The sequence below is a fragment of the Monodelphis domestica genome, chromosome 4 (assembly GCF_027887165.1).
Source record: "Monodelphis domestica isolate mMonDom1 chromosome 4, mMonDom1.pri, whole genome shotgun sequence".
NCBI lineage: Eukaryota > Metazoa > Chordata > Mammalia > Didelphimorphia > Didelphidae > Monodelphis > Monodelphis domestica.
The window spans coordinates 45,239,583-45,383,761 of NC_077230.1; the positions used below are offsets into that span (position 1 = coordinate 45,239,583).

Here is a 144,179-nt window from a genome sequence, read left to right on the forward strand (position 1 = left end):
ATGGCTTTTCCAGTTCCTGATGTAAAAGATCTCAAAGGTAACTCCTCTCTCTTCAGAATATTGTTACAGGTCTGGATGGAGAACCCAGCATGAAGTCTAGTTTTGAATCTTCTTCTCCAATTTTCTTCACCTAAAATGAAAGAAAAAACTTTGAAGCAAAGAACTAAGGCCCTTGTTTACAGGCCAAATTTTGGCTTCAAATGAGAAAAAATATGAGGACTCTCTCCTTTTATTGTTATCTCCATGTTGCCAAGCAGACTGATCAAGAGAAAGATGGTTGTGATCCACTAATGCCTTTTGAATGCACCTCCTAGAATTGGCAGCACTTCTAATGCAAAAGTTATCTCCTGTGGCTAACAGACTAGAACCAATTGCTAAAAGTCTACACATGCTCCAAAGACCACAGTACTCTGCACGTGCTCATAGAGACTGGAGTCACTGACCAATTCCCCATTATATAAGGAAAACTTAACAAGTATTGTTAACCAGAAATGGAATGGCTGCTTACTGAGAGGGTAGCATATATGTGTCCCTGGAAGTCTTCCAACAGAGGCTTCTGAATGATAAGACCACTTTTCCATGATATTGCAGAAGGGATTCCAGCTGTCATTTTTGTGACCTCTGAGATTCCTTCCAAATACAGTCATCATTTCTCAGTTCCTGAATTCTGTAAGGATAATTTTAGGGTTGTGACCTAAATCTAAATTATTTGGTCACCAGGGGATATCCCAAATAAAATACCCAAGTCAGCTGGAAATTTATGGTGATTTTAATTAATGTAGAGGAAAGAATTTAAGGAGAAGGGAGAGGGAAAAGGTGTAGGATTTCTCCCACCTGGCCTGTGCCAGGAGGAAGATTAGAGGCTTTCTCTAAGAGGATAGTTTTTGGAAGGTAAAGGAGAAAGTATCAGCCTAAACTCCAAAAGGGCTCAGTTAAGATGCCTGAACCTGAACTAGCTACTCAGCTTCTCCCAGCATAGCATCAAGGAAAACTCACCACCAAACCAGACAATAGCTCCAGCCATGCCAAGATGCCAAGACGCTCAGCACTCTGCCAGCCAGAGCCACCTCTCTAGGGAAAGAGCCAAGATAGGAAGTGATGTGAAATTTATAGGCAGTTTTACATCACTTTTCTGCATCTCACCTGTACCAATGGTAGTTTAAGCTTGACTTGGGACAGCCCAGGGATCTTTCAACTGTTTCTGATTTGTCATTTGCTAACAAATGTCTGTTGAAAGCCATCCTCCTAAATACTTAATCCTTAAGTATGGGTGTAGACATTCCTGATTTTGTTAGACTAAGTAGGGTGGATCTAAGATTCACAAGACATTCCTAATTTTGTTAGACTAAGTAGGGTGGAATAATCTAAAGTTTACAATTCTAGAGATCTACTCTCTTTATATTACAAAAAGTAAATATACATGGCAGTCACATCCCAAATCACTGTTAAAATTAAATCATGCCAAGGCATACACCATTTCATTTTTTTCTTTTCTTATGTCAGTCCAAATTTTGAATTCTGATTATTAGCTTCCATGTTGATTCTCTACTTTGTTTTATCTATATGTTTAGTTGTCATGTCTTATCAATCAGCCAATACTTTTGTATCTGCTCTTTCTTTCAGATTTTAGTTATTGATTCCTCCTTTTATCCTTTGCATCCTGCTTCATGATTCTAACCTTAGGTATGCAGGACCCAAATCTGCCTTAGCTTTAAATAAGTTTAGTATTACTGTTACCTCTGGTTGTTATTACTTCCTTACCAAATTAGTTAAATCTAATGAGTTGTTTTCAGGGTCCCTTCTCCTAGATAGACTGCCATCCCATGCTACTGAATTCAATTAGCCCTCATTTTCAGAATTATCTTCTCTTAGAAAAAAAAAATGTCATTGTGGCAGGCAGTGTGGAAAAGGAGAAAGAGCACCAGATTTAGAATTTAAATAGCTGAATTTGCAGTTCTTACTCTTCCACTTACTGTCTGCCCACTCCTGGCCAAGTCACTACACTATAGGCTTCATATTCCTCATCTGTGAAATGAATGGACCATATCCTCTCTTACTAAGGCCCCTTAGCTATAATATTATTAATTCAGAGATTGAAGAGATTTTTAAGATCATTTAGTCTGACCTCTTCATTTTGGAGGTGATGAAATAGAGGCCCTGGGAAATTATGACTTGACCAAGATCACATGGATAGTCAATGAGTGTCAGGATTTGAATCCATATTCTCTGACTCCAAATTCAAGGCTATTCCCACTGTATCACATGATGCTCTTTTGCCTTTTCTTTCTCATAGAAAACTCTAAGTTAATTATTTGTTATTCATTTCTCTTCGGCATCAGGGAAAATCTATGTGGACTCATTTTTAAGGATATGAGGCAAGAAACATCTGCTAAATGAGAGATTTCCCTAGTTTTATAGAATGATCAACAAACATAGACCAAGTTAATGGATTCATAGAAATTAGTATTTAAATATTGACTTAAGCCGTTTGCATAGAAAACCAGAACAACTGGTCAGAATTTTAAAAGTTTTGTCAATCCACCAATTGTTTTGTCATGGAGATCTCAAAAAATTGATTGACTGTTACTGGGGATTTTTTTTTTGAAATGAATTGATTGAATTGACTGGTGGTTTTGGCATCATGAAGACAAAGCCTTTTTTTCTTTTATGAGTATCCAGGGACTAAGCCATAAAAATAAAAGTTTTTTTTTTCCACTACCAAGGACTATTAATAATGAAATATCACTGTGGTAAATGTTTCACTAGGAAGGTATAGCTTAATAACATTATTTAATAGTCCTTCCTATGGGACTCTGTCACCAGCTTATTTCACCTTTATCTTTCTTTAAGATAGCTCATTACTACTGCTCAGGTTGCCCTACTGCTTCATAGAAATGAAAGTATTATCACCCTAGGTGAGGCAAACTACACTTTATTGTACTGATAATGAGAAGGGAGGTGGTAACTAATAAAAACGTGAAATGGACTACTTCCAGAGGTGATAGGTTCACCTTTCTCATAGATTTTCAAGCAGAGAACTGGCCAAGCACTTGTCTGAGAAGTTAAAGTAGATATTCCTTTCATATGAGTTAGACATCATGGATAATTCTCGAATTCTGTGAAAATATTTCTTCCTGAACTTCATTTCCTCTGTGCTCCACAGCAAGAGAAAGTTGGGAGAAGAAAAACATATGATTAATCACATGGTTCGATGGGGATATAGACTCTAAATGATCTCCCTGGTGCAAATATTAATAACACGGAAATGGGTTTTGAACAATGATACACATAAAACCCTGTGGAATTGCTCATTGGTTTCAGGAGGGATGAGGAAGGAGAAGAGGGAAAGAACACAAGTCATATAATCATGGGAAAATATTTTAAATTCATTAATAAAATAAATATATTTTAATAAACAAAAAAGAGAAAGTTGGGAATTAAAGGTTAGAAACAGATAGCAGATTAAATTAACTAGAGCTACTGAAATAGACTAGACATAATGGGAAATACTGATGTTTACATTCGTCCTAATTCATTCTGTATCTTAAATCAAACATTGGCATACCAGCAGTCAACATGCCACTAGGAAACATCACAAAGTAAGTAAAGTTCATTTTTGTTATCTTCTTAACTCTCTTTCTGAATCCTTTCTCAGATTTTTCAATTCCATACTATCATTCTCTTCCCTGGGGAGTGATATATTAAAAATCTTGGAATAACCATGCATTTTTTCTCACTTTTGCAAGTCCATCAAGGTCAATAAAAACAGGGAATCATTTGACATGAATCTGAGTAGCCATAGCAGATAACATAGAGCTAAAACTGTAAATTAGGCATTTCAAAACAGAAGGGTCTCTTGTATCTACCAACCAAAGCTGTAGGGGATAGTATATTTTCAAGAGGGCAGCTAGGTGCTGAAGTGGTTAGAGTACTAGACCTGGAGTAGGAAAATTCCTCTTCCTGAATTCAAATCTGACCTGAGATATTTACTGTGTGACCCTGGGCATGTCACTTAACCAAATTTGTCTCAATTCCCTCATCTGTAAAATGAGCTGAAGAAAGAAATGGCAAATCACTCCAAAATCCTTAGCAAGTGTCACAACTGAATAACAACAACCACATATCATCAAGAAAAGCCCTAAGGGGCAGCTAGATAGCACCGTGGATAGAGTTCTAGGCCTGGAATCAGAGGACCTGGGTTCAAAAATGGAATCATACACTTCTGAGCTGTGTGACCTCTGGACAAGGCACTTAATCTTGATAACCTAGCTTTTACTATTCTTCTGCCTTGGAATTGATAGTATCAATTCAAAGATAGAAGGTTAGGAGAAAGAAGGAAGGAAAGAAATAGAGGGAGGAACAAAGGAAGGAAGGAAGGAAGGAAGGAAGGAAGGAAGGAAGGAAGGAAGGAAGGAAGGAAGGAAGGAAGGAAGGAAGGAAGGAAGGAAGGAAGGAAGGAAGGAAGGAAGGAAGGAAGGAAGGAAAGAAGGAAGGAAGGAAGGAAGGAAGGAACCAAGGAACCAAGGAACCAAGGAACCAAGGAACCAAGGAACCAAGGAAGGAAGCAAGGAAGGAAGCAAGGAAGGAAGCAAGGAAGGAAGGAAGGACTAATACTAGTACTTAACATGATAAAACAAAATAATACATAAGGCATTTTACAGACTTTAAAGTGCCCTGTAAATGACAGCTCATAATATTATCTATGCTAGTAGATTTGCTTGGTTTCATTAAATTTTCCAGAAATTTTAAATGTCTTTTCCCTGGAAATTTTTATGAAATTTTTGTCAAGAAGTATTAAAATTTGTCCTAGAATGGGAAGAATATACCCAAGGATATTCTGGTAAATGTTTGACAGCAAGTTATGGAGAACAGAAGAGGAGAAAGATGTGTACCCAACATTCTTTTAAGTTTAATCTTCATTATTAACATTTGCTTCATCACTTTCTTAAATCTTTGCAATCAATCAAACCATAAATCAAGCCCTGATTTTAGCATTTGTCCATTTCTGAGGTATAAATGCTCACACTAACAATTTAACAATTGGCTCGTAGGAGCTAGACCTAAATGGCTCTATAACACCCTGGACATAAGATTTAAAAAAAACTCAGAAAGAAACTGCACATGCCTATTTATTATGTTTCTTTGAAAACTATAACTAATCTGGAATGTGTTAAAAATATATAATTCCAACCCATTATAAAAACTTAAGCAGTTCCAAATGAGGAATTACCAGCTGTTCAGGCTACCAACAAATGTTCAGTAGTGTATATAAGAATAGAAAATAAGAAGAGATATTTAAAATGTGTTGCCAGTTTTCAGTCACCTATGGTAATGGAAAACTCAGATAACATGAACTATTTCATTACCCAGAGAAGCAAAACACATATTGTAAGAATAATTTCAATGTTTCTTTCCTAACTCCACCCAGGGTAAACAGGAAACTTTCATGAGTAATCCTCACTAACACTGTACAAAATACATTCATTCTTCCTATTTCCATAACTGTAGTGAGATAGTGCATCTCTTTCTCTGAGTCATAGGTGCCTGTGCTAGAAGAAACCATTAGGAGCCATTCCTAAGGCCCCTTCTCTTCTTCTGAAGAACTCAAATGAAGTAATCAAGAGTAGTTTATATAATACTGTCCAACTTCACCAAAAGAAAAGAAATTGATAAATAAAAAGGTGAATGGAACAAGAACAAAAGGTGGCAAAAAAAAACCTCAGTGGGAAGTGATGACTATCATGGTAGAAACAAGTTGTTTAAACACAGCATTCAATAAAGATCACACCAGAGTGGAAAACAGAGACCTCTCCTTGAAAGACCCAAGAAATAAATATTCTCATAACCAACTGAATAGATTTCTTGTCTGAAGTATGGGAGGAACTAGATATAAAGTAACAACAAATTTAAATAAGACCAAGTCATTCTGACCCTCAAAGGTAAAAGAGAATTATCCAGCACAGTTAGCTGATGTTCCAATGTAATTCCTTTACTGGCCAGCTGCTACAGGGCTCTTTCCTTGAAAAGAAATAGTTAACACAATCCAGAGGAAGAGATCTGAAGAAAAGGAAGGCAAAACTAAGGAAAGCAACAGGAATATAAAAACCCATTACTTCCTGGTTTGTTTACAGCACTAAGAGGAGAATGAACCATCACATCTCTCTCTACCTTGTGGAGGACGACCTAAGAAATTACCAGCACTCTGTTACTGTTATTATAGAGGTCTCCAAAAGACATGAACTTTTGGAGGGTTTCTTATAATAATAACACATGGCATATATTTTTGAAATTTTCTGTGAAATTAGATCTATTTATTTTCTGTTTACTATGTAAATAAATGTATTTAATATTTTGAAGCCTTAAGAACTTTTGTACTTCTAAGGAGAATCTTATGAAGGAAGAAAACACAACAGATGGGGAGAAAGGGAAGATAATTTACTCTCTCAAGGATAAGCTGAGAAAATCTGGAGGAATGTAGTCTTGTATGAAGGGTTAAATTTTGGGGTAGGATTTTGACACAAGTATGGTTTGGTAAAGTAAAGTAAAGTACAGTTTGGTAAAACACAAACACTTATTTATTCTGAAGAGAAGTTTGGATAGGAGATAGGAAGGAGGAAAGTAAGATTATCACTATCATATCTTATAACTATGCCTAAAATCCAAATCCTATACTAAAATTTCTAAGAAACCCTAAATCTAACTGCCTTCTTGGGCAGGCTCTTCTTGCCTGGCAAAGCAGGCCTAACTTCTCTACTCTGTCTAACTAAGATTATGTTCCCTATCTAACTACCTATGCTAATCAGTAATTATTAATCTCCAACAACCTCCTTAAAGTAGTTCTTCCTCAAATGTAAAAAGTGAAACTGCCTGTCACAGAGACACAGACACAGACTCCTGCTCCCTCAAAGTTCTGAGGAGAAAAGCCCTCAGAGCCAGACTCCTCCCTCAAAGATCTGAAGAGAAAAAAACCCAACTGTCAAATCATCCCTTCTTAATATATGATCCTCATCTCCTAGATGACAGAATCTTCACAAAAGTCTGTCAGTGCTGTTCTCAGCTGTAAAACTCTTACTTAGAAATTCTGCTTTTAAAGAGACAGAGTTAGATTAAGAAACTCCCTCTAACACTTGGAGGAAATGAAGGGCTGGCAGGTGTGAGTGCCATCTTTAAATGGAAGTTCTGAAAGTAATCTAATCAAAGAGAGGTGCCACAGAAAAAGAGAGTACTGAGGAAATGAGTTCCAGCATTGAAGGGTTCTTGTCTGATAAAAAGGTTTCTAGGGCATGACGGAGAAGTCCAGAGGTAGAAAATGAATGCTTTACTTTTTAATGCAGCCTAAGATTACATAGGCATGTGTGTATGTATGTATGTGTATATGTGGGTATATGTATATATGTGCCATATCATACTATTGAGAAATTGACCTTATGGAATGGCTAAACATGTCCTGTCATATAATTCTGATAGAATATTTCTATCCCATAAAAAATGGCAAGAAGGTTAATTTTTTAAAAACATGGAAAGACCTACATGAAATTAGGAAGAATGAAAAGAAGAAAACCAAGAGAACATTATATGAAGTATCAGAAACATTATTTGAAGAATGACTTGTTTTTATCCACCTGCACAGAAAGAACTGATAAATAGAAATAAGCAAGACATAATTTCATATATACATATATCTTTTTGTCAGATGATGCCTTGTCTAATAGGGGAAGGAAAGGGAGGGAGAGAGTTAACTGGGTATTTTAGTGTAACACAGAAACAAATAAATTTTTGAAAAATAAATAAATAAAACTAACTTTTCTGACTCCTACACCAAAACTTGGATGGAATATTGTCCTTAATTAATTTTTGCACTCTAGAAGTTTGTGAAGATAGGAGTAACTCTCCCCTTGTGTATTTTTAGCTAAACAAATCAAGAACTTAAAGTACCCCTACTTGACACTAAGTAAGGGAGTTTTCAAGTCACTTGCTAAAGTGGGTGACAACTCCAGAGGCCCCTGGGCAGTGCTAGACAAATTGAAAGTCTGTGTTTGGTTCCCATAAAGTGGGTAAGGGACGGGAAGTGATATGGAAAAAGAACTATAAAAAGTTCTAAACTTCCTATCCAAAGGACTTTTCCTTTGAACCTCTCCTTTGGAGTTCATCTTTGGATACTCTGCATCAGTGAGCTGGACTGAAGGAGGAGGCTCTTTCCCTGGATCTTGTATCAGCTTGCTGGTTGAGTAGCTGGCCTTCCTTTTCTGGCTTCTGGAGAGATTGGTTCCAAAGAGACCTTCCTTTCCTGAAGGAGACTGCATTGTAGTGGAACCCTTGCTGAAGACACCAACAAGTCTCCTGGCTTAAGAGACTGCCAGAACTCTCCACATGGAGATCTTGAGAGCCCTTGCTGGGTGTTGAACTGAACTTCTTCAGACAGAAATTATAGGATATCTAGCTGGGCAATACTTTCTACTTCCTTCCTACATGTCTCTCTTTTATTATATCTCTATTAAAATAAATTGTTAAGCACAGCTAACAGACTCATGTCTTAAGAGTTAATTTTTTTAAATCAGTGACCACAATATTACTTTAGAACTTTCAAATTAGCATAAAAACCTAGATTTTAAAATTTTATAAATTGATAGTTAAACTGAGACTTAATCCGTTTACCTTTATAAGAGCAAATCTTCCCTTATCTGGTATAATCCCCTTTACAATATTCAAAAGTTGCCTGGTGAAAAAATATTTAATTAAAAAAAAAAAGGTTGCCTGGGGTTTGGAGAATTGGTAGGTCTGACCAAAGCAGGTCCAGAAATATGAAGTCCTACACTTCATGAGCATTAAATTTTCTACACTCTTGCCCTCTCTTAGCACCATACTGCTACATCTACAATAACTATAAATACACAAATCATGTTCATCTACATGATACAATTCACTATGAGAAAATCATCTACCATTAGAGAAAGAATGCCTTGTCTAATTGTAGATTTTAAGAAGTCACAGCACAAAGACCATAGTTCTTATACAAGAGATGAAATACTTTGTTCTCAGGATATGCTCTGAAGTATTTTTTTCTTATATATATGAACATCAAAGACAGGCTCCCATTCAGATTATATGTCTTCAGGACTCCCCTGCTTTCTTATTTCCCCGGAGTTTCTTACATAAGATAATGGATCTTGTGGTAATAACTGCTTTTGTTCACTTTACTCAAGATTCTGGGAATGAAAAAGAAAGGAAGGAGCATTCCCAAAACTACTTGATGACTCTTTTTATAAAATAAAGCAGTAGTGAGCCATTGGCAAAGGGAAACATTTCACTTTTGATGAAAGAAGGTCAGATTCTACCTGGTTACTCTATTGATAAAAAATTTTAAGCAGTTCAACAGTTTCCCATTTTAACATTTGACTGGTATGAAGTGTGGGGTTTGTTTGTTGGTTTGTTTGTTTTGGTAGGACCTGGGCTATAAGCAAAGATGTTTCCTCCTGTAAAAATGAGGAGGTTGGGCTAGAACAAGAATGGAAAACCCTTTGTGGCCCACAAAATCATTTTTTATAGTCCATGGAGCTAAACTCAAATATGCCAACTTCAAAAATTATTCAAGTAATTCAATTTTTTTGGTATCATTTTCCATTAAATTTTGTCTTTTGAATAAAAAAAAAATCTTGCTCAAGGATTATTTTAATTCAATTTTAGATAGAAAGCAGGATGGATGGATGGATGGATAGATAAATAGATAGATAGATAGATAGATAGATAGATAGATAGATAGATAGATAGATAGATAGATAGATAGATAGATAGATGGAATATTCATTAAACCCTTAACATGTGTGAGGTACTGTGCTAAGTATTGGGGATAAAATACAAACAAGCATTTTAGTCCCCTGTCTTCAAGGAGCTTATATTTTCATAAGGGAATATAGCACATAAAGAGGTGGTAGAAATGAAGGAGAAGTAAATCTCATAGAAGCCTAGGTCTTGTCAAGAAAAGGCAATTTATTCAGCAATTAGAACTGAAAGATCCAAGAATAGAATCCAAGGTTTTGGTAGGAGAGACATGTGGATGATAGCTCAATGAGCACATTAGATGGCATCAAGATGGTGAGGAAATGGTTTCACTAAACTTTAGGAATATGTAGCTATCAGGCCATATCTCCTCTGTTCTTTTTGGATAACCTCTTTGAAAAAATGATTTAAAATAATTGCCTACATTCTCTTAATTCTATACAAGCTGTCTTCTAGCATCATTTAACTGAAACTGCTTTCTACAAAGTTTACGTTTCTTCAAAGTGATCTCTTCATTGACAAATACAATGGTCTTTTCTAGATATTCATTTTTCTTCATCTCTTTGTTGTCTGTGAAACTGTTAATCATTTTCTTCTCTTTTTCCTGACTTTTGAGAATATCATTCTCTTCTAGCTCTTGTCCTATCTGACCACGCCTTCTCAGTCTCCTAGAATGGATCTTCATCCAAGTCATGCTCATGACCAAGAGATATCTCTTAGACTCTTATCTTGGGCCCTCTTCACTTCTCCTACTACACTATTTCACTTGGTAATCTCAACAATTTCCATCAATTTCATTATAATCTCTATGCTTATGACTCTAAAATCTACTCATCCTTCCCTAACCTTTCTACTGGCTTTCAGTCTCACATCCTCATCTCTCTTTCATATATTTGTAATTGGATGTCTGCTAGACATTTTAAAATCAACATGCCCAAAACTGGACTCATTATCTTCTCCCCAAAACATTTCTCCTTCCAAATATCCTTTTTAAAGTTGAAGGTTCCACCACCCTTCCAGTTTCCCATTCTTTTTTCTTTTTTCTTTTTATTTGGACATTTCCAAACATTATTCATTGGAAACAAAGATCATTTTCTTTTCTTCCCTCCCCTCCCTCCCACCACCTCTCCCATAGCCCACGGGCAATTCCACTGGGTATCACGTGTGTTCTTGATTCAAACCCATTTCCATGTTGTTGGTATTTGCATTAGAGTGTTCATTTAGAGTCTCTCCTCAGTCATATCCCCTCCACCCCTGTAGTCAAGCAGTTGCTTTTCATCGGTATTTTTACTCCCACAGTTTATCTTCTGCTTGTGGATAGTGTTTTTTAGATCCCTGCAGATTGTTCAGGGACATTGCATTGCCACTAATGGAGAAGTCCATTACCTTCAATTGTACCACAATGTATCTGTCTCTGTGTACAATGTTTTCCTGGTTCTGCTCCTCTCACTCTGCATCACTTCCTGGAGGTTGTTCCAGTCTCCATGGAATTCCTCCACTTTATTATTCCTTTTTGCACAATAGTATTCCATCACCAACATATACCACAATTTGTTCAGCCATTCCCCAATTGAAAGGCATCCCCTCATTTTCCAATTTTTGGCCACCACAAAGAGTGCAGCTATGAATATTCTTGTACAAGTCTTTTTCCTTATTATCTCTATGGGGTACAAGCCCAGTAGTGCTATGGCTGGATCAAAGGGCAGACAGTCTTTCATCCTCCTTTGAGCATAGTTCCAAATTGCCCTCCAGAATGGTTGGATTAATTCACAACTCCACCAGCAATGAATTAGTGTCCCTACTTTGCCACATCCCCTCCAGCATTCATTACTTTCCATAGCTGTTATGTTAGCCAATCTGCTAGGTGTGAGGTGATACCTCAGAGTTGTTTTGATTTGCATCTCTCTGATTATAAGAGATGTAGAAAACTTTTTCATGTGCTTATTAATAGTTTTGATTTCTTTGGCTGAGAACTGCCTGTTCATGTCCCTTGCCCATTTATCAATTGGAGAATGGCTTGATTTTTTGTACAATTGATTTAGCTCTTTGTAAATTTGAGTAAATAAACCTTTGTCAGAGGTTTTTATGAAGATTGCTTCCCAATTTGTTGCTTCCCTTCTGATTTTAGTTACATTGGTTTTGTTTGTACAAAACCTTTTTAATTTGATATAGTCAAAATAATGTATTTTACATTTTGTGACTCTTTCTAAGTCTTGCTTGGTTTTAAAATCTTTCCCTTCCCAAAGGTCTGACATGTATACTATTCTGTGTTCACCTAATTTACTTATAGTTTCCTTCTTTATGTTCAAGTCATTCACCCATTCTGAATTTATCTTGGTGTAGGGTGTGAGGTGTTGATCCAAACCTAATCTCTCCCACACTGTCTTCCAATTTTCCCAGCAGTTTTTATCAAATAATGGATTTTTGTCCCAAAAGCTGGGGTCTTTGGGTTTGTCATAAACTGTCTTGCTGAGATCATTTATGCCAAGTCTATTCCACTGATCCTCCTTTCTGTCTCTTAGCCAGTACCAAATTGTTTTGATGACCACTGTTTTATAGTATAGTTTGAGATCTGGGACTGCAAGTCCTCCTTCCTTTGCATTTTTTCCTTCTTTTTGTCAGTTGATGCCCAATAGATTTGGCTCCACCCTCTTACTTTCACCCTATGTGTATCTACCTTTCTCATATGTGTTTCTTATAGACAGCATATGGTAGGGTTTTGGACTCTAATCCACTCTGCTATTCGCTTGCATTTTGTGGGTGAGTTCATTCCATTCACATTTAGAGTTATGATTACTAGCTGTGCATTTCCCAGCATTTTGATTTCTGCTCCTTTACCTGCCTTTTCTTCTTTCACTATTTCCTTCTACACCAATGTTTGCTTTTGAACAGTCCCCCTTGTTCCCACCCTTATTTTACTTCCCTTTCTACCCCCCTCCCTGTTTATCCCCCCCTTATTTTCCCTGTAGTCTTTCTAAAATTAACCGTCCGCTCCCTCCCTCTCTTGTACTGCTTCCCTCCCCACCAGACCGTTTGTTACCCTTCTACCCCCCTATAGGGTGCAAATCTATTCTCTGCCCCCAATGGATTGGATTGGTTTTCCCTCTTTGAGTCACTTTCAAAGCACATAAAAGTTGAGTATTTCCTGTCTCTGACCTCTTTACCCTTCCAGTGTATTGATGTTCTCCCCCCTCCCACCATGAGCTTCTTTATGACATATAAATTTATCCCCATTTGTTTCTTTTCCCAATTCTTTTAATATTAACCTATTTTTAAGCTCTAGTTATATATATATGTATATATATATACATATATATGCATACTCATGCATATGTATTTTTGCATGCATATATCTATATACCTATTTATGTCTTGTCCTTTCATCCTATACAGTTTGTTGCTGTTCCCTCTAAGTATACTTCTTTTTGCTGCCGAGCTAATAACAACAGTTTTTAAGAGTTACCAATGACCTCTTTTCTTATAGGGATACATATCATTTTAACTTATTGAGTCTTTTAAAAAAAGTTTTTTTTGTTTTTCTTTTTTCCCCTCTTTTTTAATTACCTTTTGATGATTCTCTTGAGTTCTGTGCTTGGACATCAAATTTTCTGTTCAGGTCTGGTCTTTTCTTTTTGAATTTTTGAAATTCTTCTATTTTGTTGAATGACCATACTTTCCCTTGTAAGAATATAGTCAGTTTTGCTGGGTAGTTGATTCTTGGTTGTAGACCTAGTTCCCTTGCTTTCCGGAATATCGTATTCCATGCCTTTCTTTTTTTCAGTGTGGATGCAGCCAGATCCTGAGTTATCCTCACTGTGGTTCCTTGGTATCTGAATGACTTCTTCTTGGCAGCTTGTAATATCTTTTCTTTGGTCTTATAGTTCTTGAATTTGGCTATAACATTCCTGGGTGTTGTCAGTTGGGGATTAAGTACAGGAAGTGATCTGTGGATTCTATCAATTTCCACTTTTCCCTCTTGTTCAAGGATTTTGGGGCAGTTTTCTTTAATAATTTCCTGTAATATAATGTCCAGGCTTTTTCTTTTGTCATGGTCTTCTGGTAGGCCAATAATTCTTAAATTGTCTCTCCTTGAATGATTTTCTAAATCCTCTGTTTTGTGAATGAGATGCTTCATATTTTCCTCAATTTTTTCATTCTTTTGGTTTTGTTTTATAGTGTCTTGCTGCCTTGTGAGGTCACTCGATTCAAATTGTTGTATTCTGGTTCTTAAAGACTGGATTTCATCCTTAGTTTTTTGGTCGTCCTTTTCCTTTTGGTTGGATTTTCTTTGGAGGTCATCTTTCATCTTCTTCACCTCATCTTTCATCTGCTTTGCCTCATCTTTCATCTCCTTTGCCTCATTTTCCAGCTGGTTGATTTTGGCTTTCAAGACACTATTTTCTGTTTCCAGATGACTTATCTTAGTTTTTAAGTTCTTTTCCCAATTGTCTTCAGCCTCTCTTAATTGTGTTTTGAATTGCATTTTGAGTTCTTCCAAAGCCTGTATCCAATTTGCTCGGATTTCTGATTTTTCCTTTGCTGATCCCTCCCCCTCTGTTTCATTCGCTCTTTGCTCATTACCTGTGCAGAAGCTGTCTATTATAATGTCTTTCTCCTTTTTCTGTTGTTTGCTCGCGTTTACCCCTTCTTTGCTCCCCGTATTTGGCTGTGCTCTTGCTCCTCTCATTTTGTTTTGGTTTTGGGGCTGTCAGTCTCCCCTCTTTGAGCTTTGTCAGATCTCTTGGTACAGTCTCTAGGGGAGGAATGTTAGCTTCCCTGTCCTCTGGAGGCTTTTGATTGGATTGAGTTCAATTGGGTTGGGCTGTATGTGGTATGAAGCACTGAGGCTCTGAAGACTCCTGGAAGGCTGGGCCTCCCAGGCTCTCTCCAGTTCTCTCCAGCTGCTTCTCCGCTGTCCACAAGTACCTTTGCCTGCCTCCCTAAACTCTGAGGAGTTCTGATTGAATTAGATTCAACTGGATTGGTCTGGATGTGCCCCGAGGCAAAGGTGAGGCTGGAGCCCGATGGAGGGACCCAGCCACGGCAGGTTTCTTCCTGGCTTCCTCCCCGCTGTCCAAGCTGGATACTCCGAGCTCGAGCTCAGCGCCCCGCTGCTCACAAGGTAGACCCTGCAAACCAGCACCTTTGCCCGCTCAAAGGTTCCCACTGCTGCTGGGGGCTCATCCCTCTGGGTTGTGGGGGAGGGGTCCTGGGACCTTCGCTCTGCCTTCCCCTTAGCCCTGAGTATTCTCGGATTCTGGCTTTTGGGGGGCATATCTTTTGATTTGAGTCCAGAAGGAGGGTTCCCCGCTTCTGTCCTGTTGTTCAGATTGAATTTTGGAGCCCTAGGAGCATTCAGTCTGTATCAGTAAGGAAGGGTCTTCCATGAGGTCTGAACTTTTGCTGCTTGCTAAGGTGCCGTCTTGACTCTGCCCCCCCAGTTTCCCATTCTTGCAACTGTGTCATCCTCTACTCTTCTTAATCTCATCCCCAATAACCCAATATGCTACCAAGGTCTCTCAATTTCATATTTGCAGTATCTCTCAACTATGCCCCTTTTTTTCCTTTAATATCATCACCATCTTGACACAGGCCTACATCTCATGACTGATTTATTGCAATAACTTTCTGGGTTGTTTCTCCTGCTACAAGTCTCTTTCCCACTCCAGTTATCCTCTAATTGATTGCCAAAGTCATCTTCCTAAAACATAAATCTGGCCATGTCATTCCTACAACTCAATAAACTTCAGTGACTACCTAACACAGGTAGAATAACATACAAAATCCTGTATTTGATATTCAAATCATTCATAACCTAGCCTTCCCCCTACCTTTCCAGTCTTCTAATAATACCTTATAACCCCTTTCTCCTACAACATATTCTTCTATCAGGTAATACTGCCCTCTTTGCTGTTTCATAAACAAGATAGTCTACTTAAGCTTGGGACATGTTCCCTAGCCATCTCCCACTCCTGGAATGCTCTCCCTTTTCATCCCTGTCTCTTGGCTTCTCTAGCTTCCTTCAAGTCCCAGATAAAATCCTATTTTCTACAGGAAGACTTTCCTATTCCCTCTTAACTTTATTGCCTGGGTTGATTATTTCCTAGTTATCTTGTGTGTAGTTTTTTTATACATAATTATTTGCATGTCATCTCCACCATTAGATTATAAAGTATTCAAGAGCAGAGGATATCTTTTACCTAACTTTATATCTCCAATACTTATGCCAATGCCTGACACATAATAAGCACTTAATAAATATTTGTTAACTTACTGACTGAAACACAATATTATAAAACAAGAGTATAGCATCTCTTACTATATTGACAAGCAAATTTTAAACCCTTACTTTCTGCCTTAGTATGAATTCTAAGACAGAAGAGCAGCAAGGGTCTAGGCAACTGGGGTTGTCTAAGACAGAAAAGTGACAAGCTTTAAGCAATCAGGCATAAGTGATTTCACCAGGGTCACCCAGTTAGGAAGTATCTTTGAACCCAGGTTCTCCCAACTCCAGGCCTGGGCTCTATCCACTGTACTACCTAGCTGCTCCTCTTTTGTGAATTTTAGAGTAGCCTGTGTGTTAAGTTGAACTCATATCTTTTTATAGTATTGGAAACTTCATATAAGAATTCTTTCTAGGTTAGCGGGACTTAGAGTGAGAAATTAGTTCAGTATTAAATTAGAAAGTTTAGACACCACTTACTCTAAGACCATTACCTTATGTGTCTATATTATTTCTGAATGTACATATCTTCTTTTCACTGGAATAATTAAAGAAAAAAGTTTTAGAAAAGGCAAGATTCAGAGTCTATACTTGAAAAAGCAGGACAAGAGGTTTAAACTAGACTGCAATAAATCTGAAAGAGACCAGTAGACTCATTTAGAATTCAGTAATGCAAGAAATCTAAAAAGCATTATTAGAAGGTCAAAATCCAGGGGGCTAAAAGTATAGTCCCCTACATTGATGCCTAGAGGAAGAGATGCTACCCCAGGAAGCTAACTGTACCACAACAAAGAATAAAGCCTAGGGCTCTATCCTTTGCACTTGTATATGAGTTGATAGATTTATAGAATATATTATAACGTAGTCCTCTCTTTTGGTTTATCCAAGGTCACCTGTGGAGGGGTGGAAGGGAGCAGAACATCTAAGATTCAAAGCCAGGTCAAGGAAATTCACATCTATGATGTCTTTCACTATCATTTGGTAATGGCCTTTGTAAAAGAAAAATAAATAGTTTGTCATCCTGGTGTTTTGGGAAATTAGGAAAGTGTTCTGATCTTTTATATATATTACTAATTTTAGTGAGGATAGAAAGGTCTCAGCCCCATTCAGCTTAAATGGGACTCACACATATAGGCTACTATTCCTTGCATCTTTATGTTCTTTCCTGCTCTTCAATGAAAGAGTATCAGACCAGGCTGTGACCTTACAAGTTTCAGGTCAGAAAAGCCGACTTGCCAGAGGTAGGACAACTGAGTCCATTCTAAATTGTTCATACAACCCAGTGAAGTGCAAAGTCCTGATTGATTTGACAGACCTTGAATAATTATAAATCAAAATCAGTCAAGGACAGACATCAACTCATCTGTTGGCTATAAATATTTGGTAGTCAACTTAGTGGAGCAAATGCCATTTTTTTCAACCTTTAACTTTATGTCTTAAAATCGATAAAAGTATGGGTTTCAAGGCTGAAGAGTCTTAAGAACTAGGCATCAGGAGTTAAGTGACATGCCCAGGGTCACACAGCTAGAAAATATCTAAAATATTTGAACCTAGGGCCTCCAGGGTCCAGGATTAGCTTTCCATGCACTAAGACACCTAGCTGCCCCAAGATACAACCTTTGTAACAACTACTTTGTGTTTTAGCTCATTCTCCCCCTGGACCAAGGTGTTATCAGAGAAAGTGGATCCCCAGGCATTATGGGGGAACTACTGTGTAACTTCTATTTTTGCTCTATCTTCTCAGTAAATGTCCTTTGTAAAAGTAAAAGCAAATGTAACAGTTTTGCCAAGACTTATTTTTCAATTGATCTGCCTTACGGACTCCTGAACTAAAATACAAAAAAAAGTATCTCCTAATTATAAAAATTCCCTGATTTTATGATTAGGTGTTATATAGGAAAGACTATTTGGAGACTACATCTATTCCTGTAGCCAGAAATAAATAGCATGAAAACCTCACTAATTTAAGCTAGTTTGAATCTATAAAAAGCCCGAATTCGAAAATATATTTTTTAAAATACAGGTTTATTGCTTTCAAGTACATATAGTAATTCAAAATACTGCTTACAAAAGGACTTTAAGTAGAAGTCCCACTGAGCCTATTTTAATGAATAGGTAAGATTCATTTATAATTAGCAGAATCATTTGCATACACACAATGGACTTAATAGCCTTCATTTTTTTCTCTTCAATATTGGTAAGTAAACTCTGAGAGTAAAAGTAGCCTTTACCCCAAACCCTGTCAGAATTACCACAATTTTTGAATTAGTTGAATTAAAATTAAAGAATTACTAAGATTTTAACAGATTCCCTCTCTCTCATTTTCTCATTTTTTAATGCAGTGGCAACATTTGCACACTTATATATGTCATGTCTCAAGCACAGTATCCAAATTGAGTTCTACCAGCCTCAGCACACTACCACCATTAGCAACATTACCACCATTATTATAAGAATAAAACAATCAATATTTATTAAGCATTTCCTATATGCACAGAACTGTACTAGGGAATAATTCACATTTACATGGCAATTTAAAATATTGCCAACGTGGGGCAGTTAGGTAGCATAGTGGAAGAAAGTCATGCATGGAGTTGAGAGGACCTGGATTCAAATGTGGCCTCAGACATTTCCTATCTGTTTGACCCTGGGCAAGTCACTTAAACCCAACTGCCTACCCTTACCATACTTCCTTCTTAGAATTCCTATTTAGTATCAATTATCAAACAGAAGGGAAGGATTTTTAAAAGTGAGTAAATATAAAATAAAACAAAATACCACCAAAAGTCTTACTCTACTTACTTATATGGAATAGAGGCACCCTCAGCTTTTTAATGGTATGCTGGGACTGGAGTTAGGAAGACCTGAACTCAAATCCAACTTAGACCCTTACTAGTTCTGTGACTATGGGTAAATCACTTAATCTCTGTTTGCCTCAGTTTCCTCAACTATAAAATGGGGATAATAATAGCATCTCCCTCCCAGGGTTGCTGTGAGGATCAAATAAGATATTGCACTTAAAATAAGCACTTAGCATGAATCTGACACATCGGAGGTGCTTAAGAAGTGATTGTTTGTTTTTCTTTCATATGTGATAGAACACAAACTCTGACAGGTGTCACCAAATAGTAAAAGCTTCAACTCTAAAACCAGAGATGGATTGTATAGTTGTCATCTAGGGGTCAGACATGCTAAATTCGGAAAGGATTATCACTAGGTAGGATTTAGGATGTCAATGTTGAATCTAGAAACCCCCAAACTGGTAGCCTAGTGAGATCTGATGACCCCCCAGTCTAGTTAGCTTGAAGGTGAAAACCTCAAGTAGACCTTGTCACAAGAGAGTTTCTACCTGAGGGAAACTCCAACTTCACCAGTCTCAGACTAATGGACCTTAAAGTAGCTTAAGTGGGGATGGCAAATCCTCATCTAGTGTTAAGTATCTCTTTTGTCCCACTGGTTTTTGGCCAGAGTCCTTTTCCAAGGTAGCCCTAATCTTAGCTGGATCTTTCCCTTTTGTGTCCATTGTAAAGCATCAACCTCTTCACTGTTATTCCTGTCTAGGACTCCTCATTTTCTTTATTACCATTGTAAAGCCAGTCAACTACACCCTTCCATCCTCAGTACCCAGTTCCCCATAAAGAAAGTATAGAGAATGGGCCAAAAGATATGGAAGGAAGGACACAGAAAAGGAGGCAAGAGGTGAGCAAAAACAAACGTTAACTGCTTTTCAATTTTACTAAATCTAGTGGTTGGCTTTGGATCAAGAATTAGAATAGCAGGTGTCAAGAAATTCTAAAGGAGAACCCAGTGGAAACAATGGAGTAGAGAAATATAAAATAGGCATTTCAAAGGAAAAAGAGTCAGGTGTGGGCAATGGTTAGTGTGTGAAAGATGAAGAAGAGAAAATAAGTAAAAAAAATAATCCTATGGTGTCACACTCAGAGAAGTGAAAAATTGTAATACATTTGATCATAATATTAATAGACAAAATATGTTCATACAGACTTTTGTGTTTCTCTACATTTGGGCATTGTTGCCCAATAAATAATTAAGGCCTTATCTATCCATTTTGCTTGGGAACAGGGTGGTGTAGGGACCTATTTTTTTTATTTCTGTACTTTTTCTCTTTATGATCTCTCAGTTCCTACAAAACCAATGATCATTTCTATGAAGATGATTCTCAAACTAAATAATCAATCTTCATCTCTCTCTTTAGTTCTGATTCCATGTTACCACTTATCTGCTGAACGTATCTACCAGGACAATCTCTCATGCTAAATATTCCAAAATAACTAATTTTCTTCCCCTCCAAAACCCACTACTCGTTCTAATTTCCTTATTTCTTTTGGGAGCACCATAATCCTTGTCTCTACTCAAATTAATAACTTTGAAACATAAACGATTCTTCGAATTGCCTTCACTTCCAAATATAATAACTTGCCAATTCATGGTATATCCACAACATCTCTTGCTCACAGATACATCATCCTAGTGCAAATGCTTATCATCTCTCATCTAGACCAAAGGTGTCAAACTCAAGGCCAGTGCAAAACTCCTGAATATGGGCCAAACAAGATTCAAATGTAGTGGGGAACATTTAACAAAGTAAATTAAAATAAAATAAAATGTAGATCACTTCACATTTTAAAACTAAGCCAATACATGGCCTACAGCTATACAGATTAGTGGCCTCTACTTCTATTGGCATTTGACAATATTGATTTAAACCATTTCAAAAGCATCCTGTTTATCAAATGGTATTGCAAACTTGAATCTCTCCTCTCTAATGCATCCTTCACATGACTGCTAAATTGATATTCCTAAAGCACATATGTCACCATATCATTCTCCTATTTGACAATCTACAGTGGATTTCTATTGCCTCTAGGATAAAATGCAAATTCCTCTGCTTGGCATTTATAATCCTTTACAATCTGACTCCAATCTATCTTTCTAGACAGATTTGATGTTATTCCCTTTTATGTACTCTCTGCACCAGCTAAGCTGACTTACTTGATGATCTCCTCTCAGTACATCACATTTCATCTTGCATTGCACACTTGTACCTTTGGAGAAGCTGTTCCCAATGCCTAGCATGTGCTCCTTTCTCACTTTGACCTCTTGGAAGTCCTAGTTTCCTTTGAAGCTCAACTCAAATACTAACTCCTATACAAGACCTTTCCTTTTTCTCCTTCCACCCAATTTTTAGTTTTCTTATCTCTTGAAATTAGTTTGTATTTTGTATTTGCTTATCTGGGTACATGTTATCTTGTCTCCAGTTATCCTTGATAGAATATAAGCTTCTTGAAAACACAAATTTGTTTGTTATCTAGTATAGGCCTTAACCACTTAGCAATTGGTTATTAAATGCAACAAGTAAAATTTTATTGAATTTACCAATATCCCAGTTTCTATACTTGGATCTTAAATACTGACTTCAGTATTTCAATACTGATATGATTTTATCAATAGAGGTACTATCTCTAAAGATGCAATTCAGAATCACTTCCTGTATTAGTAAACAATCTTCTCCAGATGTAGTAAAAAAAACAAAACAAAACATTCATTGTCTTGTGGTCAATCCTTAGATGAGAAAGTTCACCAAACAAATCTAGGTTTATCATTGAACACAATGCATTCCTAGATTATCACTCAAAGCTTTTTAATGTTGGTAGTTCCTGGAAGGGTTTACACTCTATCAGCATGGCCTTCAAGCAGCTAGGACACATCAATGGATATAAACCAAGTACATTTGAAAAGGGGATTGATAGGATATGCAAAGAGATTTCCTGCTTGTGTCTAGCTAACCACATTAAAACTTGATAATTTGAGATCATTAAGCAATTCCCTCATTGGCAATCATGTCAGGAGAATCAATGACACAGAGGACTTTTGAAAAGAGAATGACTCCCCCTCTCCTTCCTTTTTCATTCAACTGTCTAGGTAGCATATAATAGTGAGTATTCCTTTGAGGAGGGGAAGAGGGTTGGTTCTTCTTCACCCTGGTGGCTATTCTTTCATGATAGCTAGAGCTGGAGACTAATATAAGTAAATGAGAGAGAGAGAGAGAGAGAGAGAGAGAGAGAGAGAGAGAGAGAGAGAGAGAGAGAGAGAGATACAGAGATATTTTTCTATAGTGTTCATTGGTGCCATGACCTGCAACATCCCCCAATCTTATAAAAATCCTCCAGTAAAATAGACTCCAGTCTTCATGAACCTAACTGCATTTGCCACTACTCAAACATCAGCTCTATGAGGTAAATGGGACACACAAGGGAAATTTTTGGTGCTCGACTCACCTGAACTCAACTGAACTGAACCAGGAACAGAAATTGAACCATTACTACTGATGAGTATCCTTGCCAATTAGTCTTACAAGCTAACTAATCCAATTTTTTCTTGATTCCTTTCTTTGTGTGGGATCAGACATTTATAGCATTCTAATACCAGAAGTTAGGATGAATGCCAAAAGCCCACCCATAAAATCACCTTAAAGAACTTCATCACATATTTTATTAGCTAGATGGTACAATGAATAGAGTGCCAGGCTTGGAGTCAGGAAGACCTGAGTTCAATTCTGACTTTAGTCACTTACTAGTTGTGTGACCTATGGACTATCTTACTTTGAATAAACATACTAAAGTGGACCAATATATAATAACTAAAATTCAATGTGCTTTTAATTATATGTTAAGCATCCAGTGAGATTTAAACATTAGTTGTAATATACATGAATAGTAATCATAACTAACATTTATATAGTACTTATTATATGCCAGGCACTGTGCTAAGTCCTTGACAATTATCTCATTTGATCCTTATAACAACTCTGGGAGGTAAGTGCAATTATTATCCCCATTTTATAGATGAGGAAATGGAGGCAAACAGAAGTTATGCGAACTGCCAGGGATCACACAGCTAATAAGTGTTTAAGGCTAGATTTGAACTTGGATCTTCTTGACTTTAAGGCCAGTACTCTAGTCACTGTTCCACCTAACTGTCTTATAGCAGAAAAAGACATTGAGAAGATAGCTTTCATCTGCCTGTTTGGATTTTGGGAATTTGAGCATATATAAATACATATAGTTACCTGTGTATTTTAATATAACAAAAATAAATAAATAAAGATATCTTGGGGCATTTGCCATTTTCTAAATGGATTAATGGAGAAAGTAACAGAAGACACTAATTGTGTGAAAGTATTGATATATCTAGATGGCATTGTTTTTGTAGCAATACTGGAAGAATGTGTAGAGATACTTATGATGGCATTAGGTTGACTTGAGAAGTTCTGTTCTGAAACTATTGATTAAAAATTAAATATTTTAGAGAGTATGTGTTAAGCATATGGGTCACACAGTGGGTCAAATAGTGTCCAAGCAAGTAGTGAGCACTTATTTCCTGTAAACCTCAAAATTCCTTAGACTTATAAATGTTGGAAATTTCACCATTGGGATATTTCATACTTGGAAAATTTCTTACTGATAGTCTATTGGAATGGGAACCCCATTGGCATGGGAGGTTCCTTCTCTTCCCTTCTTCAGATTACTTTAGGACAAAAACCTTTTGCTGAACAATGGAAAGGACTTTGACCTATGCTTAAGCATAGAACAGGAATTTCTTTGAGTCATGATTGATTTTAGAATTGATACAATGGAGATACTTGGAATAAATCTCCACCCTATTCAGTCCTAACAGGATTGAGTAAGGGCTGCAGCCTAGATCAAAGATTTAATCATTTGAAAATATGACCTTCAACAGACATGTGCAAAAGCCAGAAACCTCTGGGCGGTCCTGGGTTAAGCTAGAGCCTCCATTGGCACAGGGAAATTGATGAACAGTGATTGGTAGATGGGAGAACTGAGAGGAGGAACTTGGAGGGTTTCCTTAAAGATAGGAGGGTCTGGAGACTGGAGGGGTTGAGGAGTTTGGTCGGGGTGATTGCGGTGGACTCGGAGAAGCTTGCGCTGAAGGAAGCTGAAGGAAGCTGAAGGTGGGGGCCTCTGAGACTGTTTCTCCATTTTGGTCACGTGAGTGATAGGGACTGATCTCTTTTCTTTGCCCCAGCTATCTAAGGGCTTGGGCCTTTTGGCCCAGCCTAAACAGAAGGGGTATTTAAGCCCTATTCCCTTCTCTCCCTTTTTCTTTCTCTCTATCTCTAATTCCTTTCTTGCTCCTATTGTAATTAAACTCCAAAAAAGGCTGACGGCTGACTTGAGTTTTTCATTTAGGAATTACATAGCTGAATTCCTTGGCGACCTTAAATTAATATATATCAGTCTTTTAAAGTGATTCCCTTGTAACATTGTGCAAAAGGTTTTTGTCCTAAAGTAATCTGAAGAAGGGAAGAGAAGGAACCTCCCATGCCAATGGGGTTCCCATTCCAATAGACTATCAGTAAGAAATTTTCCAAGTATGAAATATCCCAATGGTGAAATTTCCAACATTTATAAGTCTAAGGAATTTTGAGGTTTACATTCCCCACCAAAAAAAAAGCATTATTTAAATGGCAAAATCAAGAAATCTATTAGATCTAGGAACTTTTCTAAGGTACACAGGTTACTATCTTATATTTATAAATAACTATACTTCTATTGACAAACCATAAATTGTCTTTCCCATGGATATATTACTGAAGAGAATCAAAAACCTTAGAAAGACAGGGAAGAAAAATGTCCTCTATGCTTTTGGAAGTCAAGTGATTGACTAAATGATTGCTTATATTCATAAATATGAATGTGATCATCTGTCTCATACATGCTCCACTGTTGGCTTACTCAATTATAGAGAAGCTTTTTGTTCTGCAAACAGACACTACCTTGTAAGAATTAGAAACAGTATTGTATCATGATGGTCATAAGAAGTTCTATCTTTTCCAGATTAGGACTAGAATGGGATGGCATCTTGGAAAAAACCTGGAGTTTGTAGTTTTGAAATGAGCTAAGACTATATTTATAAAACTAAATTTCAAATATAAGCTGACAACATACCAACATTTTCAAATTAGCTGCTATTTTCCAGATCAAAACCGGCCAATTTTTAATTCAACATACTCTATTGCCAGGGAAAACTAATGTGGATTCTGATGCTCTGTATTAAAGGCAACATAATACAAAAATGATAGTTATACCTAAGAAAGGAATTAGACCTATAAATTCTAACCAGGAAGTGAGGATACCACTAAATCAAAATGTAGCTAAGACTTCAGGATTTCTACTAGTCAGCCTGCCAACTACATATGTAAACATTGTTTCATTAGACCCACCCTTTTTGCTGCAGTTGTCTGTGGATAATTAAAAGAAGGAGAAAATGACTGATGAAGGAATACCAGAAATAATATATGCTAAGATACAATGATGCCAAAGAACTTAAGTTACAATACTGAGAAGGTATCTTTCAGGATTAAATTGGGGTTTTAACTAAATAAGTGAGTTATAAATTCAATATTGTGGTTGCCAAATTCAAAATATTATCCCTAAGCCAGAAAAAAAACTGTTAGCAGCTTTTATTTCTAAAAAGAAAGAGAAAGAGTTGAAATATGAAATGTAGGAGAGAAAGAAGAAAGGAGTTGCCTAGCCTATGCTAAGTGCTGATCCAATGAAATTCACCTTGCTCCCCGATAAAGTTCCAATCTCCACATGGAAATCTGAGTCACTCACCAGCAAACCAATGCAGGATCCAAGAAAGAGAGTCTCTCCACAGAACTCATGCTGAAGGGAGTGTTCCACCAAAGCAGAGAGGGTCTCCTCACAAAGCCACCAATGCAGGAATCTCTCCAAGCCAGAAGTTCTGAGGAGAAGTTCCAAGGAGCAGTCCTCCAAAGAAGTCCAAAAGAGAAGTCACGAGGAAAGAAAGTTCTGGACTTTTTATTGTCCTTTTCTCACATCATTTCCTGTCCCTTCCCCTCTCCACAGGGGCCAGTCACAACTTCCAAATTGCCTAGCAGTGTCTGTGGGATCCACCTCTTGCCCTTTGAGGGTATAAACTCATCAAAGAATTCACAAGTTTCTGACTGATTGAGTTAAAAGGGTGGAGATCTCTAAGTAAGTGACTTGTGAATTCTCTTCCTTGATTGCTAATAAAGTGTTAAGTATGGGTTTTTGATTAATTTGATTGATTTGATTAATATATCAAAATAGACAAAGAGAATAAAGAATTCTCTTTCACATATCTTACTATTGAGACAGTGGCAGGAGTTGGAATTGTATAAGGAAGTAACATACAGGATTGTCAGTGTTCCCACACAAGGTACTAGGAAGCAATTGGTACTATCTAGAACATATCATGTTATGGTCATAAAACTCTATATTATGACTAGACATAAGTGTCAAGAGAAGATGCTAAAACTGCTAAGAAACAGATTTTATTGATCCAAGATGACTATAGATACAACTAAGTATAAGAAGGCTCATTGAATTCAAAGAAAGGAACTACCATGTACAATATACTACCAAGTACAATATACTTATAGCATATAAGCATTAGTGAACCTTTAGAATTTGTTTACATTGGATTTTTTTAAGTGGTAGGAGATAGAACACAAGCCATCTTTTAATACTGATTGAGAATTTCACCTGATATATACAGGCATATCCAACCTGAGTACATCCTACAATAAAGTTTTCCCAAACATTGAAATATTATAGGAAAAAGGTTTTTAATCTATTATTTCCCTGGCAGGATTCATTCTGACCAAGTCAGAAACTTTGAAAGAAAATTATTTAAATATGTATTTGTTTCATCAAATATTAACAAACTAAGAACTACACCTTTCCCTCCAAGAAGATTCACAAATATTGATGAATATGCTAACAACACTAAAGTCTGAAATCTGAGTGGAATCATGCAGAAAGATTCATCAGAAGTGACGCCTAAAGTTTTACACCATATTTGCTATTTTTTAGCTGTACAATATGCTTACATAAAGATGAGTTTTAGTGTCTTGGAGGATGAAAAAGATGTAGTTGCTCATAATTTATTTCTCGGTTTAAAGATAAGTTGAAGCAAGCTTACAAATGAACTATGGCCTTAGGTCAGAAGTGGCACAAATGTACAAAGTTCAAGTGTATTACCAAAAACTATAGCCAGCAATGTTTTTTTTTCCCCCTGACAAATTTTGAGGTTTAAGGAAATCACAAATTAGCAGGTAGATAGAAATCTACTCCTTCTCAAGCTGTAAAGAGATTAGGCAACTTACCAATGTGTTAGAAAATACCAGAAAGTAGTAGGGATTCTATGAAAATAATTTATAGAAACCATATATAACCTGTAGGCGAGTTGGTTGGATGCCCTAAGGAACCAGAAGAAAGTAATGATAAGCAGTTAAGCTATACTTCTCTATTACCCTAGAATTGAGGATAATGGTCATGACTACAGTAACAACTGACACTTACTGGCTGTATGACCCTGGGTAAGTGACTTAACTCTGTTTGCCCTCAGTTTCCTCATCTATTAAATGAGTTGGAGAAAGAAATGGCAAACCTCTCCAGGATCTTTGCCAAGAAAACCTCAAATTGGGTTACAAAGAGTTGGACACAACTGATTGATAATAATAATTGCAATGCCACATCAAATGAAAATTTCAATATAATTGATGGATTTCTTAAAATAAAAATTATTTAATGTGAAAGAATTATATTAGACTCTGTACTAATGGAATTCAATCAATATCAGAATGAAACTCAAACCCACAAACAATTTAAAATGTGGCTCTTAATATATTTCATATATATTGAATGATACATGATCACTTATATTGAGATATAAGAAAAACAAACTCCATACAGCGTTAAGATTTATTAGAAGTTAATTAACTTTATTTTTAAATCCATTAAAAGAAAAGATCTTCACAAAGTTGTGAAACAATATGATCATGAAGGTTAGAGTACTTCTATATTATAAGAAACATCTTTCTCATAATAAAGCACTTTGAGTTAAAAGAAGAAATTGCTATTTTCTTAGTGGTCTTATTAAAGATGAAACAAATCCATTTATAACAAAAATTCTCTCACTAAATTTGCATTTTTGTTGGACATGCTAGATAGGACTGTGAAGATACCAATAAAGTAAATGAATCATTTTTAAATTTTGAACTTAGAATTTTTCATTGCAAAATATTTTGTCATTTTTTAAAAGCCTGCCCTTCAAATGAAATAGAAAAATAATAATGTTTTTCATTGATCATGCAAACAGTCTACAGAAGCAATTGCGATTTTACTTTAAAGACCTGGCTATTTCTAAATATGAATGAATAATAAATCCATTTGCCGGATAGATATGATATATTGGCTCTTAGTCCATTCAAAGAAAAGTTAATAGACTTATCTTGTGATAGTACACTGAAACGAACTTTAAACATGAAAGTGTTAGGTTTTGATTATGGTTCCATAAAGAATTCTCTGTTTTGACACGATCATAAATTTTATTATGTTTTATATTAACATTTTATCAACAACATTTGTATGTTATTTTCGTATAATTTTTTTTGCTATAGCTTTTATGACAAAAAAAATCCTTTCTCCTTTAGTGGCTAAAAAAGGTTTTGAGGCTGCAATTTCATGGATATTATGTTTTCAGAGATGATGAACTAAAAAATATCTATTAAGCATACTAATAATATGGGTTCAATGATATTGAGAAGCAGAAAATCCTAATGGGCTACTAGTCTATCCTGAAATCAAAAAGATCTGGGTTCAAATTTTAATCCTGGCCTTGACACATTTGCAAAAATTTTCTCCAGGGTGTTTCCTATTCCAATCACAAATCCATTCCTTATTCTAGTGATTAACAATTATTATGGTATAATGATTAAAAATTATGAATGCTAGCATTCTAAAAGATTTTAATCAATGTTATTTTGTCATATGTTCAAATTTAATCTATAATATTATTTTATTAAAATTATAATAAATTCTATCTCTGTAAAATATAGGCCAAGAAAATTATTGGTAGAAATTGATTAAAATAAGAGTATAGTATATACATATAAAATATAAAATATAGACTTTTTTTGCAAAAAGGGAGATTTGCTCCATAAAGGTTGGAAGCCATTGCCTTAGCAGAGCTACTTGAGGACTGCATGTTCTAGATCATTTTGACTGGAGTAAGGATAGTGAAAGAAGTATAAGATAAGTAAATACTCTTTATAAGTGAAGGGCCTTTCCTTAAAGAAAAGTCTTTGTTAATATTGGATTTTGGCTGAACATTGCTCTTCTGTGTATTAAGAGCCTATCTAAGAACACAATTTCACAAGTTGGACTTAAAAGAACCAGAAATTTAACTGTGAGGATGAGAGGAGACACAGATTTAAAAGTCCAAAGACTTTAGCTTCTGAGTGACTCAAATTTTTGCTGGACAATACTGGTCATTTGCTTTTATGGTTTTTTTTTTCTCTTATCCATACAAAAGCCCTCAACCATTTACCCAAAAAAGAGCTCTTACAATCTCTCATGTACACATGCAGATATATACATGTATATACCTACAAATACATATATGCACACACACCATAATACAGCATAAAAGCTCCTTTTTTGTTTTTCCCCTTCTTTTCCATTTTGCCCTTTCAGTCTGCTTCTGTGTAATGCAGGGGATCTCCAATCTCTTTTTAGCTCCTCAGCTGCTTGAAGGTGGGTGGTTTCCTAAAGCAGCTTAGAAAACAGACCAAGAACAGAACAGTTTTGCTTGCTTGATCTCTCTCTCTCTCTCTCTCTCTGTCTGTCTGTCTATCTGTCTGTCTTCTCTCCTCCTCCTCTCCTCCCCCTCCCTCCCTTTCCTCCTTTTCCAGGGGGCATAAATGACAATGATCCTAAATCTGCAAAGAAATTTGTGAAGTAATAGTGTGTGGGGGTGGTCCCACAGAATTCAAAGATGAGGTTCCAGTAATAAAAGGATTTGGGGATGACTCATTGTCCCTTCTATATAGAATGCCTCAAAATCTTTGTTATTATAGCTTAAAACTGCACTAAGACTCTTGGGACACCCTGTAAGTGTTTCTCTGGAGAAAAGGGAAGTAAAGGAAAGGCAGAGCTAATTCTAGAAAGACTTGAAGACTGGAAGCTGTGGGACCCAAACATTTTTAGGTAGTTGTTCCCGAAATGGAGAGAAGGGTAGTGTGTGTATGAGAGAGAGAGAGAGAGAGAGAGAGAGAGAGAGAGAGAGAGAGAGAGAGAGAGAGAGAGAGAGAGAGAGAGAGAGAGAAAGGCACGGTGGAAATCATAGCTGAATGGGGAAATGGGATAGATGGAGCATATTTCTCTGGGATGGGTGGGCTTCTCAGTGTCAAAGGGTTGCTTTTCTCAGTTTGCCACAGATAATAAGGGGAAGAGTGGAATGTGTCATCCCGAATGAGAGTAAAGATAGAAGAAAGAATGAAAAAATTTCCCTCCCACTTCCTACCTCTTCCTTTTTGGAAGAGTTACCCAAGTTAAATCAGAAGTATTCGGTAGCGTAGAAGTACCAATACATTATTTTTTCCTTTTTTCTGATACCTTCTTCTCTCATCACCTTTTCCACCACCTTCATTCTCATGCATATGCTCAATCCTCTAGCCCCTTGTAATCTCTGCATGTCTCTGTCTCTCAGTTTCTTTCTCACTATTTCTTTTTGTCTTCTCTATCTCTATCACTGTCGGTCTCTTCTCTCCCAAGCCACCCCTTCCTCTGCTCCCATCTCCTTCAGTCTTCCTTCAGCTCTGATTAACATGGATGACCATGCCCAGCAACGTCGGGAAAACTCAAGGGACATTGCCCCTGACATCAGTCTCCTCGGACCACAGCACTGACCCGGGAGCTGTGCACCCAGAATCTAAGCAACAGTAGTAATGACAGGGAAAGGAGAAAGAGGAAGGCAGACCACCCGGGGAAGGGGAATCCCCCTAACAAGCTGCTGCTGCTCCTGAAAGAGGAGAAACCGCCTATGTGACTCCCTGGCACTGCTGAATCTTATTTGCTAGTGTTGTGTGGGCTAGGGATGCTCCTTCCTGAGCTCAGGTTTATCCGCTGAAAAAAACTAGGGAGAAGGGCATTGAGGCACCAATGAAATACACAAAATTGTACCTCTGTATTGCTGCTCCTTCTGCTACTGCTGCCGCCTCCTCTGCTGCTGCTTGGGTCTGAGGCGTGAGGACCTGCGGGGGGTGATCCGCACTCGACTTGCGTCTTCTCTGGGATTTCTGTTGAGGTGAACTGAGAGAGGAGGAAGGGGCGGGGGATGGGGGGAACAGCCATAAATATGGATGCACCGTTAAAACTTTCTGGAGCAATCGGGGCCCCCTAAGGCTTTCTAGCAGTCCCTTCCTCCAAAAGGAGCACTCTTTATTTCTCAGAGCTTCTGCTTTGGGTGTCACGATCAAGTACCTTCCCTCCCCCAGTATACACTCAATTTGAGGGAGGAGAGCAGATGCTGAATCGGGAAAGAAGGAGGGGTGCTCCTTTTTTCTTTACTACTGCGATTAGCCATCTTTGTCACTTACCATCCTACTAGTCTTCTCTATCAGTCAGGTGGGCGGACCCCTCCGCAGCCCTTAAACTGACCAGGAGGTCGCCCCTCTGTCCCCTGAGGCAGACAAGTCACTGAAATCCGGGACTACCCACCGCCAGAAAAAAAAAAAGACTCCAAGGCGAACCCAGGGCTCCTGAGAGCTAGGAAGACCTGCTGCCTACACTGGCTGCTGCTGCTGCTGCCTGATAATTTATTGCCATCAATCATTCTTTGTTGGGGAGGGGGGGGTTGGGATAAAAGGGTGCTTTTCTTGGGGGTGGGTGGTGGCGTAGGTAGAGGATGTTAAAAACAGACTAAGAAATAACTGGGACCAAAGAAAGAACTTGCCCCCCACCCTGCGCTACTGATGAAGAGAAGGAAAGACGTGTGCTTTGAATTTCCCCAACTGGGTGCTTTGCTATGAAGCTGGAGACTTGCAACCTACCACAGAGGGAGACCCCAAAGGAGAAGGAGGGGCCGATGGGATCTTCCCTGTCCTTTTCACTTTTCCCCCAGCCCTTCCTCGAGCTCTGAGAGGGTACACCTATATGCCTGAGTCTGTTCGAGGTTATCACACGCCTCACACAGTCACTTCCAGGTCTTCCTTGGACGTACAACAGGCAGACCCTGGAGTTTCTCCTCCAAGCCTTTCTGATTTCGTTAGGCTGCCCTTTTTTCCCCCAGAAAGATTGTTTTGCATTTGGGGCTCTGGTCTCGCCCTCCCCTTTTTCCCCTCCCTTTCTACAAACATGTCTTTCCTCGCTGCTACCTGAGGGGAGGTGGAGGGGTAGAGCTTGCTCTCTCTCCTCATTCTCCTCCTCTTCTTCCTCCTTTCGCCTCCCCCGTCTCTCACGGAAACCAGAGGTCTCCAAATCGTAACTCTTACTTTTTTGTTTTGAAAACAAGGTCCCTTTATTTATTTTTTTATTGCAGCCTCCCTTTGCCTGGACTGACAGGGGCTGGCGTGGAGAGGGGCGGGGCGGGGGGAGGGGGAGTGGAGAGGGAAGGGGAGGGGACTGGGTGTAGCCTGGATTTCTCTCTCCCTCGTGTTCTCTCCTGCGAGCGTCTCCCTGGTGCTACTGCTGTTGCCGTTGCTGTTGCTGTTGCTGCTGCTGCTGCTGCTGCTGCTGTTGCTGCTGCTGCTGCTGTCGCTGTCTCCATCCCCCTTCGATGGCATTTGGGTTTGGTAAGTTAGATCATGAGGCGCCGGGAGGACTTCTCCAGGGCCCGACAGCGCTGAAGGGGAAGGAAGCAGCTGCAGCAGCAGCAGCAGCAGCAACCGCCCAACCCCGAACCCCTTTTGCTGGGAAGAGGTGGGGGGGAGGGGGAAGGAGATAGAGGGTGGAGTAGGGGGTTCGGAGGCAGGAAGGGTGTGTGGGGGGAGGGTCGCATTTCTTGCCTGACTGGGGGAGGGAGGGTGGGGGGAGGGAGGAGGGTCTGTTCCCTCCCGGCGGGGACTCTCCCGAGGTTTTGCTCGGGACTCCCCGATGGTTGTGACCGGGCTCCGAGAGAGCTTCAGATCTCACCCCCGCCGCTGCCACCGCCACCACCTCCACCGCCACAGCCACCGCCACAGCCACAACCACAGCCACAGCCGTGCGTGCGCCTTGTCCTCCTCCTGCGCTCCCTCTGCACTAGGATGCTGCGGCAGGTTCTGCACAGAGGCTTGAGGACGTCTTTCTCCCGGCTCGGCCACTTCATTGCCAGTCACCCCGTCTTCTTCGCCTCCGCCCCCGTGCTCATCTCCATCCTCCTGGGGGCCAGCTTCAGCCGCTACCAGATAGAGGAGAACGTGGAACACCTGCTGGCGCCCAAGCACAGCCTGGCCAAGATCGAGAGGAATCTAGTCAACAGTCTCTTCCCGGTAAACCGCTCCAAGCACCGGCTCTATTCGGACCTGCAGACTCCCGGGCGTTACGGCCGGGTTATCATCACCTCCTTCCAACAGGAGAACATGCTGGACCAGCACCACACTGACCTGATCTTAAAGGTAAAATGGGTTTGGGGACCAGACGCGGGAGGTCAGGCAAGCGGACTGCTCCCTCTGTGACTGCTGCTCTTACTGGGCTTTCTGGGTACATCTGGAATATAAGCATCACCTCTATACACACACACACACACACACACACACACACACACACACACACACACCTATGCCTGTCCCTGTCTCCCTTAGATATATACATATACATACACACGCACACGCCCGAACCTAGTTCCAACCCCCACCACACATGCTGCACTGGAGACCGCCGAAGGTGTTGAGGGGCTCTCCTGCTTTGCTTTGCTTTGCTTTGCCTGCCTCCCTTTCTTGGGGCTCCCCCTTCCTGAGTGTTGAGCGTCCTGTGTTTGTGGCACAGCAGTGCCAGTCCGCCGCCCCTTGGTGCCTGCAACAGTTGGGGCGGCGGCGGTGGAGACAGCAGCAGCAGCAGCAGTGTGGTTTGCTTGTTTTTGTTGGTTAGGGGGCGGGGATGCGTTTTGGTCCTTATAACGATAGGGTTGTTTAGTTAAGAAGAGGAAATATGTTGGGAAGACTAATAACTTGTGTACAAAAGTCTCTGAGCCCTTAAAAGATAATGGGGGCAGAGATTGGGTAATATTAACAACTTACTCCCAACCTTTTCTCTCCTTCCGTCTCCCAGAAGTATTGCTGGGGGAGTCTTTGAAAGATACTGCCTGCTCTGTGTGTTTCGTGTGGGAGGGTAATGGAGAGTTTGGAGTAGGAGGTGTAAACTGCATGGGGAGATTGTAAGAGGATCAGTCTTCCCATCATAAGATTTCTAGTGGTCAGACTAGAGGGTAAGGGAGGCCAAAGCATTGGCTCCTGCCACATAGATCAACTGTCTGTTTGAGGTTTTTGAAAATGGTTAACATAAATTGTAAAGCCTCTTCCTCTTTCAAAGTGCTCCCCCTTACCTCCAGCTCCCCCACTGTGCCAAAACCTGTTGAAAGGAGGCATCAAGACTTAATCTAACGTCCTCTGTGCTTTGGGGTTGGGGGGGGGGGGGCAGGTAAGAGGTAAAGAGAAGATAAATCAGGTTCTGATGTAGAAGAATTGTATCTTGTAATGACACTAGAGTCACAGATCTTAAGAGCCTTGTTAGGTCTTCTGCCAAAGCTAATGGTGATAACTTTAGGAAATCTTCTAAGAAGAGATATGTGGGTAGGCAGTATGGACAGTGAGCTAAAAGATTATAATAGATGAAAGAGGAAATGATGCATATGACCCATCAGAATCCATAATTTATAGTACTATTCTGCATGTTCTTTATGGGGGAACTCAAGGGTATGGAGGTGGGGGAGGGGAAATCAGTGAGCACTCAGAGGTGGAATGTGCCATACAAAATATGAGTCTCTGATTAAGATCTAACTATAGTCTCATAGGTTCTTGGCATTCCTTTCATTCAAAAAGAAATCTGATAGTGTTTATTGGCTTTTCTTTATCCCTTCCTCTGTAACTAACTCCCTAGGGGAAGGCAAGCTTATTTTACACTAATATATTACTTTTCTCATTCTGTTTGTTGACATTATCAATCAGCAATCAGTAAGTAGCTAATGAGGGGAATCTGAATGTCTCACTGAAATAAGGAACTCTTCCTTCTGTTAGGTCATAATATTTTTGAATGGCACATAAATTTATTATGAACAGATTCACTCACCACAGGCCTGTAATTACATTAATTTTACAATATTGGTTCTCATCATTGTACTTCCAAAGTCATATGGTTTTATCAATAGTTTACTAAAAATATTTTAACACAAAACACTTCTCCAAATATTTCCCTAAGAAAACTTAAGCAAAGATGTGTCATAGCTATCCAGAAACTGTAATTGAACAAGTTTTGTAAAGATGAAATGCTGCCTCACTTTTTGATAGATGACTGATCTAATGTACTAAATGATCCATCCCTTTGTATTTATTGATTCAGTAGTTTATCAGACCTTTTTGTTCATTAACCATCCCACCACTATGTTCTTTTGTTTGACCATAGCTACATTTACTCTCAAGGTTAATGGGAAGTCAATAGGCACATCAAATACTTGTTTGTCTCAGTTCTTTTCACTGATTTGATGCTGAAGTTGTCTGTGCAGAAAAACCTTATTCAAAGAAAAATATTTGAACTTGCTTTCAGTTTGCTTGATTTGTGGTTGTCTGGATAAAGGCTAGAAGTAAAGGACAGTTGGGTGAATTAGGGATTGTTTTGAAGAATTCAAATCATTTTTTAAAATATCTAGGTGCCTGGTAAAAATCAAAATGAGGTTTATAGTGACAAGAAGTCATTTTTTTCTGAAAGCCATCATATAATCTACGTAAAAAGAGTTTATCAACTTTGTAAGATCAATAGTTTGCATCCAGAGGAATCTCATTAGATTTTTGAATTCTTTATCTTTTTTTTTTAATTTTCACATAAAATACTCATTTTTAGTGGGTATGGAATAAGGGAGTTCCAAGGAAATGGGCCTTTACAGAAGGAAGATTGTACTTAGCAGCTTTTTTTTTCTTTTTTTGCCATCATAACAAGAATATACACTACGTCATTACCAGGAATTATTAGTATCAAAAAAGTAATTGTTTTTACTGTTATCCTTGTTTTTGATAATACAAGCATACAATTAATAATGGTAGGAACAATAATAACCATTCAGGAAGCATCTAGGTGGAGTACACACTATACAAAATAGTAAATGGTTTCTTCCTGTTTGAACAAGATTGGATTCAAAATTAAACAAAGACTAATATAAATCAATACTCTATGGGGCCATATTTCCATTCTGCTAACTTTATAAAATAACATAACATGTTAGTTACATGGGCCACATTTCTGCTCATAAAGAGAAAACTATTTATTTTAGATTAAAGATGGCATCCAGGGCTAACCAAAGACTGAGATGTCTCAAAGCAGTAAGTGATAGAATATGCTATTTCCAAGTTGTATTCACAGTAGGATGCCTTCTCTCAGCATATAAATACACCTACTGTTCTGGCCACTAAATTTACTTTTTGTGGGAAAATCACAGTTTTCCACACACTATTCAGACTCAATGTTTGCTAGCAAGTGAAGAAGGAAGGAAGCAAGGAAGCAAGAAAGCAAGGAAGGGAGGAAGGGAATAACAAAAATAAATTGAGGAAAAAGAAAATGTAACAGAAAGTGAGAACAAAAAAAATTATTTTCAAAATGCTGTCTATTCATAGGTAAAATCAAATGCCCAAATCTTTGCAGTTTTATACCACTTATCCTGTTTTCTTTGGTGTAAAAACTGGTCTAGCAATACATATCCTCTCTCTCAATGTTTCTACTTATAGCCATAAGACAAGGAGCTGCAATATAGTATAAAACTTGGATTGCTTGGAGTAAGGAGAAAAAACATTTAATCAAGTGAAAGAATAGAAAGTAAATCTTAGATGTGGATCTTGGAATATTTGAATTTCAAATAAAAAATTAAGTTGATCTCTATTTAGTACTTTCTTCTGAACAGAACTTAAAAGGATTTAAATACATTAATCTCTCAAAAGATTTAAGATCTAGCATCATTTAGTGATAGGAAGGAGGGTTTGAGAATTAATCTTTTGACTGTCTTTTCCAAGTCTTATCTCCCACTTACTTCAAATGGTGCATAATTATAATTAAGTCCAATGAAACAGTTTTAACAAACCAAGTTGAAACAACTTGACTGGCTTAACCATACTTTCTTTTTCCAATTGGAAGAATATTTGAGAAAATATTCCTACTCTATTCTGTATCAATGGTCTAATAAAAAATAAGAAAGTAATAAATACATATGGGAGAAGGATTCTTTTTGATGTCAATCAAAACCAGCACAAAAAACTTAAATATCTTGTATCCACCCACAAAAAAAATCACCTTTCCTACATGAAACTGTTGTAGACGTAATTTTTTTTTAAATTCATGGATTGTCAAACATTCCCAAAATTTGTAGGCTGTCACTTGTACTTATCATAGGATGTTCAGGTCTTGATGCAGAAACCAAGTAACTAGGTGAGTTTGAAGTGCATATTCATGACTACTAATTAACTTTAAAAAGACTATAGTACATTTTTAAAATTCTTTTTCATTCTAAAATGTTTTACTTCCTTTTTTTGCCTCTGTACGTCAAATAATATCTAAATTGTTTTTCTTCAGTATTAAATAGTTTATTCTTGTTGTTTGAAAAATGCCAAAATGCCTTTTTCTGAATAATCTCTTAGAATGTCATATTTCTCCCATCAGAAGTTCTTACCACCCTATCCATCATTTATTCACTGTACATCTTTTATGCCAACACACTGATCATATATTTCACCTAAACCTTTTATTTCTATAGATACTAAAATCAAGGAAAAAATATTATATTCTAATTTGAGTTGCTAAGATCATTCTTTAAAGAAAAAAACACATACTTGCCAAGGTAACTAAGTCACAGTAGTTGGTAAGAAACTATTTAAAGATCTCAGGTTTTTTTCGCCTATCATGTCAGCACTTAATGCAAAAACTAAGCAATTTACTTTAGTATCCTTCATTCCTATTGTATTTTCCTCATAATAACTGTTATCTCAATCAAAATTACTTTATTTTATTTGTTTTTCTTCTTTGGTGATAGGTTACTAGTGCTGGGGGACCACCTCATTATTTTATGCCTTCTTTCCCCCTCACACCACAGCTCTTCTTACCTAAAATGTAAAATAGTGGAGTGCTTATAATGTGTTGTCTTTATAAAGTGCTGTAACATACAAGTGGCAATATTGCTCTGTGGCCTATGGGACTGTGGCCAGTTTTTCAGTTAGACATTTCCTAGAATGCTGTTACCATCTTCCTTTTCTATTCTGTAGCTTTCTCCCTTATCTTCTGAGTATGATGGTACCAGAGTCCTCTAAAACAACAAATCCACCAAGAAAACTGGATCTAGTTTAACAGAATGTGAACTGACAGTGAATGGCCTTTGAGAATCTATTGCAGAATTACAAATTAGAGTGGTCTCATGTGTAGTAAACAGTCTTTATGATCCACCCAGCATAAAACATTTCTCACCTTTGTCAAATGAATGGCAAGTGGTTTGCCAGGCAACAATAGTGCAACCAAGAGTGGAGATAGGTGGGTAAGTTTTGTTTTCTTTCCAGCGTCACTGATGAAGAGTTTTCATCAAAGGACCTTGTGATGCATTATCTGGTGACAAATGGTCTAACTTCTTTAGCAGTGTTGTTCCCTTGAGCTGAGTTAATCAGGGAGACATATAAGTAGAGGCAAGAGAAAGAATTTAGCCCAAGTTTTCTAAGCTTATGACTTTTATAGCCCCAAGCCCATTTCTACTTGTACTTTATTCACACTTCGAGACTAATTTAAATAGGAATTTAAAAGGGATATAAGTTTTCTTTTTCCTTTCATGAAGACTGTGAGTTACACCCAATTCCGGACTAAACTGGCATCTGACACTGGAGCACAACTCAGTTCTGTGACTTGAAACTCCCATGCAAAACCAATTCTTTGTACATAGATTTCCCAATTTGATAAAATATTTAATAGAACTGTTCATTAAAACCAAAATTCAAACTTCAGCTATTGGATGGGGGTGAATTCATCCTTCTTAATGTCTGTCATTTTATTATCATTTATGTCAAATTAGGTCCAAAAATTTTCAAAAATGGACAACTTAGGACATGGGGAGGAAAGAAAGGAATAAGCTTTCATGTAATTCCTACTGTGCCAGGCAGTGTGCTGAGTATTTTATAGATATAATCTCACAACAATGCTGGGAGGAAATTATCCAGAGTTACAAAGCTGGTAAATGCAAGAGACTGGATTTGAATTTGGGTCTTCCTGACTCCAGGCCCAGTGAAGAAATGGAGCATTTGACCTCCATTTTATAATGTTCAGTATCTATTCAGTAGTTGCTTTTAAAAAGTGAGAAAAGGGCAAACAAAATATTTCAAAGAGCAAACTGCTGCATTTTTGTGTCTCAAGAGAAAAAAAATATATATATTAGGAAGTTTTTGCCTTCTTATTCATGACCTTCAGGCTGTGCTTTTAGATTTATTCTCTAAAACAGAGTAAATAAATATTTGGAATTATATATTACTATAGGTTAGGTTGTGATAGCATTTGAAATAAATTGGCCATTCCTCTGGTATCATCCCAGCTAGAATATAGCATTACTTGTATACTCTCACAACTATGGAATTTCTTCAGCATTCTGTCATCTTTTAATGGCAACAACAACAAAGAAAAGTTCTAATTTCCATAAACCATCACCTTTCACTTTACTTCTCAGTTCTATTGAAGATTATCCCAAAATGGGTCCTAGCTTTCACTGGTCAGCCTAGACAAAGTGCTGGGTATTTTTATTCCACTAACAAATGCTGATGGTGCTTTTGGCTTATAACCAACCCTCACTCTCTTTTTATTGCCCTCTTTCTCCCCCTCCAGCTTGTCATAGGTATCTAGCCACTCTTTCCTCTGACTAAGTAAAATGAGGTGAATTTTTCTAATGATCTTTAGTCATATGGATATCCTCTCAGCCACAGAAACATGTCATGACCATTTCTATCTCCAGATTCTTGCTGTTGTTGTTCAGCTCCTTTGGGATGTCCTCCTCTCTTCATTCCACTTAGGCAGATCCTACATCTTCTTCTAGACTCTGTCAGAAGTTCACCTATTCCATGAACTCTCCCTTACTTTCTCTCCTACAATGCTTACAATTTATATGTGGCAAGATAGCAAACAACTTTGTACTTGATTGCATAGTTTTGAATTGTATGGTATTATTTCCTACATGTTAAGTATGATTCATCAACTAAATTAAATCTCCTTGAAGGACTATGCCTTATATCCACACCTCCCTACAGAGTTCAGCTTAGCATAGTGTCATACACATAGTAAATAAGTACTTAACAATAATTTTTGGCTAGTTGATTGTAGGTGAAAAATGTTCTCTACTGCTCTCTCTCTTTCTGTATAAACATCCTGGTCAAATACAACTCTGTCTGATGAGAGCACAGACTGGCAAGAAAAACCATCTAGAATCCAATGTCATTGAATTATTACTGTGGAATTTTTATGATTTTGCACCCTGGAAGAGAAAATCTATTAGAAGGGAGCCATTATTCCCAAATACAAATTATTCTTAATTGGCTTTAGTGGATTAATTTCTATAGTAAATCTTAATTTCAAACTTACTGGTGATTTACAATTTATTTTAAAGGTTTATTGACATCTCAATTCATATGTACATATGAGGAAATTCTTGAGAAGAAGCATTGTGCAGTGAATAAAGGCTCATCTTTGGAATCAGGAAGACCTGGGTTCTAGACCAGGCTCTTATCACCAGCTAGCTGTGTGACTGAGAAGTCATTTGTCTTCTCAGGGTCAAAAACTCTCTAAGACCCTAGGTTACTGGTGAATTACTACTGATTTATGTGGATGCTTTGCTTACTAAGGAGTTACCTTCACATCAATGAAATCTTAGGTCTAGACTAAAAAATAATGAAATCTTCAAGAGGCTACTCAATAATTTCCTCTGCCAGGGAGTATTTGAGATAATCAATGACGAACAAAAGGGAAAATCAACAGCTTCCCATCTCCAACTAAATAAGGTCTTGCCAGAGTACTTCTCTATTTTGCTTCAAGGGAATGAGAATATGGTACACACACCAGAAGTCAACAAAAAATATTTTAAAACAAAATGCCAGTGATTTTAAGGCTCTCTATTTCTTGGATTACCTAAATTTACCTCAATTAGTGCCAATTATGTATGTTATACTCAAACTGGTTCCTTAAAATATTGGATTGGTTTTTAAGTGAACAGCGATACTATTTGAACTTCATTGACACAAAAATAGGAAGAAATCTAACCAGAAAGCTAAAGTCATATTATCCTATTTTCTCATAAAAACAACATTTATAACAAATATACTAGCCCTTTCTTTTATTAATTTCCTTCCCTCTACAATATAACCAATATGCTAATAGCAACTAGGTCATACACATTCTGAGGACTAATGTAATATTTACATCAGAAAAAAATCAATTGATTATTGTGTGTGTTAGCAAAAAATTTAACTATTCATTTGAAATTTTTGAATTGCTTTACTGGAGAAAAATATTACTCAGTGTGTTTTTTATATACAAAGAAATATAAAAAAAATAGTGAAAAATACAGTACTCTAAGACCCAAGTATAAAATGATACATCTTAATTCCATTCTATCTAATGATTTGTTCTGCCTTTTGTCAGTTTCTTTCTTTTTGATATGAAACTATACAAACTAATACATAAGTATAGAGCTGGGCAAGACATTAGAAATCACCTGAGTCCACACATCCATTTTATAGACAAAGAAACTATGTGTCAACAAGATTAAAAGAGTTGCCTAAAGTCACAAAAGTAATGTGACAAATTTGACTCAAATTTAAGTTTTTAATCAATAAATAGCTAATGTGTCTATTCTTTGGCTACATACTAGAGAGAAGAAGAGCTTATACTCAAAAAAAGATAGATAAAGCATGTACATAAAAAACTATGATAAAAATAAAAATATGGAAACTGCAGCAGAAAGATTCAAACAGTGATTCTGAGAAATCTGAGGAAAGGAAGAATACTTTCAAGCTGAGTAGATAAGGGAAGGCTTCATGAAGGAAATGATGCCTAAATCGGACCTCAAAGGAAGACCCATACACAGATGAATTTACACCAATGAGAATGTTGGACAGCAAAGTTCAGACCATCTCTAATGCATAATAATCCTTTCCTGGAGTTTTGGTGTGTTTTTTTTTCCCTCAAATCCACCCCAATTTTTAATGCCTTAATTGGGGTTGGGGGTGGAGGGGATGGGTATCTCCAGTGCCTAGAACAATGGCTATCACATAGTAGGCAAATCAACAAATCAATATTTGTTGATTGACTGAGCTTGAATTTCTGAGCTTTGTTTTTGTTTTTAAATATACCATTCTGGCAAATAACCAATTTGAACAAAGATTTATTTGATGGTCTCTTTTAATTTATTTTGAAAATGCCAATTATTTACTCTTTGGAACCACTCTTTTAGTCATTATAGCCTGTTGAGCAAATACATATGTAGGCATTTTTGGATCCAACAGGCCATAATGGGTGCTCAATTTATATCCTCAATTCACAGATGAGCTATTTGTTAGTCTTTAATGACTACATCTGAGCTATTAAAGACTATTGGTTTCATCTCACTGCTGAGCTTGCAATTCCTTCCTCACTTTGAAAGTTCTTTATGATGTGATGGTGGGTGAGTCGTATACCCTCTCACCATGATGGTTTCTAATGGTTTACGATCTAATCTCCATGCTTGATAGAGCTTTGCAACACAAACAACTGTCTACTTTTAGCACAGAGAAGCACCTTTTAAATGAACAGCCCTGTTACCCTGTCCCAGTATGCACAAGTACTATTTGGTTCTCTTTCATGTCAAACCAAAAAAAAGTAATTCTCCTGCAAATTATATGAAAGCCGTATCAAACTCTTCTCTCACTTCATTTATATTAGAACAGTGTTTCCTTTTGGGAAATCTTCCTAACATAAGAAGAACTACAAGTACTTCAAAAGGAAGAGAGTAGTAAAGATTGTAAGAGATTAGGAGAACTGGGTAAAGTGATCATTGTAAAGTCCTTTGAAACTGGGAAGTGTTATACTGACATTGCTGACTCTGGCAATTATCAGTTGTGCCATTAGCATTCCCTCTTACTTCTCAACATTTGTCCCTTTTCAGGGACCACAATCCATAAGTAATTAGACCTAAAATGAGATTCACCAAGAAGTTTCCCTGTCTCCCAAATTGTCTGAATTAAACTCTTAAAAGTAATATGAGGTGAAAATGTACTATAAGTGACAGACAGATAGTCAAGCACTTTGCTTTGATTTTTTTTTACATCATAACATATACCAACATGTTTTTATTAACAGAATGCTATAATGCACACTTGGGTCATTGAAAAAAATTTTAAATTAAAAAAATTAAATAAAAAATTTCATTTTAGAAAAGCTGACCAACAAATAGAGGGTCTAACTCACTCACAAGTGACTATTTAAAGTGGCAGGGGATGGAAATGAGAGATTCCAAAGCAAGGCTCTTTCACCTTTTTTGTATTGTGGACCCTTTTGTCAGGCTACTAAAGTCTATGAATCTATTCTCAGAATAATGTTTTAAAATTCATAAAATGCACAGGATTATAAAGAAAATTATATTTAAATTGAAAATAATCATATTGAAATGCCATTTTTTCAAAAATTGCATGGGCCCCAAGTTAATCATCTCTGTTATGGAGATGGAATTTAGAAGACATGGAAACTGAATATTAGAAGTGAAGGAAACTAAGTATCTGAGGTTGTGAATCAGAATGACTTGAATGATACTAATGATCTCAACAGAAATAAGGAAGCTGGAAGGGGAAGAACTTAAAGGACCAGATAATGAGTTATGCTTTGGACGTGTTTGGTTTGAGGTCTATAGTATATGCCTATGAAGATATCCAGCAGATGTGAAATTAGAGGATAGGAATGAAATTGGGGCTAAGTATTTAGATTTGGGAATCATTTAGTCTTCTGCACACAGATAATAATAGATCCCTGATCATGACATCACCAAGAATGAGGATAGGAGAAGTGGAGGGAAAGAGACAGGAGTAGGAGGGAAAGGGGAGAGAAGAAAAGAACAAAAAGAGAGGAAAGGAGAGCTCACAGAGTACCTAAGAAAGGGTCCTGAATCATACCCATATAAGGGGGGTAGGGGTAGGATAAGGATAATGATAAATCAAAGGATACTGAGGAATAGCCAAACAGGCAAAATAACCAGGAAAGAGAATTGTCATGAAAACTCATCAACAAAATTTTATTAAGTGCCTACTGTGTTCCAGGAATTGTACTAAGTGTTAGAGGACAGTATCTCAGGAAGGGAGCTAGTCAGTTATTTCACATGCTACACACACACACACACACACACACACACACACACACACACACACACATATACACACCAAGAAAAGCTTTTTAAAAGATATAGCAATTAAAAGATTGATGATGATAAGCTATGAGAAAGCAATTTTCAACCAAGCAATGAAGTACAAAAAATAATAACATGGGAATTCACCTGCCATCTCAGCACTGGAAGTCAATGATGAAGGACAATTAGCAAAGGAATGGCAAGTACATGTTTGTGAGGAGCTGGCTAAAGAATGGGTTTGGATTCAATACAGACAGAAAAAAAAGATAATCAGAAAATACTGAATTAGGGAGAAGGAAATTCCATCTGCTAGGGATTGTCTTTCCCCATTGGAAGCTAAGCTTCATGAGAGCAAGAACTGTTTTTATTTCTGCTTATTTTTGTATTCCTCGCAATTGGTACTGTATCTGGCACAAATTAAGGGCTTAATAAATGCTAATTGGTTTGTCATAGAAAAAAGTAGTCATTTTATGTTCCCAGATCATTACTTTGTGCTCTCCCATTGGTCACTGTCATTGATATCAATTTTTTAAAAATCTAATTTCCAGCGATCATCTTCAAATTGTTCTTTACGTAATCACCACATATGTGTCATGTCCTTCTACTTACTGATGACTTGTTGTCTATATTTCATTTTATTATATTATGTATAGCTTTGCCTAAAAGTCTTAGAAGATTGAGAAATACTATGTTTGCTACACTTCCTTACCTCCATCTTCATTTAATGAGTAAGAATAGGAAGAGCCTAGAGATTTGGAAGGATATGGAAAGCTATGAAGACTTATGCTAGAATTTTGAGATTTTGTCTGACTGGCTGCTCCCTGCAGTTGCCTGAACGTGCACTCTGCTCAAGCATCACTTTCAAGTATTGGCAAGACAAATCCCCAAGCACTTATTAAGCACCAATTCTTCCAGACTTTGTGCTAAGTGCTCAGTATACAAAGGAAGATGAAAGCAGTCCCTGCCTCAAGGAGCCCTTGATTTAATGATAGGTGAAGTGGGGTCAGGAGAGCTAGGTTTGATTCTGACTAGCTGTCAAACAATGGATTGGTCATTCAGCCTAAGTCTCGATTTCTCCATAAGTAAAATGGGAATAATAATAATAATACTTATCTAATAGGCTAGCTGTGGAGAAAATGAACTTTATCAGGTTTAAAATATTATATAAATGTGAACTAGTAATAGTATAACCCAATATGAGTGGCAACCATTGTTTCATTTCATGCTGTTTCTCTTAGAAGCACTTCTGGATGAAGATTATTTCCTTGTACACACTAATCCAACATTCCTATAAAATCAACATGATCTCACTACTTGCTTTTTTAAAATGAAATACTTTTGGAAGCTATAATAGATTCTCCCCCCCCCCCACTATGATGTCAAAATGATATAAAGTTATATAAAAATGATATAAACACTTCTTAGGTGAGAGTTGCTTTTCTTTTTAAACTTGAAAACTCTGTTTTCAAGGTTTTTTTCCCCCCTTCTACTTTACTTGCATCAATGCAAAGAACAATTAGAGATATTTCAGGGACTCTTGAGTTGCTGTCACAAAGCATTACTAAGATAAGGTCTTGGTGTTTCCCTGATGTTTCTTGTCTCATTTTCTTTCCTCCCCAAACTGAAACTCAAAAAGAAAAAAAAATGCTCAAATCAAAAATATTGAATGAAGATTATTTTTATTTTTTAAGAGATCATTGGAATTCATATTGTTTTACACTAAAGATAAAAATGTTCAATATGATTTGCCATTCATTAAGTAAATAAAGATATAATTCACTAGGTCTCTGACCAGCTGTATTTTTGGTTTTTGGTTTTTTTAACACTTTGAATAGAATTTTTTAAATCTATGATTTCAGAAAGGTACATCTTAAAGATAAATAAGAATTTCCCAGAATTTGTGGATTTCTTAGTACTTAGAAGCCTTCTCAGAAGAGGATGATGGAGTCTTATCATTGAATAATATTAGGCATAGGCTGGTCTAAATAAAAGTCTTGAAGAAGTGGCTCCTCAAAGTCTCTGCCAGCCTACTGATTATATGATTTTTCCATGAAGAAAATAGGGTAAGAAGTAAGTTTAAAAGTGCTTCAGCCTTATGGGAAAATAATACAAAGGATCCATGAATAGATTTTATTTATTTTCTCTGAGGGAAAAAAAAAACTGGTTCAAGTAAAGGGGCTTAATCTGAAACAGAAAAAATTTTCATTTAGTATACAGAAAATTTTTTGTGTGTAGATATTGTAAAAATAAAATGGGCTAATTTTCCAAGGCAGATAATAAATAGGTATCAATACAGATCAAATTAAGTCATACTTCTGCTGAAGAAAGAGCCATAACCAAGATAATATTTTGAAAAAAAACAACAATTGAACATTCCTGATGAGGTATCTCTCATAGCTAGATTATGTTACCTAACTAAAATATGTCAGTTCACTTTTTCTGAGTCTGGGTGCCTGCTAGATATCTGATTGAAGCAAAAATAATTAAACAAATGATGGGGAGAACATTAGGGGGAAATCAGTTTTCTAGTTATCTGCCCAAAAACCCTCCAATGTAGTCTTAAATTTTGAAATATTTGTAGCTTATAAAAACATCCTCTAGAAGTATAGAATTAAGGATGTGGGTAACATTCTTTGGTTTTGTTATTATTATCACTTCTATATTATCTTGAATACCCCATCTGTTCTGCTGACCACAGGGCAGTGTATCATCTTCCTTCTGCCACTAGATTTAAGATTTAATTCACTCCTGCCTGGACTTTTCTTTGAAATCTATCTAGAAGCCACAACAGATACAGAATGGAAATGCTTGTTCACTCCTTCATGTCAGGGCAAAGGAGCCAGAAGTGCCAGACCTTTGTAGCCTGCTCTAACTGCTGATAAGCCCTCAGATTCAATTTAAGGTTTACTGAGAATTCCTCAGTAGTGTATGGGGAAAATGGCTGATGAACTGTCTTTCACTTTATGTCCCACCAAAATCTACAAAGCTAGTTAGATTGTCCCTGCTTACTATTTCAAGTTCCATTTCATTATTGATGAATGTGGGATTTCCCAATGGAGAGTTGCCATTTATGGAAACTTCTTTCATGAAGTAGATGGACTATATTCAAAGCACTGTATAAATCTTTCCAATTCAGCACAGTATTTAAATTTTCTGTAGTTCCTTGAACTTTAGGAACTTTTGGTTTATTGCAGTATTCAAAAATTCCTAAAATATAATTACAAAATATATCTTGCATCACATAAAATTGTACATAAATACTTCATAAACATTGAAAATAATTTTTACAGAATTAAGATATTAACTCCTTTAAGTCAGGAACTGCTTCATTTTTACATTTGTATCCCCACTGCTTAAAATATTATAAATGCTTAATAAAGATTAGTAGGTTGATTTATTGATCAGTACAGGCTATCAGCCTCATATGCTCCCAGATTTCAATTTTCTGCTGTTTTATTTGCTATATGTAGCATATTATCTGCTAAAAATGTTGCTTACACATGGATAATATGAGAGCTTAGCCTTCTTATTTTATATTATTTTATAATGAAATGTATTATCTATAGGGTGGTTATTGGTTCTCATACTCTTTGCTACAAATTGGAATGAGAAAGGGGAGCAAATAAGACCCAAGAGGAAAACGTTTCTCTTTTTTTCTTTAGGTCCCTCTTCCTTCCAGGCCTCCATAAGTAAATATCTGTCTGTTGTATATTTTCTATATATGGGCTACAAAGTGTTGGCAATTTTTAAAAATTGCTGCAGTCTTTTCATTTTGGCAAATATATTGGCACATGTAGATTTGAAAAATTACCTTTACTGATATATTCTGATGTTCTGATCGGTCAGCTGTTCTGTGTCCTTGAGACCTAATACATGTATTTAATCAACTCTCATTTTATAACTGTCAGTTAAAGGGAATTCCAGAGAGTGAGGTTCATTTCTGAGAAGCCAAGGAGAAAGAAATTACTTGCAGTTAGGTTGGAATGCATTTTGTTGATGACAACAGTGCTATATAAGTTTGTGTTGCACTTCCCAAAACATTCTATTCAGTCTCCTAAAGAAAAAGCTGGATTTTGTTAGTCCTATAAGTGACCTGGAATATTGGTTCTTGGCTGTGCTATAGGAAGCTCTATGCAGAAACATTCTCAATATTGTTAGGAATAAAAAAGAGGTCTTCCCAGAGTTATATGTATTTATTAATAAAACAAGAGAGGGAGAGATGAGAGACAGAGAGACAGAGAGAGGGGAGTAGAGAAGTATAGATATATTTCCCTTAAGGAAAGATTAATCTGATTAGGATCATTTCTACATTTGGCTGGCTAGGACCCATATATTCTTACCACAGCAGGAGCAAGGCCATCTTATTCTCTATTGTGGAAGTCCAGAAAGAGCCCCGTCTTAGTGCACCTGGGCTATTTTAAATCTCCCCCAGCCCACTCATTCTCATAGGTCATGCCCATGGATCAACTGTTGCCCTTCCTCCTTTTCTAGGGCTGCCCAGGGTACATTCCCTCTGCCTTGTTGTCATGCACCTTAATTGCTGGCTTTCCCAATCAAGATCCCCTAATTTCCTTCACACAGTATCAAGACTGTTTGTCTTTCATTTTCAAAGAGGTCTATGATATCATGGGATGATATCCTAAATTGAATTTAAGTGAGACAAAGTTGCACAAAGTTGTCTGCCTCTCTTCCAGAGCCATCAAAGTTCAACTTGAAGACAAAAGTCAGGGATGACTGATGATGGCCCAAGATACAGCAAATGACCTTGGCATCCTCAATGTCTAACCAAGGTCTAAGCATCTGCTTCAGCTGCCTACCTGGTGGTCATTGGAACAAAACATTCTCACCCACCCATTCTATTTAGAAATACCAACAAGTAAGGATGAGAATTTTTAAATCCTCAATTCCTAAGTTTCAGGAATTTGACCCTAAATAAACATCTACTTGACATAAAATGAGGAATAGACTCTCAAATCTTGTGGATTTAATCTTTGTAGTAATAACAAAAGGAAATTCTTCTTTTATACAAGAACAGAGTGGACTATCCCTATCATATCACATCATGTCATAGAACAACAGTGCTATGTGACAGCAACCAAACTAACCAACTAGAAATAATAATGTACTTAGCAATACAAGCTTTTTTGATAGGAAATCACAATTGTTCCATTGAGGATTCATATGAAGAATGGCTCAAAGGAAAGGGTGTCAATTACAATTTCTTACTGAGAGATGGTCCCTCTTTAGAGAAATAGTACTTCACAGCCATTTTTGTAAGCAGAATAATTTTACTAAAAGTGCATTAATTACCAAGAGGCACTAATGAATATTTGGAGGACCCTACAAGTTAAACAGATGACATAGGCTAAACAAGAATGGAAAGAACAAGGAGTGAAGGAAACTATAGAATCTTGACAGGTAAAATAGGAGCAGCAATAATTAACATCCTAAAAACTATCACAGTTAGGAATTTTTCAATACATTTACTGAATCATGAGAATTAGAACAGTGTATAAAGAATATAGAGTCAGCCTTGGAATCAGAAATGTCTTCATTAGGGCAGCTAGGTAGCACAGTAGATAAAGCACCAGGCCTAGAGATGGGAGGACCTGGGTTCAAATTCGGCCTCCAATACTTTCTAGACCAAGACCTGGTCAAGTCACTTAAGCCTGATTGCTTAAAGCTTGTCACTCTTCTGTCTTAGAATTGTCTGCCTACTTGGAATCTGTCTACTAAGACAGAAGAAGGTAAGAGATCTGCCTCTGATACATGCCACAAGTATTACCATGCATAAACTGATGATTGATAATCCACAAGGTGACCTTAACCTCTAATTCTAGGCATGAGATGAACTCCTTACAATGCTAATAGCCCAGTCTGAAGTTCAACGCATGTTGTCTGAAAAGGAAAGACCAGGAAGATGCCATTATCATTGCTCCAGTTATCTCGCTTACCTTTTTGACATACTGTTACCAATGATAGCAACTCTCTAAGCCTATAGTAACAAGTGAAATACTGATCTGCTTTGGTGATCATTCCTTTGCCAATGAAACTGTAGTTTAAAAAAAGAAAAGAAAGAGCTATTGCCTATAGGATGTTGGAGCTAGGACTTTAGAGATCATCTAGTCAAACTTCTTCATTTTGTTTTTGAGGAAATGAAAGTAGAGAGAAGTAAAATGATTTTTAATGCCAAAACACAGAGAATCTATATAATTAAAAAATACATCATCATAAACTAAGGATTTTTGTGGAACTGACACTTAACATTTCAGCAAGCATTTTTACACTGACAACCTTCAAGGATGAACTCTCAAAAAAATATGAAGATATGGGCTTCATTCCAATTTTGAAACACCTCTGTTATTTATAACCAAAGGAAAAATTTTGAGACCCAGATCCGATAACACATTTGTTGAGGTTTCCAAGGGGAAAAGTGGGGAGAAAGGAAAGGGTGTAAATGATTAGGTGCACTAGATAAGCTTTTTCCTCAGCAAAAGTCATTCATTTTTAAAGAAGGCGCTATCAATGGTAACAGTATGTCAAAAAGGTAAGAGAGATAACTGGAGCAATGATAATGGCATCTTCCTGGTCTTTCCTTTCAGACAACATGCATTGAACTTCAGACTGGGCTATTAGCATTGTAAGGAGTTCATCTCATGCCTAGAATTAGAGGTTAAGGTCACCTTGTGGATTATCAATCATGAGCTGTGGAACACAACAGACTTGGAAAATCAACAAGCACTTCTAGATGGTTTACTTTGCAAGATTTGCTACTATCAATGCTACCTGAAATCTATCACCAAATGTGAATGTCTGGAAAAGTTCATGAGATTTCAGTATTACTCCATGATGATAGATGATTAATTATGTCACAGTTACTGATACCAGATCTGACCCATTCTCTCAACAGTAGAACAGAATTCAGTGTTAAGTAATAAGGCTGACTTTTTCTGTAATAGTCTTGTTTGAAAACACAGAAAGAAATCTGGAAGCTGGTGATAGACTGTATTAGGGCCTCCAGGATATTCTTTTAATTCAAAAGGCTTTAAGCATTATTAAAAAACGATTGAAGCAATCATCCAGGAGTTTCTGCATTTGTATGACTAACTATGCTCTGGAAAGGTACTTTTAAAAAAAGTGAAATATCAAAGACCAACAAAGTTAACAATGGTCTAACTACAAAACCTAAGCATTACTGAGGTAAAATAAAACCCAGACCAGGCACATTCAGGCAACCCATTTCATTAATGGTACAATGTAGAATTTGTCACTAAGTTCTACTACCTGGATAGCATCCTAGTATCATGTAACATGAGCCAAAAAGTTCACATATTTTTTTAGCCAGATTAAGAAAAAATAAATATTTCAGGATACTATTGCAAGTGACTTCAAACAAAACTAAAGGGCTACGAATAGTGGCAAAACCCAGTCTTTCTCATGACCTGAAGTACCTAACCCAGCTATGCTCACTCCACTCCTTTTCTGACTCTTTATTTTTGCATCCTGGATAATCCCTTCTCTACAACCCTATTCTCCAGTAGATTAATTCTTCCCAGAACTTCCATTTTTAGAAAGTGCCTGGACCAGCCATACTCACACTCCATCCTTGCCTAACTCCACTCCTGAGTCTCTGGACTTCCCCACCATGTCACAAAAGCTTTTCCCCCCTGGAAGATGCCTCTTTCTTAAGGCCTTCCCACTCTAGGAAATTCCTCCACCTTGAACTTCTTCCTCCGATTGATGAGTTCCTTCATTCCATGCTCACTGCTCTCCTCTCCCAGATCCATTTCTGTATCTCTGGACTTCTCTCCCCAATTCCACTGCTTTTCAGCTCTATTTTATGTATTGGCTCCCCCCATTAGGTTGGAAGCTCTTTGAGAGAAGAGACTGTCTTTATTTTTGCTTTTACTCTATTCCCAGCACTTAACACAATGCCTGACTCATATTAAGTATTTATTTATTATGTTTGTTGATTTGACCTGACCTGCCATTACTATTATATATAGATGCTTGAAATTTTTCATCAATCTCATCCTCTGAGACTTTGTGGATATTAAAGAAAGTTGTCTGCCGGTATAGAAGTGACCTTTACTGTGACACAGCTATGCTGGTAGGGACATTTCCAGAAGCCAGATTCACAGGTAGCAGCCATCTGTCAACTTAAATGAAGCAGTTGTACTGAGGACAGGCAGATAAGATGTCATAAAGGTACAATAGGTCCATTTCCTCATCAACTGTAAAGAGTAAAGCATGTTTGTGTAATGGACTGAATCCTACAGAACAGCATAGTTGTAGGAAATAAGGGAATAGCAACAGAATAACTTGGCATGAAACATGAGAGGGATATTTTATATCTCTTTTTCTTGTAACTTCTAAGATGAAGTGGCAGCTCTACAAATAATGAATCAGGTTCTACCAATAGTAATGAGCAAATGAAAGGACAATTTTCCCAAGTATAGTTTGTGGAAGAGCCTAGAGAACTCTCATCAGTCTTTCACCTTAAAGGGATAAGATTAGCAGCAGAAAAATTCTGAATTACAAATGATAAAGTCAATTTACACTTGCTGACATGTTCTTCAAAAAAAAAAACAACAAACTCACTTCCCATCTTAGAATCAATACTCTATATTGGTTTAAAGGCAGACGAGCAGTAAGAGCTAGGAAATGGGGGTTAAATGACTTGCCCAGGCTCACACAGCTGGGTAGTGTCTGAGACCAGACTTGAACCCAGGATCTCCAATCTCTAGGTCTGTCTCTCAGTCCACTGAGCCATCCAGCTGCCCCTTCCATTTTTTTTAAAATAACGTGGATCTCTTTTCCTAATTTGTATCTTTACTCTCCCAATTAGACCAACCCATTCATGTTTCCCTCTGTCCAATGAGAACAGTCAAGTTGTAGATTGTCAAAATGACAGAGCAAAATCCATTGCATACATATATATATAAATATATGTATAAAGAAAAATAGAGGATATTCATAGTGTCTCTGGGTATACAATAATGTTGTTCCACAACAGTAGCTGAAATAAGGAACAAAAGCAAAGCGTTCAACTAGTACTTTTTTTGTTGTTGTTGTTGGGGAAAAATGGGGACCTGAACTCTTCATTACCTCTCCTCCTTCACCTAATTCTGACTAAACTCGCCAAATGCCCAGTTCCAAAAATATATTATTATTCTCTCCAGCCATGTGTTTTGATGGGGTGGAAAATTTGCATTTTGTGCTATTTGTAACCACAAAAATATGCTATTTCATTCATATATCAGCCTTCTCCATTGTTTCCAGTTATTCATAATGGAACTGGTCCTACTCATTGAGTCACATTTCCTATTATTGATTGTTTTATATGCTTCAGACTATGATTGAGTGAGATATTGCAGTATTTGTTGCATAATGCTGCTTTCAATATTAGATAAATTTAGTGTTTTTGTTGCTTTCTGCTAAGACATTTTAGCTCTGTACTACTCAAATGAAATCTCCTTTTTCCTGCACTGTTTTACTAGAATATTTCTTTTCTTCACAATAGATAACTATGAATTGTTTTTTCCCCTTTACTGCTTTTAATCAGATCCCTTTAAATAGGCATGCCTTATTTTAAGATGGATGGATATTTCCACTTTTCCATAATTTCAATTTTTGTTGATATTCACTGTACAAAGGCATTACTGATAGGATTCTTAAATAATAATATCCCCTTGTAAATTCTAAATATTTAATTTAAAAGCAGGTTTTACAAATAACTTTTTAGTAAACATTTTTATGAAATATAAGCATTTTGTAGCATGAACTGTTTTCTTTCAGGAAAAAATGTTATTATATTTCCAGAGGTTCAGTCTCATGAATGCTCAAGTGATCCTGAGACATTTAATATTTATGAATTCTGTTATTTTCCAATGGAGGGGCTATATTTGGTATTAAAGAGGATGAGTTATTAGGAATTATTTAATTCCTTTCATGAATATACTTGAGTTCATATATATAGTTAGAATCTGTAACCTCTCCAGATGATCTATAAAGATGCAAGATCTAAGGCTTTTTTGGATGCTCTAAGACAACCGTGTGATATGATAGCCAAAATAATTAATGGTAATCATGGACTTTACAAGAGAGGCAGTCATAAGGTTCAGGAAAAAGGTGATTATCCTCCTGTTCTCAAGTCAGGTAAGAACACATAAAACCATCATATTCAGTTCTGGGTTACACATTTTAGAGACCTTTAGTAAGCTAGGATATATCCAGAGACAAGGATGATAAAAGGCATCAAGTTCATTCCACGGGAGGAATAGTTGTAGAAACAAAAGATGTTTAGTCTAAAGAACAAAAGATTTCAAGAATACTTAACAACTATCTTCCAGTATTTGCTGTGTTCCATTTGGAAGAAGGATTGTTAAACTTGTCATCTTCATTCCAAAGGACAGAACAAGGAAAAGTGGGTAGGATTCTGACAAATGCTTGCCTGAACAAATGGTTGAATGAATGACGGTTGAAATGGCAAAGATGAAAATTTAGCCTTTGTATCAAGAAAACATTTCTAACAATTAGAATTCTCCAAGATTAGGTTGGTACAGGAGGCAATGGAATTCTTGAATTTCTTTCCATGCTAAAATTCTGTGATTCTGCGATATATATGAAACAATGTTACATCTATATTAAAATATTTCTCTTTTATAAGGGATGGGTAAAATTAAATTTAGAGCAGACTACTAGAAAATAACAAAGGTTGTTTCATTTTTCAACAATTTTCCTTTAGGTCTCAAAGTTCTGGGTAATTTATTGCTGTATCCTAGAAATTAGCATATTTTAAAATTATATAGTCTTTTGAGCTAGAATACTCTATACTGATGGGGTAGGCAGGGAAGAGTGGAACTTTCTGAAATTTCTTGTGAACTGTGAAAGAGATAATCACTGACCAGACATCTTTGACTCTTGCCTCTTTTGACTGCTTACCTCTAGATTGCTAAGAGGTCTGGTGGATAGAGAATTGAGCCTAGAACCAGAAAGATCTTGATTCAAATTCAACCTCTGTGACCATGGGAAAACTATTTTATAGATATAAAATGTGCCTCAGTTTTCTCAAATCTAAAATGGAAATAAAAGCACCTACCTTTTAGAGTTGTGAAGACCAAATGAAATGATATTTGTAAAGCCACTATATAAATTCCTTTCCACTTCCCTCTCATATTCAATTGGCAACTAAATCTTATTGGCTCCACTTCTACAACATTTCTTGTACTCTTCACTTCCTACTTATTCCCACTGCCACAATTCCTACATGTGGCTTCATTCAACTCCAACATGATCTATTGCATAACCTGATGGCAGATCTTTCTTCTTTTACATATTCTCTGCTCCAATCTGTCCTTTATACTACTTCCAGAAGTTTTTTTTAATGTTTATATCTCTTAATGTAGGTCCTCTGCTCAAAAATCTTTTGTGGTTATCCTATTTTCCAAGTAAAATTCAGAACCTTTTCTTTAATTGAGGCCCCACACAATCTAATGACATCCTACTGTTCATATTTCATTTGGTATTACCCTTCACAAATTCTGTGTTTTCTCTAAATTGGTCTTTTTTTCTGCCCCCTGGAAGTTCTTGATCTATAGTCTGTATCCACTTTCTTTTCTTAGCCTGGAATGTTCTTCCTCTACCTCTTTGCTCATTTAATCCTGACCTTCCTTTAGGTTTCATTCATGTCACATTTTCTATGACCTTTTTTTAATCCTTTAGATGGTAACTACTTTCCTTCCTAGATCTCATAAAGCATTTCATTTTGTAACTTTCTAAAAGAAATATGATATAAAACTATGTTATTTTTTATTAGTGCTTTACCTACTATACCGTAAGTCACATCTCTAAACATTATGATCTATAAGATCCTTTCCAGCCCCAAATCTAATGATACTACCTATTATGTTGCTCTGCACACAGAAGGTGCTTAATAAATGTTTACTGAAAGGCTGAAAAGAGCTACTGAGGAGCCTAGAAGGTAGGAGTACTAGTAAATAATGCTGACTTCAAACATGTACTAGTTGATGACACATACACTAAGTTCTTTTCTGATTTATATGAAATATTCAAACTTGTAAGGTTCCTCTTTCATCTTTCATCAATCAGAATAACTGTCAAGAAGAGCTTTTTATATTTCATTCTCTTATAAGTGATCATTTTCATTGCTCTCAAGCCCAGTCTCCATTACACATTTGCCTAATTTATTCACACAAAATTTTATGAAATAGCTCATGAAAAAATGTTTTAATATTTTGCTTACTTCATAAATATTTGTTTCATAATTATTAAATATTTAGCTTGCATATGCAAATAGCTGAACACATGAATTTATTTTGTCCCATTTTCACATATCTAAAATTGCATGAGAAAGTCTTTAAAACATTTCTCAGCATGATTAGCAAGAATAACAAAGAACAAAGGATCTTGCTTTCCCCAAGTTTGGAAAGTAGGGATAAATAAGCAATGGCTTGCTTAGAGTGTGAGCAAGGTTGATCTTTCTGTAACAGAGCAATATTGTTATCTATGTTTAAAGTACAGACTGGTCTTGCTCAACAAAGACCCTTCCTTCCTCCATGTTACCAGAAAGAATAAAGTGTTGGGGGGGGGGGGTCTTCCAGGTAAAGCATATAAGGCAGAGCATCTGAAGGAATAGAATGGAATTCTGATTACTGTCAAACTGTTAAGAGAATAAAAGGATGTAAAACAAAATGAAATTCTAGACCTAGAAATAGAAGGGATCATTGAACACAAACTCCCCATTTTATAGTTGAGGAAGTCATGACTCAGTGCGACAAAGTTAGCAAGTGTCATTGATGGGATTTGAATCAAGGTTCTCCAAAGCCAATGTTTTTCCACTCCACCAAGCTCAAAGGCAACTGAACATGAGGGCCTACATAATAGATAGAAGATTCTTTTCAAAAAGAAAAGAGAAGAAAAATAACTGCTTGCACTACAAGTAATGATGTTGTGACTCCATAGTCATCATCATCAGGAAACAGAGTATCCAATAAAGATTAGTAAAAAAAAAAGATAAATATATTTGTGATCTTTTACCCACAGCTACATGGGTTCTAAGACAGCTATTTGTTGACTGGCCATTAACATTAGAAAAATATGTTGTTAGTCATGTATCTAAAATATGATGGAGAGCTTCTTAAGACTTAACAACAACAAAACTTAACAAACTTCATGGACACTATTTTCTTTTGATGATTTATATGAAAACACATGACACTGCCAGAAGAAATTTAGGAAATGTGGCCAGGGTTGATGCAGTCCCAGGAAAGAAACTGAAGACCTGTTTCATTGTTTCATTGCTGCTTACACTTTAAGGCAAGATCTTTGGAAGAAATAAACAGACATGGAAAATAAACCACTTGTTAATAAGGTGGCATCAGAAAATAAGATTAAGGACCACAGTTTAAAAAAATGATGGGCTTTTACAACAAACATGAAAATAATAAAGCTATATTTGCCTAGAGTCCTCTGGTTTTGATCAAAAAGATCTTTAAAAAAATGCCCATATATATCTACAAATTCAAATCCCAAAGATAATATCAGCTACAAAATAGGAAAAATATAGGATCTAGTAATAAAATCTCAGATATCTCATAAATAATGTATGTATACATACATATATAATATGTATTTCTACAGATTATAAAATATGAATATTTAGCAAGCTTAACTAGAGATCTGAATGCAAGAAAGGAAATTTGACTTCTTGGAAATCACTGATATTTGGCAGGATGGGACTCATGATTAAAATGTTGTTGAAATTGTATTCTTAAATTTTTAGGGTTAATAAATAATTAACAGGAAGAATTCCTAGTAGTAGTATATTTGAAGAAAATATACTTATGTAAAACTATCCAAAAACCAAAGAGGGACACATGTGGAAAGCTTTGGGTCAAAGATAAGAGGCAAAAATGATTGCTATATTATCATTGAAATATATTACAAACTACTTGGACAAAAAGGGGAATAGATTAAGGAGTTCAGGAAAGAGACAACTAGCCTGGCAAAATTCTATGACATATTATTTTTTTAATGGTTAATGAACTTTTGGGAAAAATAAATGGTGATCAGCAAGAGATAAAATGATATATTAAAGATGCCATGATAGACTAAACATTTCATTTTTTAGCAGGATTCACATATTGTCAGAAGTAAAATGAAATAGTGAATACAGAGCCAGCTTTAGAGGCTGAAAGAATCTCACCTCTGACATATGCTGATTCTCTGATCCTGAGCAAGTTGCTTAATATCTTAATATCTAACTCTAAGCCCAGCTAAGAACTTAAAGTTGCAGAGCAGTTTTAAATTGATATTGATAGTTTCCTACTGAAAACTCCTACAGCAATGAATTAACAGGTCTGTGTGTGTGCGTGTGTCTGTCTGTGTTTGTTTCTTTGTCTGTATATACACACAAAGGTAAATTAAGGGAATGCTATATATGGAATATGTTGATATTGTAATGATTGGGTGGATTCAGGACTAGTTTAATTACTATATCCAAAGAGTAGTCATAATGGAAGTATGTCAACTAAAGCTATCTTTAGTAGCGTATACTAGGAAGTTGTCCTTGACCTTTTACTAAATAGATGATATAATTGTCAAATTTCCCAATGGCCCAAAATAAGAATAACTAAGTAATATGTTAGATGATAGGATCTAGAAAGATTATGTCAAGCTAGACCATTGAATTATATCTAGTAAGATGAAATATAATAGAGATAAAGGTAAAGTTATATTTGGTTTCAAAAAATCAAACATGCAAGATGGGGGAGAAATAGCACCTCTGAAGAAAAATTTGAGTTTTTTAGTGGACTGTGTGCCCAGTTGGAGTCAATTATGTGCTATGTTATTTAAGAAAAGTCATTCAGGGGGCAGCTGGGTAGCTTAGTAGATTGAGAGCCAGGTCTAGAGACAGGAGGTCTCAGACACTTCCCAGCTGTGTGATCCTGGGCAAGCCACTTAACCCCCATTGCCTAGCCCTTACCACTCTTCTGCCTTGGAACCAATATACAGTACTGATTCCAAGAGGGAAGGGAAAGGTTTTTTTTAAAAAAAGAGAAGAAAATTAATTCAGTTGAGGTTATATTAAAACAGGCATAGTATCCCAAACCAGGAAGTAATAGTTGTGCTGTCTTGTGCATTGGTTAGAATATATCAGGATTCACATTTCAGGAAGGACACTAAGCTGGAGAGCAAAGAGAAAAGTGGTCACAATAGTGAAAGATGCCATATGAGAACTGGCTGAGTGAATTGGGATGATTTAGCCTAAGGGGGAAAAAAAGCTTAGAGGAATTTTATGGCTCTCTTCCAATATTTGAGGAGTTATCAAGTGGAAAGTATGGTAGACTTGTTCTATTTTTGTCCCAGAAGGCTGACTTAGTAAGCCTGAAAAGTTATGGAGGTAGGGGTAGGTTTGTTGTCAGGAAAAACTTCTTAACAGAACTTTGAAAAAAATTAGAACTTCAAGAACTTAATAATTGGAATAATAGAATTTAACAAATATTCAATCAGCCACTAGTTGATAGACATTTATTATGCATCTACTTTGTACCAGACATTGTGCTAAGCCTTGAGGATACCAAAAGAAGCCCAAAAAAGTCCCAAAGTGGAATGGGTTGCTATGGCAGGTAGTGGGTAATTACCTCACTGGTAATCTTCAAGTAAAGGCTGGATAATCATATTGGGACTGGGCATTGCTGTTGAGTGATTCTTGTTCAGATGATACAGGTCAAACTAGACCTTTGAAGTCCCTTCCAATGCTTAGATTCTGAGTTAGTCATTTCCAAGCTAATGGATGATGAATGCTTCCTTCCCTGATGTCAACAATTCAGTAGAGCAAACATTTCCAAAAATTTTATATTTTATATTTATAACACCTTCATTTCCAGATACATCCCTCCCATTTATCCAATCCAAAAAGATCATCTCCAATAACACTGAATTTTTTTAAGTAGTCCAACATAACCAAATAAGTGGCCTGTAGTAGGAATTTCCCCAAGCTTCTTTGTAAAGGTTGTATGACCTTGCTGATGGGAATTACCCTACCTCAAATCTAAATTTTAAGTATATATCCAACATAATGCACAATAAAAGATTTGTTGCATTCCAATATGTGTTGTGAGCACCAAATGGTACTGCCATTCAGGTTATCTCTTGGGCCCTCAGCAGTTATTTTTATATTTCTATTAGTATTAGGTCAAGCCCAAAAGAATTTATTAAGCACCTGTGTTCAAGACACTATTCTAAACTCTGGAGATATAAGGAAAAGTAAGAACAGTATCTCAGAATCTAATGAAGGAGGAAACATGTAAATAACCATGTACAAACAAGATGTATGAAGGATGGAATGGGGATAATCAACAGAGGGAAGGCATTAGAATTAAGAGGGAAAGACTTTTTTTTAAAAGATGGGAATTTAGCTGGAACTTAAAGAAAGCCATCAAAGCTAGTAGATAGAAAAGAGGGGAAACAGAAATTCAGACATGGGATACAGATGGTAAAAATGCCCAGAGTTGGAAGAGCAAAGGAGGCCAACCTCACTAGATCGCAGGGTATTTGGAAGAGAAAAGGTATAAGAAGACTGAAAAAGTCAGAAAGGGGGAAAGGATGAAGGGCTTTAAATATCAAAGAAGGGGATGTATTGTATCTAGAGTTAATAGGGCCTCTGGAGTTTTGAGAATCAGACTGATATGGTCAGGCCTCTGCTTTAAGAAGGTCAATTTAGTGGATAATGGACTGGAATGGGGAGAAATTTGAAGCAGAATAACCAACCATAAGGTTATTATAATCATCCAGGAATCAACATCACTAAAAACACCCTTGAAATAAAGGATATGTTTAAGGAAAGATCAGGAAATCTATTTAGGTTCAAGGTGTCTTCACTGACTCTTTTTAAAAGTTTTCACTTCAAAGAGAAATATGCCCTCACCATAGCTTTATTTCTCAATGCCTCTGTAAGCATTATTTTTGAATGTCAATTTATCAGCAATTTTCCAGTCTCTAGCATAGTTGTTTGCATGTTTCCTAATAAATTTCCAGTACAGCATCTATCTGTGCTGGCCATATCTTCAGCATTTTCCAAGCCCAATAATGACATTTCTCCATTTGATGCTCTGTCAGTTTCATCAAAATCAGCTGCTTACCTTTTTAAAGACATCAGGTAAGATATATCATTCATAAGCCTTCAGCAACAAAAGACTTAACTCTGATCCTGGAGATAAATTTAGAATTGTATGAACTTAAAAATAATACATTTGGCCAATGACTTTAGGTTTGTAAGTTTCTTTTCTTTGTTATTGTTGTTGTTGATGATGTTCAGTTGTATCCAACTCTGTTTTCTTGGCAAAGAAACTGGAGTGGAGATACATTTCCTTCTCCTTCCTTTTACACATTTTACAAAATTTACAAATTATACAATCTCATTTTACAAACAAGGAAACTGAGGCAAACAGGAGTAAGTAACTTGCCCAGGATCACACAGGTAATAAGTGACTGAGGTCAGACTTGAACTCAGGAAAATGAGTCTTCCTGACTCCATGCCCAATGCTCTATCCATTGTACCACCTAGCTGCCCCAACAACAACCATAGCTACCAGACCAGGTCAGATGTGTTCTTACTTACTTGAAAGAAGCACATTCTTTTTCTTGTCACTCAACTAGTTTCCTTTTGCCTTTAAACTATTCATTCTCATATAACCAAAAAAAAAGTATTAGGGTTCCATATTTACTTTCAATCCATGACTTTTATTTTCTTCTCAAATTTGCTCCCTTCAAGTCCAAAGTTGCTGTTTCTTCAGCCAGGGATTCAAAGTCAAACTAAGATTGATTGGAAAATTAGAGTGTGGTAGTGGTTTTTCCTGCCTCTTAACATCATCATCTTCAATCAAATTCTGCCATTTGAGACTGGACTTGCTTTTCTTTCTTTCTTTTTTTTTAACTTATGCAAGGGATCACAGATCAAATGAGCTTGATCCTCCCTTCCAAAACTTCATTATTTCCACAGCACTAATCAGTATAGTCATTTTTTGTTGTTGTTTTTGCTAAAGTTAAGTCAGAGGCATAGGGAGCAGATACATCAAGAAAAAACTTGATAGTTACTCCCTTAATTGACTTCATCCCAAATTTAGTTTATTATAATGTGAAAATATAATGTTTAAAGAAGGCATTATATTTTTATTCACCTATTAAGTAAGGCATGACTAACTTGCTTTTTGGCTGCACTAGAAATGAATCATGGAAGCATTCCCTGACTTGTGAGTATTAGAGGCTTGATGTAATGCACTTCTATTAAAAGAAAAGGAAAGAGAGTGGGAGAAAGTGGTATCATGTAAAGGCAGATCATAACAGAGAGAATTTATTATACTTTGTTAAGTTTAGTAAGACAACCCTTCCAGCTTAAAGTGTTTTCCCTTGTGATGGTTTGCAAATGTCATGCAAGTTAATATTGAATGCTCAACAACTGTGTGCCTGTTGGTACAAAATTATTTGCTTTATTTATAAAAATCTAGTTTTAACTCAGCAAAAGCTAACAGCTTCTCTTTCTTTCTGTCATTAAACATAAGCATCCCTTGAAAGCACTTAAAATGTTTAGATTAGGTGTCTCTTCAAGAGGGATATTTGGGAATGAAAAGCAAATAATTAAAATTAGAATGGAAACTACTCATTGTCTTTCCTTTTAAAATTAAAATGGGAAAAATCTTATTTGGGAAAATGAAAGCTGAAAAATGTTAGAGGAGATATGCAGAATGCACAGAAAATAGCCGTTTATGTCATATAGCTGAGAGAATGAACTAACTTCTTCCTATCTCTCCTATGCATGAGACTCCTGTTGTTTTCAAAGGAAGATCTCTGTGTGCCAGGGAGATGGAGAGGAAATTAGAATCTAACCTGTAGTGAAGAGTAGCCACATACTGTATTAACTCCCTCTATCCTGGCTTTGTTTCAGCTTTTGTGACAGAAGGGAAGATTTGGGGGGCGGGGGGGGGGGGGAGTTTCTTTATTAAGAACCAGTATTTGGCTTCCCAAAAGGTGAAATGCTTCAGAAAATGATGACTTTTTCCTCTTTTGTTTTTCTAGTCAATCACACTGACCTATGCTACCTCTTTCTGCCTTTCAAAAAGCAATAGATTTAGTACCTTTTTTTTAATCAAAAGTAGATAAACAAGTGTACATCAAATAGATATATAGAAATCTTGTTATGCATAGTCATTTTCTATTATTCATGGGATTATAGTGCTGGAAGATATCTTTAAGATGAGGAATTCTTAACCTGGGGTCCAACATGAATGGGAAAAACATTTTATGCCTATTTCAATATGATCAGTTTCCTTTATAATCCTAGATATCTTATATTATTCATTTTAAAACATTATTCTGAGAAAGGATCCATAGGCTTTACCAAATTACAAAAGGGGTTGCTGACACATTAAATGGTAAGAACCCCAATTATAGTCCAACTTTTGCATTTTACAATGCAAGTATAAATAACCAAATTTTGGCACTAGTCTCATATGTATTCATGATGAAGGAAAATTATCTTAGATCTAGTAATATCAACTCAGAACAAGGATGTTATAAAAGTCTTACTTCTATCACTATTTTCCTTCTATCTCTGTGTTATATAAGTATATATGTATACTTATATATAAATAAATGGTAATACTAAAATCAAAATGGTAATAGTAAAATGTTTGTTTAATCTTTAAGAAGTGCTTTTGAAACTATAGGACACTGCTTAAAGAATGACAATCTCCACCTATTTCTAAGTTTTGAATCCTACAGTTTTATAGCACATATATGTGTATGTATGTATACACATATAATAAGCATGATGCAGTCTTATTTGTGTTTCTTCCCTCTTCTTCTGCCATTGTTTGGTATATGCATATGTCATCTTCCAGACCAAATTATAAGCTCCCTGAAGTCAGGAGAATATGAAATCATATTCTTGACTCCTTATCTCTTGATATAGTGCTAAGCATATAATCATTATAATATTTGCTTATTGAATAAATATTGAACAAATGTACTATTTTGCAGTTATGAAAGTCTAGATTGAATGCTCATTGGGAGGCATCAGGATGTGGCAGAATAAGCCCTGGATTTTGAAGTTAAAAGACCCAGGTTTGAATCCCAGCTCTACTATTCACCATTATTTGTTAGGCAAATCCCTTTACCTCTCCTGGATCTCAGTTTCCTCACTCATAAAATGAGGAAATTTGATTCAATGACCTGAAACATCTGTTTCAGCCCTAATTCTATGATCTTATGATCCCTTGGCAGCTAGATGGTGAGTAGATCAAGTGTCAGGCCTGGAGTGAAGAAGACTCATCTTTGTGAGTTCAAACCCAGTCTTAGACACTAGCTATGAGACCCTGAGCAAGTCATTTAACCTTGTTTACCTCAGTTTCCTCATCTGCAAAATGAGCCAGAAAAGACATGACAAACCCCTCCAGTTTCTGTGCCTTAATAATCTCAAGTGGAGTCATAGAGAGTCAGACATGACTGAAAAATGACTGAACAGCATGATCCCTTGGCATACTGATTCTTTATCAAGGATCAAGACTATAAAGTCATTAAATAATAGATCAGAGAGAGACTCTGGGTACTATATTTTTCAACTCTGTAGGTATTTTGTTTTTTTACAGGTGAAAAAATTAAGGCCTAGATGATAGAATTATAGAATCAGAGGTAGAAGAGAACATAGAGGTCATATAACCCCAAACACCACCATCTTAGAGATGAGGAAACTGAGAGCCAAAGACAAAAGTAGCTTCTCCAATGTCACCCAATAGTAAGTAATGAAGCCAAAATTAGAATCCATATCCTCTGATAGTCTTTCCACTGTATCATTCTGCCTCTCACTTTAGTTGTGACCTTTTAGAATCACAGCAGGGAATAGATGTTCACCATTTGTTTCTTTTTTTCTACTATTAAAGGAAAAACACAATACAATTTTCTTGCATATTTAACTTACGTTTTTCTAAAATATTTTTGTGACCTATCGTTCTTTATAAAGTTTTCTCTGTTTTTCTTCTTTTTGTATAAACAGAGTTTGTATAAACAGAGTTCAGCAAGAGAATTCAAGGACTTCTTCTTTAACTGAGTTCAGTGTCCTTTATGGAAAACAGTTCATCTACTGAATGAATTATCCACAACAATGGCTTAATTTTGGAGGGATTTTTTTTCCTCTTAGGTTCTTTTCTCTTACCAATAAGCATGCTTCAAGGCCACTCTTTGGCTCAAGAAATGCTCATTAGAATTCTCTTCCTAACTAAAGGAAATACATTATTAATTGCCTTCCTACAACCAAACACAATTTATTTTTGGAGTTCATATGCTCCTTCTCTACTATATTAGTGTACGTAAGAGTTCACTATATGTGCAAAGTAAACACTTTTTAAGCAACTAAATCATAACATGGTTCTCAAACACAGCTGGTCCTTTTCAAGAAACTCAGGGTTTTTCATTAGCCTTCTCTTTTTCATGTCTTTTTTGTCATATCATTCCATCTTCTTCTATAATAAAGCTGTAGCTACTGCAGATAAATTTGCCCATCTTTACCTCCCTTGCCAGGGGGCCTAAGAAACCAGCCCTTCTAAGACTGCTTTCTCTGACACTCAATAACATGGACATCTGATATGCCCAACTCTATTGGAAATTCAGAAGAGCTGCATTTTCTAAGATGGTAAAGACCTTTTTCACAGACTTTAGTGTAAGGTCTGCCATTCCCATTTATTCCGTATACTTCTACAAATTGGCATGGACTCATGGCAGTAAAGTTAAAGTACTGATCATTTTTCCCAAGAGTGTGGTTCTGTAAATCACAGCTAATCTATTTATCAGTATATATCCATGATATGTATCTCACTAAGTATAGGACTTCCTTATGAAGGGATTAGTCCTCAGAGGATTAATGAAAAATGTCCTCATACTAAAATGGATTTCAAACCTATGGCTTATCATCTTATTGTACTATTTATAGTGACAAAGACCACACGGAATATTTATACTTGTGCTGTCAATCACATCCTTTTTTCCATCTCCAGAATTCTTCACTTAACACCAAAGGTGTCTTTTGTCTTTAAATTTGCTTTTATTATTCCTTGCCCCCAAAATAACCTTTTATATTTTGGAAGGGATTGTGTGTGTGTGTGTGTGTTTATTTTTAATGAAAATCCACCCAGTCATTTTTCTGAGTTGCAGAAGAGTAGATATAAATATACTTTCACAGCTTAAAAACATTTAAGACATTTTGCTCATTGCTAATCCAAAAGCATCCAAACAAAAATTTAGCATATGGTTAGACTTCTGTAAGAAATAGTCTCCTAGTTCATTCTGAAGAAGGGTAAGGAGGACACATCACTGTGAAATTTAGGGGAGTGTGGAATTTCAATCCAAAATAATAAGCTAGTGTAGTTCTCATGGACCCAGGAACCTAGAGTCCATGGGCCAAGTGACATGGAGAAATAGATACTAAAACCCCGAGCTCCAGGTTTCATATAGACTGCCACAAACTTTGGCAGCTTCTGCTTCCTGGGCATTTTGAATGAGGATGATAAATGTCACACACACTGATATACATAAAAGCAAATTTTTTTCCTAAATTGCTAAGCCAGGCTATATGAGGCATGGGAACCTGTGCCTAAAAGTCATAGAACATAGAATGCTAAGATATTATTTTTAAACCCTTACCTTCCACCTTAGAATCAATACTGGGTATTAGTTCCAAGACAGAAGAGCAGTAAGGGCTAGGCAATGGGGGTTAAGTGACTTGCCCAGGGTCTCACAGCTGGGACATGTCTGATGCCAGATTTGAACCCAGGACCAATCATCTCTAGACCTGGCTCTCAATTCTCTGAGCCACCCAGCTGCCTCCAATATTATTAACAACTATAGTATTTTCAACCATGCAGATTTTGCATTAAAAACCTTTCTGTGCCCTTTTTTTTTTTTTAAACTGTGGTCTGGACACTGAGGATAAAATGGAACTGATATACCAAATCTGGGGTATTGTTTTCAGACTGGTTTAAAACATTTTAGGTAGGACATTGATAAGCTGGGAAACATTCAGTGGAAAGCAACCAGGATGGTGAAGGACCTTGAGATAAGGCTGAATGAGACTAAATTTCCATGGAACATAAGATGTTTAGCTTGGAAAAGAGAAGACTTGGTAGGGTGGGGAGGAGAAAGGATACGATCTTTAATCATTAAGTAGCCTATTGCAGTGGAAACAGCACTGTATTTGGAGCCAGAGGACATGAGTCCAAACACTTCCTCCAGCACTTGTAACCCCTTGGAAAAATGACTTAACTTTTGTGAAACTCAGATTCTTCCCCTTTAAAATGAGCAAGCAATACAAGATGATTTCTAAGGTCCCTTTCAGGGATAACTCATTAGTTCTTAAGTATTTAAAGATGGCCACATACTTATGCTTGTTCTGCATGGTCCCAAAGGGCAGAATTAGGAATAATTTGTGGGAGGTGGAAAAAGTCAGATTGTGGCTCAGTGGAAAGAACTTCCTAACAGAGCTATACAAAAGCTCCAAGAGATGGTAGGTTTCCATATAATAGACATCTTTAGCTAGAGGCTAGATGACCACATGTTTGGTTATGTTGTAGAGAAAATTATCATTCAAGTACAGATGGGACTTGTTGGTTTCTGAGTTCTCTTCCCACTAGAAATCTGTGGTTCTGTGAAATAATTATATCAAAAATGGAAGTCCATAAAATTTAGAGTCATTTTCATAGCACTGACCCACTTAAGACATATCAGAGTGAATTTCTAGGTGCTGGTTTTACTAGTCTAACTATAGATGGCATGAACCAGACTTTTATTTTGACTTTCTTTTGTTTACTCTAAACAGTTAATCACATATCTTATTGTGGGTTTAAAAATTATTTCATGAAAAAGTCCATTTGAAACTCTACAAAGTACTATATTTCAAGCTTTTTATGTGCAGAAATCACATCTCTGCCTCCTTTATAATGTCTAACACAATGCCTTATACACTCCAAAAATACTTGTTCATTTAATTTTGCACCAAAACAACTGGAAATTTCTTTAAACAAACCAGTAAAAAGGACTCAAATTTATAGTTTGCTTGAGTTAACTGCTTGATCAATTCTGAGAGAAGTTTAATTAGTAGTGCCTTGATAAGCACAGACCAAGTACCATCTTTTTCTTTGCAATTTCATCCTATCTGTAATCAATGAATCAAGTAGTATGAGTTTGAAATAGTTTAGAAGTAGAACTGTGAGAATTTAAATTCAGAAATTAAGGCTATCAGCAACCTTAAAGCCATCGTGCATACTACAGTAGGATGTGCCTTAGATATGAAGGTAGAATACCTGAATTTTTGTTTTGGCTTATATGACTTACTCCATGTTTGATCTTTGGCTATTCAATTCAGTTGGCATGTTTTAAGTGCATGTAATGTGCCAAGCATACTAAGCACTGACAATACAAAGACAAAAACAAAATCATTTCTGACCTTAAGGAGCTTACATACTATTGGGATTGAGAGGGGAGTGAGAGGTGGGGAGAGGGCATAATAGCCTCTCCAGGACTCAGTTTATCCATTTGCAAAATGAATTGGGCTAAATAACCCTAAAGGTCCCTTTCAATTCTATATCAATGAGGCTATGTGTATAACTTGATTCTGGTGCCCAGGGAAATCTTTGACACTGAAAGTTTGCTTGAACATTAGATACATCATCACTAACATGATTTTTGAATGATGCCAATGTTCCCTGATGCTTAGTAACATTAAAGCTATTATTTCTATGGCCTCCTTTCACATGCCCAGACATTAAAAACAGACTGTGAATTGTACTAGCAACAAGGTGAACATTTCATTACCTTTATGATCTAAAATGATTTAAGCTGATGATATGATCATTTAGCCATTCTGGTTATCTGTAAATTGCCTGTAAGGGACTGATCTACAGAAGTCCTTTGCACTTTTAGCCAGTCATTTGAAAATGAAGCACTGTAGCTCACTAGACTCTTTTTATTCAAGGAAGAAATTGAAAGTGGAAGTAGATATACCATTTCTATAAATCAAAACCTAATTGAGTTATGAATAAAGTACATGTAGGAATCACACTAGTGTTTAATGCATGCTTTTATTATTACAAGTCGTCTGATATTATATCAGAGCATTAATTAGAACTTTTTTCATTTAAACCAAATGTGTGACCATAGACAAAAAAAAAGAAAAAATTGAGTCAGCAAAGCTAATGTCTTTATGCATGTTATGATATAAACTTTGATCATCAATAATGATTGTAATTTTTTCCCCCATAGTTGCACTCTGCTGTGACCAGGATGCAAGTACAAAGACCTGGTTTTAATTATACATTCGCTCATATATGTATCCTGAATAATGATAAGACTTGCATAGTGGATGACATAGTACACGTCCTGGAGGAATTAAAGACTGCTCGTGCCACAAACCGGACCAATTTTGCAATCACATATCCAATCACTCACTTAAAAGATGGGAGGGAAGTGTATAATGGACACCAGCTGGGTGGTGTAACTGTGCACAGCAAAGATCAGGTCAAATCCGCACAAGCCGTCCAGCTCACCTATTATCTGCAAACAATCAACTCTTTAAACGACATGGTGGCAGAGAGGTGGGAGTCCAACTTTTGTGACACAGTCAAACTTTTCCAGAAGTCTAATGGGAAAATCAAAATGTACCCTTACACATCCTCGACACTGAGGGAAGACTTCCAGAAGACCAGTCGCGTATCTGAACGTTACCTGATCACAAGCCTGGTCCTAATGGTCACTGTGGCTGTCCTCTGTTGCTCCATGCAGGACTGTGTCCGCAGCAAGCCCTGGCTGGGCCTCCTTGGATTGGTCACAGTAAGCCTGGCCACACTAACTGCAGCCGGGATTATTAATCTGACTGGTGGGAAATATAATTCCACCTTCCTGGGAGTCCCCTTCGTCATGCTAGGTAATTATAGCTCCTTTTTTCACTTTATCCTTCTGGTGGTGGTTGTGATTGGGTTCTTTAAGAAATGAGAGTTGCAAAAAGGGGGGGGGGGTGATGAAAGGGAAAGAGAGACAGAGAGAGCAAGGAGAATTTGAGAGTTCTCATCTCAAGTCTCCTTTTCATGTGAAGCAACCTAATTCTGCTTATATGCCCAAAGACATTCCACTTATGTCATATGGTAATTGTACTCAATAAGAAATCTAGTAGAAGGAAACTTAAGGTAGGAGTTGGCAGAATTTAATCTTGCCCTGTACCCCATTGGTTGTTTGACATTCAGGGGGGAAAAAATCAAACTGTTCTATGCTTCAAGTTCCTCATTGAAAAAATCAGGGAAAATAACATTTTCCTTCATAACTATTAAGTTGTTACAAGGATCAGATAAAATGAGATGATAGATGTAAAAGTGCTTTGAAAATTAAAGGTGCTAAATAAATTCAAGATGGTATTATAATCCTAACCTTCCTTGTTATTAACCAATTCAAATGTATAGTAACAATCCATTCACAGTTTATTCATTCCTGAAGACTGCTGTATTTCCAGAGAGTTTAATGATGTTTTGGGATCAATTCCTTTTACTCAGGAACGTGCCTGGCAATTGACCTCCAAAAGAAATGGCTTGATCTTGTGGAAGAGTTCTTGGGCTACCAGTCAGATAGTGTGGATTTTAGTTCTGACTGCCCATTTAGCTAGAGGATTGCATTTCTCTACTCAAATCTTCTGTGACACCCCATTTACTTAGTAAATAAAGTCTACATCAGTTTTCCTTGTATTTATGACTCTCTACAAACTGGTTCTCATTTGCCTTTCCAACTTTATTTCATATACATTGGACCATTCTCTATCCCTTGTGCTTTTTTTAGCTAATTTTTTTAATTTAATATTTTATTTCTTTCATTTGTTTGTTTGTTAAATTAAAATACTCAGTTAACTCCCTTCCTCCCACTGCTTTCCTGAATAGAGAAGGCACCATTTGACCAAAAAAATTTATGTATTTATAAAACTATGCTTTACTTATTTCTACTTATCAGTTTTTTTTTCTCCAGAAGTAGAAATAACACAAATCATTCTCCCAATCATATTTCTATTGTACAATGTTATCTTGGTTCTGTTCATTTCACTCTTCATAATTTTATGTAGGTCTGTCCATGTTTTTCCAAAATTAACTTGTTTGTCATTTCTTATGATGTGTTACCAGAAAGGTAAAGGGGAGGAGACAAGGGAAATCTTGTGCCTTTCCTCTCTATATATCTTTGCTCATGCTTTCTCCCTTGCCTTGAATTGACTTCTTTACTCCCCTACCTCTGGTAATATATGTGTGTATATATGTATGCCAATGTGAAGATGTACATAGATAGACAGACAGATAGACAGATTGATAGATAGATCTCCACTTATTAAAATCCTCCCTTTCTGGACCCAAGTTAACTGCAACTTTTTTAATGAAATCATCCCTGATCCTTCTCCCACTTCCTCTGTCTGCAAGTGATTTCCCCTAATTCAAATTTCTCAAGGCTGGCCTTGAATCTTTCATATGATCTATGTTCATACAGTTGTAGAGTTGGAAATGTCCTTCGAGGCTATCTACTCTAATGTAAGAATCCCCTATATAATAGCCCTGAAAAGTGGAATCCAGCCTTCTGCTTTAAAATCATCCTTGAAAGAGATTTTGCTGACTCCCAAGGCAACCAATCAATTTCCACTTTCAAACAGCTCTAATTATTAAGAGTTTTTTTTCCTTATATTGACCTGAATCTTCTTTTTTTTATCCACTCTTCTTAGTTTTGTGCTTCAGAGCCAAGCAAACAACTAATCAACCAATCGACAAGATTTAATAAGCACCTACTATGGTCCAGGTGCTATGCTTGGTGCTGTGAATGCAAAAACAAAAAACAAAAACAGAATAGTTCTTGCCCTTGAGTAGCTTATATTCTGTTGGAGCTAAAATGTTATACAAGATAGTCCTTCATATCCTGGAGACAGTAGCATTTCCCCCTTGGGCTTCTCTTCTCAAAATAAAGTGTCTCCACTTCCTTAAACTGATTCTCAGACTTATTATATTTTCCTCTGATTATTTGTGTATATGTTATATATCCCCTCTACTTGATTATAAGTTTCTTCAAGGCAAGGACTCTTGTCTTATTTCATCTTTCTATCTCCAGTGCCTAATAGAGTATTTTGCACATTTCAGGGAGGAAGTGAAAGGGAGAAATAAGGTTCCATCCTGTGATTCCACTGGTATAAGTAACTCCCTCTGCCTGTACAGATATTCCACATAAGGGTCTTAGAAAATTGCCTACAACAGTGTTATCAATCATGTGACCCATGGGTCACATAGGACCCTCAGCACTCCTGAAAATGACCTAAACCAGATTAAAATGTAATTACAACATTTTATAAAATAAGTAAAAATATAATAAAACCTAGATAACATTAGTTATGTAGTTTTCTAAGCCAGTATATGGCCCAAAGGGATCCTCATGTTCATTTTAATGGTCCCTGTCTTATGACTTTGAGCAGAGCAATGAGGTGTTCAATGACATGCCCAGATCATTCAACCTGTATATGTCAAAGACAGAAATTGAACCTAGCTATGTCTTCCCGATTTGAGACCAGTTCTCTATCTACAACATTGCTTTTTGTTTTGCACATAATGTGTAATTAATACATGTTTGTGTTGGATTAATTGAGATTGGATGAATTTAGATGGCTTCTGAAGTCCCTTACATCACTAAGATTCTATGAAAAAACAGTATCATCACAGTTCTTTCCAGAAATATTGACTGATAGGATGTTTGAGCCACCTGGTAACCAAGAAAGCATACTATAGGAACTAGAGAGCTAACTATAGCTCTAGGATTAAAGGAGATTGTATTTGGTTTCCTCCCCCCCCCCAATTTCAATACTTCCTTTGGCAAAATTAAAATGTCATTTGGAATCTGATACCATCATGATGGATGAAGCAGCATTTTTAGTTGACTTAAAAAATAACTGCAACTTATCTCATTAGCATGCTTTACGCCCTGTACATAGTGGTGGCAATGGAAATTATTTTCCATTATGTGTTATGGTTAAATGATAAGTATGCTGATAGGGGACCATAAGGTGCCAAGGTACTGAAATTAGATTCTCCGTCTCTTAAGCCTGCCTGCAGGAATTTAGATCTAGTAAAGTCACATAAAATATAGTTGTAGCTTTCACATTGAATAAGTACTCTTATGGAATTGAGAAGTATAAAGATTTACCAGTTAAGTTTTAACCAAAACACACACATGCACACCCTTTATTTCCTTCTAAATCCAATAACTATCTTGTAAAAGGGAGCCACAATTTGTCCTTCAGGAAAAGTATGAAGCATAATGTTAGTAATAGTATAATATAGAAGTTCTATTAAATATGTTAACCAATTATAAGTCACTTCCATAAAAACTAGGAGTGGCATTTAAATAAAAGTTCAAGAGGACCAAAGCATACCATCTGTCACTTTTTTCCTTTTTTTTTTAATAACCCTTACTTTCTGTCTTAGAATCAATTGATTCTAAGGCAGAAGAGTGGTAAGGGCTAGACTATGGGAGTCAAGTGACTTGCCCAGGGTCACACAGCTAGGACTTATCTGAGGTCAGATTTGAACCCAAGACCTTCTGTGTCTGGGCCTGATTCTCAATCCACTAAGCCACCCAGATGCCCCCTCCTTTATACATTTTTTTACTGTATGTATGATGTGTATCTTCTCTCAAGGCATAGGGAATATGGAAATATGTATTGCATGAAAGTACCAGTATAACCTGTAACAAACCATTTACCACTTCTGAGGATAGACAGACAGGAGAGGAGAAAAGGAGAGAATCTGAATCACAAAATATTAGACAATAACTGGAAAAAATATTTCTACATATAATTAAAATTAAATTAAAAACCTTTTTTTTAAAAAGAGAGAAGGTGGGCTTCCACAGATGAAATCTTGCTATATATCTTTACCATTCAATCATTAAAGGAAATAGATATAGAAGGGGGAAGTAAAAATGTAAGAGAAATCTTGTAGAATTTTAAATTATACATCACACATTCTAAAGATCCATCTGAAGAGACTAAGGTATTCAGAAAGTTTATATGGCATTTTCCTTATGGATATTATGGATGTCTTTTCCAGGTTCACTTTAAACATTTGGGTATTTATGAGGTAAATAGAAATAAAAGGGGACAGTTAATAAGACAATGATCAGAAAGAACCAGTGATCCAAAAGACATTACGATGATCGTCAAAAAATCTTTAAAAATTAAATCTGTATAATCTTTTGTTTAAAAAAAAACTTTGTGAATTTCTTGAAACGGTCTTTTTCCTCTTTTTGTATACTGAGTGCATAGCACAGTGCCTAGCACATAGTAGATATTTTATAAATATCTATTGACTAATGATAATAATAATAATAATGTGGAATTTTTATATACCACTTTCTCATGTAGGAAAAGGGGAATATTATAATAAAATCAAATTATTATTTGCCACAGTTTTAAACAGTTTGGGAATCACTGAGCTGGAGACTACTGTCAGAGTTCCAGTCATGAGAAATCTGGCACTTGCAGTAAGAAACGGAGCACCACGGGGGCCTCATACTCCCTCATTTGCAATTTGTGAAGAATGCTACATTCATTGATTTGATAGCCGTTTTCACTGCTGAAAATCAGTATGCAACCTTTCTGTACATTTTCCAGCCTAAGTAGATCTCAAATTACTGAGTCACAACGTGAAGCGATGTTACACGTTTTAGTAGTTTAGACCCATTACAATAAATACCATGCCACAATAGAATGGGTGCTTAATATGCTCATAAAGACAAACATGCCCAGATTGAAGGTGGTTCAGAGTCAGAATTTCACAGCTAAAACCATTTATTCTTAAAGTGTGCTTTTAAAATGAAATATAAAGGCTAAAGCTTTGTGTCACCTGAAACTCAAACAGGCATTTATTAAGCACCTACTGTGTGTTAGATACTAGAGACAGAAAGACGAAAATGAAATAGTCCAGCCTTCAAGGAGTTTACATTCTATTGGGGGTGAGGAACTTAGAGAGGAAAGAACACATAAATAGATGAATACAAAATATATACCAACTCCCCCAAAATTTCTAGGTTTTCATCTTACTAAAAAACTTTTGTGTTCCTAATTTTTGTCACTCCACAAGTTTCCTGTGGACCTTCCTGGAAATAATTAGAATAACTATAAATTAATGATAGGACTTTGGTTTTCATAGATTTCACAAGAAAATTCATGTCACTACTTTAAAAACAAAGCACATATATCTGAATTAAATGTTACATATGACAATGTATCTAATCAGCAGTAACACAAGATACAGTCTTTCATTGAGAGTTCAAAAGGCAGCAGTTTTATAATTAATTAACAACTTATCCCATGACTTTGGACAAGTCACTTCAGAAGAACCAATCTGATACAGGAGAAAGAAAGATCCCTGGGCTTGGGTTCATGTCCCACTTTTGTCATTTTCCCTCTATGAACTTGAACATGTCAAATGATTCCCTCTGGGTTTCCTCATCTGTAAAAGCAAAGGGTTAGACTAGTTGGCCTCCAATTTACCTTCAAGCTCAAAACCCAAGATACTATTAACTTTGTTGGACCCTGGTTTTCCAATACCTACAATATTCATGGAGGGCTACATGATCTTTAAGGTCCCATTCACCTTTTTGATTGTTACATTAAAATTGTCAGATAACTCCCTCTTTTCCATCCCTCCTCACACTAGAGAAGGCATCATACACAAGTCATTCTTTAAGCAATTTGTCCGTTGCTTTATGTGACATTCTCTTGGTACTGCTCATTTCACTCTTCATAATTTCACATAGGTCTTTCCATTATTTTTTTAATTCACCTGCTTGTCATTTCTTATGGTGCAGTAGTGTTCCAACACAAGTATATGCCACAACTTGTTTACCATTCCCCAGTTGAGGGCCATCCTCTCAATTTCAAGTTCTTTGCCACCACAAAGAGAGGTGCTGTAAGTATTTTAGAACACAGAAGACCATTCTCTTTTTCCCTGATCACCTTAAGAAATATATTTGGGGAATAATTCCAGATTGCTCTCCAAAATGGTTGGGTCAGTTCATAGTTCCATCAACAGTACATTAGTGTGCCCATTTTTTCTGCATCCCTTCCAACATTTGTTATTTTTGCCCTTTTATCATTTTAACCAACTTGATAGATAAGAGATTATATATATATATATAGATATAGATATAGATATATATAATTATATCTCTTGGTTGTTTTGATTTGCATTTTTCTAAGTTCTCCCATTTGACTTTAATATCCTTAATTACATAATTAAATACATACTTAATGTCTTCATTACATGGGAAGATTAATACTCAGTTATAGAATTTGCTAACAGAACAGGAAACCATTGTCAGTGGCAAGGGCTAGGGGGAATAAAAGTGAATTACTGTAGGGTTTTTTTGTTTTTTTAACTTTTTATTTTTTCTATCTAATCTTTTATCTTGTACCCAAGATAAAAAAAATCATCCTAAACTGCTTTTGCCAAGCTTATCAATCCATTTAATTTATTACAGGTGATCGGTTATTATCCAGTGTCTGGACAAAGAGTCAGACCTGGAGTCAGGAAGATTTATCTTCCTGAGTTCAAATCCAGCCTCAGATTGTGTGACCTTGGGCAAGTCACTTTATTGTATTGCCTCACCTTCCTCAAGTATAAAATGGGCTGAAGAAGGAAATGGCAAACCACTATAGTATCTTTGCCAAGAAAACCCAAAATGGGATCATGAAGAGTTAGAGATGACTGAAATAACTGAACATCAAATAGTAACTTATATGGAAGTCGTGTGATATAGATGGTTCCATATAGATGGAACCTTGGAGTGGAAACTTTTTCTTTTTTAGATCCAATTAGGTGGAATAGTGAATAGTATTGGACTTGGAGAAAGAAAGAACTGTGTTCAAATATTTCCCCAGATGCTTACTCTGCAACTCTGGATATATCACTTAACCTGTCAGCCTCAGTTTTCCCATCTTCCCCTCAGTTGTAAAACTGAAATAAAAATATCACTTAACTACATAAGGTTATTGTTGAGACTCAAATAAGATAACATGTGGGGCACTTTGCAAACCTTAAAACTTCATAGATTTTTTTTTTGGTCAGCTGTTCTTTGATGTATCTGCGAACTAGGTTTAATAATGTTTACCTTTTAATCTAACCTAAGAAAATATTGTGAGGGTTCCTAATAGATGTGTGTATTTCATATCTGAAAAACACCTGGAAAGACATTTTGCAAAATTTATTGCTTGGAACATTTTTTGTAGTTGTTGGTGAAGGATAATTTGTCAGCTTAAGGGACGTTGCAAAGAATGCTGTGACTATAGGGTGATTATTTGGCAAGAAACAGACGTGACAACTGAACATGTACCTTTAACCTTCAGGTAAATTATCTCTTGTTATTGTTATTGCTTAGTTGTTTACTCCTCATAACCCCATTTGGGGTTTTCTTGGCAAAGGTACTGGAGTGTTCGCCATTTCCTTCTCCAGATGATTTTACAGATGAAGAACCTGAGGCAAACAAGGTTAAATGATTTACCTGGGGTCACATAGCTAATAAATGTCTAAGGTCAAATTTGAACTCAGGTCCTCCTTACTCCAGTCAAGGTTCTCTATCCACTGAACCACCTAGCTGCCCCAAATTATCTCTTACTTAGAAGCAGATATAGTTGATAAACTAAAAGGGACCTTTGTTTTAACAAATAATAATAGTTCATAAAATCAATATTTACAAAGCCAAAGCCCTTTGTGTGAGTTCCCTCATGTCCCCTATTGCACACTTCATGATCTTCTCCATGCTATGGTTAACCTTTATAATTGTGTCTTGATCAGGTTCTTTCTCATCCATATGCCCTATAAATCATTTTCTGCTTCTTCTCTGCTTCTGTCAGTCTCTCTGTTTCTCTCTTGAGTGTTCACCAAAAGCTCCGCACTGTGCCTTCTCACTCTCTCTTAGTGATTTTAACAGTTCTCATAGTTTCAGTTATCACCATCTTGAACATGATGTCCAAATTTATTTAACAAGTCCTAATTTCTAGTAAACTTCACTCCCACATCCCCAAGTGCCTGCTGGAAATAGCCATGTTTGTTTGTTTTTTCAGAAGTTCAAACTGAAAATGTCCAACTATTGACACCCTGAGGGCACTCCCAGCTTTCTAGTCATTACTATTCTCAACTACAGTCATTCATTATTTTTACTCATCATCACTACATATCACTTACCAAAACCTAATAATTCTACCTTCACAATCTCTTTTGGTTCCCTTCTCTCCCCTCATACTCACAAAACCCTATTCCAGGACATTTACCACCATTCACCTGAATTATTTTAATAGCTTCCTAAATGATCTTCTAGCCTCCATTCTTCCTCCTCTCTAATCAGTCCTTCCATTTGCCAAAATAATCTTTTTAAAGGAATTTCTTCCTTATTTCTGATTTTCAAAGTTGCTTACCTTCTAACTTGTTCCTTCCTGCTTAACCTCCTCCCATCTCCCTTGTTCTTATTCTCCTCAAATATTTCTTGAGCTCTTTATTTTTTTGTCTCTTTTTCTTATCGAATGTCCCTGTGTTATACATATATCAAACCATGCATGAGATATCCTTCCTCCCTTCCACCCCCAGGCAAAATGTAAGTCATCAAGAGATGGATTGTTACATTTTTGTCTTTGTATCCCCATAATCTAGCACAGTGTCGTGCATTTTTTTAGTCATCTTTTTAATCATGTCTCACTCCTCATGACTCCTTTTGGAGTTTTCTTGGCAAAGATCCTGGAGTGGTTTGCCATTTCCTTCTCCAGGTCATTTTGAAAATGAGGAAACTGAGGCAAACAGGATTAAGTGACTTACCCAACTGCTAAGTGTCAGAGGCCACATACAAACTAAAGTCTGCCTGACACCAAGCCCAGCACTCTACCCACTGCACTATTCAGCTGCTTTCACATATAGAGTGTGTCCTTAATAAGTGTTCAATTGTAATCTATTAGGCATCTGGGAAGTGCTGGGTCTAGAATGCTGGGCCTGGAGGCAGGACTATCTACATTCAAATATGGCCTTACTAGCTTACTTACTTACACTTATTAGCTGTGTAGCTCTGGACAAGTAACTTAATCTCTTATTTGTTTCAGTTTCCTTAACTGTAAAGCAGAGATAATGAGAGCACTTACCTCCCAGAATTGTTATAAAGATAAAATGAGATAATATTTATAAAGTGCTTAGCTCTCTAGTCCAGATCTATATACCTTATGAAACCTTTTTACTAAAAATAACAGCTAGCATTTATATAGCAATGCACTAAATTATGTTATGTTTATATTCTGAATACTTTAGTTGTGTCGTCTGATCCTCACAAAAAGAGCTCCGAGAGGTAGGCACTATTTTATGATCCCCATTTTACAGATGAGGAAACATCTAAGAGGTTCAATGACATGCCCAAAGGTAGTAAGTATCTGAGGCTCAGTTTGAATACAAATCTTCTTGACTTCAAGTCTAGTTCTCTCTGTGTACTATGTCACCTGGCTGTCTATAAAGAAAAAATCATGAATTAATTAAAATCCATGAAGGCTCTGAATATTATGTTGAGGTCAATGAAAGCAAAGTACTTCTATAAATATCAGCTACTCCGTGAGAAGAAAAATGTGTTTTAATCTGATTTGGTTCATATAAATTACATTGAATTCTATTAGTTTTCTAGGAGAATTCAGTAATTTTGTCTTCCCATATGAAATCTGCCTCTGCTCTGGTTTCCTGTAAATGGGTTTATTTGTTTTTCTTTATTAAATATTTTCACACTGAAACTGAAAACATGATCCATTGCCAAACCATTCCATTTCATCTTCCCATTTTATAAATCCTTCATCATCTGGAGGAACTAAGGGAGAAGCTATTAGGTTTATGTGCCAAGAAAGCAGAAAGCCATCAAAGATTTAAATGTACACACACACACACACACACACACACACACACATGCAGTGGCTTCTGGTGTCAGTATGTGTTCAGCTGATGTATTTGGCTTTAAGGAAATCTGGGTTGATAAAACAGACATATTCACTTTACAAGATCATGGAATTCCCCTGCCTTACATATTCATGCACTTTGTCATATATTTAATATAGAGTACCACTTACCAAAATTCAATTTACAAAAACATTGGGTACAGATTTATTGTATAAAATAAAACCTAGCCATATATACTGTTAATACTTGATCGTTTCTGAATATGTTATCTGCATTGGAGATTATTTAGCCTAAAGCTTCCTTCTCAGTGCTACCCATCTAGTTTCCAAATTACTTGGAACAGGACCAAATCCAGAAGGGCCAAAATCAGGGCTGGGTCAGATTAAGTGTGCTTTTCTGAGTGACTCCCAGAGTCAACCTAAAGAATCTCAGAATTTTTTTCCCTCAGTGTTCCATGCCTCTTCTCTCTCCCATTCACTTGAGAGTATATATGTCCATATGCTATCACTTGTTGGGGAAAAAAAGGAGAAAAATGTAAAAAACACATATATGTTTATATATACACATATACATCATATACATATCTATCACTACTCTTCACACCTTCTGAGTCTACTACTAGTAGTAGAATGAATAAAATCAGCATTCTTTTCAGATTACATGCCTGGCACAAATGTGGATGAATAGTCAAATATTTCTCGTACTAGTCTTCATCCCTGATATATCATCCTTCCTCATCTCCATTGCTTAACTTACTTGGCTTCCTTCAAGTTACAGATAAAATTTCCACTTCTACCAGAAACTCTTCCTATCTCCCTAATTCTAGTGCCTTCCCTCTCTTGATTGGCATCAATTTGCCTTCTTTATGCATAGTCATTTTCTTGTTATCTCTCCCTTCACATTGTTATCTCCATGAGAACAAGAACTATCTTTGCCTTTCTTTATATCCTCAACTTAAAATGGTGCCTGCAACATTTGTTCAGTCATTTTTCAGTGGTAGTTTGCTATTTGCCATTTTCTTCTCCAAGTCATTTTACTGAAGAGGAACCTGAAACAAGGAAGGTTTAAGTGACTTGCCCACAGTCACACTGCTAGAAGTATCTGAGTCCTAATTTAAACCTGGGAGTGCCTGGCTCTCAATCCAAGGAATAGCAAGAAGGCCAGTATTACTGGATAGTAGAGGACATAAAAAAAAAAAAGAAGCAAGATATGAGAAACTAGAAAGATAGAAAGAATTGTTATAAAGAGCTTTAAAAGCCAAACAGGATTTCCTACTTTATCCTAAAAGTTAGTAGGAGCCACTTGAGTTTATTGAATAGGATGGACATTATTAAATTCTCTGATTAAAAGTTTTGGGAACTTCCCCAAAGCTACTCAGATGAATTTGCTTTAAAGCCCAGGTCCCAGAACTCTTAGTTCCATAACATTTTCACTGGGCTTGATACCAGTAAGTTGGGAGTTCTACTTGGACTGCCCCATTGATAAGAGGTGTAACATTAGAGAACTTTTTTGACTTCTCTGAATCACAATTATCTTGTGTGTAAAATTGATAAAATAATACCTATTCTCTTTGCTTTGCTTTTTACATGAGATAATATATGAAAGACTCTTTGTAAGGTATAAAGTATAATAAAAACATTTTTATTAAGGTGTTTCTGGATAGTCCAGTTGTTATCTTTTGCTAAAGCCTTGTACTGTGATGCCTCACTGTGGAAAAGAGATGACCCTGGAAGGTCCTACTTAAGATGAAAAGTTTCTGTTAAGAGCCCAATGACAAACTATCTATACCTGTCATCCATGGGCCAGTCTGGCTAAATGTGGCTAAATATACCTACAGATCTCTAGTAATCCATCTCTCATTTATATAGAAATATGGATTTTCTGCTCCATCTTGGGATCTCTCCTCAGCCAGGCCTTGAGAATAGTTCTATGAAAAGAATATGGTTCAGGGGAAAAAATGCCAGATTTTGAGTCAGAGGATTTGCATTCAAATGCCAGCTCTGCCATTTACTACTTATGTAAGTAACCTCCACTTCTCTTGGCCTTAGCTTGCTCATCTATAAAATGAAGGAGTAGGTTAAATGACCTTTAACATTGGACTAGCTCTAAATCTACAATCCATGGCATAACCGAGAGGAGGAATTTGGAGACTCATCCTCAAGAGATTAGCAAATCACTTAACCTCTCTTGGTCTCAGTTTTCTCACCTGCAAAATGATTGGAGGCTGAATTAAATGACTTTTAGGATCCCTTTCATCTCTTAATAGTGTTTAACTTTTTCTTATTAACTTTTTCTTATCCATTTCAACAGAAGAGTAGTAATTGAAATAATTGGATAACCTAAAACTCCTTTTTCCATTTGCCCTTATCATATGATGACAGATGCACCCTTAGCTGGACTCACAAACATATCGGACTCTTAGATAAGAACTACGCTCTTTATTCTCAGTGCTCACACAACCCCCAACCCCGACCCCTGGACAAACCAAGGTGCGTCAATTTAGAATGAGGGAAAATCTTGGAGACCATTTCAATCCAACCCCCTCAAGGAGGAAGTAGTCATGTATGTATACAGGTTATCCAGGTAGTCAGTGGGAAAACTGAGGTTTTCATCTGGATCTTCTAACTCAGAATTTCCCACTTTTTCCCACTGAACCAAATTATTTCCCAGGGCATAATAGAGGAGAAATCCCAATATACTGAAGAAAATATACATTTACATAAATGAGCATTGGCTCAGTATCAACTTACAGACATAGAGATTGGCAGACTAAATATAGGCTAAATCTGGCTTGCTGCCTGTTTTCGGAAGTCCCTTGAGCTAAGAATGGTTTTTACATTTTTAAATGCAGTCTTGTGGACAGTAATTTGCCAACTCTTGCTATAGACTGATGACTCTATAGAAGCCCAAATTTGGATCTTGCAGGGCTCCTATGAGTTTTGTTTAACTCCCTCTTCATTAGAATTTAGTAATGTGAGCCTACGCTTTAGAGGAGTCACTTCGTAAGACCATTCCTGAGTTGGAGAACCTTTTCATTCCTGGTCACTGGTAGAAGAGGTGGTGACTTTTCACTCCTGTCTGAGATTTCTATTTTTCACTAAGTCCTACAGTTTAGTCTGAAGCTTATTAAGTAGGTGTCAGCATCAGAATTAGAATTTCAGCAAGAGGCCATTCCTTGAATGGAGATGAGAAGCATAGAAGATAATGTCTTGAGGTCCCTTGACAAGATTAAATAAGGAAATTTGCCCATATCATATCTGTTCTATTAAAGCCTTATTACAATGTTACAATAATGAAATAAGGCCTTACATGATGTTAAAATAACATGGAAGCAGACCACCTGGAATGGAATTGTGATGGCCATTTACTGACTATGTGAACTTGACCAAATTACCTAACCGTCTCTGAGGTTTAGTTTCCTCCTCTGTTAGATGGGGATAATGAAGAGGCAGCATGTCAGAAAAGACTGAACCTCTAATCAGGACCCAGAAGGTCTGTATTCAAGTTCCAACCCCTGACATTTACCATATGACCCTAGGAAAGTCACTTAACTTCTAGCTATGCTTTCATTATCTTTAAAATAAGGATTCAGAAGACTCTATCTCATAATGTTTTTGTGCCAAAAGTATTATGTAAAAGTGCGCATTATCTGTGCCACAGCATTACAGTCTGTCTGGAGCATTTATTAAGTTTCTACTATGAAGCAGGGACTAAATACTGAGATACAAAGGCAAAAAAGCATAACTACTCTGAGAGACAAAAAAAGACATTAAAAAAACTAACTGGTCTCACAGAAGTCTAATGAGGGAGACAATATGAAAACAACTATGTATAAACAAACTCTATACAGAATCAATTGGAGATAATCAATAGAGAGAAAACTCTAGAATTAGGAGACGGGAGGATAAAGAAAGACTCCTCATAGAAAACAAGATTTAAGTTTGAACTTGAACAGCACAGAAGTGCTGTGAAGATCAAATGAGGGGGCAGCTGGGTGGCTCAGTGGATTGAGAGTCAGGCCTAGAGATGGGAGGTCCTTGGTTCAAATCTGGCCTCAGACACTTCCCAGCTGTGTGACCCTGGGCAAGTCACTTGGCTCCCATTGCCTAGCCTTTACCACTCTTCTGCCTTGGAACCAATATTGATTCCAAGATGGAAGGTAAAGGTTTAAAAAAAAAAAGATCAAATGGAAAAATTTGTTTTAAAAGATCAAATGAAAAGTATTCTGTAAAAAGCAAAACATACAAATGTTAAATATTAAATAAAAATATCTAATAGGAAAAAATATAACAAATAAGAAATGACTTCCATCTACATTTAGCATCTAATTTTCTAAGTCACACTTTATAATTTCACTATGGAGTTCTCTGTATTAAATTCCATTACCACAGCTGCAAGTTCACTCAAATCCTGCAGAAAAGCTGAGTTGGTGGGTGACAGAGACTAGATGGAGGCAGCAATTAGACAAGGAAATTAAAAAAGGAATAGAAAGTAGAAGGAATCTTCCTTTTCAGGCAGTTATTTGCTATTTTTTTAGCATCATTATTGGAGAGGCAGGGAGGCTGAAGGACTAGAGATCTGATCTAAGAACACATAAATCCTCTGTTCAGGTCCCATCTCTGCTCTATACTGGCTCGGTGTCTCTGGGACACATTATTTAACCTCTCAGTGCATTGTAGAGAACATGCCAACCACCATTTATGGAGAAAGTTTTCTCATTAGGATTTCCCTGTACCAGTTAAATCTCATATATATGTGTGGATGATTTAGAGAGAGACAGAGGCAGAGACAGAGAGATGGGGGAAGAGGGAGGAAGAGAGAGAATCTATATCTAGATATAGATAGGTCTATGTGTACATTTGTGTATAATGTATTTGTCCAGATCTGTGGTTTCTAGATATGTGTATATATTTATATACACATATAGTATATCCATATACATATAAAAATGCCACATAACACAATTTGAGCATACACGTGCAGTGTGCATTGTGTATAGTATATGTGTGTCTATACATTCTACATATGAGCACCTATTTTTTTTAAACCCTTACCTTCTGTCTTGGAATCAATACTGTGTATTGGTTCCAAGGCTAGGCAATGGGGTATAAGTGACTTGCCCAGGATCACACAGCTGGGAAGTGTCTGAGGCTAGATTTGAACCCAGGACCTCCTGTCTCTGAGCCTGGCTCTCAATCCCCTGAGCCACCCAGCTGCCCCCCAAGAGCATCTATTGATGTAGTATGTGAATATGTTCATATTAGTAGTATTCCACAAAGCACTGTGCTTAGCCTAAAGAGATAATCTAGTTTAAATAAGAACTGACCATATATATTTTATAAGTGTATCTATGTATATATGCACATATGTTTGACTAGATACACAGAAGCCAAGTGGCACAATTTTAACATCTATATGAATGTATGCCATGGTGCATATATATGTGTGTAGTATATATATACTACAGTGTATGTCTGTGTGTGTGGTGGGAGGGTGGAGGATATAGTAGTAGTATACAACAGAACACCAGCTCTAGCCTAAGATGATAATCTAGTTTAAATAAGACATGGCCCCCTGGGTTCAAATCTAGCCTCAGACACTTCTTAGCTGTGTGACCCTGGGCAAGTCACTTAACCCCCCTCCAGTCTAGCCCTTCTTGCTCTTCTGCCTTGGAACCAATACCCAGTATTGAGTCTAAGACGGAAGGTGAGGGTCTTAAAAAAATAGACATGGCCCTTCCATACCATTATTCTTTCTAAAACATTATGCTGCCTAGACTGTTCAAAGGGAATCTAAGCCTACAAGCCTCCATTGCTGGTATCTTTAGGCTTTAGTGGCAGGCTCTCTCATTTTTCTTTCATTTTCTCTCCATGAGCTCCTAACGGAGGCAGGCAGAGGTCAAATTCAATCCCAAGAAAATACACATAGACATTCAGTTTATTCGTTGGCTGCCTCTTTTCTCTTAGCACGTGCACTATGGACATACCAAAGATTTTTAAAATTGAGGACAATTATCCAATGTCTGCTGAAGTGGGAGGTACTTAATATGCAGCAATAAAAAATTTAGTGGAAACAGAATAATAGCCTACTACCACCTTTCTTGAGCATGATGGGTTTCATTACATGCCCTCACTCATTTCTTGTAATAGTTCAGTTAGTACAATTTCCCTTTTTCAGATTATCTTCTAAAATTGTACAACAGCAAAGTAAGAAATTGGTCCTTAAGGGTTTGGTCATATTTTCCTTAGAGCTTAATAGGTTATAGTTTACATGAGATACTTGAGAAAACAAGAGGCAATACAAAATAATGCCATTATCACAAAATTGCACTAATAAAAATAGATGAACACCATTAATAAACTAATTACATTGAATTAAGAATCATAAAACCTGATAAATGAATGTAACTTTGTCATTATAACCAGAGGTGTAGTTCCTTTCCCTCTCCTTCATTCAATAGTTCAAACTGTCTTCTTTTCTGTCATTTTTTGACTAAAAAATATACTCAGACTGAAAAGTCATTTGCTTTTTAGTCATGCCTTCCTTCTAATGTTTTATTTACCAGAACACTGGCGTCATACAAAATTGCTTCCCATCTCCACAACTTGGAGGCACTACAGAGCTAACTAAGCCTTTCCTTCTCCTCATTGGCTGATGATCATTTATTTTTAAACAAAGGTCACTCTGTCTTTTCAGAAGGCCACACTTGAAACAAGCTTAATAGTTTTCCCACTGAGACCAGAGAACATAACTGTTTAAAGCATAATTAACAGCAGAATGTCATTCTCTGATTGTAGTTTTTAACTTTATGTCTGGGGACTTTCAACGCATCTCATTTAATAGAGGGCACAGTGCTAGTTATCAAATTGATGCTCTTGACCTGCCCCCTGAAAGCTCCTGTAAAACAGTGCTGGGTAAATTAAGATAAATGCCAAATTCCTCTGCAGAAACAAGGCTGTGTCATTACTATAAAACGGGTGTCGGTGTTTTTAGTCAAGACACCACAGTCAGGGATATAAATACTGTCCTGGGCACGAGGGCAGACTTGAACTTTGTTATTGTACACAGAAGGTGATGACTCACTCCACTCTACACTATGCTTGGCTGGAGATTTTAAATTCCTTTTTAAAAACAAGCCTATTGTACCACAGGGTAAAGATTTTATTATCCTCAATAATGGGATTGAATATCCCAAGGCATGGAAGCATAAAATTAGATCTGTTGATCCTAGTGCGAAGACTGAGGGTTATTTCCTACTTGATCAGGTCAGTGGGGTGGCTGTGGCCAGGCCCTTGAGTAAGATTGAGGAAGCAGGAAGGGAACTAGTACTAGGAAAAGATTTGAGAATAGAAAGGAATCATTGGAGACCCTGAACACAGCCTTCCCTATATTGATGATAGACTTACGAGAATGGGGAAGAATTTTATTGTCTTGGCTTTATCTCTCACTAGGTCAGGTTCCATTGCCAAACATGAAGGGAAGCTCAAAATGTTATTGCCTGTCCAATATAGAGTTGGTGGGTCATTGAACTTTGTTTAAAAAGAATCTTTTAAGATTGTGATACAAAAAAACCAAACATTTATGTAATCCATTTCCTGGTTCATGAAACTGTTGTAACAAAACTACTTAGTAATTCCTTAAGTGGCATAAAATGTGATTTTTATTATTACTATTATTATCATAATTAAATTATATGGAAAGTATATATAAATAATTATCATTATGTGTCTTAGTATATCATTTATATAAGTATCATTTTTATCAGTAGAGTCAGTATGGAGAAGAGAGTTGTCCTTCACATCAGGAAGTCCAGGTTCTGTTACCTCTGGTTTAGTCACTGTCATTGATCCAAGCAACTTTCTACCACTATTAATTACAGTGCTGGTGTGGATCTGAATTGACCAAGGGAGTTTCCTCATTGGATGTTCCCCTTTTCACTGAAATTGGAGGTTCTTTCCAAAAGAAAATTCTTTTGGTACAAGTCTATTTAAAAAGATGCTGTATTAATTTACAGAGTCACAATTTCCAAAGTGCACACTTAGAAGTCACATGGCACAGGGGATAAAGTGCTTAACGTGCAAGCAGGAAGGCTGAGTTTGATTCTCACCCGATACTTAATACTTTTGACAGGGCAAATCACTTCACTTCTGTTTGCTTTAAGCAAATCTCTTAGGACTCATATATTCATTCATAAATAGGATTGGTAAAGGAGTTCCCACCCATCCCAGGGATTTCCCCCATGCTGAAGAAATCATAGGTCCTTCCCCTATTTGTTTATTTGCATTAATAAAAATACGAAAGTAATTTCAGCCTTTTCCATTTTAAATACAAATAAAGAGTTCACATTCTGACTTTTTTTTTGGTAATTCCACCTTTTAATTTTGATTTCATTTGTTTATGCCTCTGTTATTTCCTTAGCATTTAAGAGTTATGGTTTCCTGCTTCCTGGAGGAACAAAGGGGTTGCATATCGGAGCTTGAATCAAATGCAGGTTCTCTTTTTCCAGGAAAGTCCAGTCCCTAGGGCAATTTTAGTTAAGAAGTTCTGTGGCTACTAACACAGAAGATTTGACCCATTTCTAATCCTGCTTGCTAATCTGCCTGGATAATACACAGGGGTGGTAACGTTAGACCTTTAAAGTGGACATCCTGAAATCTGAGAGAAACTTAAATATTGTCTATATTGTGCAATCTGGCGGTTAGTATTGATTAGGAAAATCCCTCTGTGTCCCTGATGGAGAGAACTTTGGCAACTTCCATTAAGTTTTTGCTGCTGTTTTTTTGTTTTGTTTTGTTTTGTTTTGGCCAGAATAAAATATCAAAGGAAAGATATCAGCAGTTTCCTCCCCTAATATTTTCATAACTAGTGGAAGTTTCATAATAATTTATGAAGGTTTAGCAGGATTTTCCCTTTGCCAAAATCTCCACTGTTTGGGCCTCTCATCCTGAAGTCGATTATCTGTGTTTCCTTTTGCCTTGTCTTCTCCCAGTGTCAGCTTATTTTTCACTCCAAGGATAAATACCTTAAACTCTTGCTTTGATCTTTTTTGCACCCCCCCAGGTCATGGATTATACGGGACTTTTGAAATGTTATCCTCCTGGAGGAAAACTAGAGAAGACCAACATGTTAAAGAGAGAACTGCAGCTGTCTATGCAGACTCCATGCTCTCCTTTTCTCTCACCACTGCCATGTACCTGGTCACCTTTGGAATCGGTGCCAGCCCTTTCACTAACATTGAAGCAGCCAGAATTTTCTGCTGTAATTCCTGTATTGCAATCTTCTTCAACTACCTCTATGTACTCTCATTTTATGGTTCCAGCCTGGTGTTTACTGGCTACATAGAAAACAATTACCAGCATAGTCTCTTCTGCAGAAAAGTCCCAAAGCCAGAGGTGTTGCAAGAGAAGCCTGCATGGTACAGGTTTCTTCTGACGGCCAGATTCAGTGAGGATACGACGGACGCAGAGGAAGCAAACACGTATGAAAGTCACCTATTGGTATGTTTCCTCAAACGCTATTACTGTGACTGGATAACCAACACTTATGTTAAGCCTTTTGTAGTGCTCTTTTACCTTATTTATATTTCCTTTGCCTTAATGGGCTACCTGCAGGTCAGGGAAGGGTCAGACCTTAGTAACATCGTAGCAACGGCGACAAGAACCATTGAGTACACTACTGCCCAGCAAAAGTATTTTAGTAACTACAGTCCAGTGATTGGCTTTTATATCTATGAGTCAATAGAATACTGGAATACAAGTGTTCAAGAAGATGTGCTGGAGTATACCAAGGGGTTTGTGAGGATATCATGGTTTGAAAGCTACTTGAATTATCTTAAGAAACTCAATGTGTCTACTGGCTTGCCCAAGAAAAATTTTACAGACATGTTGAGAAACTCCTTCCTGAAAGCCCCCCAGTTCTCACATTTTTCAGAGGACATCATCTTCTCCAAAAAGTACAACAATGAGGTTGATGTTGTGGCTTCCAGGATGTTCCTGGTAGCCAAAACCATGGAAACCAACAGAGAAGAGCTCTATGATCTCCTAGAGACCCTAAGAAGACTTTCTGTCACCTCCAAGGTGAAGTTCATAGTGTTCAATCCATCCTTTGTGTTTATGGATCGATATTCTTCCTCTCTGGGAGCTCCCCTGCAGAACTCCTGCATTAGTGCTTTATTTCTGCTCTTCTTCTCTGCGTTCCTGGTGGCAGACTCCCTTATTAACGTTTGGATCACCCTAACGGTCGCCTCAGTTGAGTTTGGAGTGATAGGTTTCATGACATTGTGGAAAGTAGAACTGGACTGCATTTCTATGCTGTGCTTAATATATGGAATTAACCACACAATTGACAACTGTGCTCCACTATTATCAACATTTGTCCTGGGCAAGGATTTCACAAGAACTAAATGGGTAAAAAATGCCCTGGAAATACATGGGGTAGCTATTTTACAGAGTTACCTCTGCTATATTGTTGGTCTGATTCCTCTTGCAGCTGTGCCTTCAAATCTGACCTGTACACTGTTCAGGTGCTTATTTTTAATAGCATTTGTCACCTTCTTTCACTGCTTTGCCATTTTACCTGTGATACTGACTTTCCTACCACCCTCCAAGAAAAAAAGGAAAGAGAAGAAAAATCCCGAAAATCGGGAGGAAATTGAGTGTGTCGAAATGGTGGATATGGATAGTACCCGAGTGGTTGACCAAATTACAACAGTCTGACTGTGTCTATTTTTTTGCTTTTTTTCACCCTAGGTCTTATTAAGAGCAAAGAGATTATGTTGATGAAATGATGTTGGTTCTCTCTCTCTCTCTCTCTCCCTCTCCTTTGCCCTCCCTCTCTCCTAATTCTCTCTCTCTCTCTCTCTCTCTCTCTCTCTCTCTCTCTCTCTCTCTCTCTCTCTCTCTCTCTCTCTCTTCTCATTCTTTCTCTCTCTCTCATTCTTTCTCTCTCTCTTTCTCTCTCTCATTCTTTCTCTCTCTCTCACACACACACATTCTTTCTCTCTCTCTTTCTCTCTCTCTGTCTCTCTCTCAGAAATAGGTATATTCAAAACAGTGGAGGAAAAGGGAAAATAAGCATGCCATGTTTTCTGTCTCCAAAATAAGCCAATGTTATTAGAAAGAATTAATACACACACCCCACATGCACCGACACTCACCATGCATGCACATACACACACATACACATACATGACTTTTATTCCCTAAAATAAGATCTGATAAGGGAAAATGCATTAGGAAGCAGGATCCTACTATTTGCCATAGTTGTTATTGGGCTGTGACTGAGTCCCACTGATTGAAAGGTCAACTGTCAAGGCTAGTGTAGTTTAGCTTTACAAACTTTCTGCAGAGCAATAATTCAAGTCAGTGAGTCAGCTATTTGAGATTCTTAGCCATTGTGTATCATTTTTATTTTTTCCCTTAATGAAAAAGTTCATAAAAGTTTTCCCCAACAAAAATAAGCTAGAAATGCCATATTCCCTTTGCTAAGTGAGAAATGTATTTTACCCCCCAAAAAATCATTTGAAGGAAGTAAATTTATTTTCTAAAGACTGATCTACATCCTTATCAATATTTTAATGATTTTGTATTTGATCAATGTACCTTTTTTTTAAAACTGTCTGTCTTCAGCAAGAATGTTTAGCAGCTTCTTACGAAAGAGGTCCAATTTCTCAATGAGCACTTTTCAAGTAACCATTGACCAGTAAAAACAGTGCAAAATCCAAATATTTAGGCATTATGATGGCAAAAAAAAAAATACATTTCTCTGTTTATGGAGATTGTTGAGGCTACATTCACATTTCAAAGGCACTCCATTTTGGTGAGGAACAGTCCAACTGCTGAAGTTGTTTATAGAAGAGTCACTACAGTTCAGTCTATTAGTCTTAAAAGTGTTGGGGAGGCAGGAGATGCATTCCTAAGGAAACTAAGTGATTACTTGCTAAAACATCCAACTTATAGTGCCAACCTACTTTACCTGTAAGGCGTGGCTTGCCTTAACTGTTAGTTTCAATATTGTACACAAAAAAAGAGGAAAGACTATGGACAGGAAGGTGCTTAGCCCAACTAACCCCAGAAAGAGCAAATGCTATGGCATTACAGGGAAGTAAATGGGCAAGTGAGCTGTAGAAAGCAGCTAGATAAGTTATAAACACAAAACTAATTGATGGTATGGATCCGCTTTCCCTTGGTCTTTTGAACTTTGATTCCCATTGCTAGGTGATATTCTTTTCCATCTTGATGGCCTTTTCCTCAAATGTCCCTCTTTTAATAGCAAGATCTTCCTCTATGTTGGCATTCCTGGGTTTTGGTGCAGTTGACCAATAGCTAGAAGAATTGTTCATGAATCAAGTAAGAATTAATCTGATCAGAAAATAGCTGTGCTCATGAATTGTGAGTGATTCCCAGGTCCTGTTTTTCCTAGATTCTTGGATAAGACTTTTCCATAAGTTGACATTCCTGGGTTTTTGTGCTGTTGGCCAAAAGCTGGATAAAGAAGAATTAATGGTTATGAATCAAAATCGGCCTAATCTAAATATAGCTATACTTATGGGTGGTTCCTAGGACCTGTTTTTCTTGGACCCTGTAAAAACAAAAGTAGAGCCAAGGAAAGTTTGAGACTATTGCAATAGTTCCCTTATGAAGATGTATTCTGAGTGGGTATACTAGAGACCAATTTCCAAATACGTCTTACTTAGCAAACATTTTATTTGCTATTATATCAACAGACCAAGCTGCTTACTTTTCTGACAAAGTTTAAAATGGACATTTTACCTTCCATCTTTATCTTTTTCACTTGGTTCCTTTGGGATATTTCTCACCTCCACCACGTCTGTGGGAGATTTTCTTGAATTTCATTTATAAGATTTCAGTGACCATCTCATAGAAACTTATGCCCAAGCACTTTTGTAATTGAGTTGGCCCAAATGCATTCAAAAGGGGCCACTTAGTAAAAATTTCCAGACAGTTCAGGTAATTTTCATACAAAATTATTTGATAAATTCATCTTCCTGAATATGGAACCTCATACACTTACTAGCTGTATGAGCCTGGGAAAGTCCCTTAACTCACTGTGCCTCAATTTCCTTATCTGTAAAATGGAGGGGTTCAACTTTATTACCTCTGAGGTCCCTTCCCACTCTAAATCTATGATCTTCCCCCAACATGTCTTTTGCCTGTATAGACACAGTCTAAAGAAATAAATAAGTGGAGGCACCTGGGTGGCCCAGTGGATTGAGAGTCAGGCCTAGAGACAGGAGGTCCTAGGTTCAAATCTGGCCTCAGACACTTCCCAGCTGTGTGACCCTGGGCAAGTCACTTGACCCCCATTGCCTAGCCCTTACCACTCTTCTGCCTTGGAACCAATACACAGTATTGACTCCAAGATGATTCTCTCTAATGCAAAGCTCATTCCCTTAGTCCATTCTACAGACATACTAAGCAATATGCCATATATTTATGCATTCTACCAGAAGATAATGGGTCTTAATATGGGAAAAGATTTGACCCTAAGAAAAGACAAGTCACATAATGGAACTAAGATCAATTATGTCTCCAAAGGGTTTGTAAGAAGTGAGTTTTATTTATAAAAACACTGCTAAAGAAGGAGTTAGTTTGATGGGTTTTTTTAATCCTACATTACTGAATCATTTTCAGAACAGTATGTTCAAAATCAGCAATTGATTTAGTGTTGGCAACATGAAGTAATGTAGCTAAAAGGACCCCATAAAACTGATACAAGAGGCGAACCAATTAAATGGATTTTGTTGAGAATTAATCATTCAATTTGGTCAACCAAAATGTCTTCTTATGGAGCATTATTTTATGACAGATGTTCATCTAATTGTATTGAGTCTCTGTACCTTTGGGAGTTATATATGGAAATGAAGGGAATTTTAATACTTTTCAACTATTCTAATAATCATCTAAATTCAAGACTTATAAACCTCTAACTGGTATTTTAGTGGACCTATAGAATGCCTCCATCTAGACCTGGAAATTTATGTTCTGAGACTATTGAATAGGTTTTAATTTGTGAAATGGTTCAGACCCACAAAGAAGCTTTCCTCAACTATTATCCAGAATCACACTCTCACAAAACAAAGAATACTTTTTAGCTTTCAGTTTGTGAAATTTTATGCATTGAATTGTTACTTAGAGGGAAGAAATGGAGTCCTGAAAATGCTCACAAAATTTTTAAAGTTCAGATTCCAAAAGAAATTCTGCCACTTCAGTTTAACCAAAGAAATGTAGTAGTTGTTTTTTTGTTTTGGTTTGGTTTGGTTTGGGGGGAAGTTTGCCAAAGAAAATATTCGTCTCTTCAAAAACACTTTTCTACTCAGCCATATAAAAAGTTTGATGTTAAAGCCCTTTGTCAAAGGGGGAAATCATCAAGGTAATGGTACCTTGTAGTTAGTTTTGTTATCTAGTCACACTCAACAGAAGGTACCTTGTGCCCACAGGAGATTGACGTACCTAGAGGGGATAGAGGCAGGAAGAATGCTAGCCAAAATAGGTCCCAACAATTCTGGAAGTAGGGTACAACATTCTCCTATTTAAAATGGTCTATGAATTTTCCTGGCCAAGATAATAACATATTACATTTAGGTTTGGGGGGATGGGGACAGAAAGAGCTCCTGAGACATATTTTCTCCATTGTTTCATGTTAAATAAGTCTGACCATTAACCTCTGCCAGTCTCCTATCTTCTCAACTCTCACTCAGATATCCTTTGTGTGAGAAACTCAGTGTATCTGCAAGTGCCATATTTCATATCCATTTCTGAAAAAGACATTTTATAATGGTTTAAATAAATGATCCTTTAAATGGATTTTTTCATTTGCTAGACCATCCTTACATTTTTCTAGCTATTACTTAATTGCCTTATGGCAATACTAGGAGCCTCATATTACCTTTGACTATATTTAATCCATTTCTAATTTAATTATGCAGTGTTTCAAGCCCTAATTGTTTTGAGATCCTCATTTAAAGTATGACTTTGATGAGCTTTTCATAAACTATTCCTACCAATAGATGACATAGCCCTTTTGCTCTCTGACACAAACAGAAAGGATCTGATCATCTTTTTCCCAGTGTAGGTTAAAGTGCTCACTAGCAGATACTTATGCATGTGTGCTGTGTGTTTGTGTGTGTGTGTGTATGATTGTATATATGTATATGTCCAGATGTAATGGCAAGCCTAGTCGTAACAGAGATAGGAGCCAGGAGACCTGTAATTTGAAGAAACTCTATTCATCCTTATTCAATAATACTGACCCTCATGACCAATTATTTTACCTACATAGGCACAGTTCTTTAAATCTTGAAGGGTTTTCCATCTTCTAGAGGCTCCTTTTACCATGCAAACAACTTAATCAATAGCTTCAAGGAAGACATAGGTATGGGACAAAGGATACGTGTCAGTATGGGCCAGAGATTTCATGGAGGCTTGGCTTAGCATAGTGGACAATTGGCAAGCAGTAATTCACAGCCCTCATCTGAGGGAAAGACCCCTCAAAAGTTTGTCTTTGATGTATAATAAGTAAAATATGCTTTTCTGCTATTATTTGAAGAGCACAGATTTAAGGGAGGGAAGATCAGAACTTCAAAATGATAATATAACATTAATTCTTCTGGATCCACAGGAAAAGAAATCTGAATGAGAGCAGCCAGCACATTGCAGCAATACTCCCTGTGGTGGTTACAACTGTTTTTTTTTCCTATTTCATGCCATTCCAAGAGAATGAAAGGAGGAAGCCTGAATGAGCTAGAATCATTTCACTGTTGGCATGAATGGCCAGTGTCAGATTTTTCTCCCCAGTTCTTCTCTTACCTGCATCCCCTTTTCCCCCAGGTGTTCTCTTTGAAGTCCCTTTGATGTCCCTTCAAGCTCCTTGCTAGTCAGGAAAAGTATAGCACCAGAGAATTGCCCTCTGAGAGGATTTTCTAGTCAGATTAAAATTAGCACTGTGAGAGCCAGGAGAAACCTGCCTGGCATCGAAAACAAGCTTGCTTTACAAGTATAAAGAAGGAAAGGGACACAACTTTGCCCCTTGCTGACAAGAGTGGCTATTCCTGTGAAACATGCCAGCTTCTGCCTCAGTGTTCCAAATAACAGAATGACAGAACTGAAGGTGCTCTGAATGATCTTTCCCATTCCTCCCCCTTTTCTTTAGATGAGAACAGTCAATGGCTGAGTCAAAACTAGAATATAGATTGTGTTACTGGAGCTCAGGACTAGTAACTGATTGACCAAGTTTATACATTCTTAAGAGTTAAATTTTCTAGATAATTCATAAGCATCAAAAATAACTGTGATAAACATTGAATCCTGATTTAAGGGTCCTTATTCTGGCTAATGAAATGACTACATATATGTATGATATCATTGACAAACATTCAATTTAACCAGTATTTATAGTTTCTAGTGCCTTTATATTGGCAATATCCACTCTGATGATAGAGAGGCCTGAAGAATTCTCTCACAAAGCCTATGTCCTGCTGGGTAATACAGCGGATCAATGTAAACAAAAAAATGAACACAAGATTAGTTGAAGAGAGTAGGATACTTACAACATGAGGAACCAGAAAAGGCTTTCTTAGGGGGTGGCACTTAAACTAATTCCTGAAGGAAGCCAAAGACTTAAGGTGGAATTTCCACTATGGAGAATAAGCTGTTCAAAGGCATGGGAGCAGTCGATGAAGTGATGAGTTTAGATGAAGGGACGGGGGCCAATTTGGCTGGTCCATGAAGGAGAGTAATATGAAATAAATCTGAAATGTAGCCCAAGTTGTTAAGAGCTTTAAATGTCAAGATGACAAGTTTGTATTTTATCTTATACACAATAGGTAGCCACTGATGCCCCTTGAGGTAGGGAGTTACACTTTAAGTCTTAGAGTCTAAGATGTGCTGAAAATGTTTCTCATTATTGGTTCTCCCCTTCAAGCCCTGAACCAAAAGAAGAGGTTATGACTTAAATTACAGTCTTTATGTGAGGAGAAGGCTATATAATGCTACAGATGATCTCTTCAATTTAACATACAGTTTCTCATATGGTTTCATACAGAAACATACAATGTACTCATAACTTTCTTATCTCCTTTACAGAAAATATACTCAGGGTCATTTACTTCCCCTTGACAAAAACCTATGAAGATATTATTAGAGTGAGGACAAGTTCCCCCTCCTTATATCCCAGGAAATGGCCTCTTTCTGGGTGGCATGGTATTAGTGCATTTGGACTGAAGATCAAATGACAGCAGTGTCATATCATGTCCTAATCTTGGAAATCTTCCCAAAGATAAAGTCCAATCTCCTTGTCCACATGTAGGTATGGATGCTAAGTATTCTTGTGTACCTTGATAACCAGGGTAATCTTGTTCACAGTAATCTGCCTTGGCTTGGCTCCAGTTCTTTTAATGGCAAATACAAGCCTAGGTGTCTTGTCTTACAGCCACAGTTGTGCTCTAAGTATCTAGCTTTCTATCTCAATCATGAAAGTGAAATAGAAATCAAATTTTTCATTGAGTTTGCTTCTCATAAACTTTCTTACCCTAAGTTACTCTATAGAGAATAGTAGGATGGTGAAAATACATACAAGATTAAACTAAATACAAAGGCAGTGAGAATGCCTCCTAGACAAACAAGATGGTGTATGCCTCTGAGCTCTGTTATTGGGGGCAGCTGAGGCCAGTGAATCACTTGACCTTGATGGTTCTGAGCTACAATAGGGCTAAGCCCATTAAGTAACTATACAAAAGCCAAACCAATACAGTGAACCTTGGAAAATGGGGGAGCTACCAGGCAGTCACCACCCACTAGAGAAGGGTGAATCAACCTGGATCAGAAACAAAACAAGCTTCTATGCCTATCAGTAGTTGCATTAGATATCTGAGTACTTCCAGCTAGGCCAAGATAGGGAGACCCAGTATCTAAAAGAAGAGTAAAGAACGAGACTAAAAATGACTGCAGTGAGCTAAAAGCCCCAGAGCTTTAAAGAAGAAGGGGGCAATGCCGGGTAACCAACTCTTCTTCTAGAATAAATTCTTTAAGAGCCAAACATGAATTTTAGTGGTTATCATGGAGAAATCAACTTTGAAACTTTTAAAAGTTTCACCAGTTCAGAAGGAGGGCAGAAAACCAACAATTTGGAGGCCTCTTTGCACAATGCTTATGAGTTGCTGACTCAAGATGGCAATGACTTAGACTCCACCACCTGACTATCACTATATCACTCCTGAGAAACTCCTAATGGCATCATTTCTCAAAATAGTTTCTTTAATTTTAAGGTAAATTTCAAATAGTAATGGCATAGTTTTGCAGATACCTAAGACATGTTGAAAAAATTATCAAAAGAAAAAAAAATGACCAACTTTCCCTCCAATCATCAATGTAGTCGAGGTGATTATTGGGAGCCTGCAGATGTAACAGTGCTGCTCAAAACTCTGTTTTCCATTTTTATTAAAATGGCCTGCTAAATTTGAGGTACAGCTTAATTCTTTTGAAGATTTGGCTGGAGGGTCTATGATAATTATACTATTGCTATAATGATGTCTTAAAAGACCACTTCCTCAACCTTTTACAGGTTGTTTGCAAGAAGGCACTAAAAAGCATATCCTCTTCCCAACCAGTAGGTGTTAAGATACAGAAAGTTGGCAGTGTTCAGCCAAAAGTATTAGAATAGATCCATGTAGATACCATTATTTTTTGTTGTTATTCAGACATTTGTGATTCCATTCAGGGTTTTCTTGGCAGAGACATAAGAGTGATTTGCCATTTCCTTCTCCTCCTCATTTTACATATGAGGAAACTGAGGCAAACAGAGTTAAGTGACCTGTCCAGTCACACAACTAATAAGTGTCTGAGGCCATATTTGAACTCAGAAAGATGAGTCTTTCTGACTCCAGGTCCTATAGTCTATCTACTACGCCACCTAGTGCCCCATACCATAGTTACAGGCTGGAAAATACCAGAGTAAAAGACATATCTTGTTCAGAGTTAACCATACTGCAAACAAAAATCTTCTTGCCTCGTTAAGTAAATAGAACTATTGGAAATTGCACCATTGTATATTTTCCTAGTTCCCTATGGGATATCAAGCACTTTCTTTACATCTCCAAGTTACAGTAGCACGGAGCACCAAGTTACCTTTCAACCCTAAAAATTCTCCCTTAACGTAACATCATGAGAATTTGTCTAGTCTTTTTGTAGGCTGGTATCCCATTTTTAAGCTAGCTGTCTACAGAAGTAGCCACAAACCTCATTCATCCCTATCATGTGTTTGATAGTAGCACCAAATAGCTTCTAGCTACCTCAGGAAAAGAACTTAGCATCCAGGAAAGCAAGGAAATTGAAAAAAAATCATTCTGAAGGAAAATCTACCCAAGTAAACCACAAAAGCACACAAGTGAAAGATGAGGCTAAAAAGATAGTGAATATATTTGGAGAGTCACATAAGAGAGGGTTAATAGGATTTAAATCCAATTTTGTATGAACTAAAAAAAAAACATTTTGAATTATTGGCCTATAATCGCACTTTAGAAATTTGTTCATTTCCAGAAACATCCAGGCTCTGTTCCTATTGTGTATGATCCCATAGTTCAGCTGCCAATCATTGACTATGAATTTATAACCCCAGTTAGAAGCAGGGATCAGTCTTAATGACTGCCAGGACCAAACCAGGCAATGTTCACTCTTAAGTTCTGAAAGTTTTGGGCCAAATTCATTCCTATCAACAAACAAATATTTCAAAACTTCAAAAAGTATTCTTAGCCAGTAATTTATTTTATTCTTTAAAACCCTCCTGTTGCTAGTACTTATAATTCTTAAGAGGAAGGAATGAAATAAGTATTTGTTTAGTAACTACATTGTGGCAGGCACTTTGCTAAGAGCTTTTTACCAATATTAAGCAGACTATAAGTTTCTTGAGAACAAGAACTATATTATTTTTGTCTTTGTGTTATTAGCCTAGAATCAGACCTGACAGATTGAAGGGGTTTAATAAATCATTGTTAAATCAAATTACTAGTTAGCCTTTGAAATGATGCTTTCCTCCTCAATTTTCAAGGGGAAGAAAATGAAAAGAAGTACACATACTCCTTCAAAATCATGGTATTGAACTTTGCCCTATGTAAATAAGAGTTTGAAACCTAAAAATGCTATTTCTCCTTCCTTACTGTAATCTATATTGAAAGGAGTACCTACATTTTCTTTTTTTATGTACAATATTTTGCTGTCACCATGATGTATATTTAATAAATCCTAAGACAACAGAGTTTGTTGATAGTAAGGTAAACAATATGGTAGTGTTCAAAATTTTATCATTTCTTTTCCTAGTACAGACTTGATATCATCCACATATACCAGTAATTTATTTATTTTTTAATCCTTACCTTCCATCTTAGGATCAATACTGGGTATTGGTTCCAAGACAGAAGAGCAGTAAGGGCTAGGCAATAAAGGTTAAGTGACTTGCCCAGGGTCACATAGCTAGGAAGTGTCTGAGACCATATTTGAACCCAGGACCTCCCATCTCTGAGCCTGGCTCTCAATCCACTGAGCCACCAAGCTGCCCCTCACATATACCAGTAGTGGATTCCTATTCACTAAGAAAATAAAGGAGACAGGGAGCTGTAAATTATGAATGGAATTGCGCATAGCAGGGTAGGCAGTGAGTTCAGCCCAACAAATTTCAGTACAAAGAATGCAGCAACTAACTGCAAAGGAATTCAAACCACTCGTTCTATTGGCAATAGGTTAACCATGAAACTTTAATGGGTATAAAAGGGTATGTGCTTAAGGGGAATTGAAAGAAAACTTGATGAAACAATTTCTACAATGAGTTAAAACCTCACGATGGAAAGAAATCTAAAGGCCTAATTAGGTCATCATAAAACAAATTACAGTTAACACTTGAAAGAGAACTGGATATCAACTTTACAATAAAAGTATACAAGTTTGTAGGGGAAATAGTAATATTGAAATCATCACCCCAAAACTAGATATTTTGTACCAGTTAATCTTACTATTTTCCTAAATATCTATACCCTTTAATTGAACACACCTACAAATGTATGGCAGAATCTTACTGGTGACTCTTATTATTGTCTGTTGTTGTGGTGGTTGTTGTCATTCAGTCATGTCTGACTCTTGTTGGCCCTGTGGACCATAGCATACCAGACTTTTCTATCTTCCACTATCTCTGAAAGTCTTAAGTTCATGTTCATTCTTTCCATGACACTCTATCCTCAGCCATCTCCTTCTTTTGCCTCCAATCTTTCCCAACCTCAAAGTCTTTCCAAATGAGTCCTGACTTTTCATCATGTGGCCAGTATTGACTGATTTGATCTCCTTGATGATGAAAGGACTCTTAAAAGTCTTCTTCAATGTCACAATTTTAGAAAGCGCTGATTCTGTGGAAGTCAGCTTTCCTTATAGTCCAATTCTCACAGCCATACATTACTACAAAAAAAAAAAACAACATAGCTTTGTCAGAAAAGAAATGTCTCTGCTTTTTAATATGCTGTCCAGATTTGCCTAGTGACTAGTGATGTAGCAAACCCTGGGACAAAATACTGTCGCTTTAAAGAGAGTTTTATAGATGGACCATAAAAACCTCCAGGCTACTTACTGTATCATTGAAAATTGCTAATGTCAAATGCATCAGGGGTCCTTAACAGACTCTTCTTTTGTAGAAAATGCCATCTTCCAGTGCAGAATTCTCCTGTCTTGATATCAAATTTCAATAGTAATGAACATTCTAGACTTACTTCAGACACTTTTTCGTACTGTTTTCTCTAATCTAATAGATGCTTAAAAAAAAAAGAAAGAAGAAATGGTTTGGGTCTGAGTGATGTGATGTTATCTTTAATGATGTTATAATAGTATCACTCTTTCATATTCAGCTTAGCCAAAAGTGATACGCTTTGTCAGCAATGGATATTCTACTTGCTCCTTATTTCCAAATGTGGAATCTGGAAGGTTTCATTTCCTACCTCTTGTGGGAGATATTACCAAGACTACCAACTCTCAAGTTTGTGCACTAGACTTAAGCTCCTACTTTTACTTACATCATGCTTCCATAAACTTTTCATATGATTTAACTTGCCTGTTATCATCTTAACACCTCAATATAAAGGATGTAGTAGAAAAGACATTTGAGGTCAAATCGAGTTCAAAAAATGGATATGACACCACTTGAGTGATCACTAATAAGTCCTTTCATCTCTTTTGAGTCTCAGTTTCCCCTTCTGTAACTTGAGGCTACTTGTACTACCTACCTCACAGGGTTGTTGTGAGGAAAGTGCTTTGTAAATTGTAAAATACTATTTAATGTGGAACTTTGGGGTTGGTTTCATTTATGGTCAAGAAGGTTGCAAGAAAATTCTTTGTCTAATACAGTGTATGCATCCACACCTAAAGGAAATCAGACCGTAATTCTTTTGATTCCCTCTTGTTTGGGCTTTCATGTCTTTATTTGGACTTTCAGTGTATGTGTTATTAGTCAAAGCTTGCATGTTACTGGGTAAAAAATGACAAAAAGTATTTATGGAAGACAAAGCTGCAAATACTGTGGATTAGTAAGCATTTTTTTCAAGGCCAAAGATATCATTTAACCCACCAAGATGTTTAATTGAATGGAGACATAATGTATATGGTTGCAAAAAATCCAGAAGCCAAACATAGATCTGTGTTACAGGCACTAAATTAGAACATTCGTTTTCCCATATAAATCTTTGCATATCTTTATATTTTGCCACCGTAGTTCTGAGTTTAGATAATCTGGCAATTTGGAGCAACAAAGGAGAAAAGTCTTTCTCTTTCTCCCAGCTTCTAAAGTCCTTACTTAGCCCATTTCCATGGAAACTAAGATCAGATCACCAAGCAAAAGAAAGAAAAAAAATGGTTAGTATTTTTTAAAAATCAACAATGGTCCTTCCCACACTTTCTTTCATTTAATGGACATCTTTACAAATAGAAACAAGGTCAAGGACCCAGGCTGACTTTTTTTTAAACCAAACCCTCCTTGCTAAAGAACATGGGGGCGGCAGGAGGGGGGTGCAATCCATAGAAGTCAGTATTCCAATGAGGCTTCAAATAACTTGGAGAGTTCCTTTGTATTTTGGCTCTCCATCTGTCATGTTCATTCAGAACTGGAAGAATTTTGTGGTGAGGAGCCCTCAATGGGGCTAATTTATTTATCTCCTCAAATTTTTGTTTCCTCCCCAGACGGGAAGGAGGGAGCTCTGGGGCAGAGGGGAGACTATTCCCTGTGATTTCATTAATACAGGTAATTCTCAATAAGAGAACTCCCTCTATGAATGCAAATTGACATTGTCCCTCCATGTTAGAGGCTCTTTAAACCTGGGATACTCTGAGGCAAAGTGATTTTCCAGGAGTCTCATACATAGTGAATATGCATCAGAGTCAGGATCTGAACAGCAGTCTGTCTGACTCTGAGACAAGATCTCCATCCACTATGCAATACTGCTTCACCATAAGCATTAACATCTGCCCCCTCCCAAAAAACTTCCCTAGAGATAAGAGGAAAGAAACTGAATGACTCCATTTTCAATATACTCCATTTCTGATCACTTACATTCAATCGTGGGAAAAGGTTTCCATACAGTGACAAAATTGTGTATTCATTACATTTATGTGAACATGTTTTATAAGAAATGATTCCATTTTAATACTAGACCCTTCCTTGAAGAGGGCCTCATGTTTCAACCTATGGAAGCTAGAGGAGAGGAGGAGATTGCATAGCTTAAGCATTTACTTATATTGGGAACAGAAGAATGCTCAAGGTCTCGCAAGCAAAATCATCAAGCACCTCAGAACTGGTACACCATTTCCGATAGGAGAAAACTCTTAACTTCCCTCTTTTGTTCTTTCATAGACAAACTAAATCACATAAGTAACTTTTTCAAAGTGGGCTTTCTTCCTCTTAAGTGTCCTTACATTTTAGGAAAATGTTTCAGAAAAGAAGATCTTGCTACATCTTTCATCAGATTCTTTCTTTCCATTCCTCTGATGGGGGAAAGTTGAATCTCTCTTTTATACTGTGCACCTCCTATGGCATTTAGCTTTTGCTGGCATTTGATACAGGAAATGGCCGGCTCTGTGTTGCTGCTGGGAAAGGTCAACAGGGTTTGGCCATTAAAAAAAATAAACTGTTTACCTCATTGCAGTGTGTTTTGATCCATGTTCCATTGCTGGTTGGCTGGTGAGCTAAAGAGAGGGTCAGAAAATTCTCCCTCAGTCCAAAGTCTCAGGTTGGGATATTGAAGGGGAAAATAACTTTTATTTTGTAAATTGAAACACTATTTGTTTTCTAGATTTTAAAAAATAAGAGGACAGGGAGGGATGAGAAAATAATGATTCAAGTGAGTTACCTGGTTTTGTTAGATGGGTCTTTGAACAATCCAATCAGCCTCACTTCTCTTGCATGGAATGGCATCACATAAGGAGAATTCTTCATTTCTTCAGGACTACCATTCTCCACATTATTACAACGCTATCCCCTTTGGGTCACTGAGCTTAAGCCAATGTGTTCATATATATCTATCTAAAGAGGACTGTAGAATCAACTGTAACTAATACCCATCTGTACAAAGTAGACAGGGATATCTAGATAGCATGCAGGCCCAGGGAGTTCATGGATTACCAATTCAGTTCTAATATGAAATACAAGAATTCTGTGACACTATACAGGATAGAACCATTCCATTTCTTACACTGGTCAAAAACATTGTACCACCTTAGTGAAGTAAAGACAAATGGAAAGTGACCCTGAGTAATAATAATGATAACAATAATAGCTAGCATTTATATAGCACTTTAGTGTTTACAAAGCATTTTTTTCTTCATTTGAGCGTTTTTGAACCTTGACAGTTGACCTTCCATGGGTAATAACAATAAATTTTACAATGACTGGGTACTGGCAAATAAATTCTACATACACACACATAAACATACACATACACACACACACACACAATTTAGCTTTTATATTAGGAATTGGAAGTACAATACTGGCAATTGGAGACCTCCCCCTAGCATGCTTTCTTTATATGACCAGGAGAAGGGATTCTGGAAATGGAACAAGAGAATGAAATCAAACTCTTCATATCCAATTGCTTTGAATTTCTTTAGGGTTTGGGTTTTTTCCCCCTTTAAACCATTGTTAAAGGTTGGGGGTGGGGATCTGCAAAAGTAAAAATATTTTCAACATTGCATTTACTTGAATGTTTTCTTCCTAGAAAAGCCCTTCTCCACCCTATTTTCCTTTGCTATCTCTCAGATGTTTCAAGAAATTCCCAGACTTTGGCCAGTGTGGCTCAATGGCTCCCCAAATACACTTTTGCAATTGTAAGCACTCAGGGGTTCCACTAAAGGGTGGTTGGATACAGCTTCCGGACTCATTGTATCCTACAAGTTATAGAATTATGCACCAACAGCTAAAGGACACAATTACAAGTTGAAATATTGTGACACACTGTGTAATGTCATACAATCAAATGCAATGTTTAGTAAACATAAACCTCTTTGTCATTTTGTATTTATTTATACAGATTTAAAAATAAAGCACACAATTAAAAAAAAACAAATGCATTCAGCATTATTTGACTGCAGGAAAGGGGGGGATTGGGGATTAACAAATACTGTTGCAAATACTCTGACATGTTGGAAACCAAGTGTTAATATAAATACGGTGGTGAAATCCTTCAAGCATTCTCTGAAAAATGGTTTTGAAATTAGACCGTCCACTCTCATCACTTCTAATTTAGTTTTAGATATTTTAACAATACTAATGAAGTATGAAAAAGAAATTAAAGGAATATGTATCAACATTCAAAATAAAAGTGACTACAAAGTTTCTACCATTTTCTTGACTTTATGGTGATGGTCTCTCAGCCAAGAGTCTTTATCCTCTCTCATACCTTAGTCAATTTGAAAGGCACTCCCTCCCAGCAGAGCAAGTCATAATATTGGTGTACAATCGTATATAATGAGCATCTCTGAAGTTAGCTAGGCTGGCCCTTGGGTGATATTTAATCACAGTGCCCATCACTCAATCCATACTTGAAGCCTTTCAGAATCAATGAGATCAATCAGAGTTTTTGCCCCACTAGCATGATCTTTGAAAACTCAAATCATCTTTACAAACAGTAAGGCATTAGATTATAGAATCATTATTTAAGTTACTACTTTGGAGTCAATTGGGCAATATAATAAACACGTTTAATTGGACAAATATTTATCCACTTTCTAAACTATGTTACCTGCTGGATAAATATAGGCAGTTTGTAAAAACGAAGCTCCTCCCCTTAGAAACTTATTTCCTGTCCTCTGACTCTAAAATTGTTGCTAATTGAAAATTATTATGATGCACATTTTTAAGTCCATGATATATCTTTAATTGCTAAATGCTGATGGGCTTCTTATGTTCTCAGGCTACAGGAAACCTTTCTCAGTCCCTCTTAATTCCAATGTCTTCCCTTAGCTGATTATATTTAATTTGTCCTGTATATATAGGTTGATTGTATGTGATCTCCTCCATTAGATTGTGAACTCAGAGTTAGGGATTGTCTTTTGCCTTTCCTTGAATCTCCAGTGCTTAGCACATTATGTGGCACATAGAAGGGGCTAAATTAGTGCATGTGGACTTGACAAGTAGCTAAAATGCAAGGTCTGGAGTGAGGAAGTCTTAGGCCAGCACTGGTGAATCTTTTTGAGATGATGTGCCCAAACTGCAACTTCAAGCTGGCTGTGAGCCCCCTGAATTGCCCCCAGACAATGAAGGGAGTAAGTGTTCATATTGGGAGTCTGGACAGAGGGGAGAGGCATGTCCTTGGGCACTAAGGAGAGGGGGAATGGAGCAGCCCCCTCCATGCTACAGAGGCATACCTGCCACACCTTTGCCAACACAGCCTTAGACATTTAATTAGCTGTGTGACCCTGAGCAAATCTTTTACCTTCAGTCTGTCTCAGTTTCCTCAGCTATGAAATGAAAATAATAGCATCTACCTCACAGAGTTATTAGGATCAAATGAGACAATATTTGTAAAGTACTTGGCATGTTGCCTGGCACATGAGTAACATACTTCCTTACTTCCTATTACTGAGGGCCTTCAAGTGGAGATTAGATGACATCTTTTCAGAAGTGTCAAAGAGGCGATTCTTTTTCAAGTACAAGTTGGACTAGAAGATCTCTAAGCCTCCTTCCAACTCTGACATTCTAGATTACATATCATTAGGGACAATAATTCAACAAATGTGGGCAATACAGAAAGAGGTCTTTGTAGACAAAAAAAGGAAAAAGAAGTCAAACTATGAGGCAAAATCTATTATAGAATCAAGCAATACAATATATGACTTGATTAAATCCCAGCATCATCAAGGAACACCACAAACAGATCCAAAAAAATTAATTGACTTACCAGAAGTGAAGCAAATGGAGTTCTATCTAGAAATGGATCTATCTAACCTGCTCTATCCCAGAGGCAAACTCTTCATAGTCTTTAATGAGTGAAGGACCATTAAAACAGTTCATTACTCTCAGAAACTGTCCTCAATCCCTATGTTAGTACATATTATGTCTTATTTGAACATTGTTTTTTGCCTGTTGGCCATTCCATTAGACTATGAGTTCCTTGAGAGCTGGTTTTCTGCTTGTCTTTGTATCTCCAGTGCTTCACATAGTGGAGTCTAATACATAGTAAGTACTTAATAAATGCTTGTTGACTAGACCCCAAGAACCACAATTATAGTTGACTATTTTCCTTGAGAAGGCCATGTACAATTAGTACTTCCACTTCCTTTCTTCTCACCCTCTTCTTAACTACATTCAGGCTTCCAACCTCATTCTACCAAAACTGCTCTTTCTGAAGTTACTAATGATTTCTTTTTTTTTTTAAACCCTTACCTTCCATCTTGGAGTCAATGCTGTGTATTGGCTCCAAGGCATGAGTGGTAAGGGCTAGGAAATGGGAGTTAAGTGACTTGCCCAGGGTCACACAGCTGGGAAGTATCTGAGGCCAGATTTCAACCTAGGACTTCCTGTCTCTAGGTCTGGCTCTCAATCCTCTGAGCTACCCAGCTGCCCCCTCTAATGATTTCTTAATTGATAAATCTAATATCTTTTTCTCAGTTCTCATTCTCTGCCATCTTTGACATCACCAATCATTCTCTTCTATTTAATGCTTTCCTCTCTGAATTTTTGTGACACTACTCTCTCCTACTTCTCTAACCTATATGACTGCTTTTGAGTCATTTTTGCTAGATCTTCATCCAAGTTATGCCTATTAAACATGGATGTCTCACAAGCCTCTGACCTCAGCCCTTTCCCTTCTACTTCAGTTGCAAGGGTTCAATGGATAGTGAGAACTGTACCCCATATATAGCATGAGGATGTCATTGTATAGCTTTCAGAAAGACATAATAGACATCCTCCCTCTTCCCTTCCTCCCCACCCCAGGGGTGGGGTTTTAATTCCTCTAGAATTGGGGAGCAGGAAGTTGGGAGAGAGAAGTGGTGAGAATTATTTCTTTCTGCTCGTATCATTAGCCTAGGGAATGTATAACATCTCATCACTATTTCATCAATTGGGGAAAGTAGGACATCAAGGTTTTTATCCATGGATTGGCTCTTTTTCTATCAAATACTATCTCCACAATGAATACATCCTTTATAGCAAAATGACCACCATGATTTTTGATTCTCTGGATTACATTGGCAACACCACCATGTTCATACTCCAGTTGCCATTTCAAACGAAAACTATACTCTGGCAGATTTTGACTCAAGTTTACATCATTTCTATGGCAGCTTTACAGACTATGGCCTATTTGAAGAATATCTATAGATTTGTAATCCCCAGGAAGGCAGCATAGATAATAGTGGTAGATACTAACTTGGAAAATGTTATTAAGAACATGTTTGAAGAATTCATCAAGGCTAAAGGGCTAGACCATATTAAGGATAAGAACAATGGCCAGACAGATAGTGCACCCAAAGAGAAAGAGAGAAAAGCAAAGAAAACAAAGGTTAATACAAAGGGAAATGACAGTGACAAGGACACTAAGTCTGATAGTGACCTGAAAAAAATTTTCCACTAAAGGACGTCATAAAATTATCAAGTATAGATGATGTGTTACAATCAAAAGTGCATAGACAGTTTACAACCCAGGAGATTGAATCCCTGAAAAAAATGGGTTCCAAAATTTATCAATCAGCCCTTTAAGATGCAGAAAGAACTCAAACGTGCTTTCAGGATCCTTGATCCAGACTTCCATGATGTAGAATTTCTCTTGTCTGAACTGGTTAGTCCCCATGAGCATCGCCAATTCATTGAGAAGACCAGGTTAGAAAACAACCTGACTAGTTGACCCACAGAGGAGCAAATGGAAGACCTTGATTTTGCAAATCTCAGGAGCATGACCTACTTAAGGAAATGTAGAGAAGACTTGCTCCAAGCTATTAAGCTCTGTTGCTCAAAGCCTAATGCATGGGCAAGTTTTGATAAACTCATGCAAAATACAGGGGAATATCCAGCTTCATTCATAGATCATCTCTCTGAAATGGCTGAATCAATTATGGGTTCAGAGGCAAATAGTGAGGAATCTACTATGAGAAGACAGTTTTTGAAGGGATGCACACCTCACTTAAAGGACTTTTTTAAACATTACTTCCCAAAATATGATACTGTCAGTCTGATCAAATTACATGAAACTACAAGTTACCTCCATGAAAATCATTCAGAACAACATAAACAAATGCAAGGTTTAAAAGACAAATTAGAGGTAATAGAGAAAAATTTAAGAGATGAGGAGATTGAGGAAATCAAAAAGATAAATACTATTAGAACATACACAAAACCTGCTTATAAACCAAAAACAGTATAGAGAGAGACTAGGCAATGCTTTTTCTGCCATAAGAAAGGACACATGATCAAAGACTTAAAAAGAAATACTAAGTAAATAACAGCAAAACCACACAAGCTAGATACAGAAAACAAAATCCCACTTGCTGTTCTCATTGCAAGCTAAAATCCACAAAACAGGCAACTGGTATAGAGGAAATGCAATAGACTATTAAATCAGGAGCCAAACCTAAATATTCAGACATGGTTAGGAAAGAATTATGAAGCCAAGCCTATGGTGTATGTAGTTTGGTATATGGAGATAAAAGAAATGGTGGAAAAGAGACTGATGTTAAACTTAGGAGAAAACAGTTAAGAAATAGTGAAAATTTTGTACAAGAAATAGAATCTGTGAGTGATAGCAAATGCAATAAATCAAGAGACAGGCAGAGACAAGTGATACAGCTAGATACAGAAGTTAAAGAAACAATTTCTCAAATAGTAACAGAGATGAGACTTAGAGAAAGGCTGTATAGTAACCATACAGGAAAAAAGTGCAAATGAAGTCAAATCAGTATTAGGGAACTTTTTCCAATATAGATTGGGCTCAGGGATTGGATTGTATAAAAGGAAAAGAAAGACAAAGTCCCAAAAGCTCAAGCAGGAGTTAGTGAAAGATACAGAGAAACACAATTTCAATTCCCTACAGGTTACTGTTACTAAAGATTAAAATACTTTGAAATCATTCACAGAATTGCATGACATCCCACCAAGCTCAGTTAATTCTTCAAATAGCTATATGGCACAGATACCCTTAGAAAAAAAACATCTACTTTGAATCCTGAAGCTGAAACTTTCCATCCAACAATTATTGATTTAGATAATGCAAAATTTACTGAAAATGAAGCTGACATTACATTTGAAAATAATAATCCTATTCAAAGTAATGGAAATGACATGACAGTTGAATTTGAAAAGAGTAATGGAATGGAAGTCTTAGTAACTGAAAAAAACAACCAAGGATTCAAATGGCAAACTTGAAGCCAACATTTTAAGTGGCAGAGGGGAATCTGGCCAAATAAACTTGTGCGAGATAACAACAGCTATAATTCCAATGTAGTAGCGGATATAGTATAATCAGCCTCATATGAATACTTCATAGGAAATGAGTTAAATCAAAAAGAGTTAACTGATCCAAACATACAGCTGGCAAAGGGTAGCAAAGAAATGAACAGTGACTTAGCTATAGACACCTTAGCTACATAGTCAGAAACATATGTATGTAGATCTGTGGGAAATAATGAAGGCACACATCCTAATGATGCAGGGGAACATGCAGATGTACTAAACTCATTCCCAGAACAACACAACATAGAGGGAAAGATTTTTATCTCTACACAGTCAAGAGAGTGAAGATGAACATAAACCTCAGAATGATGATAGAGTATAATTTATAAATATTAATAACAACACTGAATATCTGCAAGAAGAAACTAACCCCATACCATCAAGCTTACTCAACTCAAAATGAAAATCTAAAGCTTAGCAATGAGAAACAACCAGAAACTGATTTGGGAAATATAAAAGCTGGTGACATAGGCTTAGATCAATATGCAAAGCCAGAGTTAACAACATCTGACACAAGTTTACATGTCACTGAACAAAATCCAATGAATAATATAAGGATGGCAGATTTCAGTGAGTCAGAATCAGATACAAAGTCAGAAGGAATACCAAAGGGTATAATAATAATGGACCAAGATGATTTAGAACAAATGCCTTATCAATTTTATAAGCTTTATGAGGAGATAGACAAAGAAGGGGATGTGTGGGACACAAGTGAGAAAACTGAATACCTGAAATCAGTACAAGCAAAATCTTACCAAGATTATGATGATGAGATGTTCTTTGGGCACAGAACAAGTTGTATGCCATTAGAAGAACTTAATGCAAGATTAGGGGTTGATAATGAAGATGACTTGATAGAGAAGTTGAATTACATGGCTTGTACAGATATGGATTTTGAATGGGAAGGAGGATATCAAGGAACATATTAAGAACTGGAGGAGGAGAGATAGATGTACAACTTCACATCTATTCTCTAACTTCAAGAAACATGACAAATACCATTCATGCAGTAAGAGTGACACCAAGATTAGTTGGAGTTCCATAGGGTAACATACAACACACAACATGCAACATACAACACTTGACCTTATTAGAATGAAGACTAGTCTTAGGTAGAAAAGAAAATATTCCAGCAAAGAACAACTAATTCAACAACAACAACAGGAATACTCCTAAGCTTGTAGCAGAAAACTCCAACTTCATAACTATGACAGACACAAACACCTAGAATGCTATGGAAGCGTAGATTCACATTGGATGAATTTGTTATCAAAGACTTTAATATCATGTTATAGTTGAGAACTGAAACAGGTTATCCATATCTCTCAACCTTCACTCTAAACAATCTCTACCAGGGGAAGTAAGAGAGGGAGACTATACCATGAAGATATTACTCATAGTTTCAGATACCTCACAAGAAACAACAATATGATCATTTCATCAATGAAGACACATACAAAGGCATCTGGAAAAATAAAAACCCTAGTCATGAGCAGCAACACGAGTAGCCCTAGAAAAAATCAATAACAGTCCTTATGAATGAAAGCCTATGAATGGAAAACAAAGGAAAGCACACATGAGAGTACGTATCAACAGATAGTACAGACAAGAGATCATTGCACATGTTAAAATGATGACAGGAAATCACCCCTGAAGCAAATAGAACAGTTCCAGAAAGAAATATGACCAGTAACACAGACAAAAAGGAAAATATGCATTTAAAATTTAACTCCAAAGAAAAATTTCTACATATACTATACAAACTCTCTGCCTATAATAACAGAAAATAAAATAACAAGATTATTTCAGATGAATACATAACTGCATGACCAAACGAAATACATTATATCCAAATTCTATCTCCAAGACATAATTAAAGACAACATACAACAAATCTCCTTGTGAAAAATTCAAAACATCAAAAAGATAAGAAAACTTCTAATTCATATGCTTAACAATAAATCTAAGAACTTCTACTGCTTACACCCACCCATGAAGATTAACATATGTCAAGCTTATACCCACCCATGAAGATGAACACATGTAAAGCTTACTTCCATACATGAAGATGAATACATGTAATGCTTACTTCCACACATGAAGAATAACTAATGAATTCTGACAAGCACTCATGAAGAACTCATAGCTTACTTCCAAACACAATGAATATTTCAATCTTACATACATGCACATGTAAAAACCTTACATACATGCATGTTCCTGATTGTTCCAGTATGTTCCTGATTGTTCCAGTTTGTTCCTGAATTGAAGAACACAGGACTACAATCAAGAGTGACAGCAGACAAGAGTGGCATGCTGACCAGATGATGAAGACACACCGAGTTTCTACAATCAACATCAAAGGACATGGAAGGACTTTGAAAGTTTGGACTTGTGATCATGTGGTTATGTAAGAATGCATCATAAATGTTAACATCACATATATACATACACATGCTACACTAAAATATAATGTAGGAAGATATCTCATGGAATGGGTAAGTATACATATGCATAGTGGCAAAACACAAAAGTCACACTGATAAATAAATTTCCAGGGAAAATTCAAACAGACAAAGATATTCCTTTGAGTTTGCACAGAAATCAAGAACAATGTATATGAATGTACATATGTAAATCTGTACAGGTAAAACTTATGTACACATGTAAATACTAATCCAAACTAATTATATTAGAATAATTTATTAATGTTCTAATGACTCACTATAGGGACAGTTGAGAGAATTTGTTCAAAGTCTCAGGGACAAACATAAAACTACTTAAGCATAGAAGTTAGATTACATTACAATTGTAAGTGAGCAATTGTTAGTAATATAAAATTTTACTTAGTTGAATTTATAGACATTAGGAGATAAGACAGTTGCATATTCAAAATGCTGTTGAAATTGTTGGAATTGTTTAAAATTGTTACATGAGTTATTATGTCAAAACCATGTTCATGTAAATCCCTATTACCTAAGCCATTTTCCTATACCCAAAACTTAGCATAGAATTAGATAAACAAAATAGCTAAAATAAGATTAGGATTTGTTATTTTGGGAGGGTAAAGGAATATTTCAGATGGTACAGGGTTAAAAGACAAAAAGGGATGAATGTGGAGAAGAGAGAAATTACAAGAAAATGCAGCAAGACAAGAAGCTGGAGATTGATCATGTGTCAGTCAAATGAAGATTCCATTTGGAATGTGACTAGGAAACAGTTGGAGACAAGAGTTAACTGCTTGACTGGATTTGAGGTCTTTGGGTTTTCTGGCTGATGTGAAGGAAGAAGCTGGGTTTGTCACTGGAACTTGGGATAATCAAGTTGGAGGTGACCTGGCTGATTTGAAGGTCTGTTTCATGCTAGTGACTGAATTGCCATTTCTCTCAATATCCTCCAACTAACACTCATTGTGGATAATAGGGATATCCTACTACCCCTCTTACCTCCATCCTCCTCCCTTGTCCTGTCTTCCCCAAATAAACCCCTTGTTTGACAAAGAAGATTAAGAACTATTTCATTGAAACCGGAGACTGGAGAAAGGGCAGGGGGCGGGGGGGGGGGGGGAGGGGGAGGCTGAAAGGCTTCTGAAGAGGGAAATATAAAAGGGAGGAGGGTAGGCAAAAGAAAGATAACTACCTCATCTATTAGTTGTCTAGTATACCATCAAATATACCCTCTAATATCATCTATTACAATACACATATGGCAAATGCAAAGAAACCCACTTAACCAAATCACAGAAAAATTAAAAACCCCATACATCAAAGTATACATAGGAGAATAAATACTATACAATGCAGGGGCTTTCTCACTGGGAGTGAGATAACTCAATTCAACTAAGAGAAAGTCCTACATCTCACTGAAAACAAAACTCTCTGAAGTAGAGAGCAATATGGGAATGTAGCAATATGGGAATAGGGACATGATGGAGACTGCCACCTTCTCTCATTTCAACTTCTTTCCAGAATTTTTTCCTGCAGCACCCTGAAGTAGAATTAATATCTTCCATGTTCTCCCTGGAAGCTGAGAACTAGAAGCACCTAAAGCTGAAAACACTCAGCAACTCAAAGAAAACTTAAAGAAAAGTGAAAAACTCTCCTCTCTTCTACTCTAGCCAACTCCACCCTGTCTCTCACATATAACCTGGGGTAAGTCCAAAAACCTGTAAATGTGCAATATAAACATAAGTATCAGTACTGTAAAAACAACAAGGATGATTTTCCTGGCATCCCAGGTAAACAATTTTCAGCACTGTTGAAAGTAAAATGAAATAAATGTACATGAACATTACAGATTGTAGGCATGGTTCTATACAAACCATTGCATGGGAGGCTACTACAGTGACAACAAGTCTATAGACATATAGCATATAACATATACATGTTCTGAAGACATATGCATATCCACAATTTATAATAATCAATCAAAAGCAATAAGCATGGCTAACAAGGCAAAGCTAGCTAGCTGCAACAATAACATTATTACTAGGCATATATATATGTGTATGACAAAAATAAATATATGTTTACACATATATACACACAAATATATTATTATTTAACTGTAAACAAAAGCATATATGCCTAATAATTAACATCGCTATAATATGAACTTAATACAAAATATAGTCAATAAAAGATAACAGCAATAAGTATTTCACAAGTATCATAGTAAACATGGGCAGTTACATACAAGACATTTCACACAGGCAATCTTGTGTATTGTCGCCTGGATACCTGTTCGTCCTCATCTTTAGATTTACCTATGACATCATAACAGCCTAGTGACTGTCTTCTCCTGTCTACTTCTCCTGTCACTTACTGATCTCCCTGTTCCTATAACCAGAGTTAGCAATTGGTAGGGGCTAACCATGAGAATTATTACACACTTATCTGTCTCCATCTGAGGTAACAACCATTCCAGACTGACTATCAGTACTTTCAAACTCAGCACATTGGATCTCTATCTGAGAGGATTTATTTCTAATGCTATGTTATTTTTATTTCTAAAAGTGATCTGTATTATCATTGTTTCCAAGAGGGCCTGATATTCTTCAAGCTTCTTCTCTTATTCCTTTACCTTTAAGCTCTACAATTCCCAGCCCCAGAACAGCTTCTAAAATTGGGTTGATTGAGATTGAAATTGTAAGCCCCATCTTATCTGATAAGTGAGAACTGGTTTAAGCCAAGAATGTCTCAGGAGAAGCATCACAACATCCTTGGGTGGCCATTGTGGTGAACAGGCGAAACCTTATTTCTACATCTGGACATTGAGGTCCTAGGATGAAGCATGTGATTTTCCATTAGCATGAAGTAATCAGGGAGGATCCTCATTAGGTATTCACCAATTAGAGATGTCTAGGGGATGGCTGGATAATGAACTTCCAAAATTGTATTTAATGATTCAAAATGCTGAATGTCTTTATCTTTGAACACCCAGAGAGATCCTTGACCATAATTTATTGGTTATTGCTAGCCTGATCAATAAGATTTTCATACCTAGAAACCTGTCTGTCAGAATTTTTAACCATCACATATCCTTCAGCACTATGATAATTAACCAAGAATTGCCCAGCTGCCAATCTGTGGCATAATTATTCTGGTCTACAACATTTTTACTACTCAAAGTCCTCATACTTTTTAAATTTTCTAGTTTAAAAAAATACAAAACATGACTATTCCTTTTCTCTTCTTTATTTTCTAATTGTGCTCCTCCATCATTGCATCCCAAGTTTCTGCCCCCTTACACATAGAAAATGGAGGCTTTCCATAAAGCATGTGAGAAAAAGAAATATCATCACTTACACTAGCAGTTTCTGTAGCAATTTTGGGCAGGAAAGCAGTTGTCTCTGGTTTAGTTACCCTACCTTGTAATAACATACACAGTTTTCTTTATTGGATGCATCACTTCCTTTGCTCCTAGCTGGGTCAGAAAGTCTTTATATAACTGGTGAACTGGCTCTGCCATTTTGCAAGTGACTTTCAATCAATTCTTTCTGCCTGCTTATTAAAAAGTCTAACATATTATTCTAGGGGAAATAGGTGGTTGCAGTGAATAGGATTGAGAGGGGCCTCTTCATTCCATGGGACTACTTTGTAAATAGGCAAATTGCCCAGTCTTTCAATAACTTTGTATAGGAGAGCTTTTGGTGAATTAGTACTTCTGCGTCTCTAGACAGATGAAAACAGCCTTTTTCTTCTCTTCCTCATACATAGGAATCCAATAGTATCCACTACACAAGTTCCAGATTAAAAACCACCAGGTCGACACTATTTAACTTGGTAATCTCATCAGCTTCCATATATTCAATTATCATGTCTTAGCTGATGATTGTCAAATCTACTTATTCAATCCTAACCTCCCTGCTGATCTCTAGTCTCATAATCTCCAACTGCCTATTTGACATCTTGAACTCAATATCATTTAATCATCTTAAACATGAACATTATTTGAATTCATTATCCTTCCTTTCTTCTTGTACCTTACACTCTCCCACACACACATAATCTGAGACCCATTGATACTGACCTCCTTTTTTGTTCCTCTAACAAAACTATCTTCTGACTGGGTTTTTTTTTCCATTGGCTGTCCTCCATGCCTACAATGTTTTCCCACCCTCATCTACACCTCCTGACTTCCCTGACTCCATTCAACTCCCAGCTAAAATCCTACCTACTACAGACAGTCTTTCTCAATTCCTCTTATGCCTCTAACTCCTTCCCTCAAAAGAAGGCCTTTGAGAGCAGGGATTATTATTTACCTTTCTTAGAATCTAGCATAGTGTCAAATATATAGTAGGTATCTAATAAATATTTGTCAACTGACTGAAAAGTTAAAAAAAAAAAGACTGAAAAACAGTCTTTGGCCCACAGGATACATACATTCTGCTGGAAATACACATCATTAACATCAAGTAAATACTTTATAATTTGAGTAAGGAGAAAGTATTAACACCTAAAGTATTCAAGAAAGTCCTTCATCAGGAAATAGCAGCTAAGACAAGCCTTGAAGGAAACTAAGGATTCTAAGAGGTTAAAGTGAAGAGGCAGAGCATTTCCAGAACAGTCTGTGTCCAGATATAGAACCAGAAAATGCAACGTCGTGTTCAGAGAATATCAAATAAGCAAATTGAGCTAGAACTTAAAGTATTTGAAGGAGAGAATTTGAATGTCTAGTAGAGTAGATTATGAAGGGTTTTAAATGCCAGGCAAAGGAATTTTTATTTTATCCTAGAAGCAAAGCCACTTAAGCTTCTTGGGAAGAGCAGAGACATAGTCAGACCTGTATTTTTTATAAAGATGATTTTGGTAGCTAAATGAAAATTGAGTAGGAGGATATCTATTAAAGTAGTTCAGGTGATGTTGTCTTCTATACTTGAAGAAGACCAAAATGACATCACTATGTAGGTGTTAATGTTCAGTGTGTCCAACTATGGTTGATCAGATCAATATGAGCTTGGAAAGGGCTCTAAATAAGTCAGGCTCAAATAGCCCATTTGGACATTTGGGAAAATAGTAAAATGGTAAATTGGTATGGGTTTTGTCTTTTTTTAAAACCCTTAACCTTCCATCTTAGAATCAATAGTGTGTATTGGTTTTAAGGCAGAAGAGGAGTAAAGGCTAGGCAGTGGGAGTTAAGTGACTTTACTCAAGGTCACACAGCTAGGAAATGTCTGAAGTCAGATTTGAACCTAGGACCTCTCATCTCTGGGACTGATTCTCAATCCATTGATACCCCAAGCTGCCCCCTTTTGACTCACGCATAAATTGGATTTAAGTGAGGCACAGTTGTGAAAAGTTTTATTTAGCCTCTCCCTCTTGTCCAGAGTAACTGAAGTCCAGAAGCAGTCAAAGTTGAGATAACTGGTGTTAGTTCCAGGATGCAATTGATATCTTTGATGTTGAACCAAGCTCTAAGTGTTCCACAACACCTACAACCAATACCTTCATAGCCCTTTGGAACAAATTGTTTACGTACATTTATTCTTCCAGGGAAGTCTTCAAATTCTTAGGGTAGACACAACTCTAACTCACTGACAGACTTGAGACACATCAGTTAGACTCAACCTAGTTTAGCCTATCTGCTGAGGCATTTTTTTCTACAACTTCTTGGAGCTGCAGGTGAGAGTTGGGTAAAAGGTGGACCCCAAAGGTAGAACACAACCCTGAAAAAAGGCTCAGCAGCCCTTACGCCAGATATACTAGTCTTCCCCCATGTTCCCTATACCCCAGTCCATGTGATGAGGGCCAAAACTAAAATAGGACATGTGAGTGGACAGAAGCAGATTGAGGCATTGTGGAGGCAGAATTGACTAATAAATCCTCAATTGATACTCTTCTAAGGTCTTTCAAATCTGAGATTAAATGTATGCTCCCATAACCCTCTATCACAGCGGTCCTCAACCTCTCAATTTGTAGCAATGAGAATACATAATGCATATCAGGTATTTACATTCCGAATCATAACTGTAGCAAAATTACAGCTTTGAAGTAGCCACCAAAATAATTTTTTGGTTTGGGGTCACTACAACATGAGGAACTGTATTGCGGGGTCACGGCATTAGAAAGGTTGAGAACCACTGCTCTAGATATACACTTAAACCTTGGTGATTGAATCTCCACAGGAGGACAGAGGTAAAAAGGAAGTATCTTAATGGACCCTAGCAAGGTTTAACTAACATCCAAATGAAGTTTAAAAAAAGTAGATCTGGTGATGAGGGAAGGAGGAGAGGGAGGTTTGTGCTCTGCAGTTCACACTGTAGACAATTTTTTTTGTTTCATATAATTCCCTTTTGTCATCAGTCTCTGGCACAACCATTGGTCCCATGAGAGTAACCAGGGCTATGATTACAGCTTCTCATACCTTTTATTAAACTCTCAAAACCAGCAAATATTTATTTAGCACCTTCTATGTGTCAGGAATTGTACTAGGTGTTGTGAATCATAAAATGATGTGAGGTTCCTGATTTCAATATATTTAAATCCAATAGAGGAAGTGAAACAAAGGTGCAAATAATTATAATGCAAGAATAGACTAAAATAGTGTATGAGCTAGGAGGATCCAGAAAGTAGAGAGATCAATTCCAGCTGAAGGAATCTGGAATGACTTTATGGGGGAGGTGGAACCTGAGCACAAAAGAAGGTCTTGAAAAAGGGGAACCATGCAAATACTGAAAGTGAAAGGAAAGCACAACCCAGACTTAGTGGGCATTGTAAACAAAGGTACAGAGTCAGGAAAAGGTGGGACAATTTAGGGGAATGGTGATTAGCCCAGTTGGCTGAACCATAGAGTATATGAAAGGAAATAATATGAGAGCAGACTGAGTAAAAGGGGAAAAAATAGAAATAGACTAAGAACAACAATTCAAAAGATTCTCAACACTTCCTCTCATATTCAAATAGAATCTTTTCCTTGGCTGTTCCCTAAATGGTTTTCTTTAGGAGAAAATTGTGAACTTCAAAAGATTATATTCTTTAACAAGTAATTCTTTTCTTTTCATCTACTGTTGCCAGATGGTTCTACTTATTAGCTACGAAGGGAAATGGGTATGAAAAAAGGATTTTTAGAAAATCAAGAATATTGCCTGGTGAATTTTCAGAGAACTCAATCTTAACTCTTAATTCTAACTTCCAGTAACAGCTAAGAAAATTGACTTTTCTCAGCAATTTAAGACTTAAGATTTCATTTCTGAAAGCTGAACTTCAACATAAGGGAAAAGATGAACTCCTCGGTCAATGGTAGGATTCAAATAAGCTTCACTACAGAACAAGAGAAACTGGAAAGGCTCTAGGTGACTGGAGGAAGGCCTTAATCTGAAATCAGCTGAACAAGAAGAGAATAAAGAATACATGCCTCATTCAAAAAAGACATAGGAAAAAGTGTTCTAAATCTCTTATAATCAGAGAGATGCAAATAAAAACAACTCTGAGGTGTCACCTCACACCTAGAAGATTGGCTAACATGACAGCAATTGAAAGTAATGAATGCTGGAGGGGATGTGGCAAAGTTGTGACATTAATGCATTACTGGTGGAGTTGTGAATTGATCCAACCATTCTGAAGGGCATTTTGGAACTATGCCCAAAGGGCACTAAAGACTGTCTGCCCTTTTATCCAACCATAGCACTGCTGGGCTTGTTCCCCAAAGAGATAATCAGGAAAAAGACTTGTACAAGAATATTTATAGCTGCGCTCTTTGTGGTGGCAAAAAATTAGAAAATATGGGAATGCCCTTCAATTGGGGAATGCCTGAACAAATTGTGTTATATGCTTGTGATGGAATACTATTGTGCTCAAAGGAATAATAAACTGGAGGAATTCCATGTAAACTAGAATGACCTCCAGAAACTTATAAAGAGCATTTCTATATACCTCCAACACATCTCAGCGGCAAGAATTAGAAAGAGAAATTCCATTTAAAATCACCTTAGACAATATAAAATATTTAGGAATCTATCCAACGAGATAAACACAGGAACTATATGAACACAACTACAAAACACTCTCCATGCAATTAAAACTAGATCTAAACAATTGGAAAAACATTGATTGCTCATGGGTGGGATGAGCTAACATAATAAAATGATAATCCTACCTAAATTAATTTACTTATTTAGTGCCATACCCATTGAACTACCAAAAATCTTTTTTACTGAATTAGAAAAAAATATAACAAAATTCATTTGGAAGAACAAAAGATCAAGGATATCCAGGGAAATCATGAAAAAAAAAATGCAAAGGAAGGAGGACTTGCAGTCTCAGATCTCAAACTATACTATAAAGCAGTGATCATCAAAACAATTTGGAACTGGCTAAGAGACAGAAAGGAGCTGACTAAAACCACAAAAGACCTACCCCTGAAAGCAGCTACACCTGAAACCCCAGTGGGCTGGGGAGTGCAGACCTTGGGTGCTCTCAAGAAGGTGGTGCAGAGAAGGGTAGCAAATGCCAGAGACTGTGGAGATTCAAGAGCTTGCCTCAGCCAAAATCCTTGCTCCTTAACTCCATACACAGAGAGCCTGCCTATCTCACTCAGATTTCTGACTAAAAAGGGAAGAAAAAACTTCCACAGTGATGGCAAATTGTGCCCAGGAGCAACAACCTACTTCCAAGAAAAACAGGAAGAAGGGATTGACCCTCAAAAAAATTTACAGAGGAAAAACCCAGGCTACAGAGGACATAGAGGAGGAAATTCAAACAAAGCCAAAACCTTCCAAAAAATGGAAATTATCCACAAGCTCTGGAAGAATTTAAATTGGAGCTTATCAAAAAGATGGAAGCCTTCTGACAAGAAAAGTAGGAAATAGTTCAAAGAGAAAATAACAATTTAAAGGACAAGAACTCCCAAATTGGAGAAACAGCTAGAAGCCATGAAAAAGTAGGATAGACCAAAGCAAAGAGGAAATTCAAAAGATTATAGCAGAAAATCAAAAGATTAAAGCAGAAAACCAAAAGATTAAAACAGAAAACCAAACCTTAAGGACCAGAATTAGGCAACCGGAAACCAATGATCTTGCAAAACAGCAAGAATTAATAAAGCAAAAGTCAAAAGACTGACAAAATAGAAGAAAACATAAAATATCTCACTGACAAGATGACAGATCAGGAAAACAGAGGAAGGAGAGACAATTTGAAAATCATTAGTCTACCTGAAAAGTCAGAAATCAACAGAAATAGTGACATCATACTACAAGAAATCATCCAAGAAAAGTGCCCTGATGTTCTTGAACAAGGGGGCAAAATACACATGGAAAGAGCTCTACACTAAATCCCCAAAAGACAACCCACAGGAATGTAATTGCCAAATTCCAGAGCTTTCAGGCTAAGGAGAAAATCCTACAAGAAGCCAAAAAGAGACAATTCAGATACAGGCTAAGGAGAAAATCCTACAAGAAGCCAAAAAGAGACAATTCAGATACACCAATCAGGATCACACAAGACCTGGCAGCTTCCACACTAAAGGACCACAAGGCCTGGGATATGATATTGAGAAAGGCAAGAGAATTGGGTCTTCAATCAAGAATCAACTATCCATCAAAACTGATTATATACTTCCAGGGAAAAGTATGGGCATTCAACAAAATAGAAGATTTCCAAGTATTTATAAAGAAAAGACTGCAACTGAGTGGAAAGTTTGGTATCCAAACACAAATATCAAGGTAAATAAGAAAGAGAGGGGAAAGGGGGAAATTTTTTTTTATTTAAACTCTCTTCTTTAAGGGCTATAAATGGATCAAATTATATTAATATATGGGGGAAATGTTATTTGTAACTCTCAAAGATTGTATTCATTATTATACTAATTAGAAGAATCATTCACAGGAAAAGATTGGGGCCTTAAGGGTTATAAAATGATATGCAAAAAAAAAGTAAAAGGGAGGGTGGAATCAAAGATGGCACCAAGAGATACTTGAAGAAATAAAATAAATAGGATAATCTTTATCACAGAAAGATACACATGGTAAGGGGAGGGGAATAAAACTCTTATAAGAAGGAGAGGAAGAGACTGCTAATAGGTAATACTTAAACCTTACTCTCAGTGAAATCAACTGAGAGGGAAGAACATCTAGATCCATTGGGATCTTGAATTCTATCTTATCCTACAGGGTAAGTGAGAAGGGAAAACTAAGGGGGATGGGGGAGGAAGTACAAAAAGGGAGGGAAAGAGAGGGTGGAAGGAACTTAACCGACCCTAAAAATACAAGAAGGAAACAAAAAAGGAGAGGCCAGGAAGGGAATCATATTAAGGATGGGGATTACAGGGATTGATTAAAAGTAAACCATGGGTTTAAAAGGATATAACAAAAGAAGTGAGGTCAGAATTAGGAAATGGTATGAAAATGCTAGTGAATACTCAAGTGACAATCATAACTTTGAACATGAATGAGATGAACTCACCCATAAAATGAAAACAAATGGTGCAGATTAGAATCCAAAATTCTACCATATGTTGTCTACATGAAACACACCTGAGGTGGGTAGATACTCATGAGGTTAGAATTAAAGATTGGAGCAAAACCTATTGCGCCTCAACTGATAGAGAGAAGGCAGAAGTTGCAATCATGATATCTGACAAAGCCAAAGCAAAAATACATCTGATTAAAAGGGATAGGGAAAGAAAATACATCCTGAAAAAAAGATTATAGAGAATGAAGAAATATCAGTAATCAACATGTATGTATCAAATGGTATAGCATGCAAATTTCTAAAGGAGAAACTAGTGGAATTAAAGGAGGAAATAGATAAGATGAATCAAATAAAAAAATAAATAAGAAAGAGGTAAAAGATGTAAATGAAATCTTAGAAAAATTGGAGTTAATAGATATATGAAGAAAAATAAATAAGGACAAAAAGGAATGCACTTTTTCAGCAGCACATGTTACATTCACAGAAATTGACCATGTACTAGGTCATAAAAACATGGCAAACAAAGCCATGCAGAAAAGCAGAAATAATAAGTGCATATATTTTTCATATATTTTTTTCATATTTTTCATATAATAACTTTTCATATAATAACACAATAAAAATAATGATCAAAGCCAAATCAAAAATTAATTAGAAATTAAATAATATGATTCTCCAAAATCAGTTAGAGAACAAATCAGAAACAATAATTTCATTGAAGAAAATGACAATGATGAGACATCCTTTCAAAATCTATGGGATGCAGCCAAAGCAGTACTCAGGGGAAAAATTGTATCCTTGAGTTCATATATTAACAAACTAGGGAGGGCAGAGATCAATGAATTGAACAGGAAAACAAAAAACATGAAAGGGAACAAATTAAATATCCCCAGAAGAAAACTAAATTAGAGATACTAAAAATTAAGGGAGAAATTAATAAAATCAAAAGTGAAAGAACTATTGAACTAATAAGACTAAAAGCTGGTATTTTGAAAAAATAAACAAAATAGACAAAGTACTGGTCAAGTTAATTTTAAAAAAAAAGGAAAGAAGAAAGCCAAATTAACAGTATCATAGATGAAAAGGGAGACTTCACCTCCAATGAAGAGGAAATTAAGGCAATCATTACAAACTATTTTGCTCAATTATATGGCAATAAATATGGCAATCTAGGTGATATGGATGAATATTTACAAAAAATATAAATTACCTAGATTAGCAGAAGAAGAAATAGAATTCTTAAATAATACCATATCAGAAAAAGAAATTGAACAAGCCATCAAAGAACTCCCTAAGAAAAAAATCCCCAGGGCCTTATGGATTCACAAGTGAATTCTATCAAACATTCAAAGAACACCTAATCCCAATACTATACAAATTATTTGACATAATAACCAAAGAAGGAATTCTACCAAATTCCTTTTATGACACAAATATAGTACTGATTCCAAAACCAGGCAAGTCAAAAACGGAGAAAGAGAACTACAGACCAATCTCCTTAATAAACATTGATGCAAAAATCTTAAATATGATACTTGCAAAAAGGCTCCAGCAAGTCATCACAAGGGTTATTCACTATGATCAGGTGGGATTTATACCAGGAATGCAAGAATGGTTCAATATTAGGAAAACCGTCCACATAATTGACCATATCAACAAGCAAACCAACAAAAACCACATGATTATCTCAATAGACACAGAAAAAGCCTTTGACAAAATACAACACTCATTCCTATTGAAAATATTAGAAAGTATAGGAAGAGAAGTATCTTTCCCAAAAATACTAAAGAGCATTTATCTCAAACCATCAGCAAACATCATCTGCAATGGGGATTAACTAGATGCATTCCTAATAAGATCAGGAGTGAAACAAGGATACCCATTATCATCACTATTATTAACATTGTACTAGAAATACTAGCAGTAGCAATTAGAGAAGAAAAAGAAATTGAAGTTATTAAAATTGGCAATGAAGAGATCAAGCTATCACTCTTTGTGGATGATATGATGTTCTACTTAAAGAATCCTAGAGAATCAACTAAAAAGCTAGTGGAAATAATCAACAACTTTAGCAAAGTTGCAGGATAACCTACATAAGTCATCAGCATTTCTATATATCTCCAACACATCTCAGCAGCTATAATTAGAAAGAGAAATTCCATTTAAAATCACCCTAGACAATATAAAAGACTTGGGAATCTATCTGCCAAGGCAAACACAGGAACAATATGAACACAACTACAAAACACTTTCCACACAATTAAAACTAGATCTAAAAAATTAGAAAAACATTAACTGCTCATGGATAGGAAGAGCTAACATAACAAAAATGACCATCCTACCCAAACATTTACTTATTTAGAGACATACCTATTGAACTACCAAAAACCTTTTTTTACGGAATTAGAAAAAAATCATAACAAAGTTCATTTGGAAGAAAAAAAGATCAATGATATCCAGGGAAATAATGAAAAAAGTGCAAAGGAATGTGGTCTTGCAGTCCCAGATCTCAAACTATGCCATAAAGCAGTGGTCATCAAAACAATATGGTACTGGCTAAGAGACAGAAAGGAGAATCAGTGGAATAGACTTGGGGTAAGTGACCTCAGCAAGACAGTCTATGACAAGCGTAAAGATTCCAGCTTTTCAGACAAACTCCATTATTTGATAAAAACTGCTGGGAAAATTGGAAGACAGTGTGGGAGAGATTAGGTTTGGATCAACACCTCACACCCTACACCAAGATAAACTCAGAATGGGTGAATGACTTGAACATAAAGAAGTAAACTATAAGTAAATTATGTGAACACAGAATAGTATACATGTCAGACCTTTGGGAAAGGAAAGATTTTAAAACCAAGCAAGACTTAAGATTCACAAAATGTAAAACAAATAATTTTGATTACATCAAATTAAAAAGTTTTTGTACAAACAAAACCAATGTGACCAAAATTAGAAGGGAATAACAAATTGGGAAACAATCTTCATAACAAAAGCCCCTGACAAAGGTCTAATTACTCAAATTTACTAAGAGCTAAATCAATTGTACAAAAAATCAAGTCACCCTCCAATTGATAAATGGGCAAGGGACATGAATAGGCAATTTTCAGTCAAAGAAGTCAAAACTATTAATAAGCACATAAAAAAGTGTTCTGAATCTCTTATAATCAGAGAGATGCAAATCATAACAACTCTGAAGTACCACCTCACACCTAGCCGATTGGCTAACATGACAGCAAAGGAAAGTAATGAATGCTGGAGGGGATGTGGCAAAGTTGGGATATTAATTCATTGCTGGGAGAGTTGTGAATTGATCCAACCATTCTGGAGGGCAATTTGGAACTATGCCCAAAGGGCACTAAAAGACTATCTGCTCTTTGATCCAGTCATAGCACTGCTGGGTTTGTACCCCAAAGATGTAATAAGGAAAAATACATGTACAAGAATATTCATGGCTGCATTCTTTGTGGTGTCAAAAAAATTGGAAAATGAGGGGGTGCCCTTCAATTAGGGAATGGCTGGACAAATTGTGGTATATGTTGGTGATGGAATACTATTGTGCTAAAAGGAATAATAAAGTAGAGGAATTCCATGGGAACTGGAACAACCTCTAGAAATTGATGAAGAGTGAGAGGAGCAGAACCAGGAGAACATTTTACACAGAAACTGATACACTGTGGTACAATCGAATGTAATGGACTTCTCCATTAGTTGCAATGCAGTGTTCCTGAACTACTCAGAGGTATCTATGAGAAAGAACACTATCCACATTCAGAGGAAACACTGTGGGAGTAGAAACGCAGAAGTAAAACAACTGCTTGATTACATGGGTGGAGGGGACATGGCTGGGGAGGTAGACTCTAAATGAACATCCTAATGCAAACACCAACAACATGGAAATGAGTTCTGATCAAGGATACATGTAATACCCAATGGAATTACATGTCAGCTATAGGAGGGGTGAGAGAGGGGAGGGAGGAATAGAACATGATTTTTGTAACCAAGGAATAATGTTTGAAATTGACCAAATAAAAAAAGAAAAAAGAATGATAGGAATGGGTTCAGAATCATTTAAATGAAGAGGGTATGACTGGCTGGGGAGTTGTTATTCATTGAGGTGAATTATCAGCATCCCTAGGAGTTTGGCTACAGAGCAAAATGTTCTTATGATTTTAGGCAGTTTTGACTAGAAGACTAGTACAGTAAACAATTCTCTCTTTTCCTCACAGTATGATACTATCAGAACTTTTGATACTATAGACTTCCTGGCTCTCATTAGTTACACTTTCATGGATTCCCCCAACTAATTAAATAAAGTGGGAAAGTTCATCTATTCTTTCCTCCAATTGACATTTCTAAGCTAACTTTCTACCACTATCACTCAGTAACCTCTCTTCTTTTGAAGTTTCACTCAATCTACCATGCAGTCAAAATCCTGGCAATTGTTGTCTACTAACCCATAGTATACTCTCTTCTTTATTCCATGAATTCAGACTGTGGCTCACAGTGTTTTTTCTCTACTGTCATAACAAGGGACTTCAACATATATAGTATATTAATTCTCCTTTAAACACCATAACCTTGAAAAAATGAGGTCATTAACAGAGAATTTCTTCTTTTCTCCGCATTTCACTTCATACAGATACCGTTTGTCAAATAAGATTTTAAAAATTGGAAAGGATCTATTTGTACAAAGATATTTATAGCTGAGATTTTTATGTTGGAAAAAATTTGGATACTGAGGGGTTGTCCCATGATTGGGGAATTGATGAACAAATTGTGTTATATGATGATGATGCAATACTATGTACTATAAGGAAGGAATCGATGGACTTCTATAAGAACTGGAAAGACCTCCATGAACTAGTGTGGAGTGAAATAAGCAGAGCCAGGAGAACATTAAGCATGGTGCCTGAAACATTGTAGACTTCTCTGCTAGCAGCAATGCAATGATATAGGACAATTCTGAGGGACTTGAAAAAATGCTGTCCACATCTAGAGAAAGAACTGTGGGAGCAGAAATCCAGAAAAAACATATGATTTATCACTTATTTATATGGGTATATGATTTGAGGTTTGGTTTTAAAAGATTATACTATTACAAAGATGAATAATATGGAAGTAGGTTTTGAATGACAATATATGTATAATCCAGTGGAATTGCTTGTCAACTCTGGGATTAGGGAGAGAAGAGGAAAAGGAGACAACAAGAATCATGTAACTATGGAAATTTTTTTAAATTAAATTAAATTTAAAAATAAAATAAATAAATAATGGTCTTTTCTCAGTCTTCATCTTTCTTGACTTTGCTGCAGCACTCAACACAATGGATTGCTATCTTCTCTTTGATACTCTCTTTTCTCTAGGTTTTCATGGCACTACTTTCCTGATTCTCCTCCTATTTGATTCTGAGTCATCTTTGTTGAATTTTCATCCAAGTCATGCCCACTAATGTTAAATTTATTTTGTGGTTGGACTCTGAATATTTATATAGGTGGTTGCCAGGGATTTAATTTCTAAATCCCAAAATGAATTACTAAAGTAAATAGAATTTATGGTAGTTTATTTACAATAGAGGGAAGATATTAAAGAAGAGAGAGGAGAGAGAGAGAAGAGAGAGAGAGAGAGAGAGAGAGAGAGAGAGAGAGAGAGAGAGAGAGAGAGAGAGAGTGAGAGTGAAAACTATAGCTTCCTCTGATATCAGTGATGGGCCTTTCCTGGAGCTTCATGTCACCAGAAAGGCAGGGTCACTAAGTAAGCCTTTCACTCACCAATGGTGATTGTCCAAAAAGAAAGCAGTCTAAGGTCTGCAGGAGCTCCTCCAGGATTGAGTTCCTATTCTAGTCCCTCCTCAGGTGTCTGTCCTCCAGTCCAACTCTGAGTCAGAGTTCTCCTCTTTTTAAAGATCTTTTTCTCTTGTGTCACCTCCCCTAAATTTCTACCAATCACAGCAGACACTCTGCTCTAGGACTGCCCAGAAGACAATTAATCAATTCTAATTTGTTACCCACTATCACAGACCTCCCACCTCATGATTAAGTGGGATATTTACACCCTTGGTGATCAGATCTTCCCATTGGCAGATCTTCCCACTCAATTTCAAGTACTGTGCTTACATTTATGTGGATTAAATCAACAAATAGACAGAGGATTACAATTTAATCTTCACAATCAAGGAAGAGCTATGTACCTTCAATGTTACAATCAGGGGAGAGCGAAATTCAGTCTTCACACTAACAGTATGTGTCCCCTAGAGCTCTATCTTAACCTCTCTTCTATTCCTTCTCTAAACAATTTCATTTGGGGATTTCATCAGCTTCCATGAATTCAATTATCACTCTATGTTGATGATTCTCAGATCTTCTTATCTGCCCCTAACTTCTTTCCTGACCCCCAGTCTCACACCTCCAAGTACATAATGTACATCTCTAACTGGATATCTTGTAGTGTGCAATTAGAATCTGTTACCCTAAGAACTACAACTCCCAGAACCTCACTCTCATCACATTACATGCTGATGGAGAGAGGATATAAATTTGGTGTATCCTCACCTCTCATGCTCTTGTTTTCCTATTGGACTTTTAAACAGGCAAGGAGAACTTCATCATGTGGTCTTAATTTTGTCAAATAATTAGGTTGGGTTTTTTTAAACTTCTATTTCCTTTTTATTCCTTCTACTTCAAGTGATTATTCATAAACTTCATAAAATTAATACTTGGAGTTCTGGATATTAATTTAAGTCCTATAATATGCATCTTAAATTCAATATTTCCAAAACCAAATGCATTCAATTTCCCTCAGAATCTGTCCCTTCCAAATTTCTCTATTACCATCATTCTCCTCCTACATCCCTAGGCTTTCAAACTAGATGTTATCCTAAACTTATCATTCTCTCTCATCCCCTATATTCATTCTGATACTGTCTTGTTGATTTTATCTTCATAACAACTTTTTAAATATGCTCTCTTTTTTCCCCTGGCACTGCCACTACCCTTGTATAGATGCTTAACATCTCATTGCTGGACTATTGCTATAAACTGCCAGTTGGTCTCTCTGCCTCAAATTTCTCTCTGCTTCAATTCATTTTCTACTCAGTGGTCAAATTGATTTCCCTAAAGCATGTCTAACAATATCACCTCTCTTCCCCATCCCTCTATTTAATTAGTACCTGTGACTCCTTATTGCTTTCATATTTAAATATAAAATGTTCTGTTTGGTATTCACAGACCTTCATAACCATTTCCAATGACTCTCCAGTCTTCTTACATCCTTCATCCACATTTAGGATATATGGGAAAGAACACATGCAAACTTATTGACTGTATTATACTTCTACCCTAGCCAATAATTGATGATTCTTCCCCTTCCAGGGAACCCAGGCTCCCTCTTAATTTTTTCATCTCTTGTCCATGCTCAACTCTGTGTCTGTAGCAAGCCTACAGAGTAGGTTTAAAGTAAAGTAAAAGGGAAATCTCCTCAAGGAAAATCTATTAGGCATATTTTGCTACAAGATACTATAGACAATCAGTAATAGCAATACTAAACATATATGCACCAAATGGCTAAACAGAGTCTTAAAAGAAATGTAAAATAATTTGTAGGAGAAAATAAACATTAAAACTATATTAGTGAAGGACATCAAATTTCCCTTCTTAGTAGTGGATAAGCCTAACCATAAAATAAAAAATAAAGAAGTTAAAAAGATGAATATAATCATTTTTAATTGATATGAGAGGATATCTGGAGAAAATAAATGGGGACATAAATTAGTATATATTTTCTTACCTTCAGAAAAAGAAATTATATCTAGGTCATGTATCAATTTTGATCTTCTCTGGATAAATGGTGTAAGATATTGATTTATATCTAGTTTCTGCCAGTCCATTTTTCAGTTTTCCAAATATTTTTAATGAAATAATGAATTTTCGTCCCCAAAGCTTAAATCTATACTTTTGTCAAATACAAGTTTACTATATGTTTGTTGTTATGTCTGTTTTGTTCCATTGGACTATTTTTTTATTTCTTAGCCAGTACCAAGTAGTTTTGATAATTAACAACTGGAGTCCCATGCCCCATGTGCCACAAACTTTGTGCCTCAGCCTTTGGACTTCAAAGCCACATGAGGGTACATCAATAGATGATAATGCACAAAGACAATTGTCATTTTCGGTCACCGAGAGACTACCACTATACTATATACTATACTTTATAATACAGTTTAAAATCTGGTACTGGGTCTCCTTCCTTTACATGTATTCAAGTGTGGGTAATAGGATGGAAGAAGACAAAAGAGACATTGGAGGTGGTTATGGAGGACTGTGAATACCAAACAGAACACTTTATATTTGAATATGAATGCAAAGAAAAGCAAAAATATTAAATACACCCTTTTAAGACCACAATGGAATAAAAGTCATAGTCAGCCTTGGAAGCATAGATTTAAAATGAATTGGAAACTATATAATCTAACCCTAAAAAGTAAGTGGGTCAAAGAATAAATCATAGAACAATATTTTCATTAAAGAAAATGACAACAATGAGACAATAAACCAAAATTTGTGAGTAAGATACAAGCAATACTTTGGGGAAAATATATATCTCTAAACACATCAACACCAAGAAATATATATGATATATGTATACAAATATACATATACATATAAAAGAAAGAGAAAATCGAGGAAATGGGCATGCAATTAAAAAACTAGAATGAAAACAAAATTTAAATCCCCAATTAAACACTAAAATAGTCATCCTCAAAATCAAAGTAGAGATTTATAAAATTAAAAGAAATAAATTAAGGAAAAAGAAAACAAACTTAGAAGATGGTTTATGGGGAGAAAGGTAAAGTAATGCTTAATTTGATTTTTTCAGATAAAAATAAAATTACCAGTATCAAAATGAAAAGTGTGATTGCATCATCAATGAAGATGAAATTAAAATAATTAAAAGGATTTATATTGCCCAGTTACATGCCAATAAATATGAAAGTCTAAATAAAAGGCAGGAATATTTACAAAACCATAAGTTGCCCATATAAACAGAAGAGGAAATAGAATATTAAATAACATTATCTTAGAAAAAGAAATTGAACAAGCCATAAATGTGCTTCCCAAAACAAAATCATGGGGCCAGATAGATTTACAAGTAAATTCTAAAAAGCATTTAAAGAATAAATTATTTAGATAAATAGGCAAAGAAAAAGTCTTGTCAAATTCCTTTTTATATCAAAAAGCCAGGAAGAGCAAAATCTTAGAAAAAAATATGTAGACCAATTTCCCTAATGAAAATTGGTGCAAAAATAAAATAAAATACTAGCAAGGATGATATAAGAGTAATATGTCACAAAGACTATACACTAAGAACAGGTTGAATTTATACCAGGAATGTAGGGAGTGTTCAATATGAAGAAAACTATCAACATAATTGGCTATATGAATAACCAAAAAAATTGTATGATTATCTTAATAGATATAGAAAAGGGTTTTGACAAAATACAGGACTCATTAAAAACACTAGAAAGTATAAGTATAAAAGGAGCATTTCTATATATTATCAGCAAAATCCAGCAGAAAAAGACAGAAAGAAAAATTTCATTTAAAATAGCTGAAGGTGATATAAAATATTTGGGAATGTACCTGTCAATATAAACCTAAGAACTATGTGAACACAATTACAAAACATTTTTCACACAAAGACAGATCTAAACAACTGGAGAAATATTAACTATTCATAAGTAGGTCAAGCCAATCCAATTAAAATGACAATTCTACCTAAATTAATTTATGTATTCAGTGCAATATTAATTAAATTATCAAAGATTTTTTTTAATTTTAGATCTAGAAAAAATAATAACAAAACCATATAACAAAATAAAAACAAAATAACAAGCCAAGAAAATCAAAGGAATTAATGGCAAAATGTGAAGGAAGGTTGTCTAGTAGTATCAGATTTCAAACTATATTATAAAGCAGCAATCATAAAGCCAATCTGGTACTGACTCACAAATAGAATGGTGTGTCAATGGAATAGATTAGGTACATAACACATAGAGTAATTGATCTTAAAAACCTAGTCTTTGAGAAACCGCATATCTAAGTTTGAGGGCAGGAATTCAATATTTGACAAAAATTTCTGGAAAAAATAGAAAACAGTTTAGCATAGACCAATATCTTATATTATTATATCTTATATCATACATCAAGGTAAAATCAACTGGGTACATGATTTAGACAGAAAGGGTGACATGAGTAAACTAGAGGAGAATGGGAAGTTGTGGAAAAGGGAAGAATTTATGACCAACAAGAGAGAGAGGATCATAGAAAGTAAAATAAATAACTTTGATTACATAAAATTAAAAAAGTTTTGCACAAACAGAGGCAATGCAGCCAAGATTAGAAAAAAGTATGAAATGAGTTGGAGTAAGGGAGAATTTTCAGCAGATTTCTCTGATAAAGGTTTCATTTCCCAAATATATGGGAAACAGAGACAAATTTATAAAAATAAGAGTCATTCCCTAGATCCCTAGATAAGTGATAAAAGGATATAAACAAGCAGTTTTCAGAAGAAGAAATCAAAGCTGTATGTAGTCATATAAAAATACTCTAAAATACTATTAATTAAATAAATAGAACTCAAAAGAACATTGAGGTACCAATTCACACCTTTCAGAGTGACTAACATGATAGAAAAGGAAAATGACAAATACTAGATGGGATGTGGGAAAATTGAGACACTAATGCATTGCTGGTGTAGTTATAAACTAGTCCAACCATTCTGGAGAACAATTTGAAACTATTTCCAAAAGGTTATAAAACCAACACATTTGAACTCTTGATCTGTATTCCAAAGAGATCAAAGAAAAAAGAGACTAACCTACATGCACAAAAATGCTTATAGCAGCTCTTTTTCTGGTGGCAAAGAATTAGACATTAAGGAGATGTCCAGCAATTGTGGAATAACTGAACAATATGTGGTTTATAGTTGTGATGTAATATAATTGTGCTATGAGGAATGATAAAAAGGATGATTTCAGAAAAATCTGCGAAGAGATATGAACCTATGCAAAGTGAAGTGAGCAGAACCAAAAGAACATTATACACAATAATAGCAATATTATAAGGGTTATAAACTCTGAAAATTTAACTAGTCTGATCAAGAAATTATCCAGTCCAATTCCAAAGGAACCATCATGAAAAATCTTATCCACCCCCCCAAAAAAAGTGATGAAATCTGATATAAATTAAAGCATTATTTTTTTTACTTTGCTTTTCTTGCTTTTTTTTTCTTGGCAAGATGGTTAATATGGAAAAGTTTTATACATATATAATCAAATTCACATTGTGTGTGTGTGTGTTCTCTATGTGTCAAAGAGTGTTGGAAGGAAGGGAGAGAATTCAGAACTCAGAATTTTAAAAAATTAATGTCAAAAATGAATAAATAATATATTTTTAAATTAAAAGGGGACCATTTTATAAACTATCTTGAATGGATGGCTCAAATACACAAAGTCTGAGATAACCTATTCATTTTCAGTCATTCATTCTCAACCACTCCTCTACTAAAACCAAGGAGGTGTCCTCCATCCTTTCAACAAAGAGTCAGTGAATATATATATATATCCATGCCCTCCACTGAAGATACAATCAAAATCCCCCCAAAATGACTCAGGTTCATGTATACTTATAAAGTTCATAAGGTTTCCCTTATCAATCTCTCTTCATCTGTGTGACCATGGTTACATCACTTTACCTATATGGGTCTCAATTTCCTTATCTGTTAAAAAAAATAAAAATAAAAATACTGGATCTCATAAGTTTGTTGAAGAAAAGTTCTTTGGAAATGATAAAATATTTCATAACTGTGAGCTATTGTTGTTGTTATTACTCACAAGGATAGACTTATTGGTCCTGGATTATGATAAGGATGAATTATGATGGGCAAGAGAAGTATGAATGACTCATTGTGACATAAGGCTTCAGAAGGAACATTTCAAAGTCTGCATCCTCTTGATAATGGGGTAGGAGTGTCAAACTTCTACATATAAGAATAGCACATTTTGTTTATTTATTCATTGGTTTCTAAGGAAAATGCAAGTGCCCTGACAAACTTATTTTGGAAAATTTAGTTGCTATTGCAAATGACACTGAAAGGTATATAGCTAAATGTGGCTTGAAAAACAAATGAAGAGAACTAGGATTACCATTTAAGCAAAGTCTTTGCAAAGAAACTATGCAATAATAAAGGTTTATTCTGTGTTGACAAGCTTTCATTTGCACAGAGGACACATCAAAATCCTAGCTAAGCTTCATGGCCTAGTAGAAATGCCATCTCTACTCCAAAGCTCTCTCTCATCCATGCACCTAATCCTGCTTCACCCGGTCAGAAACAATCTCCCTAAATCTAAGCATGTTCTGTTGTAGTCTAGTAGTTTGTTTATATAAAGACAAATTGAACAAAAGATCTATCTCTACATTTCAGAAATGTCATTTCTGCATCAATCTAGCCATGGGAATTCTATTGTCCATATTTGTTGTATATTCAACAAGTATTAAACCCCTGGATGATACCCACTGAGAAATACACACTTGCTGAGCTGGGCCCTAAAAAATGAATCCAATTTCACAGAAAAACAACTATTGTAACACAGTCAGGATTCCACTCAGATCAAACCCATAATGCTCAGTGCCCTTTGAACAGCTAGCCTCTCCTAGAAATGTTACCAAGAAAGAATATGAAAATTATAATTTCTCTCTCACTTATTTTTTCTATTCTTTAAGTCAGTCCTTCAATAAACATTTGTTATTGTTGATTAGGTTCAGTTATGTTTCACTCTTTGTAACCTCATTTGGTCTTGTCAAAGATATTAGAGAGGTCTGTCATTGCCTTATTTAGCTTATTTTATATCTGAGGAAACTGAGATAAATAAGGTTAAGTGACTTGCCCAGGAGAGTAAATGTCTAAAGTCAGATTGAAACTCAAGATGAGTCTTTCTGATTCCAGACCCGGTCCTCTATTTTACCACTTGGCTTCCAATAAGCATTTTCTAAAGACCTGCTGTGTCCCAAGTGTTAGAACTATAAAGAAAGCAAAAAATAGCTCCCTATGTCAAGAACCTCACTGTCTAATGAAGTAAATAACAGACAAACAAATAAGTAACAAGGAATATATAAGATAAATTAGAGTGAAGGCATTTCTAGAATTAAAGAGGATTGGGAAAGTCTTCTTGTAGAGGTGGAATTTAAAGGAACCTGGAATTTGAAGGAAGCCAGGAAAGCTAGGAGGCAAAGATAAGAACAGAGAACATTCCAGACATGAGGGACAACAGGGGAAATGAATTATCTTTACCACAACACTGTAGCTCTGATTACCATAGTATTGCCAATGTTCCTTGAACTTAAATCCTCTATAGTTAATATTTCGCACAGTAAATAGCATTGCACAGACCCCAGTAGATGTCATACAGTTGGTCAGTGAAAAACATGGAGAGAAGAAAAAAAGAAACCAATGAGAGAACAACTGGTTGGAGTTGGTCATGATGGCTGCATGGCCTCAATAAGAGGATATATACATAGCTGGGTTGCCATAGAAGCTAGTGGTAGAGGAGGAGCAAAGCAGATGGCAGTTGATGGTTAGGGATGGATCCCAAGTATGTGCCCTGCTATCCAATGGAAGAACTGCTTCAAATACAAGTTAAATGTAGGCAAACAGAGAGTGTTGGAAGACTTAGATATCAGCAGAGAATGCAGAAAGATGATATGAGCTGTAAGTTAGTGGCCTGCAAGAAGATTTACACATTTAAAAAAAAATCCTCCCTAGTCCTTTTGCAACTTGCCCTTCTGCAACAGAAGTTAACTTCTACTTTTCTCCAAAAGGGAAATGTTTGCAAAGTTAGATCATTGTTTTGCTTCTATTCTTTATTTGATAGATAAAGCAAATGCAGTCTGAAGTATTGGGTTTCATTTCCATTCTGAGTCTTTTTGAAAACCAAGAGAAGTTAGGCCTTTTTAGTGAAAAGAAGAGAGGGCCTCTAATATGAAGTCCCTTTCAGAAAGGTTTTTCCCCCATTAAGTTAACTTCTCTGAATTCATCTCATTAAATTCTGGGAACAGATTTTTTTTTTCATTTTCCCTTCCTTCTTTGGCCAAGTTGGAAGAAAGAAAAGAGTAAAAAGAGAGTAAAAAGAAAAAAAATAAGAGAGTAAAAAGAGAATAAAAAAATAAAGAAGATAGGAAGTGATCTCTCTTTTCCAGTCTAAGGATTTATTCCATTCCAAATTCAGAAGGAATTAAAATGTGGACTTTTTTATACATGGATTTTCACATTATTGTGGGAAAAGTTTTGACTTTTTATTTGTTAAAACATCTTAGTATAGTTCTTCTAGATACATCCTGTGGGGAAAGTATTTTGTCCTTTATTAATATTATTGATTCTAACTTTATGTGGCTAGAATTTTTCTAACCTAAAGCTTTATAGTAGATGTCAGACTGACCTTAGAAATATTCCAGAGAAATCAGGACTCACCAAGATCTTATTTTATGTCACCCAGAGTTTGTGTTTTGTCCCCAAATTTGTCCCCAAATTATATTAAATGTTTATACTTGCCCAGGAACTGCCTTCTTCTCGAAATTGCTTATGTGCTGTTTATGTTAAGGGTATTCTTGTTTGAACTCTATACAAGGTAAACTTCACAGGGACTCAGGAGGTAGTTATATCTTTTTCAGGCTTTTTCCTTTGTCAAAATAATGTAATAAAATTCCTCCTAAAATTATTTCAGATTTTGAGGTTTGTTTTCAATATTCAGTCTTCCTAGGAAAACTGAAGTATGGGTTCTGTAGAATTGAACAGGTGGGCCCAGAATGAGAACCACCATCACTCTCCTCCCCTCCTCACTTCCATTACCCCTCAGAAGGGTCTGTTATGACAGGGATGAAGTTTGTGGAGCAAAAGAGCTTTGGTAACCCTGTGTTGACTGTACTTATTTATGTTCAATGTGATCATGAATTGATAAATATTTATTAAGTGCCTATTATGTGCCAGTCTCCACTCTAGAACCTAGAGATACCTAGAAAAGCAAAAAGCATTCCCTATTCTCAAAGAACTCACAATCTAATGGAAGTGTTCAATTTAATTTGTGGTTGGGTCACTGAATATTATATATATATATATGGTCACCAGGGATTTAATTTCCAAATCCCAAAATGAATTACTAAAGTAAATGGAATTTATGGTAGTTTATTTACAATAGAGAGAAGATATTAAGGAAGAAATAAAAGGGGAGTGAGAGAGAGAGAGCTCTGACTTCCTCTGATACCAGTTAGAAATTCTAAGTCCCAGCCAGGGGGAAAAAATTTCAAGATGATGGGCCTTTCTCAGAGGTGAAGACCTCCGAGATCAACTCAAAGTGATTGAGTTATGGGTGTATGAGTCAATTTTTAAAAGCAAAAAATATAAAAGAAAAATTAATAGAGGAAAAAGTAAGCTTTTTAGAGAAATAAAAATATCAAACACTATGTATATAAAATTTCTGAATTAAAAAGAATAAATTCATAACAGGCCCTTGCTATTAGGGTCCAATTGAAGTAATTTTTATCCCACAAATCTGTAGGGGGGTGGAAATTCCATTAATGTTGTATTTACCCATTATAAGTCAGGACTAGAGGAAGTTGCCATAATCTTAAGAGAGAAAAAACAAACTAGATTTTTGTGTAAAAGGAAAGTGTCATTTCCTGGTCTAATGTTTCATCATTTCTCAGGGATAGGGGAGCCAGACTAGTCAATTGTTAGGTACTTTCATACAAAGTATTTTACAAGGAGTGTGGTTCAAGGGGTCCTGCTTCTTAACATATGTCAAGCACCACAACCTCAAGTCTCACACTTTGTTCAAGTCCTTTCATATTGGCATAGAAATTCATCAATCACACATGGATTGGTTTCCTTTTGACCTGTGTGCTCTCTTGGCACTTTTCAGGTTAAATCTGTGCTTCTATGGCACTATGTAGATAAAATCTGTGCTCCTTTTTTGATCCCTAGAATCAGACACAATCATAAATAATAGTCCCATAATATTTATCAATAAATGGCAGGTTTCCATAGTCTAAAGTTTTGGGGTATGCATTTATATGCTTAAGCAAATGGATATCTTAGCTTATTGCACAAATCAAAAATAGTTAAAAGAAAGTCTTTTCAATACAATTACATGTGCTTCAAATGCAAAAAATTAGAGAAAGAAAAAATACCGTATGCCACAAATAAAGTTCAACAAAATAGTACAGATCTATCAATAGGGAAGTCTTATCATAATCAATAGTTAAATACTATCAATATAGTCAATTATTCATTATCAACAGAAGGTATAATCAGTCACAGAGATACTATATTCAAAAAAATCCATTTCTTCTTCTTTGCTACTATTTAGAGGGGAAACAAAACTGGAAAGGGTTAATATTAACATAATCAATAGAGTCTAAGAGGTGTAAGGGGTAAATTTAGGGATTTTTGACTAATATATTATCCTTATGGTTGCCAGGGATTAATTCAAATCCCAACAAAAATATTCAAGTCAGTCTGGGAATTTTATGGTGGTTTAATTAATATAGAGGGAAGGAATTAAGAAGAGAGAGAGAGAGAAAGGGTATAAGATTTCTCCAGCCTAGCCTGAGCCAAGGGGAGTTCAGTAACCTTCCAGCAACAAGGCCTCCTCCAGGATGAGAGGCCTCCTAGGAGGATGGCATTTTTAGGAAAGGTAAAGGAAAAAAAAAGGAATCAGCCTGAACTCCAAGAGAGCTCAGGGAAGACACCTCACCTGAACCACACCACTAAGCTTCTCCCAGTCACCACATAGATGCTCACCACCAAACCCAGATAATAGCTGCAACCACACCAAGGCACCTCCACCGCCAAAGAGAGCCAAAGCCACCTTTCTGCGAAAAGAGACTGGAGAGAGAAAGTGATGCAAAATATATAGACCATTTTTTTACATCACTTCCTGCATCTCACATGTACCAATGGTAGCTTCAGTTTGACTTAAGACAGCTCAGGGGCTCTGTCAGTTGTTTCTGATTTGTCATTTGCTAGCACATATCTGTCATAGGCCATCCTTCTCAACACTTAATCCTTAAGTAGGGGTGTAGACATTCTTGTTTGTTAGACTAAGCAGGGTGGAATAAATCTAAAATTCACAGAGGTACCACCTTTTGCCCCACATGGAGGGGTAGTAGCACCCTGAGTATTTTTTGGACAAGCTCCATTTTTTATATATTGTTTGGTATTTTGTTGTGTATTTTGTTGTGCTCAGTTTGAGCACTGTCATTTTTCCAATTTCTATTTCTATAATTTTGATTTCTAAAATTTTTATTCCTATAGTCATTATGGTTATTTCTATCAATTCTAAAGTTGTGGTTTCTATTATCATTATTATAGTCATTTCTATAATTATTATTTCTAAAGTTGTTATTATTTCTTTTTTCCTGTAGCCAGTTCTTATAGACCATCATTACACAGCCTCTTTTTCCACAGTAAAGGCATGTTATTGATTTATCTGTGGATTCCTGCAAAGGGGTTATAGTCTCTTCATGATTTTTCAGTTTTCCTTTTAACATTTCAATTTCTTCCTGTAAGTCTTTCACTGCTTTACTGTTTTCCTCATGTCTTTTTGTATGGTCCTTATAAACGTAGACAGCCACTCTCCTCAATTCTTCGAGGTCAATAGAGTCCCAGTTCAGGCAGCTAGTTTTAAAGTATTCTTTTACCACTGAATAATAATTCTTAATTATGTATTTGTCTAATGTCTCTTTCTCTGGATAGATCAAAGTCAATATATATGTTCCCCACATCAATAAGTCTATCCATAAACTGAAATGGAGTCTCATCTATTTCTTGTTTGGCACTTTCAAATTTAGACCATGAATCTGTTCTATTGGAGCATGCTCTCATGGCTGTCAATAATGCTTCTCTGGAAAAAGTGCTCTACATCTCTTATAATCAGAGAGATGCAAATCAAAACAACTCTGAGGTATCACCTCACACCTAGCAGATTGGCTAACATAACAGCAAAGGAAAGTAATGAATGCTGGAGGGGATGTGGCAAAGCAGGGACATTAATTCATTGCTGGTGGAGTTGTGAACTGATCCAACCATTCTGGAGGGCAATTTGGAACTATGCCCAAAGGGCGACAAAAGAATATCTACCCTTTGACCCAGCCATAGCACTGCTGGGTCTGTACCCCAAAGAGATAATGGACACAAAGACTTGTACAAAAATATTCATAGCTGCGCTCTTTGTGGTGGCCAAAAACTGGAAAACGAGGGGATGCCCATCAATTGGGGAATGGCTGAACAAACTGTGGTATATGTTGGTGATGGAATACTATTGTGCTAAAAGGAATAATAAAGTGGAGAAGTTCCATGGAGACTGGAACAACCTCCAGGAAATGATGCAGAGCGAGAGGAGCAGAACCAGGAGAACATTGTATACAGAGACTAATACACTGTGGTATAATCGAACGTAATGGACTTCTCCATTAGTGGCAGTGTAATGTCCCTGAACAACTTGCAGGGATCCAGGAGAAAAAAACACCATTCATAAGCAAAGGATAAACTATGGGAGTGGAAACACTGAGAAAAAGCAACTGCCTGAATACAGAGGTTGAGGGGACATGACAGAGGATAGACTCTAAATGAACACTCTAATGCAAATACTATCAACAAGGCAATGGGTTCAAATCAAGAAAACATCTAATGCCCAGTGGACTTACGCGTCGGCTATGGGGGGTGGGGGGAGGAAAAGAAAATGATCTATGTCTTTAACGAATAAAGCTTGGAAATGATCAAATAAAAAAAAATAAATAAAAAAAAATAATGCTTCTCTGCCCTGGTTTAGTCTTGTATAATCTGGTTCAACTTTGGGGTTCCAATGTGGGTTTTTGGTTGGTCAATAATTTGCTTCCCTACCTCACTTCTGATAAGCCAAAGAGTTGATTTTATTTTTCTCTCTGTCATAAATTTTTCTAATAAATTTTTGACATCTATCCAAGTGGGGTCAAAAGTTTTAAATATGTTCTCCAATCTTTTCATAATTAATATTGGCTCTTCCTCAAATGAGGGAAGGTCTTCCTTGAATTTATTTAAATCCTCAGGACTGAAAGGTGTATGTTGTGTTAAAGATACCAAATTCCCATTTTTATTGAAGGTTCAAATTTCCCTTAAAGGGAATAAACTCCTATCTGAATTTTCTCATGTTTCTTTCTCTAAGCTTCTTGCTCTATTTTCAATGGGGTAGGTATGAGAAAGGGAAGGGGTAGGCAAGCTGAGGGGGAGGTATTGTTGGCCCATAGTGCCAGAAGGATGAAAGGTAGAAGCAGTATGGGAAATGAATTCAGCAAGGTGGGAAGGAGGGGCAAAGGAAGAAGGAGCAGTAGCTGGGGTGGGAAGGATGCAGAGGGGGTGGGGCAGGAGGCATGGGTATGAAGTTAGGGTGGAGGGCATGGGGCAATCATTATGGGTAGGGGGAGGAGTGGATTGGGTAATAGTAAGTTCAGTGTAGGAGGGGATGGTTTGTGAACTAGGAACCATGTTGTCTAGAGCAAGGTGGGACAGAGATTCTGATAATGAGGAAGTATGGAGAGAGAGGTAAGTCACTCCTATTCTGGGATGTTATTGAGATCCTTTTAATGCTTTTCATAAAAGCTATGAGCTCCCCCAAACTTTCCTCTATAAACTCAAGCCGAGTATTTAGTTCTGCATTTTGTTGAGGAGGAGCAACTGTTCAGTTTAACCAGGAAATAGGTTTTTCAAGGGGAGACTGAC

At 36.5% G+C, this 144,179-nt stretch overlaps 1 protein-coding gene across 1 annotated transcript; it reads left to right on the forward strand.

The window, feature by feature from the left end:
• Positions 1-32,472: 32,472 nt before the first annotated feature.
• Positions 32,473-101,955, forward strand: PTCHD1 (patched domain containing 1). The gene is made up of 3 exons (XM_056793358.1): positions 32,473-33,470; positions 69,767-70,427; positions 89,542-101,955. The coding sequence occupies exons 1-3, from the start codon at positions 33,120-33,122 to the stop codon at positions 91,194-91,196; spliced, it is 2,667 nt and encodes an 888-aa protein (XP_056649336.1). The 5' UTR covers positions 32,473-33,119; the 3' UTR covers positions 91,197-101,955.
• Positions 101,956-144,179: the final 42,224 nt, after the last annotated feature.

Coding starts and splice junctions, on each gene's coding strand:
- PTCHD1 (XM_056793358.1), top strand. CDS start 33,120: ATGCTGCGGCAGGTTCTGCACAGAGGCTTGAGGACGTCTTTCTCCCGG. Junction 33,471..69,766: donor ACACTGACCTGATCTTAAAG/GTAAAATGGGTT, acceptor TTTCCCCCATAG/TTGCACTCTGCTGTGACCAG. Junction 70,428..89,541: donor AGTCCCCTTCGTCATGCTAG/GTAATTATAGCT, acceptor GCACCCCCCCAG/GTCATGGATTATACGGGACT.